The 107,999-nt window shown below is 31.9% G+C and overlaps 2 protein-coding genes across 5 annotated transcripts; one reads left to right on the forward strand and one right to left on the reverse strand.

Moving 5' to 3' along the window:
• The first annotated feature begins 450 nt into the window (after nt 1-450).
• Nucleotides 451-62,008, forward strand: LOC142329673 (uncharacterized). Of its 4 annotated transcripts, XM_075374355.1 has the most exons (11): nt 31,110-31,391; nt 33,658-34,126; nt 35,625-35,701; nt 37,518-37,635; nt 39,486-39,569; nt 39,786-39,877; nt 48,216-48,401; nt 49,041-49,234; nt 52,835-52,971; nt 56,065-56,189; nt 61,577-62,008. In XM_075374355.1, exons 3-11 carry the CDS (start codon nt 35,672-35,674, stop codon nt 61,751-61,753), a joined length of 1,143 nt encoding a protein of 380 aa, XP_075230470.1. In that variant the 5' UTR covers nt 31,110-31,391; nt 33,658-34,126; nt 35,625-35,671; the 3' UTR covers nt 61,754-62,008. The 4 variants fall into 4 exon arrangements, with proteins under 4 accessions (XP_075230471.1, XP_075230469.1, XP_075230468.1 ...); XM_075374356.1 differs by lacking the exons at nt 31,110-31,391; nt 33,658-34,126 and adding an exon at nt 451-667; XM_075374354.1 differs by lacking the exons at nt 31,110-31,391; nt 33,658-34,126 and adding an exon at nt 950-1,009.
• Nucleotides 62,009-66,966: 4,958 nt separating this feature from the next.
• On the reverse strand, nt 66,967-84,319 carry CREG (Cellular Repressor of E1A-stimulated Genes). Its single transcript, XM_075374338.1, has 6 exons — nt 84,163-84,319; nt 78,903-79,079; nt 76,473-76,627; nt 69,092-69,211; nt 68,878-68,959; nt 66,967-67,346 (listed from the first exon to the last, which is right to left on the reverse strand). The coding sequence occupies exons 2-6, from the start codon at nt 79,066-79,068 to the stop codon at nt 67,201-67,203; spliced, it is 669 nt and encodes a 222-aa protein (XP_075230453.1). The 5' UTR covers nt 79,069-79,079; nt 84,163-84,319; the 3' UTR covers nt 66,967-67,200.
• Between the last annotated feature and the right edge of the window lie 23,680 nt (nt 84,320-107,999).

Below are 107,999 nucleotides of genomic sequence, written 5' to 3' on the forward strand. Positions count from 1 at the left end.
GCTTAAATCAGTTTTAAAAAAATATAATTTATTAGTAACAAACCAACCAAATTCAAACTTAACGGGCGATTATCTTACTTCCGTAAAAATATCTTCAATTGCTATTGTGATATAGCCTCAATGATTCTAAATGAAGAAAGTTTTGGGTGGCGGTTTTTTCCCAAGAATACGAATTAATAGTTTGTGGCCAAAATTTGTTTGTATGAACTGTTAATTATTGATAAAATAAATCTTTAAAATAAAATAAAATGTATAATGATATATTCTTTAAACTTTGTAATGTGTTTTAAAATTAATAAATTTTCATTCTTTATACATTTATTATTATTTGTTAGAATTATTTTATTCAAATCGATTCTTGATGTTTATTTTCAAACCGCTAGATAGCATTCCGCTGTACTTGCTGCTAAATAGTATCCAGTAGCCGGCTTACAAAAATACGTGAGAGATTCGGGTTGATTGAACTCTGCTTGTGTAACAATAAAATTTGAAATCCTTATTGGTAACATAAATTAATTTTGTGTAGAGGTGTAATATATCATATCTTTAAACAATTAACGTTTTGTATACGAACAAGTATAGCCGAAAATTTGTTACGTAAATTATCGGCCATTAATAAAATTTGGAAGCCTTGAAAAAAAGCATCGACGCACCAGAACAGCTTTAGGTTGTTTATTTTTTAATAATTAATATTTGGCATGACATTTTATATTAAAACTATTCATTACTAACAAAATAGATTTGTCATCAGCTGTTTTCTTGTAAGGCTGCAGCAGTTTTAGACAATTGCGTTTTAAATCAGAGTATTGTAAAATTGATGGTCATTAAAACACTATTTTTCAATCAGTTCTTTCCTATTGTTGCTTTCTGCATCCCTCTTTCAATCTAGGTTCGTTAATATTAATAAAGTTGTTTATCACCAACAGTAAATTCCTAATTTTATTTATAACAGTTCAGTACGCATCGGAATCTGAAGTAAACTGTTGTTTCACAATGTCTGGAAAAACAGGTAGGCGGAAACTTAAATTTTTGGAAGGAATAAATATTTCAAAAAAAAAAAAATAATGCATCTTATCTTGATTTGGTAGTCTTTTAAGATTATAATACATTTTAAAGTTTATTTTCATTTTTTTCTCATGTTGTTAAAGCCTCATGAGATTAAACATTTTGTATGATTGATACAAACTATAGTTAATTATTTGCTTACTGAGTCGCATAAATGTGAGTTTCTCAGTCCAATAAATGTTGAAAGTTTAAAAAATTATCATTTGTAATAAAAAAAAGATTTAAACTTTTATCTGTTCTGAAAATCCCTATTCTCTATTGATTAGCCCAATAAAACCTAATTACATTAATTTAAACAATTTAAAATTACTTTCAAAGTGCATAGAATTGTACTTCCAGAAGATAAAGAAGCAAATTATGCAGTTTTTTACCATCTACAAGGTATAAACTGCACTTTGGGTAAAGGAACTGTATAATTATCTCTGAAAAAAACTGATTGCATAATTCCATGTAGTTTGAAAGCTAATCATCATTTTTTAATATTGAAGTTATTAAATATAACCCATAGGTGATAAACTGTATCATAAAAAAAGTTCTTTAGCTAGTGTTACCATATGTTATTTGAAAAGAGGAAAGTATGGAAACATTAGCGTAGTAGATAAATATATTCCTGATCATAGTTTTGGAAAATGTTATTTAATTAATTAAGTAGAATTTAAAATTAATTTCTCTCTTATGGGTATTATCTATTTAAAAAAAAAAAATATATATATATAATCATAAATATTATCAGTTAATGCTTTATAATTTTATTTTTAAGATTATACTGAAGTAATTTAAAAAAAAAAAGAAACTAGACCACTATAAAAAAGCTACACCACTTTAAACATTCGTAATGAAGACTGATAAATAATTACTTAATATAGAATTATTAAACTTTTAAAGCATTAGTTTTAAATTAATGAAACTTTTCTTCTAATGTCCTTTTAGAGCTAATATCAGTTCCTTCTTTATTGAAATATCTGATAGTACTGTTGTTATCTGTGCTTTTTCTATGTCAGAAATGGTGTCTTTAAATATTCCAAAAAAGTAAAATTGATCCTTGATCCGAGTGGGAGAAAGTAAGCAAAGCTGATGTCATATATACATTAAAAGGTTGATGTTTACCAAATCTAATATTCTTTACACTGAAGTTAGAGATAGATAAATATGTAGTATTAATTAAAGAAAGTCCCAAGTAAAATTGAACACAATTTGTAAAATGTGTAGTTAAACAAAATCACCTTTACATAAGATGCAGCACTCTGTGGGTTATTCCTTTTTGGTACCCAAGTCCTTCTTTGAAGGGCTGTGTCAGCAATCACCCTGGATTAAAATAGAAGTGGTTGAAGCCACTTCAAGTATAGTGTATTATTTCTAGTCTCCTTGCTAAAATATTCTCATAATATTTTAAAAAGGGATGTACACTATTCACTGAAAAAAATATGCAAAAAGTATTATACTGGTTACCTAGTATTTCACTACTACATAAAGCCAGTACATGACAGAGAGTGTTTATATTGGTCCTCGCAAGTTACACTCCGATTTACATGTCACTGCAAAATATGAATATTGAAAAAATAATCGGTTTCCTAGATCTCACTGGTCAAGATACAAACACTGAATGTATAAGAGAACCCACTTATCACAACCTACATTTTAATTATGTTACACACACACACACACACACACACACATCTTCCTTTTCTCAAAAAAGTTTAGGTTTCAGTCTTTGTAAGATTCAGTAATTTTCAGATGCTAAAAATTACTTTTTTTCTGTACATAAACTTCAGCTGAAATTTTTAATTATTTTTATATAATTTTCTGTTAACAAATTTGTAAATAATTATTAAAAGATGTAAGATTAAATTTTTTGTAAACTCAAACAGTTTAGTATAGAATTACTATGAAAAATACATTTGTCTGTCTGGTCTTATCAGTTATATATTAAAAATTACAATATACAATATATTTGTTCAATGATCAAATGAATTTACCCAAAATATACTTTTAAACATAAAAACAATACAAATGAGCAAAATATTTTTTCGTTGTAGATAATGGTAAACTTTTATATACATTGTAGCTAACATTTTAGTAATTTATTGGTAATGTAAGAATTAATAAAATCAAAATGTCTGACTATTCTTAAAAGGTATTTTTATAACTGAAAAAAGTGAACAAGAACATGAAAAACATTCAGATCTGAGTGACGGGTAAAACTCCTTGGTTTTGATCCTTGTTTTGATGACATAATAGATTGCATTGCTAACATCCAGATTGTTACACAATACCTTTAATGTATGATCAGTAGGAGCAGCACCATGGAAATTGAGGAGTAAGGATAAAATGCAAACAGTTGAAGTTATGTTTAACTAGTACCTTTGGGTTGGTCACCAAGGTTAAAGAATATTGAACACAGTTTTTATTTCATTCTCTGGGATTTAATAATGAATCAGAATATCACTTATGAATAAATGAATATTTTATTCTGATAAATATATAATAATACTTATATAGATCATTAATAGATAAATTATAAATATAAAAAAATTATATGATAAAAAATAGATCTGATTAAAATCCAGAATTATTTAAAATATAAACATATGAAATAATGTTAAGAATGAAATACAGTAAAAAAAAAAAATAAAAAAGTCTACAAAATAATCACAATTCAGAAGGCGTTATTGAAATTATTTTAAGCCATATACTTGTATACGTATACATAAGTTGAACAGGGTGGACAAAAATCAACATTTTCTAAAGATTTTTAAATGAGTATTATTTAAAACTACATAGGGTAATATTGTTTCTGAAAAAGAAAATTTTTTCATTGTATTTTAAATAAAGTGGATGGAAGATTTTTCAAATGGTTTGGTAATTTATTAAAAATTACATCAGAAGCAAAATTAGATGTTTTCTCATAAGCTGAAAACTGTGTTGAGTTATACAAAAACAGTTCTGTTGTCTGGTTTGTAGGGGTAGATATTGTTTTTTTAAGTGATTGTTTTTTTAGCAAAGATGTTTGTTTAACCAATATACAGGTGAAGTTTTAATAACAATGTAATTTGTTTTGCACTATATGAAATAATATACTGTTTTACCTGTTTTAATAACACTCTTACATATGATTAAATAATAGTATAAAAAGATGTTTTGAGAAATTATAATCAAAAACTGATTACCAATAAATAATTTTGTAAGAATAAACTCTGGTGTACAATATTATTTTAACTGATTATTATGTATTCAAAAATAGTGATAGTTTTTCTATGCATACTTTTCTTATAGTCAGTTATTTATTATGTCCAAATGAATATTCAGAATGAATCATTATTATTAACATGTTTATTCATCATGTAAGCATAGTGCAGCCTTACATTGATCTTCTGAATAAAAACTTTGGCAAATATGGTGTTTTTGTTCACCACTTTTCAATAGATGAACAGATGATACTGTACTTTGGCCGCCATTTTTGTAAACTGTTTATGAAAGCTGTGGTGTTTATTTTCTTCAAAAGGATATCTTTTCTCTTTATCAAGGAAAAGATGCAGAAGTAGATTGTAGCTTTGTATTAGGTACTTCAGTTGTTCAAAATTTATTGTGAATTGTAGAGACAATTCTGGAAAGCAGAGCATTTATTTTGATAGATTTTTTAGTTCATATAAATTGTTAAGTTTACTGAAGAAGGAAGTGTTTTTTGCAACAGTTAATGAAAATACAATTCAAAACTGCCCTTTGGAAGATTCTTGTTCTTTGTGTAAGGAACCTCATGGGATGTACAATTATCAATTTGATATCACCAATTTGATTTTTAGTACCAAGTGGAATGACAACTTTCCTGTTACTCTAATTACAGATTTATAGTCCATTGAATCTCTGAATAATGCCAAAAGGTATTCTAAGGGGAAAAAATGAAAATTTCAAGACAACAGCCAAATCTCATCAAGCGGTACAATCACTATATGGGTGGGATTGATTTACTGATCAATGTTGTCGGCAACTATCAAATAACAATGAAAGGAAAAAATGGTGGTGGCCTTTGTTTTCAAACTTAATTGATGTAGCTTTAGTGAATTCATGGAAGCCTTGTCAATATATCCACAAAGAACAAGTTGAGCAACTCAAATTTTGTAATTATTGCATTATTATCATCAAAAACAAATAACACGGAAGAAATGCTATTCCACAAATGTAGAGACTTGGATGACCAACAGTGTTTTCAACTGCAACAACTCAGCGACACTCAGTTGACAACCATATTCTTGAAAAAAATGTAAATGATAGATAAACCTGCTGCCGACAATATAAAAGTACAACTGTATTTTCATGTAATAACTGTAAAGTTGAACTTCACTCAAAATGTTTTATTGAATATCTTGAAAAAAATAAACTTGCCTCTCCATTGTACACTGAAATAAAATGTAAACATTTAATTTATATTGTGTCCTAATTTCTGTTCTGTTTAGTTTTAATTTAGATTTGTAAAAATATAAAACAGATTAAGCTAATCAGTTTGTGTTAATTTAGACACCTTTGAAGTTGCGTTTTCACAACATTTCATAAATCAATAAATAAACTTACCTGAGAGTCAGAAATCATATATATGATTCAGAAGCATTTATAAACCTAAGAAATCAATAAAAAAAAATAATTTTATGACCAGTGCATCAGAGTGCAGCAAAATATGGGTTAAACTTTAAATAAGAAATAAATTTATAAATTATAACAAGGAGATCAAGTTTTATACAAAGCCAGATCAGTAACGAAACAATACTTGCATTAAATAAAGTTAATTGATTAAATCTCTCTCTCTCTCTCTCTCTCTCTCTCTATATATATATATATATATATATAATATATACAGTTATATGTCCCAGTTTACAAATGCTATACATAAAGAACAGGTGTCTATTGCACTGCCCTTATACAAATTAAAATACATTAATTCATTCTAACAAACAATGTTATAGGTGAATTGAAAAATCAGGCTTATTGTAAAGAGTGCCCTCATTTTGCAATGTGTGTGGCAAATTGGAAAATTGTGTAGCAATTTTTAAAAAACATGATATTTTTCAGGTTTATATAATGAGCCCATATAACTTTTGTTTTAATTGTTTTCTCAAACAACCTGGTTTCATCCAGGCTTATTGCAATAAGCCCAAGGTAGTGAAGGCTTATTAATTAGAAAAAGTAAGCAGGTAAAAAACTATGCAAACTAACGCTTACTTAGTGAACTTTTGAATTAGATATCAATTTCCCAGGTAAGAAAGAGGTAATTAAAAAAAAAACGATGAAAAAATTTTTTTAAGGAATTTCATCATTATTATTAAACAAAAATTATGTAATAATTTTTATTGTTCTCATAAACAAGTTGTTAGATTTAATGGTAACCCAAATTAGACTTAAAAACTATGAAACCATTTTGTTTAAGGAATTATCATCAAATAGTAATCTTAATTGTCAACTCCAGCTTTATTTTCACAGTTGATTGGCCTTCTCACACATGCACTTTTTTGTTCGACACTGAACACTTGCAACTGCTATATACCTTGCCACCAAACTTTGATTCATTTGCTGCAGCTTCACAGATATATATTTTTCTGTGATGTATTCAAGTGTTTGTGCGCAGGAAATCTGGAAGTCACATATAGCAAACTGTGCTTTAATAGTGCTACTTTTTGTTCCAATCTGATAAATATTATTTTTCATCCTTAAGAATTTTTCTATTTAAATTTGGACTAAAGGACCACAATCTACTTTTGGAACATTTAACAAAATAAAGTCTCCAACTGCAATAGGTTTCAGTTTATTCCCAGTAGTTATATCATTCTTTTTGCTGCTCTCTTCTGGTCTTTGACACTCTTTATTATTTTTTCTTGTCTTTTGCAAATGTCACAGCATTGTTCTCCTCACAGGTTGAGGCAATGCTTTGACAACAAGTTCTGTGAATTTTCATAGAACCTGAAGAGCACACGATACAGATGATGTTTTATTCAAACTGCGTGAACAAAGAGAGCATATCTCTTTTTTCAAGTTAGCAACTTGATTTTCTTCTCCTTTCTATGCGATTTCTCTTTCAAAGAAAACACACCTCTTTTTTCAAGTTAGCAACTTTATTTTCTTCTCCTTTCTATGTGATTTCTCTTTTCTTCCTGGCCTCTAAATTGTTCCAAATCTTCTTCACTGTCAATATTTTCTAATATTGTTGGTTGGATATTCACTGAACCTAATTCTAACTTTGGTTCTGTTTCAAAAAGTGCTGTGTACTTCATCGGGCTTCATCCGATGACTTTATGCTTTGAGGAGGTTATTTGCCATTGAACAAAATGGTACCCTTTTATCTAGTCTAAACTTCCATTGTTGTCCATCTAAGCAAGAAACATATTTTCAACATCCTGGCTGCAACACTCTATGCTCCCTTGTGACTGTGGATGCCGTGGTCTTCCATAGACTATTTTAAAATTGGGTCACATAGCTGAAAGTTCTTTGATTACGTTGGCAGTAAGTAAGTTCACACCTTTTGCTGCTCTGCAAAATGTGAGGTGTACCAAAGTTTAGAAATACAACTTCAGCAGCACGCTTTGTCTTCAAAGGGCAAAGACAAAATTTTGTTACATAATTTTGGTAGTTCATTAACCATTTGTATTGTCCACAAGGAGTTGATTGAAAATCAGTGAAAACAACTTGACTTCAAAGATTAAAATCTTGTAGAGATTGATCGTATAACATTATAGTGTTGAGATTTTTTCATGTTACACATTCTACAAAGCGATACAAAAATTTCAACTGCTGGTCTGGGATACAAAGCTTATTTTTCAATGCAGACAGCATTGTATAAATCTCTTCTGCCATGTCCACTGGCATGATGTAATGATGAAACATGTCAAAATATTCTTTAAGAAGAATTATTACTACAAACCCTCATTATTTTTCCTATTTTAATTAAAACTCTTTTTTTACTCACTAACATTGTGTCGTATTTTCTAGTTAATGCATATTGCTTACTGGTCTTCTTTTTTACAGGATTGCTTGATTAAAAAATTTCACGGATGGCTTCTTCTACAGTTGCTTTAGTCCATGGGTTTTTAACTTTTTAACTTCATGTTATAAAGTTCGTCTTGGGGATCACTCCCACCATTGTTACTGTCCTTCGCGTTTTTAAATATTTTATTTTTATTTGTTCAGTCTTGATGACACACACCAAAATAAAATAAAAAACACAAAATATCACTAGGCAAACTGACAAAAACACACGATATCACTAAGTAGAACATTGTATAGAACGAAAACGGGAGCACGCTGAGACAATTCAACTACTATTGAGCATTGCTGAAAGAGGCTCCTCGCCGTCTGTCGCTATGCATGTTCGACAGGTCGTCGTCTACCGCTATGCATGTTTCGACAGGCTTTTCAGGACTGAGCAGTGCCGTTCTTTTCAATACGCCTGCATGGGTTTAGGCTTATTGCGATAAGCCTGGATGGAACCAGGCTGTTTGAGCAAACTGGACGTTTTCTACTTAGCCTAAAGCTGTATGGGCTCATTACAATAAGCTAAAAAATATCAGGCTGATAGAGAAATTGCTAGATAATTTTCCAACTTGCCAGGCGTATTGCAAAATGCTCTTACATAAGCCTGATTTTTCAATTCGCCTACGACATATATTTATATAATTAGTTTCAAAGAAAAGATATATAACAAGATGAACTGCTGTACTTCACTGTAATCACGTTCAATAGATAAAAGAAACAAATGCACTACTTTTGTTATAAATATAATTTTTGTTATATATATATATATATATATATATATATATATTTTTTTTTTTTTTTTAAATATATTTTTTTACAGATAAAAACTGCATTATGACTTAATTTGGTTTACGGGCCTTTTGGCTAGTGGAATAATATTATTTGGTAAAATGTTTATTCCACTAACTAGAACAAACGTATCTCTATTATTTTTTCATATCGAGATTAATTTATTGCTATACTAATGAGGTTAACTAAGTTCATTATTAAAATATTTCTACGAACTGTTTTGTTTCACGATATAAATTTTTATATGTTTCAAATATTTTTTCATAAATTGCTTTGTTTTTATTACATTGTTTTTTAAAATTAAAATAGAACTGTCTGATTCTGGTATATAATATAACTACTGCAAGATTTATTTGTTAATTACACAAATTTTGATTAGGCATTTTTACATGAAAATAATAATGCTGATAAAAGTGGTCATGTTTATTGTTTAAAATGATAAAAGATTTTTTTATGCAACTTTTTTTTGTCTAGTTATGTTATGCATTATTAGGTGTATATAACATATCAGCTGATTTGGAAGTCGAGAGTTACAGAGTTCAAGTCCTAGTAAAGCCAGATATTTTTACACGGATTTGAATACTAGATCGTGGATACCGGTGTTCTTTGGTGGTTGGGTTTCAATTAACCACACATGTCAGGAATGGTCGAACAGAGAATGTACAAGACTACACTCATACATAACATCCTCATTCATCCTCTGAAGAATTATCTTAAAGGTAGTTACCGGAGGCTAAACAGGAAAAAAAGGTGTCTATAACTTAACGTAAGTGGTGAACGTCCGGGTTCGAATCCCGGTCAGGCATGGCATTTTTCACACACGCTACAAATCATTCATCTCATCCTCTGTACAGTAATGCTTAACTGCGGCCCCGGAGGTTAAACAAAAAAAAAAAAAAAAAAAAAAATGGTGAACGTGTCGTCCCAAATCAGCTGATTTGCAAGTCGAGAGTTCTAGCGTTCAAGTCCTAGTAAAGTCAGTTTATTTTTTACACGGATTTGAATACTAGATTGTGGATACCGGTGTTGTTTGGTGGTTGGGTTTCAATTAACCACAGGAACGGTCGAACTGAGACTGTACAAGACTACACTTCATTTACATTCATACATATCATCCTCTGAAGTATTAACTGAAAGGTAATTACCGGAGGCTAAACAGGAAAAAGAAAAGAAAAAAGTTGTATATTAAACGGGCATACTGCCGGCTGGTGGGAAGGCCCGTTAGAGTCGAAGTACACTTCTCTGGGTTGAGTTATACCATATGTTTGACTGCAGGATCAATCCGGGGAGCTGAAAAAAAAATCCGTTTACTGAACTTCGTACGATACAAACTAACATAACGCTCGCTAGCCTAGTCTCGTCTAACATTAAGTATTTTTTTTTTAGCTTAAGTTTGTAAAAATCAAGATTTAAGTTTATAATGACCGTTTTTGACAAATAGTTGGAGTCGAGAAAACCGATAAAATAAATTAAGCGAAACGTTAATCATGTACTATCAATTTTATTTTGATTGTTAAGCAATCAGATATCTAGATGCAAAGGAAGTAATAAAATTATAAGTATCGCTCCAAGTAGAAAGTTAAATTGTGAAAAGCTAATTTTTACTTTTTCAAAGCAGAATTGTGTTGTCGTTTAGTCAACCGTTATTTTTATCTGTTTTTTAAGTAAACTAAATTTCTATTTAATAAATAAATATATAAAGTAAATACTCGAAAGAACTGTTTTTACGTTTCTTTTTAGCATTTCATTAGTTTTCCTTTGTATGTAATTTTTTATTGTTAATATTTCATTTATTTTACTTCTACTATTCCTGAATGGCTACTAATGATGAATGTTGAACAACTGAAATCTACTTTACGACTTTATAATTGGTAAACAATTTGTGATTTTATTAAAATAAAGAAATTATTAAATTTTAAAATTAATTTAATTAAATTTATTTGGTATCTTAGTTTTGGTTTATTTTTTCCCATGCACAATTTTGATATAGTTTCTCATTTCTTCCCTTTGTTTTTATTATGTTTGTACAATATATGTTATTGTAAATATATTTCCATTAAAACTATTTTTATTTTGTTAATATTATTTTTTTGTTTTTGAATCGTTAACGATAAGTATTTTTTACCCACTCACATTTAGTTGGCCAAAACTCCATTTTCTAGATAAAACAAGACCAATTTTTCTCTGGTCTTAATTTACTACTCTTTAATATTCTGGATAACCTGTTTTTAAGTCCATTTTCCCATCTTGCTGAATCATGCATTTTGATTGGATTTGCTCAAACCCATTAAGGTTGAGCTCATCATTCTGTTAACTCAGTAGATTTAAAGTGCAGTTATTAGATATTAAAATTATGACGTATATTTTTATTTTTGCATATTTTTAACCTTTTAATGCTATTACTTGTACTTATAAAAAAAAGGTTTCTTTTACTTTTTTAAATTTTTGTTGATCTATGTTTGTTTTTTTAAGACCCTTAATTCACGTGATGAAGTATGTCATACCGCTCGAATATTTTGAAATGGTGCTCCTCACGCATAAAGTGTTTCAACGTCCCCATCACCCAAATAACCTTCAGTGCTTGTTAGTGTAGTGTTGTCCTGCGGTTCGTTGTACCAGTCATCGTGTTGTACGCTTTTATATTCTAATGTTTGTCGGTTCTGTGTACCGCACCTCGTAGTAAGTGTACCTCTTTCGTACAGTCTATTTTTTAATTATTTGATTCTTTTTCCGTTACTTTTAAGTTATGAGTCGTTTCTTTTTGTTATATGTTGTTATATGTAGAGACTGGATTATATGCATTTGCATATTAAGCCCATTCTCACTGGTTATTGCATATTTTCCTTAAAATCTAGTGATGATGCATATTTTCGACACATTTACAATATTTTTCGGTAGGATACCTAGTTAATAAATGCAATCTTACGTTGTAGCCGGCCAAACTATTAGCCACACGGCTCTTAGAGCGCACTTAGCAGCTGCTCATCTATTGTTTTGGTAGGATAAGATTATTATGAGGCCAAGTAAAACACAGACTCACGCCAGACAAGGGCGGACGATAACGTTCTGCGTCACGCATGCTTACTGCAGCACTCCTCCCACTAGGCAATTAAATTACGCATTTTATTGTTGACGCGTTCATTGCATCAGTTTAGTTTTTTATTTGTTTGTGCAAAGTTTACTGTGTACCATACCTCCCGAAAAAAAAAGGTTTCTCTTCGCGAATAGCTGACTATCCTGGAACATTTACATACGACGGAAATGTTTTATATTGTCGTGTTTGCGAGAAAAATATTTCGTGCACAAAAAAATTTCAAATGCTTGTCAAGACAAGTGTTCATATCATAGGATTGCAAAAGAAAGGCCCACGACTACAACTTGTAACGGCGGCAAGTAGCAGTGATTTCATTTCTAAAGGTAACCAAAAAAACCACTTTAGCATGGATTTATGTGAAGCATTGCTTACAAGTAATATTCTTCTTCACAAACTTACAAATCCTACCTTCAAAGATTTTCTACGAAAATATTGCTTGGATCAAAATATACCAGATGAATCGACATTGCGTAAAGATTACATACCGACTGTTGGGTAAAGTTAAAAAATAAAAAAACACACAGCTAGTATTTGCCAAAAGAAATTGGACTTTAATTATGTAAAACAACTGAACTTATGTTAAAGCATAACCTTAAATTGAATGAAATTATGAACTAAACATAACTTAATTTCACATAAGAAATATCAACTGAAATCAGCATATCAGTAATAATATTATTAAAATGAGATTTACAATTATATACTTAGAAAAACAAAACATCAATAAACATAATATAACTGGAGAACTATTGCATTACTGACAAATGCTGTAATATTGAAAAATTAGCAATGAACAAATGTCATAACCTTAGAAAAATAAATTAAAGTAAATCTGGATTGGCATTGGCCTTTCCTGATTTATGAACCACAAACTTAACGTTAAATAATGTAAAAATGTAATTTTAGTTTGACGTAGAAAAATACACAATAATATTGCAGTACAAAAGAATTAATTACAATATAATCACACTGAACTTAATTGAGCACATGAAATGGGTTGCAGCTGAATTGACAGCCTTCTGTAAGTGACCTGTCGTGACTGTACTAAAGTGAAATTGAAACTTGAACGGCATAGGTAGGATGAACGGAATGTTCCACAAATTTGAATGATGACATAAAGGTTTAACGTAATGAGTAAAGAAAAACTGAACTTGCCTGTAGCAACCAAATATTTGCCAGAGATGACCTCGTAACAGCAAGTACGGAAGAATACCTATGTAGTCCTGGGCGTAGTCCGCACGGTGAATCAGGAATACAGCGGCGTGATGTGGTTTAGTGGTAGAATGCGGCGCGGAATCTCAAATGTGTTGTGATGAGTTTGAAATTCTGCTTGAGCGTGAATGTTAACACAGAGTTTTGCAGGAGAGTATTGCCATAGGCGACTGCACTGGTTAGATGTTGGAGGTACTCTGCCGAAAAGATGGCGAAAAAAGGCGGGGGTAACCAGAACCAGGTAGTGGACAGGATATTGTGTGTTTGTATTAGTAAGGGGACGAAAAGATAACGGGTGTTTGAAAAGGGTGGTCAGAAATAGCTCGATAGAATAAGGGGCGCGGTCGCTAAGGATGACGGGGGGAGGTTCGCACGAGAACAATAATAGAGACAGGTGGACTTTACCGACCCAGCAATACGAGACCAAGTGGAATTCAAACATTCCTTGTAACAAAACAACGGGACCTACCCTAGCTGGGAACTCGTAGAAATAACGGAAAAACTTTATGCCAGAATGGCGTAAACATACTGGGGGGCGAGCGAGCAGAATCATGAAGAGAAGACCAGAGGATGAATCTTGTTTACAGGACGAGTGATGAAACCGGAAGAGAGTTTGATACGGACGACACGGCAGATACCATCCTTACCAGGAAATGTTTCCGAGATGACACCAATGGGCCAACGCAGAGGAAGAGTATTGGAGGATTTCAACATGACGAGGTCACCAGCAGCAAGATTGGGTTGGGCTTTGTTCCATTTGGAACGAGAGGTGAGCTCATGAAGATACTCCTTGGACCATCGATTCCAGAAATTTTGAATTTTTTGTTGTAGAAGAGTCCATCGAACGCGAAGAGAGAGGTTCGAATCAATGGGTTTTTCGGGAAGTCCAAGGATAGGAGACCCGATAAGGAAGTGTCCAGGGGAAAGCGTGCAGGATTCTTCAGCAGGGTCCGACGAAAGAGAAGTTAGAGGTCGGCTATTCAAAATTGCCTCAATGCGGGCGAAAATTGTGCAAAATTCTTCAAAGGTGAAGGGGGTGTCACCGAAGGTTCGATGTAGTAACGTTTTGGCTGACTTGACAGCGGCTTCCCACAGACCACCGAAGTTGGGAGCATAAGGTGGATTAAAATGCCAAATGACGCCTTGGGACGACAGATTGGTTGAGATTTGATCTTGGGAATTGGCAAGGAGATTCGAAACTTCCCTTAAATGCCTCGAAGCGCCGACGAAATTTGTGCCATTGTCCGAGTACATTGTATGAGGTCGGCCTCGACGAGAGGTAAAGCGTTGGAAGGATGCGAGGAAGGCTTGAGTGGATAGATCAGAAACAAATTCCAAATGCACAGCTTTGGTGGACAAACAGATAAAGATACACAAATATCCCTTTTGGATCTTGCAGTTTCGTAAATTAGAAGATTTATAAAGGAAGGGTCCGGCAAAGTCAGTGCCTACAGCAGAGAAGGCCCGTTGAGGAATGACACGATCAGCAGGAAGATCAGCCATGATTGGTTGAGTTGAGAAGGGTCTGAAGCGTTGACAAGTCAAACAGTTTTTAATGGCTTGACGAATTACAGTGCGTGCAGATATGACCCAAAAACGTTGCGCGACGAGTGCTTGGGTGTGTCGAGGACCACAGTGCATGCCATCGAGATGATGTTTTCTGATGAGAAGTTTGGATAAATTGGAAGTTTTGGGCAGTAACAGCTGATGTTTTGAATCATAGGCCAGTGACGACTGTTGAAGACGTCCACCAACGCGAATTAAGTGGTTGTTGTCGAGGAAAGGTGAGAGAGTAGCAAGAGAGGAGGGCATATTTTTCTTGACAAGATCTTGAATTTGCGCAGAGAAATGCGCTTGCTGAACTACGTGTACGCAAAAAAGAAGAGCAAAATCAAGCGTTGTCGCAGAGGGGGATGCGTGGCATGGCTCCCGAAATGAGTTCAAAAGTTGAACAATGATAGAGTGGGAGAAGGTCCTTTTGTAAATTTTGGAAAGGAATTTGAAAATATTGGTGATGACATTCAATAGACGAGGTAAGGATGAAAATTTGTCCACGACAGGAACAAACATCGACTTCGATTCCGCAGGAGGGGAATTAGACAATAGGGAGATAGGAGAAGAGTGCTTCGTGTCACGAGGAGAGTTTTCCAGAGATGAAGATGTGGGGTTGAAAGAGCCGGCTTGAGAAATAGTTTTCTTGGGCTTAGAGAGAGGTAAGCGAAGGATAGGGACGTGGAAGGCTGGCGGACCGTTCCACCAGGAATCGCAAGAAGGAAGCTGTGAGGCAGATGTTCCTCGAGAAGCGATGTCAGCAGCGTTATTTGAAGATTTTACATGATACCAGGACTGGGGTGAAGTGGTTTCCAGAATTTGGCCGACACGGTTAGCTTCGTAGGTCTGTAACTTGTACGTGGGAGTGGAAATCCATGATAACACGATCTCAGAATCGGAGAACAAGTAATAGTTGGAGACATGATTTAGATTGAACGAAGGAAGAAAATGTTTTAATAACGCAGAGAGAAGAACAGCAGAATTAAGCTCAAGACGGGGAATAGTGATTTTTTTGAGAGGTGCAACACGTGATTTTGCGGCAACAAGCTGAAGGGAAACAAACTTTTCTGGGGTGGACGTGTGGAGATACAAGGCGGCGGCGTATCCCTTTGAAGACGCGTCACAAAACCCGAGTAATGCTTGTTTAAAGTTGCCTTGAGGAAAGGCACGAGGTATGTTGACCTGATTTAAATCAGAAATGTCGCAGGTGATTTGCGACCATTGTAGCGAGAGTTCTTCAGAAAGGGAGTCGTCCCAGTCGAGGTTCGCAAGCCAAAGCTGTTGCATGAATAGTTTGAGAGAAAACGTCACCGGAGTGAGCCATCCTAGAGGATCGAATATTCTTGCTATGTAAGATAAAAGAGAACGTTTCGTGATTTTGTCTTGGAACGGGGTGATACGGAATTGAAATTGATCATCGCAGGCGTGGAATTGTACACCCAAAACGTTGAAATTATTTTCGGAAGCTAGAAGGACGGAGTCGTTTCCAAGAAAATCGGAAGGAAAATTTTCTAAAAGCGATGGCTGATTGGAATTCCATTTCCTCAATTCAAAGCCACCAAGGGATAACAATTTTATTAGCTCGTCTATGAGTTGGTTGGCAGTGTTAAGGTCGTCGGAGCCAGTGACTAAGTCATCAACATAGGTGTGATTCGACAGGGCATGAGCAGCAAGAGGAAATTTGGATCCCTCATCAGTTACGAGTTGTTGAAGTACGCGTTGAGCAAGATACGCTGAGGGTTTTAAACCGTAGGTTACGGTGTTTAATTCGAATTCCTTTACAGGAGCGGTATGGTTAGGGCGCCAAAAAATGTGTTGGAGCTTTCTGTCCTGAGCTCGGACGAGGATTTGCCGGTACATTTGGCGGCAGTCAGCCGTGATGACAACTTTGTGGAAACGGAACGAAGTGATAACCAAGGCAATGTCCTTTTGTAATTTCGGGCCAGAGAGGAACCGATCATTTAACGTTAATCCAGTTGAATCCGGAGCACTGGCGTTAAAGACAACACGAATTTTACCGTTAGGATCAGTTTTTTTGAAAACGCAGTGATGCGGAATAACGTACTCCGAACTACTTTTTGCGGGAGACATGTGGGAGGATGTGAGGTAATCCTGCATGAACTCGAGATATTTTTCCGACATTGCTGGACTTTTGGAAACTCTATGTTCCAAGGCTAGGTAAGATCTGTATGATCTGTTACGGTTGCTGGTTACAGCGGTAGCATTTGAAACAAGTGGTAAAGCGACAACGTATCGTCCTTCAGGGGTTCGACTGGTTGTACACCTAAAGAAATCCTCACAACGTTGGTCATCCGGATTGGGAGGCTGGGTATACGCGACTTCCTCGGTCTCCCAAAATTTACGAAGAGTATTGTCAACAAGGTCCTCTTGAGAAAATAGGGTGTTGAAAAAGGAAGTTGATTCTTCAGACGGCGAAGCGAGAAATTCGGAGGTGTTGCCGATGATTATCCATCCAAAGACAGTGTAGAGCGCGGAAGGAAATCCGGATTCTTGAATATTGCCGGAAGGCGCCAAAACATGGCAGAACAGGTCACTGCCAATGAGAAGATCAATAGGCGAGGAAGAGCAAAACGTCGGGTCAGCGAGATGGAGATGTTGAAATTTGTGGGCGACTGAAGGGGACAAAGAATGCGAAGGAAGGTTACCAGAAATATTAGGAAGAACAAGTGCCTTAGATTGAAAGGTCTTTTTGAATTGAGGTAAGGAGTGAATTTTGATGTTAGCGGTACCAAGAACAGAAGCATGGGTAGAGGAAATACCGGAAAGGCGTATTTGAGAATTTTCCAAAGGAAGGGCAAGACGGGAAAGACAATTTTTGGTAATTAAAGTGCGTTGCGAGCCGGAGTCCAAAACAGCACGGACCGTATGCAGTTTACCGAACGAGTCTTCTAAAGAGACGATGGCAGTGCCAAGCAGCACAGTCGAAGACTGTTCACAAGAAGAATGACAGGAAAAACAAGTTGCGTTGGGGTCAGACTGCGGTGAAATTGGAGTAGAACTGATACGAGCGGAATGAGTGACGGGTGAATTATTGGAGAGAAAATTAGGGGCTAGAGCCACGGAAGGTGTCGTGGGAGCAGGTGTGGTTACAGAGGGTGAGGGGCAAGCGTTATGAGCAGAATGACAACCAGATAGAGTGGGGGTATGTGGGCGTAGAGACGAGTGATGGGACGATTGAAAATTACTGGAAGACTGAGATGGACAATTCTGTATAATATTTTGCCGGGAAAAATTAGGGGACGGAGGAGTGGTACAACGACCTGAAGATAAAAGGGGTTTCAAAGTGCTGTCGTTTGAACTTCCGAATAGAGCGATGTTACTCTTTTGACACAGTAAAGTATGGTGCGAGGAGTTATTGCAGTTTCTGCAGTTGAATTTTGACATACAAGTTTTCGGCGAATGAGAGCCCAAACAGCGGAAACAACGATCATTTTTTCGTAACCAGGCGATTTTTTGTTCATGCGACAAAGTTTGAAATTGTTTACAGCCATAAATACGATGAGCGTCCGCACATACCGGACAGCGGCCGGACGGAGTGTGATTTTGAAGAAAGAGGGATTTTATTGGCTTGGAGAATTTTGATGTTTGAGGACTAGGGTTATTAAAGTACGTAGGAGATTTTTCAGAAAAGGTGACATCGGCGTCAAGGCTTTCGGAAATTTTTTCCTCAACCGTGAGGAATTCAATCAGCTCTTCGTATGCGGGTACGCTTGACGAGGCGATACGATTTTCGAAACGCGTTCGAACATTGGGGGTGAGTTTTTCTAAACCAAGCTGCAGAAGAAGAAAATTTTCTAAATTTATGTTTAGACTTTTCAACGCATTAATGGAGGAAATGTACGTGGCCTTAAAATTAGAGAGGTAATTTTTACGATCATCGGACTGAAAACATTTAATACGGCTGTAAAAGCTATTTAGAAGAGAACGTTTGTTGTCATATCTGGAAATCAAAATGTCATAAGCGACTTGATAATTTTCCGCAGAAATTGGCAGAGATTCAATTAATAGGAGCGCATTACCAGATAAATGTGTTCTTAGAATTTGCAGTTTTTGTTCAGAAGATAACTGTGAATTTTCATGGACGGAACCTTTGAACAGATTGTGAAAATTTATCCAGTCGTGGAAATTTCCAGAAAAAATGGGAATTTTGAATTTCGGAGTCTCTAATAAGGAATGAAAAACTGGTTTGATATTCTGTTTTAAATCGGGAGTTTCTGATTCTACAAGTTTAATGGGACAAAACAATGAATCCCATTCGGTGCTGATTAAATTTATATCACAAATTTCGGATTGGTTTTTTATTTCTGAGTTATTAATAAGAATTTCATCGATGATGCCATAAAACTGTTGATCGAGGGCTTTGATATCATCAAGTTGTTTACTAGATACAGAAATTCCGTGAGAGTTGACAATTCTACTGAGTTTGTTAACACGAAGCTGCGCTTTGGCTAACAGCGCAGCGTTAGCTGAAATGATGGTGGCCTGAGCACGAGTCATGTTGTGCATTAAGTTTACAATAAATATTTAAATAGTAAGATTAGATACAATATGAAATACCACTCTTAAAAATAGCAACTTAATTATACAACAATAATATAAAATCAGAAAGAATTTTTTATCAGAGAATTAATAGATACGATAATCGTTATATTAAATTATCACAAGCAATAATTAATTATATAATTACTGTAATTAGTAATTGTCGTTTACAACTTTCATGAAATCATTACTTTCAGTAACATGCTTAAAAACAATACAATATAAGATATTCTAAATTTGAAAGAACAATTTAAAGTATTTATAATAGAAAGAATTTAGATCAAAAATGTTTGAAAGAGATTTTATAACAAAAATTTACTTTAAGAAATGTAGTATGAACTGTAAATCCGGAATGATATCCGGCAGCCGGAGGACCAAAAACAACTAGCTATGTTGGGTAAAGTTAAAAAATAAAAAAACACACAGCTAGTATTTGCCAAAAGAAATTGGACTTTAATTATGTAAAACAACTGAACTTATGTTAAAGCATAACCTTAAATTGAATGAAATTATGAACTAAACATAACTTAATTTCACATAAGAAATATCAACTGAAATCAGCATATCAGTAATAATATTATTAAAATGAGATTTACAATTATATACTTAGAAAAACAAAACATCAATAAACATAATATAACTGGAGAACTATTGCATTACTGACAAATGCTGTAATATTGAAAAATTAGCAATGAACAAATGTCATAACCTTAGAAAAATAAATTAAAGTAAATCTGGATTGGCATTGGCCTTTCCTGATTTATGAACCACAAACTTAACGTTAAATAATGTAAAAATGTAATTTTAGTTTGACGTAGAAAAATACACAATAATATTGCAGTACAAAAGAATTAATTACAATATAATCACACTGAACTTAATTGAGCACATGAAATGGGTTGCAGCTGAATTGACAGCCTTCTGTAAGTGACCTGTCGTGACTGTACTAAAGTGAAATTGAAACTTGAACGGCATAGGTAGGATGAACGGAATGTTCCACAAATTTGAATGATGACATAAAGGTTTAACGTAATGAGTAAAGAAAAACTGAACTTGCCTGTAGCAACCAAATATTTGCCAGAGATGACCTCGTAACAGCAAGTACGGAAGAATACCTATGTAGTCCTGGGCGTAGTCCGCACGGTGAATCAGGAATACAGCGGCGTGATGTGGTTTAGTGGTAGAATGCGGCGCGGAATCTCAAATGTGTTGTGATGAGTTTGAAATTCTGCTTGAGCGTGAATGTTAACACAGAGTTTTGCAGGAGAGTATTGCCATAGGCGACTGCACTGGTTAGATGTTGGAGGTACTCTGCCGAAAAGATGGCGAAAAAAGGCGGGGGTAACCAGAACCAGGTAGTGGACAGGATATTGTGTGTTTGTATTAGTAAGGGGACGAAAAGATAACGGGTGTTTGAAAAGGGTGGTCAGAAATAGCTCGATAGAATAAGGGGCGCGGTCGCTAAGGATGACGGGGGGAGGTTCGCACGAGAACAATAATAGAGACAGGTGGACTTTACCGACCCAGCAATACGAGACCAAGTGGAATTCAAACATTCCTTGTAACAAAACAACGGGACCTACCCTAGCTGGGAACTCGTAGAAATAACGGAAAAACTTTATGCCAGAATGGCGTAAACACCGACAATTTACCTACATGTTCTGGAAGAAATACGCAATCGACTCGAGGATAGCATAGTTTGGATTTCAGCTGACGAAACTACCGATTGTGGTGGCGTTACAGTGCGAATTTAATTGTCGGTGCATTAAAACTAGAACCTTCTTCCTATCTAGTGGCCTACAAAGACCTTGAAAAGACAAATCGTTCTACGATCCCCAGATTTGTGAATGAAGTATTAAACAAATATTTCCTTAATCTTCTACAGATGAAAGAGTTTATATTTCTCTCAGATGCTGCTCCCTATATGATCAAGGCAGCCAAAGCCCTCCAAGTATTTTATCCAATTTGATAGTGTGACGTGCTTTGCTCACGGAGTACATCGACTCGCTGAAGAAGTACGATCCACGTTTGTAAATGTAAACTGATTCCATCAACAAAGAAAGTGTTTCTTAAGGCACTTGATCGCAATAAAGCCTATAAAGAAAAACAGATTTGTGAATGAAGTATTAAACAAATATTTCCTTAGTCTTCTACAGATGAAAGATTTTATATTTCTCTCAGATGCTGCTCCCTATATGATCAAGGCAGCCAAAGCCCTCCAAGTATTTTATCCAATTTGATAGTGTGACGTGCTTTGCTCACGGAGTACATCGACTCGCTGAAGAAGTACGATCCACGTTTGTAAATGTAAACTGATTCCATCAACAAAGAAAGTGTTTCTTAAGGCACTTGATCGCAATAAAGCCTATAAAGAAAAACTGCCAAATGTGCCTTTACCTCCCAAACCAGTGGTAACTCGATGGGGAACGTGGATTGAAGCTGTGCTGTTTTACAATGAACATTCGAGGCCATCAAAGGTGCACTAAATGATTTCGATAGAGGTTATTGCAGTTTGTCAGTCCAAGGAAGCATTTAACGATTCTAGAATAAAAAAAAGAACGTAGCTGCTATTAGCACTCATTTTCCACACATCTGTGAGTATTAAAAAGCTTGAAACTCAAGTTTTGGCGTTGACTGAATCTATTCATTTAATGAATAAAATCCGCCAAATGAACTCCGCATTGCCAAAGGTATTCCCGTGTAATCTTAAAGATAAATTTGAAAACATTTTGAATAATACCCAAGCTTTGAACCTTTGTGTCAAATCGATAGTTTTATTAATGGAACGGGTGAACTTTTGCCAGAAAAAATAAGTGCTAACATAGCACCCAAATTCAAATACTGCCCAGTTACCTCAGTGGATGTGGAGCGATTCTTTTCCACTTATATGTTGAGTTATCGAAGACACAATCTTACTACCGAACATTTGGAACAGTACCTGATTATTTACGTTTATAAAAGTGTTAAACTGTTAAATTTGTTAATTATTGAATTTATCAATTTTTTATTCAACTACTTAAATTGTATGCTGATTTTGAAATAAAAAAAAACTAAAAATTACTATTTTTTTATTATTATTTAAAGTTGCATATTTTGACACTTTTCATGCATATTTCAAGCATTTTATTTTACATATAATCCGGTCTTTAGTTATATGTTTTCATAGTTGTAAAAAACTTTATTATTTCGTAAAAAACAAAAAAAGGTTTGTGTATTTTGGAACTATTTTAATTGTATACGATGAATAGCGATCTTGGTGTTAGGAATGCTTCAACTGTTGATGTTGAAGTCATAAATAGTTTGACTAACTATTTGTTTTATAAAGACCTTGGTGATGTGGATGATCCGGACATTGATAAAGACTGTTATTGAAAGTGACCACAACACTTCATAAAGTGAAGATGGTGAAGTAAGATGGTTCGGATGGTGAAGTAACTTCTGATCTCCGGGACAATACCGGTCGTTTTTATTATGCCAAAAATGGGGTTAAATGTTCAGCTGAACCTTACCAAACGAGAACTCAACGGCTCAATATCATAGTCCAGCTCTTCCAGAACTAAAACAACGTGCGTGTGCCTTAGGTTCGAAACCAGAAGCAGTTGAAATTTGGGGTCTAATTATTGACAATGATTTATACGCAGAATCATACACTTTACTAATGTAAAACCTCAAATAGTTCAAAATTTGTAAAAAAATCCAAACGCTACAAATATGCCCGATACAGACCTTATTGAAATGAAGGCCTTTGTTATTTTGCTTTTTTACTGGGAAATTTTAAAATCTAATCATGAAGACACACGAGCATTGTGGACTACTGATGCAATAGGACGCAATGTTTTTCGTTGCGTTATGAGTAGAAACAGTTTTGAAAATTTATTATCGCCGCTTTGAATATGAAATAAAAATTCAAGCTCTAGTTGATTCCCAGACCTATTATTTTAGCAACGGTTACATCTGTGTCGGTAAAGACAGCGACGGCGATACACTTGAAGTTGACAGACAGTATTCCAAACCGACCCAGTCGAGCAAAGAATCCGTCTAGCTAAGAATATAACATACAGCAACAGGAACTTCACGACTGATAATTTGTATTCATCATTAGAAACCGCTAATGTACGGTATGATAGGGGACTAATATTTGTCGGGACAATGCTTCAAAACAAGTAGGAAATTACACCCGAGTTCAAACCTCAAAGACGTCGTCCTGTAGGAAGTTCAATATATGGATTCACAGCTAAAAAAAAAAATGTATCTTACGTTCCAAAAAAAAAGGAAAAGTGTAATTTTTCTTTCTAGAAAGCACAATACATCACAGAGCTGCAAAATACAGGAAACCCTTAAGTAAGTACTTTCTATAATCGTACTAAAGGTGGTGTAGCCAGTTTAGACGAGAAATGTGCCATTTATTGTTCTGAAGAATTTGTAGATGGTTAATTGCTATTTTCTTCAGAATTTTAGACAGTTCAAACCACCGGTAATAACTAAAAATGATGAAGGTGATAAGACTCGAAAAAAGAAGACATGTCGCATATTTGACCTGAAGAAGAAAAGAAAATCATTTTATGTATGTTATGAGTGTTGGAAGCCCGTTATGTCTGGAGTGTTCAAAAAAGGTATGCAATAAATGTATTCAAGAGAAAAATGACTAATATTACAATAGGCCTAACTTAGTATTTTTTTTAGTTTTTGATTAAAGAATAATTTTTATATTGTTGTGTTTTTCGATAGTGTGTAAAGACAATTTCATTTAAGAATATAATCTTGTGAAACCACTAACATTTTCAAACATTAAGTTTTTAAATTTTGCTATTGTCACAACGAACTTTTATCTTTGAAAATTGTTTTTTTTCCTAATAATAAGTAATATTAATAATAATTCAGATTGTAAGCTAACAATATTTATTTAAAAAAAAATACTGTTAATAAAAGATTTTATAATGTAATTATGATTATGTTAACCTGTAATTTTTAAAAAAAGTTTCCAATCTTAATTTTTAGTTAGGTCCTTTGGAAAAAGGCGATAAAATATAAATACAGTGTTTTCTTAAGACAATGAAGTACTAATAAATCAAAATATAAACGTAACTATATGTATATATATATATATATATATATATATATATTGTTCTAAAAAGAAGGGGTTTGAAAATTGTGGTGTGACATACTGGATCTTGTAAACAATCGTAAAACATTTAACCTAGTTGGTCGAGGGTTAACACTAATGCAATAATAGGTGTTCATTTATGCACTAAAAGAGGAAAAAAATTATTTTAGAAGTTTCAAATAATAATAACTGATTTAAAATTATTTTATTGTATAATTTATATATTTTTAATAATTTCGTTTGCACTACAGCAATCAAACTTATACCTATTATTTATTATGAATAAGTTTGAGGTCATTAAATGAAATTATAATTTCACAAACTGTGACCATATCCTAGCCGAATATGCAGATGTAAAACAAAATTATTTAGAAAAGTATATTTACTAAGTTTAGTCTTTGATTTAATTTATTTTTTGTGAAAAAAATTGTAACTAATACACACTGTTTAATATTATTTTCATAGTTTTTTCTTTTTTTGTTGACTATTTCCTTCTACTGCCTGATGACAATTATGTTATGAAATTTCCTTTCTCCTTTCCTCATTCATCTCTCACTTCCTTTCTCTTTGTTTTGCTTGTGTTAGTTTATTTTACATTATAAAGTTGTGCAAGTTGTGAAAAAACTAACTATACAAATACACTTCATGGTATGATAAAACCTCATAAATTTCTTAGAATCATTGGTATTAAAATTTTATTACTATATTTATAATTTACTACCTAATACGTAATCCTTGAAAGTTTGCTGCTTCTATGTGCACATAAACCTCATGCACACACACTTAACACTTTGTTGTGTGTATATATATCCTTGCTTTCACTTTCATCAGTATATATTCTTATTTTCTTTATTATATTAATAGTTCATTTTGTCTACTTTTATTTTTTGTATTTTGATCATGATTGGTAAGATATTTTGTTGTAATTATTTTATTTAAATGTTAATTAATATGACAGTTTTTATTATTTCATTTCTGTTTGGGTATAAATTTAGCACCTTATCTATTGCATATTTTAATTGTTTAATGAGATAGCAGTGTTTCTGTTTGGGTATAAATTTAGCACCCTATCTATTGTATATTTTGTTTAATGAGATAGCAGTGTTTTATCTAAATAATAATTACACATTTTCTGTTTTTATCTTTGTATTATTACACTATATTCTGGGTTGCGTATCCCGTGTATTGCTATTAAGTATTATCGATTACATAAATAATTACCATTAAACCTTTTTTTAATTTTATTACATCATTATGACATTAAGTGATTTGTCATTACGTAGTTATTTATTATTATGAAATGTAATTACGTTAATATATTTTTTAATGAAATATTTTGTTGCTCATCAGTTACAAAAATAATGTTATCCTCTGAAAATATTTACATTGATTAATAACTAGAATTCTGTATGGTAATGATCTATTTGTTACTTTTGTATAATCTGAAATACTATTGTGATATTTATTTTATTGAGAATATTACTGAAATACTCAAATGATTAATAATTCTAAATTCTTAAATGTTTTGTTACATTTAAAAAAATCCTTTTTTCAGTTTATTTAAGTGTAATTCCTTTTATTCCCATATAATAGTTGATAAACTTGGGTGATGATAACTTTCAGGGTTGCTTGCCCAGGTTGACAATAAACAAATTACAAAGTTGTAATTATTTATTAATATATTCACAATAGCTGCTACAAGCTGATACTCAAATATATTTATTTTCTAGTCTTGCCTTGTTTATTATTTTTCTTTTTTATGATAGACTGAATCTTGAAAAACATTAAATCCCAGTGAAATTCCAATCCACAATATTCTGGATAAAAGATGAACATACTATCACACACCACTGTGGAGATTAGTGAAAGGGAAATATAATTATTATATTAAATATAGTGAGTGAGTGATGTTTGGCCTGACTATTGATATAATGGTATACCCATTACTTAAACTGTTTTATTTGTATTTCTGATTCATATATATATATATATTCATTTTTTCCTAACAGTTTTAAGTAGTTTATACCTATTACAAAGTATAGCAGTCTGTATAATACATTATTTCTGAACTGAAAGGGATAATTATTTTCACTGCTTTAAACTATCTGTTACAATTGTCTTTCTTTTGGCTGTAAAGCTTGTATAGGAAATTTGGATAAAAGCAGCATTAATCAAGAGTTGTTTTCTCTAACAGTAATGATATAAATTACACTACTATTCACTGCGGTAAACAGAATGAAGGTATAACTTATAGAGTGGATATCTCTTGTATTTTGATGGACTTAGCATGCTGATATATATTATATTTGGTTCAGTAGAGGAGGCAACATGAAACCGATCAACTCTTCACTTTTCCAGTTAAGCTTACCTTAGGATGGACCAAGAATGCCAACCCCATTTTTAGGAGTGCTCAATTTCTTATATCAGGCTTTTAAAAAAAAATCTCTTGTGTTAAGGTTTAAAATATTACATTTATGGAATCAGACAAAATGAAAAAAAAGTTATGATTTTAAAGTAAAATTTAATCAGCTGCCTTTGTATCAGAATTTCTGAAAGAAGGTTATAAAAATTGGCAGTATTTTTGGCTACTTGGCCTCCTCAATAATTTGATTCTTAAAATTTTGATCCACTCGGAATAAAGATTTCAATAAAGATGATGCGCTATATAAAAAAAATTATGCAGATAATTGTAAAGAAAGGTAAAGAATTGTGAAGATTGGTTTATCTTAGGTTAATTAAGTATGAACTAATCATATGTAAATGGAGTCCTGATCAAGGTAGTGAACAGCATCCCCTTATAATCTTATAGGTCAACAGCAACTTTCAAGTCAGAAAGGTATATTTCCAAAAACAAAAATTGGAAAGCATAAAATAAGTGTCAATGTCTTGTTTGATTAACTTGTTCCTCTAAATTACAGACATTGAAAATTGGGTTTTCTTCTTTTTAGATGGATTACTATATCGTGTTGAAAGGTTTTCTTTTCAGTATAATGCGATGTATAAAATGAAATAAGAATCTACTGAATAAAGTTACACCCAAACAAACCTGTGGCCCATAATATAGTAATCAGCTGTTATAACATCCGATGTATCAAGGTGAATTTTTATTTTCCTGGAGAATATAGCTAGAATAGTTTTATTAAAGAGGAAATTGATCATGTTAAAAGTGGAATATTGAGTTTTTTGAAAGTCTTTATGTGTTAGGGTACAAATAATTCATGTAGACAAAAAACATATCTATATATGCACATATTTATGTCTCTCAGTTTTTACTTGACTACCGAAGTGCTACTAGTGTAGCAGCTCAATGGCTGAACCAATTTAGATGTGTGACCCCGCATTGGATTCCTTATGTTACTAGGAGTGTCTTTCCCTCTAATCCCTTCAGTTTAAATATTTTTCAAAAATCTTTGGAAAGTTTATACTTCATAAATATAGCTATCAGGTGATGTAAACAATTTAAAAAATCTGATGTGGATACCACATGACTTCCTTATATCCCTATTAAATTACATATACACATTTTTTGCTGCACTTCATTTAATTTTATTTCATTTAAGTGAGATACGATCCTCCAGTTCTTTAAGGAAGTGAACAGTTAACAATTGCTAAAATATTAGTTTTTATTAACATCAAATATTTATACACTTATTAATTCAATAATCTTACCTGTAATATTAGGATAGAATAAATTATTTCTAATTCTGAAAGAAAATAATATAGTGATCTTTGTTTATAAAAAGTTAAATCAGTATAAGGCACCTAAGATCCATATTACTGTAGCAGGCATATTATGATCTAATACTAGATCATATTACTGTAGCAGAAGGGGAAGGCAAAGGCTTCAAGGCACCGATTTGAACCATATTGTGTGTGTGAATAGTACACTGTTTACGTGTTTTCATCACAAAATACTATCACGCAATATTCAATTATACTTGAGAAAAATGGCCCCAAAAATTTCCTTAGCATTTTATATTTGTTTTATATTAATTTTGTTTCACATTGCTCAGGTAGATATGTGGTGTAAGTGAGAATTTGTTGGATGCACATCCATGCACATATCGGTTCGAATTGACTCCATATACATATATTTTTTTAATTTAAATATATTGATTTATTAATTATTTTATTACCCTCTGATTGTAAAAATTTTTAAATTAAAACAAAAAGTAAATCAAATTTTATTTCATTAATAACTTCTGATTTAAAAAAAAAATTTTTTAGTATTGTTATTATTGAATTATTATTTATTGTTAAAAGTTTTTTATATCAGTGGTTAATAATTATTAATAAATCAATATATTTAAATTAAGAAAAAAAAGTTAAAAAAAATATATGTATATGAAGTTGGATTTGAACCAATGTGCCTTCCCCTTGTAAGATCCAAATATTTCATTAATTAAAATATTATTTGGGTAACTCTGGAATGAATGAAAATAAGTACCACGTATGATATATCCTTGAAAAGCTCTCAACGAGGGCTTATTTCTGCAGTTAAGAAAAAAATCCAAAATCCAAATGTTTTAAAATTGAAACCCCTATTTTATTTAGAAGTCTGACTGTATACACATTTTTGGCTCAGTCGATTGCAATCAAAAGGGGAGGTGCACAACTTAATGTTACAACAATCCTAAATACAAAACTTCAACATTCTACGGCTAATAGTTTTTGAGTTATTAAAGATACTAGTCAAACGCCAAAAGTTAACCCACTGGGTTGGTCTAGTGGTGAACGCGTCTTCCCAAATCAGCTGATTTGGAAGTCGAGAGTTCCAGCGTTCAAGTCCTAGTAAAGTCAGTTATTTTAACAAGGATTTGAATACTAGATCATGGATACCGGTTTCAATTAACCACACATCTCAGGAACGATCGAACTGAGACTGTACAATACTACACTCATACATATCATCCTCATTCATCCTCTGAAGTATTATCTGAAAGGTAGTTACCAGAGGCTAAACAGGAAAAAGAAAGAAACACCAAAAGTTGCCAAAATGGATTCAGGAATGGTCAAAATGTCAAAATAGATATTTCTGTTGAAATCGGAAAAAATGAAATTTATCGCGAATATAGTACTTTATTTACTTCGTACAAGGAAGTACAAATTATTAAAAATGCAGAATTTTTTGAAAATTTTATTTTTTCTTTGCTTATTTTAGCCTTCATTGAAGGGGGTATTAAATTTAGAGAAAACATTAGTTAAAGCCATTTTTAAAATTTAATCTTTATATGCATATTTTTAGAAAAATCTTTCTTAAAATTTATTCTCTACCTCTAAAAAATACATATTCTGTTTTTTTTTTTGCGTGACTCTTTTTAATTTTTATTATTAATAGCTGAAAAAGTCATAAAATACTTTGCCATTTTTTTTTATTATATGCTTGGATTCATTTGTGCACAGAATGTGAATTTATTGTACTATATGATAGATTATAGAACTAATAAAGTACTAAATGTAATGTTATATGATTTAAATAACATGACAATTTGTATATCAATGTCATGTAACATAGGATATTTTTAAAAATCAGTAAGATGAGAAAGTTATATTTAATTATTAGTTTTCAAAGTTAATTAAGATATTATAATTTAAAAATATTTACTAGAAGTACCTATTTTAAATATTTATATGTGATCAACTGTATTCTGGCATAGCATTTTTCAGTTAATTAAATGCAAGTTGAAAGTTATTGTTTAATGATACCATATGTTCCAGTTTTCATAATATATTTTGATTTTTAGCTTTTTCTTAAAATTGTTCCAGTGTTCTAAAAAATTACTTTGGAATATTAATAATTCTCTAGTTATTAAATATTTGAAATTAGTTCTCAATGTTTTCTTATGTGTTATCATGCACTTCCTAATTAATTACCTGTTGACAAATCTGTGAAAAAATTATTTTTCTCTGGACTCATTTTCATAATTTATTGATTTATTTTTTTGTTGTTCACATATAACATCAAATATTTGAATTCAAAATTGTAATAAATGCTTTAATAATAAATCTTGTAATTAAACTAAAAATATATAATTTTGTCGGTAATAAAAAAAATTATGATTGAATAGAACATAATGCCTTAAAAAATTAATAAATCCAACTTATAAAATAGTTACTATAAACTGATAAGAAATTATAAATAATGTAACAAAAATTGTATGAGTTAATGTCTGTAAAATAATCACACTCTTATGATACTTTATACTCTGTTTTTATATTTAACCCTGTTTATCAGGATTTTGGTGTAAATATGCCTTGAATTAATTGTGTTGTAGAGTTAAGGACTTCTATATTTATTTTAATGATATAAATTACATTGAAAAAATTTATTTTATCAATTTATTTAAATTTTTTTTATTACATATATTGATTAAGTTAGTTTGTGAAAGCCACTCTATATAAACAACAAATACAATAAAAGAATAAAAATGTTGGGTTTGTTACTAATTTATATTACTTTGACTAAATGATAAAATCATGGAAAATTAAATAAAGATTACATATTACAAAATTATATAAAGTTTTATTTAAATATTTTAATTAGATAATTTTCAATCTCACACTTTTTTGCGTAATACTAATTATGATTGTTTTTTGTTTTTTTATAAACTGATAGTAAAATTCTGATATAACAGTAAACCAGAATATTTATCTTTAACTTTTCATATACAACTATTTTATCACATGACAATTTCATCACACTGCAGTAATAGATTTTAAATGGTTCATGATTTAAATGGATCACTAATTTTTTTATCTGCTTAGAGGAGTTTATCTACTGTTTCAGTTCCTCTAATCATTTATTCACATTTGTACATGTCTAGTGTGTGTTAACTTGTATAAGCCATTACTTATTCGTAACTATTATATTCTTAAATATACTGTTCACTAAAGTTTTATTTTTAAAAAGTGTAGTTCATTGTTCAAATTATTTAAGAAAACAAAAAAAAAACAAAAGCATCATGGGTTTACTAATGATTTCAAGAAATACACAAACTGATTGTAAGTATGTTTTCTTTTATAATTCGAATATCTGTTAAAATTCATAAGGAAATTCTTTTTACTACATTTTGAAAAATCAGAAATGAGGTTGATGTATACTTTTTTTAATAATTAATTCTCTACATATACTCTTAGCTTGGGAATGGAAATTGAAGGATATGAAAAACGCCAAGCTTTAATAAAATCTGAATCTGGGACTTTTGGAATGAAAGGTGAAATCATAACAATTCTGCTATGGAGGTGTTCTTGATTGCTTCCCTCTCTCTCTCAGAGTCTGAGAGAGAGAGATAGTGAGAGAGATAGGGGGGAGAGGGAGAGAGAGAGGAGAGTGTGTGTGTGTGTGTGTGTGTATGCGCATGCACACATGTGCATGTGTATAATAATTTTTTCTGTAAACAGGTTAGCTGAAACGCAAATCATTTGTTTAAAGTCTAGGATATTATTCACTAGGTCTGCATTGTGACATCAGAAGTCAGCATTTTTTTTTTTTTTTTATGAAAGAATTGTCAAATTACAGATTTTTTAAATAACCTATATCAAAACATTTTTTTTATCATTCTTGTGATCAACCATCCTCAATGTGTAAATTCACAAACATTTAGAAAATTGTTAAAAAGTGTGTTGGGCTTGAATTTTGTATGTTAATTTTGCATTTTATTAATACATATTTTTGTATTTCATAATATTATATATGATCTACAAATTACTTAACAATACTCATGAAGATAGCCTGAAGATCATATGGAAGATCTCAACATTACAAATACCTAGTATATACAAATTAAAAGAACATCTTGCTCATTAACACATTCCTACAAAAAGTAAACAGAATAAAAAATACAACTCTTTGAGACATATAAGCTTTCAGTTAAACTAGTTTGCAAATTTAAGTCTAGATGAAATATGGCCTTCACAACTGCTAACAAAACAGAACAAATAATTATATAAAAAACAGTCATCTAACACAGTGAACCTCTCTTTTTCTGTTTAGCCTCCGGAACCACCATACGATATTACTTCAGAGGATGAATGAGGATAAGATGTATGAATGAAGTGTAATCTTTGTACAGTCTCATATCAACTATTCCTGAGATTTGTGGTTAATTGAAACCCAACCACCAAAGAACACCGGTATCCATGATCTAGTATTCAAATCTATATAAAAATAACCTTTACTAGGACATAGTGAACAGTGAATCTGAATTAAATAAGCTTAACTGCTCCAGGTGCATGATGCTCTATATCGATCAAACGGGACACTATTTCAAAGACATAATTTACACTTTAAAGCATTCATAGCAATATGGTCAAATTTGTCAGCATTATAGACACACATCAACCAACATTGAAAAAAATCTTAATTTTTTACACAAACACAGAAAAGGATCACATTTTACCACACTCAATATCTCATTATGAAATATTTAATTCCTTAACAAAAATACACTAAGTAAACGTATATAACAATCCAGTAAAATTTTTAAGTACGTTGTATAGTGTTAAGCAGACATATCTACCTAACTCAGAAAACCATCAGCTGATGCTACAGTGATAACAGTAGCATGCTTTACTGAAAATGGTTCCATGTGTGCCTAAAAATTTCTTGAAGGTACTTATTAAAAATTAGTGTTGATGAAATTTAGTTCAATCATTTCAAAGGATTTTAAAATTATTTTCATTATAAACTGTATTGGACAAAAATATAGTAGAATATAAATAGATTAATACATCAAACAAAAGTAAGAACAATAGCAGAGGACAATCTTTATTTATTAAAATCAAATAACTTCCATGTAGAATATATTGGGCATGACTTTCTGGCTGCATTAAAATTGCATTTATTGGTGAATGTTTAGTACCAAAGTGGAGCCACAGGTTCAGGAGATACTGTAACGAATGAGTAGTATTTTATATTTACATTTATAATTTTGTGGTAAAACCTCATTTAATCATGTAAGGAAGGAATGTAAAAAAAAAAAATTCACTGTATATTTTTTCTGAGTATCCACTATTAATAATAAGTATGCCAGATTTTAGAATTAAACCGACTCAAAAAGTTAGAAAAATAGAGATTTTATTTTGAAGGGTTAAAAACTCTTTATTTCTTTTCGTTCAAAATAAAAAATGAACCAGATAAATTACAAAATAATTATTTATTGTGGTTATGTGTTACTGGTTAATTAGGAAGTGGAATTATTATTTTCAGTCGTAGTTTTTCAAGATAAATTTTCTTTGAGAGTGCCAAAATTTTGTATTTGTTTTATAGGAAGAATTAGGAGCCTAGCTGTATTTGATAGACACCTATGATCACTGTGCATAAATCCAGACAGGGAACAATTTCCGGGTTGGCCAAAGACAGCCCCCTTCTCCCAATCACACAAAGATGCATTGACTACATAGTTCTTGGCATCCTCAAGATGTATTTACAAGAATCAAACAACCAACAGAACCCAAAATGGTGTGAATGGTAAGAAAGTATGATCTAGCAAAGGAGGAACTGCAGCTTGAGATAAGCAAACAAATCAAGCTTGACAACAGGAACTGCCCAGAATTCCTTAGAAATTCAGGGCATTTTTATCTAGGATGGAAGCAGTATGTTATTACAGGTCAATGTTTTTGTGCCAACAAAAAGATAATATCCAGAGGAAAACTACTTTTCTTAAGAAATTAAATAAGAATGGACATAATTTTCCTAAAGTAACAACCTTTGTTCATCTGTGGAATTTTGTGACTATGTAAGTTATACCTAGGAGCTAAGTTTTACTCCTTGCAAAATTTTAATTTACTAGGATGACATTTGCAGAATGTAATGTGATGAATGGCTGGCATTTTTGATTTTATGTATTGGAACTTAGTTAATAAAAAAGATCTACATTAATTTGAAGTTTTCCATTCAGGGTCTACCTGACTGGTATGTTGATAGAATAAGGAGGTTGGGTGGTGTTAGTCAGTTTATGCTTGGTAACCTTGGAATTCCCTGAATTTTTTTCATTTGTTCCTTATTTATGAATTCTGTATTAATGAAAAATTCCTGTTACTTTACTCATATTTTCATTTATTTTAAATTTTTTCCAAAACTGGAAGAACACTTTAGACAATGTTTGAAATATAATTTATTGGTGAAAGGATTTCTCCATGGCATATTTGTGTATTGAATACTGTTGTAACTTGCTGCAATACCAAGTATGATGATGTTTTCTTACATTATATTTGATGTAGGAAAATTTGATGTATTCTTTTTAACAGTACAGTATAAACTTAGTTTTAATTTTTTATTGAACTATTGTTTGAACTAACTTTAATTTTTTTTTATTTTTTATTTTGGTAATGTTTTATAATTATCATCTCTTTACCCAAAGAACTACATGCATTGTACAAAATGAAAAGTTTAGTTAAAAAGTTGGTAGTCGCTATTGCATAGGAGAAAGTATTAAAATATAAATTAAGATAGTATGAAATTTTTTAAAGTATATTTGCTGCTTACTTGAAAAATGAGAATAAAATTTTGGACAATCTAGTGATGATAGTTTTAGTGAAATTAATTAAATTAAAACACTTTATTTTAATTTACTTAACACTAATGTAGAATCTAAATTTCATACATAAATTTAATTGCACTAAATTATTTATTTTCAAATAAGATTTTGAAGTCAGCAGTTACTAACTTCAATATATCAAAGTAATAAATATTTTGAAATTTTTGTTAGTTTCTTCTTGAATAAATTAATGAAATTCTACTTTTAGTTCTGTGTGTACAATGCTCAAAGAATGCTTATAATAATACCTTAATTTCAGTTTGTTGTTTTATAATTACTGGAATTTTGAATGTACCTAATTCAGTTTAGTTTTCTTTTAATATTTATTTTGTTTAAATATATATATTATGTGATTTTCAGATTCTTGAGTTTTAAATAATTTTACAATTTTATGATTTCATGATTATAAATTTCCCACTGACTTGGTTTTTGTAATTGTAGTTGTTACTTGATTAACAATTTATTATGATACATAACTCATAACTATTATCAGTTTCATTTTAACATCACTATTTTTCATTTCTTATTTTAATAAAAATTCTGTATTTTATTTATATATGTATGTGTGTAAATTAAATAATTTAAATTTAAATTTTCCAAAGTTTTTAAGTAATTTTATGTTTGATTATTTAATACTATGTAATATTTAAATTTAATTATTGATGAATGAATAATTAAAAAAAAGTTTATTTTTCAGCATCATATTCAACAACGTATAGTAGAGATCAAGTTAAAAATTTTAGTATGTACAACAGCCAGAATGAAGTGGCTAGTGTAAGTATATATGTATATATATTACAAAAAATAATCAATAAATTAATATCTGTAATGGAAATTTATGCGTATATGTAATTTTTTTTTCTAATCAATTTTGTAATAAGTTCATTTTTAAATTAATATTTTATCAATTTAATTTTTTTTATTAATATAATTTGTATTTTATTTATACAGTTTTTTAAGTATTGCACTGGTCTTAATAAGATAAATAAAAAAACTGTTTTAATGAGTTGATTTTTTTAACAGACATAATTATGATTTAATTATTTTACTGTATGTGACTTGTAAATTGTGCTATTTAGTAAAATAATATAATTTTTTCTCATATTTGAATCATTCACTGAAAGACAGTAGGTTAACCATTTTTAAAAATGATATTTTACTTCAATAATTTTAACTATAACATGTAAAGCATGTAAACATTTTAACTATAACTAATAATGGTAATAAATGGTAAATGGTAAAAATTACCTGTAACTGGTAAACTTGTCACCATTTTTTAAAATTATGGCTCTCAACTGTCTTGTACAATCAATATATTATCTTAAAAGTTTTAGGATAAAATTATGTATTGCAAAATTTTGTTGAAATCCATTTAACTACTTGAAAATTAAGTTTAAGAAATACATGTAAGGTTAAAATATATCTAATACTGTGGAATCTAATATAAGTAATGTGTAATACTAGTTATATAACACTGTATTTTGTAAACATTTTTGTTCAAAATATATACTTATAATACCTACTCTATGGTTTTAGCAGACAGACAGACTGAATTCGACCAATGTGTATTACTTTAAGTAAAAAAATCTAATTTTTTGAAAAACTGAAAACAAAAAACCTGTTTGAAAAACATGAATTAAAAATATGAGTGGATCCAAGCAAAATAAAAGGCTGTATATCAAGATTATAAAAAAAATTCTATATTATTTATTAAAGAAATACTTTTATCATGAAAAAAAATCATTTTTTACTCATGATCACAGAATATTCGGTTTCATAGAAGGAAATGTGGCTAATTATACAAAAAATTCAGTTTCAGCTTATTTAAAATTACAACAGGAGGTTGATTATTAATTTTTTCATAACCCTGAATGTAAGGGATACAGAAGGTATATGATTTTTTTTTAAAAATATGATGTTTCATAATTTTATTTGAACATTTAAAAAGATATAAATTTATTAGAAGAAGGAAACACTTTTTTTCTCTCCAATGAATTGGCCTGATACCTTTCAAGATGACACATGCATTTAAAAAAAGTGGTTCCCATTTTTTTTCACCAAAAAGTATGGTAAAGTGCACCATAAAATTCTTCATTTATTGATTTTGAGATCATGAAAAGTGAATTTTCTTAATATAAAATTATTAAGAAAATAAATGAAGAAAATAAAGATTAATAAAGAAAATAAAGCATTAAGAAGAAAATAAATGTTAAATACAGTAGACACATTTTTTTATATATAAATTTAAACAAGGAGATTGAATAATCAAGTACTGTTGCATTATAATTTTTTTTAAAGTTGAAATAACTAATCTTTGGTAAGTTTTCCTACCCTGTAGTGGTTAGGAAGACATTTTTCCTAACCTGAGTTCTTTCTGTAAATTACTGGTAGATACATAGAAGTTACATTTGAACCAGTGTTTCCTGAATTTGAAGTTAATCATTAACATTGTCAATCTGTGTCTTTGTGTATATAGAAATATTGTACCTATTACAAAAATATTCGAGAAGAGTCATTTTAGTTGAATATAAGAATTTAACTTAGTTTTTTAACAGATTATTGTTATTTTTTTGCTTCCTTCAATTTGTAGGTACATCCAGTTGATCTTAGAAGTGATACTGTTACAAAACCTTGTCGTAAAATGCGCAAAGCAATTGCCGAAGCAGAAGTAGGAGATGATGTAATGCAAGAGGACCCAACTGTAAATGGTAGCACTGATAAACATAATTTTTGTTTCCTAACATGTGATACATAATTTTAATCTGTTTTTTGATACTGAAAATGAATATGAACTCAGAATCTTTCCATCACTCGCCATTCTAAAAAAAAATTTAAATTTTAATTAAAGATTTTTTCATTTTTCAACCTATAATTAGAATTTTAAGCTTTTATATTGTATTTTGTTAGCTCATTTTTTATTGTATAACTTTGTTAACACAATTTGTAAGTTAGAAATCCACAAAGTTAATTGATTTAATTCTTTGTGTTACTACACAAAGAATTAAATCATATCATAGTCACATATTATGACATCATGTCTAATACTGAAGTGTGAGTCTTCATGGACAAGATTAATCATGTCTGTGCAGGTCAAAACATGCAGCTGAAAACACAGCTGTGTTGTTTGTATTAAGCACTAGATTTAGGAATGAATTAATTTTGTTCAGTCTTATTGCTGTCTTAAGTTTTTTAACAGTGCAGTGTCATCATGCCTCAAAATTGTGTAAATGATATGGATGTCTTTTGTTATGTATGTGGTGAGTTTACCGTAAAATCAAATAGGAAAAACATTATACCTTTAATTAAAAAAAAAAGCATATCATTTGTACTTTCAGTGTAAAATTGGTGATTAGTATAAGACGTGGGGTCCTCATACAGTATGCACTAATTGTTCTGTATATTTAAGAGGGTGGCAGAAAGGTACATAGAAGGCTTTGCCATTTGTTGTAACTATGGTTTAGGGTGAACCAAAGAATCATGTAACCAATTGTTACTTTTGTTTAACAAGTGTGTCCAGAATTTCTAAAAAAATCTGTAAAATATCCTACTGTATTATATCATACTGTAAAATATCCTTAATTGCAATCAGACCTGTACCTCACAGTGAAATTATTCCAGTTCCTGAGCCACCTGTGAATGTATGTTTCGAAAGTAGTGATGAAGAATCAGGCAGTAGAGAAGAAGACAACAATGATTTTGATTTTGAATTATCTTCCAATAAGCCACATCTTATGTCACAATGTTAGGGATTTAAATTTATAAAATAATCAAGCTGAACTGTTAGGATCAAGACTACAAGGTTAGAATTTACTTTAAAGAAATACAAAAATTTCGGGCTTTCAAAGCCGACAAAAAGAAGTTTCTCAGTACTTTATTGATGAAAATAATTTGGTTTATTGCACAAATATTGATGAGCTTATGTTGCACTTAGAACAAGTTCATCAACCTGAGGACTGGTGCTTCTTCATAGTTCGTCCAAGTATAGTTTAAAAGTGGTTCTACTACACAAACAAATATCCTGTGATACCAATTGCTTTTGGTATTAATTTGAAAGAGACATACGATGTGATAAAAGGCGTTCTTGAAAAAATAAATTATAAAAAAACATAGCTGGAACATATGTGGTGATTTGAAAGTTATAGCCATTTTGTTAGGTATGCAGTAAGGCTATACTAAGTACGCGTGTTTTCTTTGCGAATGAGACATCCGAGCTAGGGATAAACATTATGTTACATAGAGTACATAGAGTACATAGAGTACATAGAGTACATAGAGTACATAGAGTTACATAGAGTGGAAGAAACGAGACAACTTAACTCCAAATAGAAAAAATATTTTTCATGAGCCCTTAGTTCACATTCAACTAAAAATACTGTTTTACTATTTGTAATCGACTAGCAAGGACAGTGTCACTATAAATAAATAAACAATTTGCATGTTATGAAAGTACAATTCCTGTAGTATGTTTAATTGTCAAATATAAAAAAAACCTAGTCTCGTTAGTCCGAGTTTAGTTTCTAATATTAATTATATAATTCTTCTGTTTTTTCTTTTATAGAATTAGAAAGAACTGCAGCGAAGATGCTCGGCAAAGAAGAAGCATTGTACGTTTCTAGTGGTACAATGGGAAATCTCGTCTCAAGTAAGTATATGCATGATTTAAATCATCTAATACATTTAAATCTATTGTTTTATTTTGCTTTTAATAATTATTATTTAAACAAAAATAATTTTTAAAAGAACTGTTTTATAGAAGAAAATAACCTGAATTAAAATAAAGTTCAAAATATCTATTTTAAAAATTTATATTTTTTTTCTTCAGCTAAAATATTTATTGTATTTATTAATTTATTTACAGTTATGGCGCACACAGACCATATGAGAGCAACTGATATTATAGTTGGTGACAAAAGCCATATATTTTGTTATGAACAAGGTGGTGCTGCACAGGTGTGTGTTATTTTTTCAAAACAGTTTTGATTTATATTTATACATTAATTTATTCCCTTCATTAAACTAGTTGATTAAACTACAATTTAAAGAAATACTTCTTGCTAAAAGGCATATCCGAGATTATATTGATTATAATTCAAATTAAATTTTTAATTAAAACTTGTTAGAGATATAAATTCTGGTATTACATATGATTTTCAGTTCTGTTATACATAGTTTACCTGTTAATAATGACACTGAATATGTCATATGGCGTATGTTTGGAAAAATTAATTTTAATTGTATAAAAAGTTTGGTTGAAATTAAAGTTGTCTTTTGTAAAGGTTTACCACAACCTGAAAAATATATTGAGTGATGACTGTCTTGAATTGGTTCAGAGTCTTCCTTGTTTGCTGATACTTAAAATTATGTGGAATAACTGAAGGTTTGAGTATTTATTTTAAGTTTGTTCTGAAGATATCACATTGAACAGTCTCTGTAAATGGTAACATATTGAAAGTTCTGAAATTACAAGAGGTTATAACGTTGTGCTTGATCATTGCACATATGAAACAATTTCTGACTATTTAATCTAACGACATATCTGGAATTACTCTTTTAGTTGGATTTTTCAAGATAGAATTTATTCTGTTTCTAAAGATCAAACTGTCTTATAGAGATATCTTTCAACAACTGACTATTGAAAACAAAATGACTAAGTAAGTGAAGGTGCAATATATATTATATTAATGAATATATTCAAGAGGATTACACACAATAGAAGAATTCACTTAAAAAAAAAAAAAAACACTGGTTTTCAACTCTAATTAATTTTGGAAGGCAGGCATTTGTAGTTCTTGTAAAGGCATTCATCAATGCCTTTACAATGCCTAAAAGTTAATTAGAAGAACTTCTGACAAGCATGGGCGTATCCAAAGGAGGTCAAGGGGGAGAGAAAGATGAAAAAAATAAAAATAAAACAAAAATATATATAAATAACAAATTTTTGGAAAATCTAAAATCATACATTTTAAAAGAAACCAATTACATAGTAGAGACACTCACAACATCAGTGAGAATATTTAAGAACCACTGTTACGTGTTGGCGCCATTTTACTTGTGGCAACACGAGTTTTCTATAGCAGTCTCATCACTTTCGTCTCATTTCACAATACAACAGGAATATTCTAGAAGCTATTAACCATATATATAAGAGAGCATGCATTTTTGGTTAGAGTCAGTGCAGTTGTTACTTTCACATAAGTGTGTATTCAATTTTTTACAACTGTAATGTTTGTTTTTTCATGCCAGCCACCATCCACTTTATTATAATGAATGGATATTAGAACATTTTTTGGTAAGTAGCCTACTGTGACATATATTACATGGTTTTATTTAATTTGCAATGTATCTACCATAAATTTACATAATCGCGGTTCTTACTTTAAAAGCATTTACCTTAAAACTTTGTTATCTTTCATTTTTGGTTATCTTTCTATGCTTGCAAGTGTTATGCCACTAGGTTTTCTTTTGGATCATTCAACATAAAATAGAATTTGGTATTTAATTTAATAATTTTCGTTAAGTTCGTCTAAATAATCAATACTTTTGATCAACGATTAAAAATAATTTAAAATGTGGCCTGATTATCAATATTGCTTTTGGGAATTGCTTAATTTTTATATCAGTAAAATTGGCTCGTTTTTTAGTTTATCTTGAATTTGTCCGTAAAAAAGGAAAAAAATTTACTACTGTGTGACAAATTTATGATTATGATACGGAAATATTTGTTTTGGGATCTTGAGTCCAAAACAGTAGTTTTTAAAAAATGTCTGTATGTCTAATAAACTTTCTGTTGATGATTCTTTCATAAATTTTTATTGTTATAATGATAAGAGGGGTATTTTTTAATTAAGCTCAACTAATATAGTCATGTATCGTATATCTGTATTATCCAATTTTGGCAAAAATATCAGTTAGAACCTTCCTTATTAAACCAATATTGCGAGATGTCACATCTGCGACCACATCAACGTTTGGTCAAATAACATTTATTTTTTTGCAGGAAATTAATTTAAAATGAAAAAAAATACCAGTAGCAGTAATGAAGATGTCCAGAAAGCACAACCATCTGCTTCAAACACTGTGACTGCAAGGCCTTCTTCTACATTCAAACCAATGTACAACACAGTGAAAGTAAAATTGGAAATTAAAGACAACAATTGAATGATGATATTGGAAAATTTTTCGGCCTGGTGGACATTGTGCTGGTTGACAAGAAAAAAAGTCTCTAGGAAAATGACTGGTTACCTTCGAAGAACTACAATTTTATAGCAGATGCCAACCATCTCAAGAGGAAATTCACCAATGGCTGGACGCATATTCACCATGGCTAACTTACTCAAGGCGATTCAAAGGTGCTTTCTGTAAATATTGTGTGTTGTTTTCGCCATCAGCCAGAACGATGAGAGATGGTTGGGGTTCTTTTTCCATCAGACTTTCACTAAATACAGAAATGTACACGATTATTGCAAAGTCCAGGGACATTAGACTGCAATGGAATATGCAAAATCATTCTTGGAGAGCGTTCCAGTGGACATGTCCAACTTCACCAGTTTTCACGAAAACTAATAGAAAAAAACAAAAAAGTACTGTCTTCAATTTTTTTCTGCGTTAATTTTCCCGACACACTTGATTTACCTCTCAGAGGAAAATCTAGATGAAGGCGTACTTATCGACTTTTCAAAAGTCGATGGTCAAAAAACCGTTTTGAGCACAGACCAAAAAATGCGTCGTACCGATAACCTATCATCGAAAATGAAATTATTAATCTACGTGGCGCTACAATCGGGAGTCACAAGAATTAAAAAAAGCTTGCGTTTACGGCATGTTGGTTGATGAAACCGCGGATATTTATGGCAAAGAACAGCTGTCTATTGGATTACGTTTCTTTGATAAAAGGCCAACGAAATTGAAGAAGAATTTTCAGGCTTTGTAAAGCTTGAAGGACTTAATGCCGCGAGTATTGCCAAAGCCATTGAAGATTTTGAACAAACTTAAACCTAGACCCTGATAAGTGTGCGAGATTAGGCTTCGACAGATGTTCCACCATGTCTGGGAAAGAAGGTATGCAAGCGATCTTGAGACAAAAGTACAAAAAAGCCTTCTATTCCCATTGCTCTTCTCACAAGCATAACCTTGTGTACGACTTAAACGTTGTCTCAGAAATTGGAAACTGTGTTGGAACTTCCAAGAAGATAATCACGTTTTTTCATTTTACGACCGAAAATTGTTGCTAGCAATACTAAATTGTTTGAGACTAGATGGTCAGAGAAATACAAGAACATAGGTGTTTTTAAGGATTACTTCGTCGGTATTATTAATCCAGTAGAGATCTTAGCTGAAGAGGGAAATGCAGCAACAAGAAAAAATGCTTATCAAAGCAGCGATTTGCAAATCTTCATTATTGTGTCAGCAGCATTAATTGCTAAGTATTCCGTTATACTGGAAATGCGTAGCAAATGCACATCTATTGAAGATACTTAACATGTTCAAAGCCAACCAGCACAGTCAAACTATTTTTTACAAGCTACGAGTTCATCGGAAAGATGCAGAGAATGTGACATTCTCACATTAAAACGGCAGTCGTCACGACTGCCGTTTTAAAAAAAATAGGTTACATTCCATTGCATTTGAATGTTGATATAATCGGATATAACAGGCTTTTTCCAGGAAAAATCCTTCTGAATTTTGGGGAAAGTCTAATTTCTTATTTGGATTCCACCATATCATCTTTAGCAATTAAAACATTGCTAAGATGCACTATTGGTGAAAACAGGTTAAATAGGTTAGTTATGTTAAGCATTTCCCACAATGGGTTTTTGATAACAAGGAGCAATTAGTTGAAGCAGTAGTTAGACAATTGCGTCTAATCCTCACAAACTATTGTTACAAAATTAGTTTTTTCTTTTGAAATAAGTATTTTATTCTTCCCTTTGTTAGTATGTATTATCGCATAGCCGATATTATTGCATGCTACTCATGAACAACACTTCCCCAAGGAAAGAAGTTAAATTCAGAAAGCTACCTTCTGTTTTCAGCTGTATATGCCCCTGCTGATAAGGATTTATTTATTAATAGAAGAGATATCTATTTTAAAAATAAATTGTAGTAAAAACAAAATGTTAGACTGGAAAATTACAAAGCAAAAGACAAACAATTTTTTTATTTATACTTTAATATTTTAAAGAATAGATGATGCGAGGAAGAGAATATAAATAAATTAGCATAAGAAGGAAAAACCTAGTTTTTTTGCAGAAAATAAATTTAATATCACAGGTATAGATTTAGGAATTATTAAGAAGTTTTTAAAATATTTATTGGAACTTGGTGCGCAATGACAATAAAACATAGTATTTCAGAAAAATATTGAAAATTAATTGGGTTAATAAAGTTAAAAAAGAACAATTTTTAAAATTAATCAGAGGTAGATAAGCCTGCAGAAAAATCTTAGTAGAAGAATAGATAGGTAGAATAGACAGGTAGGTAGATAGGTTTGGCTGACCTGTGAAGGTGGTGTGACAGTAACCCACCGGGTTGGTCTAGTGGTGAACGCGTCTTCCTAAATCAGCTGATTTGGAAGTCGAGAGTTCCAGCGTTCAAGTCCTAGTAAAGCCAGCTATTTTTACACGGACTTGAATACTAGATCGTGGATACCGGTGATCTTTGGTGGTTGGGTTTCAATTAACCACACATCTCAGGTATGGTCGAACTGAGAATGTACAAGACTACACTTCAATTCACACTCATACATATCATCCTCATTCATCCTCTGAAGTATTATCTAAACGGTAGTTACCGGAGGCTAAACAGGAAAAGAAAGGTGGTGTGACAGTATTTCCTTTTTGCCCAAAATATTGTCAATTTGAGTCCACATCACAAAAAAAGTAACTGTAAAAGGACCATAAGCTTGCTGTTATTGTGATTAAATAAAGTAAATATTAATGCATTAGAGTTTAGTTAATTTAATTTAGTAAGTGAAGTAATATAAAAGATAAAAACTACAGAGGAGAAAAAGGGGAAAGTGCATAAAACAAATAATTACAATATATTGAGATTGAAAGGGATGGATACTTACAGTCAGACAAGGGACTAATTACAGTAAAAAAAAAAAAAACTGGCCAAATATTTCATGACTCTTCTGGCTATTAATAATAAGAATTTAAAGAATTATAACCAAAAAAGAAAAAATATATAGAGTATATTTATTAGAGGTGGAGAATAAATTTTAAGAAAAATGTACACACATACATATGTTTTGGTCTAGATGAATTAGTTGGACCCTAAAACAAAGATATGAAAAAAAGCACGGTACCCCATTTTTGTCATGATCACCATACTTTCCCCTTTAATAGCTGTTCTAGCTATTAGACCGATCGAAATAACTCATTTAGAGGGAGAAAAAATTATTACCTGGACTTTTATAAGTTGAAATGATAAACGGGCTTATAATAAACGTAAAAAAATAAATGCCCGAGCGGGGGTAGTGGAGGAGTAAAAAATGGTAATATTGCGATTTTCGGCGAAAGTTGACGTGAAAAAAAATCTGTGGTTATTTAAGACACAGAAAGGTATGCTTTCACCAAATTTCTTCAAAATTAAATTATTTTTGCGGAAATGAAAAACAAAAAACGAAAAAAAAATTTGCGCATTTTTCTCGGAAATTTTGAAGTTATGTTAAAAATGACCTCTACAAAACTTGTAAAATTTTGTATGATCTACAACTTTTGTATTGGAAAATTTTTTTTTCAACCTCCTAAATCACCTCTCCATTCACGCATTTATTTTTTTACGTTTATTATAAGTCCCCTTTACCAATTCTACTTATAAATGCCGAGGTAACAATTTTTTTTCACTAAGTGTAATTTGTTTGGACTATATATTCAAGAGGAACGTAAATGAAGTTATTTTATTAATTTTAGCATAAATAGGAGGGTAAGTCAATTATTACCCGCCATGTATTTAAAGATTTTATTGTAATACAAATAGGGAACTTACATGTACATCATTTTTCAACATAGTCCCGTTGCATTTCAACGCACTTGGTCCATTGTTGCACAAGCTTCCTGATGCCCTCATAAAAGGTTTTCGGTTGAGCTGCGAGCCCGGAATGCACCGCTACTTTCACTGTTTCGTTCGAGGTAAATCGATGGCCCCTTAATGCCTCTTTGAGTGGACCAAACAAGTGGTAGTCAGAAGAGGCAAGATCAGGACTATAGGAGGTTGAGCCAGTACTTCAAAGTTGAGTTTCTGGAGCGTTTCATCAGTGTGGGCAGCAGTATGTGGACAGGCATTGCCGTGTAACAACACAACACCTTTCGACAGCAGTCCTCGGCGTTTGCTTCGAATTGCAGGCTTCAGCTTGGCATTAAGCATCTCACTGTAACGCGCACTGTTTATTGTCGTGCCCCTTTCCTCATAACGTTCCAGTACTGAGCCTTGTGAGTCCCAAAAACCGTAAGCATCAGTTTCCTGCGGAAGGTTAGATCTTGAACTTTTTTTTTGCAGGGCGATTTTGGACGTTTCCATTCCATACTCTGCCGTTTACTATCCGGCTCATAATGATGGATCCATGTATCGTCACCGGTGATTATTCTGTCTAAGAAGTCCCGTTCGTTACCATAGCGATCCAAATGTTTTTGGCAGATGTCCAAGCGCGTTTTTTATGCAACCATGTGAGTTGTTTTGGGACCCATCTTGCACAGACTTTATGAAACCCAAGTCTGTTGTGGATGATTTCGTAGGCAGAACCGTGACTAATTTGCAGTCGATGTGCCAGTTCATCAATAGTTATTCGTCTGCCTAAGAAACCCATGTTACATGCACGCTCAATGTTTTCCTCATTTGTGGCGGTAAACGGTGGTCCGGCTCGTTCGTCGTACTTGTGCGACCATTTTTGAATTTTTCAATCCGTTCGTAGACACTCCGTTGCGGCAACACACTGTTCCTGTACTGTACCGAAAGTCTTCGATGAATTTCGGTCCCTGGTACACCTTCCGACCACAAAAAACGGATCACTGAATGTTGCTCTTCTTTGGTGCAAACAGAAAGCGGAGCTGCAATAATGGAACTAACCTAGCAGCATCAAACCTTTACAGACATAACAACAATTAAACCACGCATGCGTCATCTACGCAACACGACAGTACTACCAACACAAACAAAAATATAACTAAATTGCGGATAATAATTGACTTACCCTCGTATAAAATTCTTCCTTAGGAAATGGCTTCATTATTTAATGTCCTTACTCCTTTGGTTTTTATCAAACAAATGCAGTGATCAGATTTCCTTATTAAGGAATAGTGGAATTTCTGCTTCCTTTTTGTCTTTTAATATACTTTTATTTCAGCTCAGAATTAGCTGTATTTTATCTAGTGATACCATTAAGCAAATGAAACAGACAGATGCAATGAGGTGTGCAGTATTGGTTGGTATGTACAATGAACCAAGCTAGACAATAGAGAACATACCACCTCAATTTATAATTATTAGATCCGTATAATCTAAAAAAAAACAACAATAAAACTATCTAAGATTTTACAGCTCAACAATTTGGGCTATGTTAGAAAAGACCTAAGTGATTACATTAAAATCTTTAATTATCTAACAACTTAATAAGCTAGTTCTTATTAAGTTGGTTCTTTTTACTTGATTCATTATCATATCTCAAATGTGGTGAGACACACATTTCAGAATATATTTAATTTGAGAGAATATAGAATGAAAATTTTATAGCATATACAAAATTCAGAGACAATTTAGATGATTGCAGAGATGGTACCACTATGCTACAGACAGAGTAATTTGTCGGCAGAATAGTATTTCAAATTAAAAAATTTCTTACCATAAAAGAAAATTTTACTTAAGTGGTGAATTTTGAATAAATACTAAATAGATCTAAATGTTTTCTACATTAGTTTAATTAGAATGTACCAAAATCAGAATATTTCATTCATTATACTTGAATATGTTATTATTCAATGGATTTCATTTATTTCAGTATCTTTTATAGTTATTACTAGTATTTCATATAATTACCATTTTAATATGTATTAATATGAATTGTAACTACTTCTCTATTTTAACTTATTAAATTTGTATTTGTTAATTTTTTTGTTACACATTGATCAAGGTGATGGTAGAGTAGTTCTGTTTGTTATTTTTATAGAAGCTAACAATTCTGTTAAATGTATACTACAGCCTGTTTAATGTATATTTATTAACTGATATGAGGAATCTTACTTAAATTTTAAGTGATTGTGAGTTCTATACTTTTATTGTTTATTCTTTTCAGGTTGCTGGTGTAATGTTTAACACAGTTAAAAATAAACCTGATGGAACATTTGATTTGGATGAAGTTGAAGAAAGAATTCATTTAGATTCTCATGATGTGCACTATCCTACAACCGCATTAATATGTGTTGAAAATACACATAATAAATGTGGTGGACGTGTTTTACCATATGAATGGCTTCAAAAGGTATTCATTTTGATAACAGTAGCTTTTATTCTGTTTTTATTTTCTTTCTTTTATTTAATGCAGTTTAGATGAAGTGGCAATATTACAAGATGAAGATGATATTACTAGACAAAATCCTTAATATGATTTAAAACTGAAGACTTTATGAGATTCTACCCTGTAATCTCAAGTTTGTGATTACATTAAATTAATTACCTAATTAAGTCCATTTGCAGTTCTTTGATTTTGTTTGAGATAACTTCCAAAAAAGAAATTTAATATATTATTATTCTTGAAGATTAATTTTATTTTTTGAATCAAATAGCTTCTGACTAACAAAATGTAATTCAGTACTAATCATTTTATGCCTAATATCCACATTGTATTTTGACAGCTTCCAATGTTGTTTTATTCATTTCTGATGTGACTGAATTGGTAATTTGGCAGAGTTATCTATTTACTTATGTTTTTAATCATTAAAATTTTGAATATAAGTGAATTTAAAATTACATTACTTATTTACAGAAAAATTTTTTTAAAAATTGTTAGAATTTGGATAAAATCAATTGACTTTTTAAAATAAAATGAATAATAGATTATTCAATTATAAACAAAATTAAGAATTAGTGAACTAGTATTTTGAAAATCCTATTTTTCTAGGTTGTAGAATACGCTAAAGAGCGGAAAATACCACTTCATATGGATGGTGCCAGATTATTCAATGCAGTTATACAAAGCGGTGTATCAGCTGCTGAAATAACAAAAGGATTCGATTCTGTCAGTATTTGTCTCAGCAAAGGACTCGGTGCACCTGTTGGTTCAATATTGGTTGGATCAAAGACATTCATTAAAAAGTATGATATTCTAAGTTTTCTTATTTTTTTGTATTTTTCATAAAAATGACTCGTCTATATATAAAATGCTTTTTATTTGTTTTCAGCTGTTTTTCATAGTATAAATTGAAATCCAACTGTCTTCAGCATTTTTTTGTTTGTTCTAAACAGACATGCGGGAAATCTCTATATAATCCTAAGTTAAATGCTAGACCATATCTTATCTTAAAATATTCTCTAATACTTCCATCCCTCATTAAACAAAAAATGGTTTTTCATCCAAAATGCAGTTACGATAAGAACTCTTAAAATTAACAGTCAGTAAACAATTTTTGGAAATTATAAACAGGATCGCCATCTCAATGTTGGTGGAAAATTTTTTCAAAGCAGGTTTAACAAGGACTGTATCAAGGTGATAAAAATGATTAAATCTTCCAGCAGATGAACATCTCCACACCTACGATAAGCTTCTTAGGGGTTAGATGTTTTGCAGAGATAATAAAAATTTACATAAGCATACTTAAGCACGTAATTTTAGGAAAATTTTAATTTGATGTGTTGGCTGAACTATTTTTTATTGAACAAAGTTGAAACTACGAAAATTCACTATTACAGTACAAATGAAATCTGAAGAAAAAATTTTTGATGTTTGAAAACAACTAATTTGTTAGTAATTACTTTGTTTTCTTTAAATGTTCCAATTGAAAAAAGTTTATAAATTAAGATACATATAGGTTTCATGCTGTTTACATTAGTAGCAAAAGAGAAGCAACAAAGTTAAAAAAAAGGAAAACTGATGTAATTGAGTACATGTGAAAAAAACTTTTTGGCGCATTATTATAAGAATTTGTTTATTTTTTAGCAGATTTAGAATGACTATAAGCAAGACGAATATCAAAGACCTAGATTGAATGAAACAGTTATAGAAGAAGCAGTCAACTGGTTATAATGAAGAAAAACTCATTGGATCAACTCATAAAAGAATTCAGCATGGGAAAATGTAATTTGATAAATACTGTTAAAAAACTTTAAAATACTAAAGGAAATGGATGTTATTTATATTTCAGTTATCACACTAAAGTTAACTGGTGTTTTACAGTGAAGAAATCCAGGTTGTAGAACACAAAAAAAATTATTAATTTCATAATGGAATGATTGTGGTAAATGTTTCGAACTTTGTGTTCAAGTTTCTAAACAAAACCATCAGAATTTAATGACAAAATGAAAAGGAACAGTTGCACTGTTTTAAAGAAAATAATTAACTTAGTCTAAGAAAATTAATGCCAACATGTGTAATTAGAATGCTGTCTTTCACCAAAAGAGGTTTTGAAACCTACTTTTTGGTGTTTATCACAATGAAAGTTTTCACTAGTATTAATTTTCAATCTTAATGAAACTGATTGTTCTACTATACATAAAATTCCCCTCAATGGCAGAAAATTATGAGACAGGAAAACCTATTCTTCTAGCTTTCACAAAAAAATATGCTTTCTCTAAAAGCACAATAAGGTGAAAGTTTCTAAAACACAAGTTCAAAGAATTTAACTAATAATTTTTCATAGGTTGTAGTTTCTCTACAACTACTGCTAAAAACTTCTAATATGTTTAACATTAGACTACCATACCGTTTTACTGTGATAATATGAACTAATTCTTTTAACAAAGTCTTTTATTGATTATGATACAGTTTATATTTAAATGAATTTTTAAGACATTTATAAAAGTAGTGCTCTCATAATAAGAAACACCATAATATTTTGTTTTTAATTCTAGTAGCTTTTGTCTTTAGTTGATTAACTGATTTTGCTGCAATTCTTTATTTCTTAATATTCTATGCCGATTAACCTCAACATACCTTTTTTATACCATACACTCTCATTTATGATTCATATATTCAAAAACCAAATTCAACTCTGCCTTAATATGTACCTACCAACCTTGGCCTTCTTGTTATGTCAAAATATTCTTTCTTATGACAAAATTGCAGAGGGAATTAAAAATCTCATTTCATATCCATATTAACACACCTAATATTAAAAATAACATTTCATCTCAAAAGCCTGTTTTTTCTGGCTTTCCTTTTGACTATGTTTTATTGCTATATAAATAAATTACTGCACTATACACAAGTGTTTTAAAAGAATTTGCAATCTCTTAATCTTCATTTAACACAAGCAGATTTTTTTCTATATAAAAGCTTTCCTGCTGTGTGTTAATCTGCTTTTGACTGTTATTTACTTCACCAAGCTTTGTAATTTTGTGATTAAAGTAACAAAACTCTGGTGAGTTTTTCCTCCTCATTATTATCTTCTTTTTTTTTGTTTTATTTAGAAAATAAAACAACTTCTTTTTTTATTGAACATAAAAAAGTTATTTAATATTTATGTTAGATTTTTATATATCTCAAAACGGTTTTTTCATGATATATTTACTACATATACGAGAAGGAACAAGTGATTTTCCTAACTGTAATCTTTGACATACTTTTCAACAGTTTGCGTAGCATTGAAGCAGATATAAAAGAATAAAATGCGTAATGTTAATTGAAAGTGTGCTTTAGTTTTCATTATCTGTAATTGAAATTTCTCACTGATAATAATGAATTGACTGACAAAATGCATCTAACTAAATTATTGATGAAAACAGCTTTGACAGTCTTATTAAATTAGTTTTTATTTGAATTTGTTAGCTTTATGTATTTCTATGTTTGATTATCTTAAATTATAATTTAATAAAATGTATTTGGTATTAAATGTGAATTTAAAAAAAAATTATGGTATATTCTTATTTTACTTTAATAAATCAATCTTTTTTACAAAAGAAAGTAGTAGTCATTTAGTCAAACAGCAGCAGCAGCTGTGGTTTCTCTCTAATGCTTCATAAACATAAGGACATATAACCCAACTTCATAAATATAACCACGGGCTTTGTGTATTGCTCAACATTACAAAAGCTGTTGCACCTCTAATATGTGAAGCACTATATACAATATACAGCAATGGTTCATCAGCTTCATTTTTGCCAGTTTTCTTTCACTTCTCCTGAGATCAATTATGGATATCATTTTAATGTTTGTTTGATTTTCATGACCATTGACAGTGTTGTTTGCTATATATTCTCTTCCCTTTCATGACAGTAATTATTTTGTAACATTTAATATATGTTGTTATTTGTCAGATTGTTCAGCTGAGTTAACGCTTATATTACCAATTTAAAATGTGTTTTTTTTTGTTATAGTATTATACTGTAGAAAAATTGAAGCTTCAGAAAACAATTAAAAAAAGAAATTATTAAAGTAATTTAAACTTATCCATATTGCAATGTTTTCCTTGAATTTTGAAAAAAAATTTCAGAATATTTTTTCATAATTGTTATAACACTCACTAATTCAAGGGCTATTATAATAGTGAATTAACTCTTGAAGAAAAAAGATGATTTTACTGTAATTACAAATATGGCCAACTTAATCTGAACAACCAAGCTAGCAATCAGCAAGTTTTGGTCCCAATTACTGGGAGGAAATTTACTGTATTTTTAAATTTGGATCATTTTTATGTTATAAAACTATCTTGTTAATTACTAGCTATAATTATTGTTAATATATTGTTTATTATTTAACAGTGCAAGAAGGTACAGAAAAGTTCTTGGCGGAGGTATGAGACAAGCTGGCATAATAGCTGCAGCTGGTTTGTATGCCTTGAAGTACAATATATCACGATTAGCCGAGGATCACAGTAGAACTTATGAAATAGCTAAAAGTATGTAATATATGTAATTATAATGCTACGGATTTTTTTTTTTTGTAAAGAAAAATGAGTTAAACGAAGTTATGTGGAATTGATTTGAATAATTTTTGTATTTATAGAAATATAAACAGTACATCAACCAAAAATGCTATAGTTTAGCTTTTTGAAAACTATGTTTTTTGGAGTTATATTTTTTGTATGAGAGGTGGCCTCCCCAGATCAATACTAAAACTATTATTATGTGTTTATGGTATGCCCCATTAAAAATATTATTATAGAAAAGGAAAGGAAATGGTTTTTAATTTCAAACGGTTAAGTATACATTTACTTTTTTTAACTATTCTTATTTTTATTTATTCATATAAGGAACCACTTAAAAAATATTCTACCAATAAAAAATATACTTTTCAAAATTCATCCTGAAGTTTTAATTTAAAAAATTGCAGAGCACAAATATGTTTGATTTTTTATTGTGAAAAACTATTTAATACTACACCATTATTTTGATTATAATCTATTATTTGTGTACATAATTTCTATTTGTTTTCATTTTCAATTTATAGAAATAAAATAATGACAGGCTTGTTTTTAAATTTTATATTGTGTGTCCTCTTAATATTGATATAAATGTTGAAGATAACATAAACTGGATGATTAATTAAACAAGTTTTAAACCTGTTAAAAATTAAAAAAACAACTGCCAAAAAAAAACTAAAAAAAAAATAGGATGTCTGATCAGTGCAGAGCAGATGAGTGTAATGAAGAAGTGCAGAGCCCCTAAATTTCAGACCATTGTTGTTAGATCCGCAAAGGCTTTATGCCAATATGACTTTGTTAAATGCCCATGTACTATAAACTTCCTATTGCCTATATCTTTGAAATGACACAGTTCATTTCGTTCGTTCAACGTATTGATTTTACTGCATTATTTTTATATAGTAAAGTTTTTTTCAAATTTTTAAAATTTACTAAGATATAGCCTTATATATTATATATAGCCTTATATATATATTTATATAGCCTATGACACTCACAATAATGTAAGGATTCCAATACTAGGTCATACATCTAAATCGGTTCAGCTGTTGAGCTGCTACAGTGGAACAAACACACATACGCACCCTAAATACATTACACTCGTATTGATTTTGCTGCATTATAATACAGTACAATTTTTTTCAAATTTAAACATATATGTACATACATACAGTGGAACAAACATACATATATAAACCCTAATACATTATACTCCTTTTTGGGCAAATGTGTAAAGAATATTAAATGTGCCCGCAACTAATTCATGCAGTGTAGTGTTATATCACTTATTTCAATATCAGTTGATGGATTGAGATCTCTTTTTAAAAATGCAAAATTATAAGTACTTTTAAGAAATTTTTGATTAATACTTTTACAAAATACAGTTACCCAAAGTCATGATATAAATTACTTTGCTGCTCAGTTTGTACTAATGTTGACAAATAATTATTAGGTACTAGGGTTTGTTTTAATTTTAAACTACATTGATTGCTATGGTCATTAAATCCTTAAATGCTTGCTAATAAGCATTCCTATTAAATGTGATATCTGTTGGACTCCTTCAAAAAATCAAAGTACGTTTTAGAATACAAAAAATCCCTTTCGGCATGCCAGAAGGCGGACGTAGATTTCATCTGTGCTAAGTAGGGAATAAAAAAGATTTCCACCTTAATGTTAAGAAAAACTTCAAATTTACAAAATATGACAATGGTTGCATGTGAAAAAGATTTCACATGTTTAGCATACGACAAGCCCCATCTTACAATTCAAGCAACATTATTTTGGTCATCCCTTGCTGTAAGAGTTGGTCATATCAAAAATTGTTACAGACAAAAGTTTTAGATAATGTTTAGAGGACTAACGACCACTTTAAACCGATTCAATAATGTGCCTATTAAGGGAGGTATGATTTTTTTGTTTTCAAAACCCCATTTTTTCAACCCCCTGCCAATGGTTGGTGATAACAATAAATTTTAGGCTCTTATCCAAAGAATAGTAGAAACTTTAAATTAATTTGATATTTTACTTAATAAGAAAGTTATAACAATATTTTACTTAATAATAAAAATTAGCGATATTTTGTTTTTCATAAAAGTATGGTATGATTTTGGCCGTTAACGAACTTGACCAAGATTTTGGAATGAGTTATTTTTAAGGAACAATTTGAAAGTGACTGGCGCAAAATTATGGCAGTTATCATATCCACAAGAAAGTGAAATATGTATATATATATATATATATATATATATATATATATATATATATATATACAGAAAATAATAAATAAATAAAAATATATATATATGGGTATATAATATATATATATATATATATATATATATATATATAAACATTTGACCTGACGGTGGTTTTGGGGTCTGAGGGTTGTGAAACGTAAAGATATGTCAAAATTTTCCAGAAGTTGAATCATGGTACCCATTACAATAAGTTGCTTTCTTATAAATCTTCCTAAAATGGGCTCTTAATAATTGGTGCTCATGAATCATATTGATGTTATTTAATAAATTAAAAATACTTTCCGTGTATTAAAAATTTTAATAAATCATAATTTATTCCAAAAAAATCTCTTTTGGATCAAACAACAGAACCATTTTTGCATAACAGAACAAAAATACTTTCAGCTATGATAATGGGGTAGTTTCTTTTACATAACTAAAATTATATTCTCTTGATGAATGTTTAAATAATACTACTCAAAAAACAAACTCAAATTTTTTGTATATTTATTTGATATGTACAAATAATTTTCTTTAATATCTTCCAAATTACTACTTTTTTCTGTAATGATTCATGCAATATAAGAAGATAGTCCCATTCTGTGGAGTGTCATACCTCCCTGTTTCTAATTTGCACCCAATAATATCTGATTATATACTGAATAAATTATTTATTTTTCTGGCAACAGTCATATAAATGTCAACATGCTGATTGAAAAATATAATTAATCATTTATTTATTTTGACAGCTTTGTTATACCTTAATTTAATTAAACATTTTTTTTGTTTGCTCTGTTCAGTATAACAAAAAAGTGATTTTATTTTTTTACAGCTATAGCAGATTCAAAAAGTGATATTATTAAAGTTAATCTAGCTGATGTTCAAACAAATATACTCTTCATGTACTTCACTTCAGGAAAAGTGACTCCTGATGATTTTGGTCTACGTATGGTCACAGTAAGTATTAGAAATATTTCATATTGAGAATTTTTTATAATGAATTATTTTGCATGCTTTTACTTTGTTAAATAATTGTGGTACTTGCATTTCATAAAATGGAAGAGAAGAGTTTTGTATACTGTGCTGGTACAGAGTTTTAATCATTGATATGCTGGTATGAAGCTGTTAAGTAATGTTGAAGACCCATGCTTATAATAAATTTAATCAAATGTAAATGTCCATGTTACTAGTGAAATTTGAATACATTTAAATTAATAGCATTTTCTATGGAATTATAGACCTATAAATGGGGTAACAAGACCAACACTACTCAACTACATGAAAGAAGTACTTAACTGACAAAAAAATAATGGGAGTGTGAGGGGGAGGACATAAAACACAAAATACCATTTAGAGTACTATTAAGTGCATGCAATCCACTATAAATCTTTTTACCAATAATATTTTTTTTTTTGTGGAGGGAGGTGGAAATGCATCTATGCATGGAGTGTTGGACTCCCGCTGATGGTATTAGCCAGTAACTATCAGCAGACTACCAACTAAAACCACCCCTTCCTGCAGGACTCGACCCGGAACCATTTAACACATTACTTCCGGTCGAGTCCTTCTATACTTGCCTGATTAGGTGCTACCCAATTTTCAGGACTATCCAGGTCAATCTTTTTGGTCCTGAGAATGTTGCCGACGAATCGGGCTGCACTTTTCCAGCTGCTCAGATTATTGAGCATCATCGCAACCACATTGTGGGAGCTCAGTGCTCCAAGATCCGCCTCTAGCATCCCTTGATCTGCCGCCCACCAAGCACATTTGAAAAAGGTGTGCTCAGCATTGTTCTGTACACCAGGGCAATAGGGGGACGGCACTTTCCATATGACACGGAGGTAAGCGCGGAAGTTCCCGTGACCCGTTAAAAATTGGGTCATCTAGTACTCCACCTCTCCATGCCGCCGCTCCGTCAACGGTCTGACCAGAGGGATAAGCTTTGCGGTCCATCGTATTCTGGTCTCGTGGTCCCAGGTCTCTTGCCATGCGAGAAACTTGTAAGTACGTTCCTGTTGGCAATGGTCTCCCGGTCTTCACCTGCCCATCGCCTCCTGTAGATCACCTGGTGCACCCTTGCCAAAATAGCAATGGGTATGACGCCGGCGAACACAAGTACTGCAGGCTCGGAGACCGTCCGATACGCGAAAGTGACTCGCAAGGCTGCGGTGCTTGCACCTGCACGAGCCGCTTCCGGTTTCTTGCAGTTCTTAATGCCTGAGCTCATACTTCTGACCGGTATATCAGGATGGAATTCACTGTGGACATCAGCAATCACCGTCTGCTGGCCTTCGGTTGGCCGACATTCGCCATGAGCCGGCTGAGAGCAGTTACGGCTCTCGCAGCTTTGTTGGCGGCTCTCCGAAGCTGCTCAGCAAAGCTGAGTTTCCGGTCAATCATCATACTGAGGTACTTTGAGGCCGGATTGGTCTCGACGACCTCTACCCCGACCCGCAGGGAGAGAAGGATGTCGATACACTTCTTCGTTAGAACCACGATCTCCGTTTTGTTGAGGGGTAGAGACAATCCATGGTCATCCAGCCAGGCACCGATTCTGTGCATGGCTCGGCTGCTCGGCTGAGCCTCAGTTGGACGCATTCCACGTCGCGGTCTGCGACAGGTAGTGCAACGTCGTCAGCGTACCCAACCAAGACAGATTCTTCAGGCATCTCCAGCCTCAGCAAGCCATCGTAGACGGCGTTCCAAAGGTCGGGGCCGAGAATCAATCCCGTCGCCGCCCCTGACGTGATCGCAGTCCTACGCCAGCCTGCCACGGTCTCGTAAATGAGACCCCGGTTCCTCAGGTATGCATCCACCATTCTGAGGAGGTATTGAGACACATGGAATGAATGTTCCAAGGCCCGAATTATATCGCTCCACCGTGCGGAGTTGAAAGGGTTTTTAACGTCCAACGTAACGAGAAGGACCACAAGTCGCGAAAACTGATCGTGATCCTCTGCTCGCCGCACTGCCTCAACAACTTCTTGAATTGCGTCTAGGGTCGACCGACCCTGCCGGAAACCGTACTGGTTGGGTGACAGGCCACCTGCCTGATTCATCGCCGCAACCAGTCTTTTCTTTAACAGCTTCTCCAGTACCTTCCAGCTGTGTCGAGCATGCATACAGGGCGGTAGGAGGACGGCGAGTCCTTTGCCCTTGGGAATTAGCGCAAGGCGCGCGGTCGTCCTGGCGCTAAATTACCCAGCCTTCAGACATGCGTTATACATGTCTAGAAGAAGACGGGGCCTGCAACGCCCCACAAGTTTGAGCACCTCAGCCGGTATACCGTCGGGACCAGGGGCTTTTTTGCCTTTCAGCGACCGTAGGACTCCCTTCAGCTCCTCCATCGAGAAGAGCGGGAAGTCGCCCACGTCGCCGAAGTCCCGCTCGGTACGGACCAAGCGGGCCGGGAACAATATCTTAACGACGTGCTCCGCTTTAGCCTCGTCTAGTGGAGCTGGTGATCGCGAGACCCCTAATAGCCGAGTCACTATCTTGTAACCCAGCCCCCAAGGGTCTGCATCCACGGTCTCCATCAGTTGTCTCCAGCAGTGTACCTTGCTCACCGAAGCCGCTTCATGGCTCGTCGGAGCCGCTTCTTTGCCGTCTTATACTCGGCTGACCTGGCGTTTGCGTCTCTGCGATTCCTTGCACGTTGCGCCACTCGTCTTAGTTGAAGACACTCTCGGTGCAACCTCTCAATCTCCAGTGTCCACCAGTACACGGGTCGCTTCCGGTGGCTCGGCCCCCCGTGGGGTATGTAAGCGTCGCATGCAGAAGGATCAGCCGCATGGTCAAAGCAACTACGGCTTCAGCGCCAGCGTCCCCCCCCCCCCCCCGTTGGTGATGTTTTCAGAGGCTATCACCCCTGAGGAGATCTTTCTTTTGAATTTCTTCTCGTCGATTTTATTGATGTATCTTTTCACCAGCCGTTGGCGCCCCGGGCGCTTTCTTGCACCATCTAGGACTCTAAAGATAAGATATATTGGTGGTCGCTACCGGTATAATCCTCGAGAACTCTCCAGTCCTGGACGAGCGTGACCAGCTCTTCGGAGGCGAGGGAAATGTCGGGAATGGTTTCCAAATATCCTGGGCGGCGGAACGTCGTCTTGTTTCCTGTATTGAGGATCACGAGTCCAGTACGTCCCGCCATGTCCAGAATGCATTTCCCTCTGGAGTTGGTATGCGCCATACCCCACTCTACCGTCCTGGAGTTGAAGTCCCCAGTTACCACCTACCTACCAGCGGCAGCAAGGATAACATCCTCCAGCGCGTCAACTTTCCGGCGAACGTCCGCTATCGAGTCATTTGTGGTGAGGTAACAGCTAAAAATCGTCACTTCACCGCAGCAGATCCAAACGAACCCCTCGCCTGCGAACTTGGGTTCTGTTGCGATACGGAATCCATATCGCAGCAGTCCCGAGCGAGTCTCAGAACCATTGGGAGTCGTCACGGTCCCGGTACTGCTCGCTGATCAGCACCAAGTCGGCCTTCCTGTCTCTGGCTAGCTGCAGCAGCAAGTCATCAGCTAGCCGACTCCTGTTATGGTTGGCCTGTAGTATGTTCAACATTTTAACGAAGCCTTCTCTTCGCCTGCTCCAGGGCTGCCCGGAAGACCTGACACTCCCTTGTAACAGGTGCGTGAGCCAGCTGTGAAGCGTTCACACCTTTTCCTTGGCAGAGCATGCACCGAGGGGGGGCGGAACACTCCTTAGCCTTGTACTCCCCTAACCCGTACTTATGGCAGAGCCGGCTTCTGTCAGGCCCCTTACATCCACAAGCCAGATGCCCATACCCATGGCACCTGAAACAAATAATAATAATATGAAAATAAATTATTAATGTAATATAATTATCATTTAGAAACAAAATTAATCAAACATTAAAAATTTATAAATATTTATGGTAATTAAATATTAATTAATTTAGAAATTATATATAATAACTTGAAATATAAAGAATGGGTAGTTAGTACAAGTAATATCTATAACACTTGCATGTGATAACAAAACTATACAACATAAAAATGAATTACAAGTAAATGGTTGTATAAATCTAACAAATTTTAGTGATGTTGGCAAACAGTTCATTTGAAATTCAGATAACTGGACTTTAACAAACCCAGCAAGTTGAAGAAAAATATTTTTTTAAAAATAATTAATTTAAAAAATAAATTAATGAAAAACCAATATGGATGCAATGTCTGGGTATGCATTTATCCATGAAGTTAAATAGTGGTTGGAAGTTAAATAGTTAAGTTAATAGTGGTTGATACCTGACCTCTGTGGCGGAGTGGTAGCATCTTGCCTTTCATCTGGAGGTCCTGGGTTTGAATCCTGGATCAGGCATGGCAATTTTCATATGCTACAAAGTTACATCCTCATAGGGTAAAATGAACAAAGCAGTCTATGTCCGTCATCTCAAAGAAAAAAAAATTAAAAAGTAGTGGTTGAACGCAAACAGAGAATGCTGTGCTAGGATTTAACGGTTACTTAATTTTATGTAAAAAGTGAATCAGGAAAACTTTAAAAGAATAATAATATAAAATTTCATAAGCAACAATATGCAATATTAAAAAAGAAACAATGTGAGGAGATTATGTAGGGACGCCATAAAATCAACAAAAACAAGTGATGTGTATAAAATCTAAACATGTAAAAAAAATTTAAAACAAAAAAATATTACTAAGATGAGCTTTAACTAAAAATTAAAATTTATTGAAGGTTTGTTTATCTGCTTATAAAACTAGTTTTTACACATATTTCACTAGAAAAAAATTATTAAATTTTATCATGAATAAATGTGTGGTTGGAATTTTTACAATAAAAAAATATTTTGCACTCAAATTTATGTAAATTATGTATTTATTTATTTATTAAAATAACTATAAAACAAAAATTTATTTATCTGAGAGAATTAACTTTTTTTAATGAGAAATTTGAGTTACTAAAAAAATTAAGTATTATCTAAATATACTGAGTTATAAGTATGAGTGGGACACACAACAATCATTAACTAATAATGAAAAATTGATAGAACTTTTGCTAATGTATTAAGTAACAGTTGGGAATGTAGGGGTGGTATGATTGAGAGGAGGAAAAACGATAGAAGGGAAGAAAAAAGATGAATTACATGTTGTATCAGTAATGTGATGAATTGCACTATGAGAATTGAAACAGCAGCATTCTTTTTGTAGGTACTATGCTAATTTGAGAGAGTTATTTTCTCAATGTAAGGTTTAAAATGTATTTGGAATAATTATCCAGTCATTAGAATATATTGTTTATTTTATCTAAATAGCAGTAACAGATTTATAATAAAAATTTGTGTCTCTTCAAATACAGGTTACAGAAAAAGAAAGACAAGATCTTAATGGCAGAGTATGTGCCGTTCAGATGTTTTCAATGGATCGTCATTCAGCACGTATTGTATTACATAACTGCATTACTGCTGAAGATGTAGAATTAGCAATTGAAAAACTTAAGTATGTTATTAAAGAATTTGAAGATAAATTTGCATGATTGATCAATAAATATATGTATATATTATGAAAAACAAAAAGACAACTGTACACTTTTATTAAATCTGTAATTATTTAAATAGGGTTTTGCAATAACTGTGTAAGGTTTTCAGAAACAGTGTTATATAAGTATGTGGAATATCTGCACCCAGAAGTTGAGTTTTAGTATGTTATGTATGTAATTCTTTGACTTTTAATGAAAATGTACTGATTAAATTATTAAAAGAATAAAGATGTTCTATATAAAATATAAAAATGCATAAACATGTCTTATTTCATCATACTCATTGTTATGCTTTAACTTCCATTTTTACAACAATTTCTTGTGTTTTTTGGTAATTCATTATCTTTGTTGTTTCAAGCATGGTAGATTGCTAATCTAGAACAAGTTTTCTGAATGCAGTTCCAACTCTTATCGAAAGATTTCAGACAACAGGCTTTGGTGATGAAGTGGAAGACCATTTAAATGAACAGAAGCCGCTTGATATTTTGGATGCTATGGTCAAAAATCCATCAAAGTCAATGTATCAGCATAGCAACAAGATATCGGACTTAATAACGCAAATAAAACTGTAAGAAAAGAACTGAAACTTTTCCCCTACAAAGTAAATGCATGTTGAAGAACTGAAACATACAGATCATGCCAAAAGACTAAATTATGTCAAAAGTTTAAATGTTTTATTGACCAAATTTCCATAAGTATCCTTGACATTACACGAACAATCTTTTCAAAAAGCGAAAATTGGCGTCTGGGTCGATTTGTGTAGAATGCCATAGAACATTGTGGGTCTAGTCTTTTTTTTAAATACAATTAATACTGCTTGTTATTGTGCTGTTTCAACAAACTTCATAAATCAGTTAATGGAAGTGGAAATCAATCACGGTTGGTCCCAACAAGATGGTGCCACAGCTGATGATCCATCTATCCTGAATGAAACATCCTGAAAACATGTATCCTGAAAATACATGTATCCAAAAATCCATGTATTTTCAGTTTACTAATCACAGGTTCTCAATAAGCCTATCAGACAAAATTTGGTATTTCCAATCATTTCATGAAGATTACATGAATGTAGAATATTAACGTCAGTATCTCTCATATTCATAACTCGTACACAGTACTTCCATTTAAATAATTCTAGGTACAAGAAGCAAATGTAATTAATTATCATGAACCACTAGTGGGATGATGCAATATTGATAAAATATTATCTAAGTAAATGTTACATTGTACATTAATGTAATTATTTTATAATTACTTTTAAATAACAAGAATTGACAACTGTTGTAACCATGCAAATAATGTAACCATATAAATAAAAAAGGAGTATACAGAATTGAAAAAAATTACTCTAGATATACTATATACTAATTTTGGCTAATTTTCCAAAGGTTGTATGTAGGTTGTTATATTCCCCAAAGGTTCTCCAAATCTGTTGTATGTTCAATCAACTGCTAAGACCATTAACTATGTTGCAGTCAATTTTATATAAATTTTTCAAACTCTACATGGGTAGTGAACCTGGGATCTTGAATATGACACGCAACAAAAAGGCTACGGTCTGAGCAACAGAGGCAATCCCAGAGGTTTTTTATTGGTCCAAAAAAAATAACTATATTTAGTAATAACCCACTAACAAATTATAATAATTTTTTTATTAACTTCAAATAAAGAAACTTCTCAATTTAATCTTTATACAATATTTGTAATGTTCAAGTTTTACTATTTATCAAATGGTTTTACTATTTATCACCTTTGATAATGTCTTTTTTTATTATATATTGTAATTTTAACATTAAATTTTTGTTTAATATAAACTGCTTTTTTATGTAATCAATGCTTTTTAATGGCTTATCTAACTTAAACAAAAGTAAACTTTCTTTCTTTTTCCTGTTTAGCCTCCGGTAACTACCGTTTAGATAATTTCTCAGAGGATGATATGTATGAGTGTAAATGAAGTGTAGTCTTGTACATTCTCAGTTCGACCATTCCTGAGATGTGTGGTTAATTGAAACCCAACCACCAAAGAACACCGGTATCCACGATCTAGTATTCAAATCCGTGTAAAAAACAAAACTAAACTAAAAAAAAGCCAATCTAAAAAAAAAAAATAAACTAAAAAAAAAAAAATTTATAATTCTAACTTTTTGAAATCAGCACCAAATTAAGGATTACTAAGTTGTAGGTAAGTAGGTAGGTAGGGGTTGTTAATATTAAGTTGTGGATTATTTTTAATTTATCATGAATTTCTTATAGTCAAAATTATACATTTTAGTAAAGTTTTTTGTTTGCTTTAAAGTTAATCTTAAATTTTTCCCCGCTTACTCCCCTAGGCTGGACATACAATCAAGTAAAGCTCAGCTCAGGAGAGTGTCCTTCAACTCTAAGGGGGCCTCTCCACCTACTGGCTGTACATCCGGCATGGCAGTTCAGCCCCCCTGGTGGGTCTTTTTTATTCACCTGCCTCTTATCTCCGAGAAGGGGAGAACTGAGCCCAACTACATCGTTTCTGGACCCCTCCCCAGGAACTGGCTCTTGGTTTATATACTTTGGAGCCTGGTACCTCATGCTTCTAACCACTGGGCAGAGAGAACCAAGCTTGACTAAGTAACCCCCGACCCCCAACCTAGCAGCCAGGTCTGGGTCTTTTATTTAACCTTTCCCCAATCTGTGGACCCCCTGAGTCCCCAGCTGATCATCAGAAACTGGCACACCTCAGCATGCCAGCCGTCATGACTGAGACTATCCGCCCTTCCCAATCGCTAAAACCCACATCCCTCACACAGAGGCTAAAACCCTCTGTGTAATGGCATGCATACATTACATTCATAATTTATAAAAAAAAGAGGTAATACCATATTTCACAATTCAATTTTTTCCACAGGATATGAAAATTTTCTGTTTATATAATTGTGTTTCATTTATATAATTATGTTTATATAATTTTTGTTTTTAACTAGCCTCATTACAGATTTTTTAGACAGATAATATCAAATCTGCAGGGTAATTGAAAGAATTGCATTTTCCAGTAATTTGGGGAAATGATTAGGTTTATTACTTATCCTATTTTGTACCTGATAATAAGACTTGGAAAAATTAAACTCTGAAAATAATTTTTGTAGAAAATTCTTGTAAAACTGAGTTTTGTCAAAGATCACGCAGCGGAAATAGAATAACAGGGTGTAAAAAAGGATATCAGGGTTTTAAAGCTATTTAATATCTCATAACATGGATCTAAAGCATGAATTAAAAATAAAATTAAAGAGTAAATCTTACAGTTTTCTTCCTACAACTGTTCAGTCGAGCACCTTTTGTCATGCGGCACACATTCTACTGATAGGAGAGAGGGTCCCATACTTTAATTAGCACGTCTGAGTAATGGAAGAGACAGCTGCTTCAATCCTCTACCTCAAATTGGGTAGAGGTAACCTTAGCTTTGGGTACCTCAAATAGGTTGAGAAGACAGATAGAAGAGTTTCTTTATAAAATCTTAAATGAAAAAATCACAAGTGGTCAGGACATGTGACCTTGTATACCACTGCAAACAAGCTCTGTCATACATTGACCGATCTAGAAGTTTGGGAAAACATCATTCAACCAATCCTATACAGAGTTATGCCAGTGAGGAAGTGCACCATATCATTATGAAACAAAATTCTCTGACCTATCTTGCAGTTGGAAAAGAACTATGTTTGCAGCATACCAAAATAAGCAACTCCTATTACACTTGTTTCAGTGAAAAGGAATAGCCTGCAAACTTGTCCTCAGGATATACCATAGCAAACATTAATTTTGGGGAGCCCCTTTCACATTGTAAGAGTTCATAGGGATTTTCTGACTCCCAGATACAGACATTATGTATATTAACTTTTCAATTAAGATAAAATGTTGACTAAATACAAGAAAAGTCGTTTGTTATCTCATGATGAAACATTTAAAAAAATAAATCAACTAAAATAAATTCTTGATTAAATAATTTACCAGATATATAAAACGCTAATAGTTGTAAACCGTATGGATACAATATAAATGTTCCCTTAAAACATTGTTTTAAGGCTGGCCTTCCTAACAGAATTTTTAGGACTATGCAGGAAAGGCTTCCCAACATGTTCAAAATTTTTTCAGACACCATCGATCGTCCCATACTTTTCCCAAAACTAAGACATATGGTCTTTTCAAACCAATTATGTCATTGATGAATATTAATGTCAATTGGAGAATCACAATTAAATTTCCTACGGAACACATGTAACTACAGTTACATCTAACAAACTGCAAAACACAGAAGGCTTTCTATTCCAAAGTGGCTATCTTTGCTGGTGGTGCTGCAAGCCGAAAAATAGTAAATCAACCTTTGGCCATGTATGCAACTAGAACTGAATGTTTTGCTTGTAAGAAAAGAGAAAAATGTTCAGTTTAGAAGTCACGATGACTTCACAGATAGTAGAAAAAAATATCAAAAAACTATGTTTACTACTTTAAAAAAAAAGTCTGATGCATGGTTGGAATTGGATATCTGTTTTAAAAATAAAAAAAAATTAATGTTGTGTTAAAAATCAATCTAATTCCTAAAGCTGACTTAAAACTACTTTTCTGAATCTTGGTTTTCAAACTTCATTTCTTTAAAAATACTATTCTCCATAGTTTACACATCAGTGGCCATACAGACATAGGAATAAAACAATAGTATAAATTTGTTCATAAAATATAAAAAAATTAATGCCAATCAATATTATACATGTAACATAATAATAACTGATGATATAGTAAAAAAAGTAATCTGATAATGAATAAAAGCTTTAAGACATAATAAAAATAGCCAGACTTTGACTCTACATATTACTCTTACTTAAATAAAACATTTGGAACCTTCTTTGTTTCTTAGCAACAGATTTTGTAATAATAATTCATTGTTGAGGTTGAAGGCCCCTAAGAACATGTCAAGTTGAGTCGAATCGAGCCAAACAGCTTTACTTTGGCTGGACAGACATACTTCCATTGAAGAGCATTATTAGAGAGAATAATAATAGAATAAAAAACAATTTAAATAGGATTTATGAAAAAAAAAATAGAATTAAATATTGTTGACCAAGGCTATAACTCTGCTAGTTCTTATTTAATAAAAAGAGCTCTGTACAGCTGTCCTTTGAGAGTAATAATCGACAGAAAGGGTTGCACAATAATACAAGCAAATAAAGAGAAATAAATTTCAATTATTACTCTTACTTTTGAAAATAAATCCTATATATTTTTTTTTAAATACACCTCATACAAAAATAATGTATACATAAAATAAAATCTTTAATAACAACATTCACTTATTTACTGGAATACATAACACAATATTTACAAATTATTTATTATATAATATAGATAATTACTATGCCATACTACTACAGTCTTAAAGGTAAATTATTTTACCAATTAAAAAAAAATAAAATAAAATTTTAGCTAATTACAAATGGTGTATTAACTTCTTTAACAACTGGATTAGATTTAAAATAATCTTCTACACTCGGATATTTATTTCCACCTACATTATTTACCAATAATATATTTTCAATTTTTAATTTTGCCACGAACCAATGATGACCTGCAACATAAATTGAAAACATGTACATACATAAAAAACCACAAACACGTGCACACACACACACACAAATGTCACATAGAAATAAATACATGCATAAACATAATAAAAATTCTATTTTCAAACAAAAAGTTTACATTTTATAGGCATAAATGTTAAGGACCATAACCGTGGTGGTTGTAGGCAACCTGAAGCGAATTGCAGGTCAATTATTGTAACTTTCTAGTATTGTAAAATTTTACCTTTTTTGTGTGTCGTAGTGATGAAGGAAACTAGGAGGGTTAGAGTAAAGCATCAACTATAAGTAAAAATGTTCATGTTAAAATTAAATTAGCAATGTAATTGTGTGATTTATTTGCTCTTTTTAACCATAAATTTCGAAAGACTTCGCCAACTGCTTCCAATAAAGGCTGTATACTCAACCCTTCTATTCTAACCCCTCCTATCCACATTTAGTAATTCACACTGGTAATTTTCCAACTGATTGAACATACTAATGGTGATAAATATCTGAAATATGAATAGCATTAAAGTGGTATGTCAAACCTCAGCCATCTATAGAACTTGATAGCTTATTCTGTAAATATAAACCTCGGTACTTTTTTTTTTACTAATATATTATTTACACCATTTTTTAAAAAAAAATTCCATAGTGAAGGAGCAGAGATCTCTGTAGAAACCAATTTAACGGAGAGCTAATGAAAAAAAACAATAAGTGAAAAATACATATTTAAAAAAAAAAATTTTACCAAAACATATATTCTATTCAGATTGCAAAATGAATTAGGATAATCCTACTGCTTCAAAATAGTCACAGAAATGTTTCCTCAATATTCAACTTCCATTCCATGCATAAAGAATGTCTACAAACCTTACACACTATTTAGTATTATTACTTTATGATAATGAACACAAGTAGTGAGTGATAAGTTACTTAGAGAAACTGATTAAATTAGGCTTGGCACTTCTGTAATACAGAAATCATCAGCTAAATAGTCTATAAAATTTCACTAAAAAACGATAAAAGAATTTGCTGATACTTTAGTATGCAGTCTTCCTTTTCCTGTGTAGCCTCCAAAACCACTGTAAGGTATTACTTCAGAGGATGATATGTGTGTATGTAAATGAACTGTAGTCTTGTATCTCAACTAACCTTAGAACTCTCGACTTTGAAATCAGCTGATATGCAATGACGAGTTCATCACTAGACCAACTCGGTGTTCAAATCCTAGTAAAGGCAGTTACTTTTATACAGATTTGAATACTAGATCGAGGATACCGGTGTTCTTTGGTGGTTGGGTTTCAATTAACCACACATCTCAGGAACGGTCGAACTGAGACTACACTTCATTTGCACTCGTACATATCATCCTCATTCATCCTCTGATGTAATACCTGAGGGCTAAACAGAAAAAAAGGATAGGTTGACGGTAAACTGCAAATTAAATTAGCATTAAGAATTATAAAGATAACATAAACAATGATATAAAAATAATGACAATAATGACTTAATAATAAATACATTTTAACTTACTTATTGGCCAATTTTTCATCTGTGGATGTCTGAAGTATAATGCTTTTTTCGCCCATTTGTACTCTTCAGTATCATTTCTAACCTTAACAAAATAAACAGATCATTAATTCAATATTAAAAATAAATCACATAGGCTCAGATAAAGGCATAAGTATTACAATTACTTTCTCTTCATAAATAAATATTAACTTATTTAATGTAAAATAACACTTACTATTTCAAAATTTCCAGTAAGAACAACTTGTGGACAACGAGGATCTTCTGGATCAAGTTGTTTTAAATGACAAAAGTTACCTTCTGCTAATGATATTGTTACAGAACAACGATTATCTTTCTGAAACAAAAACTTAATTTTGTAATACGAAAAAAGAAAGCACTACGAAAATAAATGCATTTCAACATTTTCTCTATAATTTAATTTATGATTTGTAAGTACTAAGTACTATATTACAAAATGGATCAATAACTCTGTGATTACTAAAAAAATATCTCTACCTGTTGATAAAAAAATTAATGATAATGATGAAAACCCCTCTCATTTCCTTAGACACTTTATTCAAATACATATAATTTAACCTCAGCCATATGTTTTAACAAGAAAAATGACATATCTGCCGAAAATAATACTAACTCCTTGCCTTCTTAAAAAGTTTTTCAAAATAAATAGGAAACTACTTATTTTCTGCTTCAAACATTTTTTAAGATGTGTCCCATCTGTAAACTGGGGTGTTAAGAGATGATTGTATTCTTTACTAGATCAATAATAATGATCCGCATCTCAGTCTTGACTTTGGATCTTTGTGATTTATAGGACCTGTGAATCTTCTTCTTTTTTTTTTAAATAAAAACGTTTTAAGTTTTTAAATAAAAACTCTTTTTTTAAGTTATCATACTATCAGAATGGAGGTTGCCATTTAGGGATCAAATCAATCTTGAGAGGATTGATGTAATTGGCATATAGCTTCAATCATTCAAGAAGAAATTCATTTTTGAGAAGTCAAAAGTTTTGTGATCTGCTTCAGGAATCACCAATATTATGCTGTAAAAAAAACTAAATTCACCTCATAATGTAATAGTATATCTCAACTAACATAGTAGTAACTGATGAAAATATTATATACATAGGAGAAGAAACATTACTATCTAAAAGTAAAATGCCATAGATTGTGATGCGATCACATCTTCTATTTATTTCAGATACTGTTAATATTCAATATTTTTGAGTATTTAGTCAAATATATAATTCAAAAGTATTTACATTAGTGAGTATACAGTATACTTACTTATTGGTATTTATTATCTATTAATAATAAATAATTTATAGCCAATTATTAATACCATTTACATTTATTAATATCTGCAGCTATCACAATCAATAAATCACCAACCTACATAACATATTAACTTGTTTAAACATTAATAAATAAATAATATTATACTAAAATGAATATTTTTAAATAGATGTTTAATGATAATAGTAATTTATATAAATAACTTAGATTGAAAATTTAAATATTTCCAAACTTTAAATATTCTAACAGAAGCAATGCCTGATTATGCGGAACATGAAATGAACTGTATCTGTTTATAATAAGCGTAATTCATTTGTTTACAAGCATTATAAAATAATAAGATCTACTATAAAAGAATTTTTTTTTATAACATGTCAATGAATAGATAATGAAATTTGGACCAATACCTAAAGTCCAATGCCAAGTGTAGACTATGAGCAGCCTTTCTGTTTCATATGTAAAACCTAAATGAGGAAGAATCTATAGTATAGAATAAAAGAAGTATATAGTATAGACTAAAAGAATTAATTATACTTGGAAAAACTGTTTGCATAGATTGAACAAATTATTTTTTCCTTGTAGATGCAAAAATTATAAATTATCATCAGTGAAAACATCTAAAGTCTACGAGAACTCTGTTAAAATCGAAAAAATAAGTAAAATTAATGGACTGATCGGTAACATAATATTTAGTTCAACTATTAAAATAAGTTTCTGTAAGATAAAACAATTAAGTAATCAAAATATTAAATCTTATCATTAACTTATCGAGTTTTAATTAATCATATTCAAAAGTTTTATTTGTTATTATTTTGCAGATTAATGTATAACATTAACTGATACAAAATTCTAAAAAAATAATCAACACCAATTTGGATGTAATATTTAATTTTGATCTTTTAGCAAGATTAAAGTTAGGAAAAAAATTTTGAGAAATAAACAGCCTTCCGAATTATTCCTTTCGTTACCAATATTATATATTAAACTCATGACTATCCGGCCTAATAGGGCAGCCGGCTGGGCTGGATAGCAAGAAAGCTGGATATAGCAAAGTTCAAAGTTTAATCATTTACTATGAGATTAACGACCTTTATACGAGGATAAGTCAATTATTATCCGCAATCTACTTATATTTTTGTTTATGTTGGTAGTACTGTCGTATTGTGTAGATGACGCATGTGTGATTTAATTTTTGTTATGTCTGTGCAGGTTTGATGCTGCTAGGTTAGTTCCATTATCGCTGCCCTGCCATTAACCATGGCTGCTTCGCTTTCTGTTTGCACCAAAGAAGAGCGATGTTCAGTGATCTGTTTTTTGTGGTTGGAAAGTGTATCAAGGGCCAAAATTCATCGAAGACTTTTGGTACAGTACAGGAACAGTGTGTTGCCGCAATGGAGTGTCTACGAATGGATTGAAAAATTGTTGCACAAATGTTACACATGACGAAGGAGCCGGACGACCGTTTACCGCCACAAACGAGGAAAACATTGAGCGTGCACGTGACATGATTTTCTTAGACAGACAAGTAACTATTGATAAAGTGGCACATCGTCTGCAAATTAGTTACGGTTCTGCCTACGAAATCATCCACAACAGACTTGGGTTTCATAAAGTCTATGCAAGATGGATCCCAAAACAACTCATACAGTTGCATAAACAAACGCGCTTGGACATCTGCCAAAAACAATTGGATCACTATGGTAACGAACAGGACATCTTCTTAGACAGAATCATCACTGGAGACGAAATACGAATCCATCATTACAAGCCGGATAGTAAACAGCAGAGTATGGAATGGAAACATCCAAATTCACCCTGCAAAAAAAGTTCAAGACCCAACCGTCCGCAGGAAAACTGATGCTTACAGTTTTTGGGTCTCACAAGATCCCAGTACTGGAACATTATCAGGAAAGGGGCACGACAATAAACAGTGTGCGTTACAGTGAGATGCTTACTGCCAAGCTGAAGCCTGCAATTCGAAGCAAACACTGAGGACTGCTGTTGTTACATGACAATGACTGTCCACATACTGCTGCCCACACTGCTGAAACCTCAACTTTGAAGTACTGGCTCATCCTCCGTATAGTCCTGATCTTGTTCCTTCTGACTACAACTTGTTCTTGTCCACCCAAAGAGACATTAAGGGGCCGTCAATTTACCTCGGACGAAACAGTGAAAGAAGCGGTCCATTCTGGGCTCGCAGCTCAACGGAAAACCTTCTTTTATGAGAGCATCAGGAAGCTTGTGCAACGATGGACCAAGTGCGTTAAAATGCAAGGGGACTATGTTGAAAAATGATGTACATGTAAGTTTGCTATTTGTATTGCAATAAAATTTATAACTACATTGTGGATAATAACTGACTTACCCTCATACATACTGTACTGCAAAATATAGCCTTGTTTCACACACAGTATTTCTTAAAAAACTAATTACTGTGGTACAGTGCATTTTTAAAATTCTTAGTGTTGTGAAGAAAAAACAAAATTAAAAAAAAAAAGGTAAGATAAGCAAGCAAACAAGCATGCATGTATTGAGCTTAATCTAAGGTGGGATTACGTTTTCAAATTTATGAGAAAAATGATCCCCAAAACCTCTCCAACCCTGGAGTTATTAATTCCAAAATTTTACGAAGAAATTACTCAAGTACTTTGTACATGAGTCTGTACAAAATTTCATCAAGATTGGTTAATCCAGTAAAAAATTATTGATCCTCAAACATGCCATCACATGTACATACGAACATTACCCCACTTTTTTTAGATTTCTTGTGGGGGGGGGAGGGGTTCCAGGTCTTGAAACATTGATAAATACAAAAAAACTAATACTGCATTTCTGGTGATTACCATACTTTCCTAGTTGCAGCATAGCTCTAGAGCTATAATACCAGGAAATTATAAAAATTAAGAGGCTAGTATAATGTTATTTAATTTAAGATAAAAACACAATTTTACTTTTTTCAGTAATATTAGTTTAAAAAATAATAATTATTTAATTTCAACTTTTTTTTTTGGTAGAGATTATGTGGTAGTTGTATCAAATATTATTTCATGAAAATAGGAAATAAGTTTAAGGGTCACTCCATGTCAAGAGAACCAGGGGTCCCCAGTTGAGATTTCAAATTATCTTTGAAAAGCTTTCTTAACTACTATAATATATAATATACAGGTATATTATACTACTATAATATACCTGAAATATAAGCCTTCAAAGATAGGCTGAAAATCATGATAAAAACCTTTTTACCAAATTTGGTGATGGGTTTCTCTTGACATAAGATTGCAATTGCTTTGAAACTTCAGTATCCTACACATAATTATTCCCTTTTACAAATTACAAAATCTTATTCCAATTAAAGAATTAGATAAGGAAATATATAAGCTCACACTTTGACTTCGAAAATGTCATGACAAATTTTTGGTTGAATTTTAGTTGCTACATCCAAAAACCAGATTCTAAAAGAAACTTGTGACTAACATATTCGAATACAGGATAAATTCGAATTTGTATCTTTATTACTGTCATCAAAATTGTTAGTCAAAGATGGCAATTTTTACGTATGTCCACAAACTGTAAGTTCCCCTTTTTCAAGAGCCCACAATAAATCAGCCATTGCAGATAAAGAGCTGCAATTTGATTAAATGGCATTTCAGACCGTGAGGAATCTCCATCAAAAATTTGATGATATTTGGAGATAGTCATCTGGGAACAATTTTCAAAACTGGACCACTTAACATGGAATGGAATCTTAATGAAAAGCCAATATTTTCAAAATTTTATTTTGTACCTTGAAAAATCGATATGAGAAACATAATAATTTCTATATGATGCATAATTTTATTTTATCGTATTAAATAATATTCCCTCTGAAAATCATGAGACCTTGCCAATGGTGAGGGGGCTGAGTGCCCAGTGATACAGAGTAGCTGGACCAAAGGTGTAACCATATCAGAGAGGTATCTGTTGAAAGGCAGACTAAGGAGAATGTTAAAAATCAGATGGGTGGATAAGGTGACATATAAAAAGGTGTTGCGGCAAATTGATGAAGAGATAAGCATTTAAAATTATGGATAAAGGAAGAGACAGACTTTTAGGCCACATATTAAGGCATCTTGGAATAGTCGCTTTAACATTAGAGGGACAGGTAGAAGGAAAAAATTGTGCAGGCAGGTTTGGAATATGTAAAACAAATTGTTAGGGATGTAGGATGTAGGGGATATACCGAAATGAAATGACTAGTACTAGATAGGGAATCTTGGTGAGCTGCATAAAAACAGTCAAATGACTAAAGACAAAAAAAAAATTAAATAATAATTTTTAAATTAAAACATTTATAAATATCGTATTTTAAGTAATTACTTTTTTAGCTAAAATGTAAATAATTTTAATTAATATAAATAATTAATTGATCTGGTTATTTTTAAAAATACTTATCAGTACAATATACATAAGTACTTATAAAAGAAAGTAAATATAAATTATTGTAATACATTAACAATATATTATTATTATTATTATAAATTAATTTTTATTCTTAATTATATAATTTATTTATTAAAATCTTGACTAGCATATTTTGAATATAAATGTCAATAATGTCGATGAAAAATTGGGCCAAACACACAAAAGTAGTGTTTAGCGCAATTCTTTACTCACCTATACTCATATTTCAGTAATAAACACTATTTTAATTTCTTTTGGTTATTCAAATGTACATTTAATGGCAGTAATGCTTTATTAAACTAGCTTTTATTATTTATCGTTAACAATTCACGAATAACAATGATTTTTTTGTAAATTTTTTGTGTAAATTTACAATAAAATTACTGAACAAACTTAAAATAAACTTTTAAAGAATAGTATTATCATTCAGGTAGTACAAAAGGTCACTAATAATATAAATCAACTTTAGCTAGTCAACCTTTACAAAAGAGAAAAAACAACTAACTTAAAAAATGTCATTTTACCACTATTACACGGTAATTTTTTAACCTCTTCAATTTAAAATGTCAACAGATTTTGATCCAGCCATACCAATTAAAGTTTATATAGCTACTATTTCCTCGCTTTTATTTCATGGCTAACATTCTTCATTGTTTCCTACATAATTGCCATCTTAGTCTCATAAATTTCTGTACCACAACTGCTGTACACACTGCTATCTCAGTAAGACTTTTTTAAGTCTTAAAAAGAAAAGAGAAGAAATCTCAGTCAAAATTCTTAACACTGTTCATGCATTACAAACTTTCAAAAATATCCATCATGATGAAACTTGAGAAGTGAAGTATTGTTAAAAAAACAAAAATAAGAAATTTAATTATTAATTACGTAGATACATCAGAAATGGGTAGGGACTTGCTATTCTGTGAATAAAAAAAGAAACGCCTCAGCATTTAACTGGAAGGATGAATGAAAATCATAGGAAATTCTTCATCAGATTAGCATCAAAAAATACAAAATAATTATGAAAGAATATTGATTAATAGATAAAAATTATAAATGCATGAAATAGTAGTAAGGCATTAAGTTAAAATGCTAAATAAATAAAATTAGTACATAAAAAGAAATACAAATGTGTTAATGAAAATTATTTGAGCATATACGTATTAAAAAAGTTTTTTAAAATCACTGTCACAAATTATTCTGCTTGTATCAATAGAATAACATTGATTCCATAAGAGAAAACTATTTTAAACTACATTTTAAATAAACTGTTAGAAAGATCATGCATGGTGTTGGATTGGTAATTCATTTAAACATGATAATAGAGGTATAATAAGGTCCTTTCTTACAGGACAAAGTACCACATCATGCTACATAGAAATAGTTTTACTGTCTAATTTGATAAAGTAAGAGTATTATTTTTTAAGAATAAATGACTATTTTTTTTTCAAAGGTAGCATATTTAATTTACATTTCATACCATAACTTTTTGTACACTAAGTATTAGTGTACGCTATTCATAATTACAGGTATAAAAATATAGGTCTGGAAGCTCACTTCTGTTATCCTGAAAATTTATTCTGACAAAATGTACTTTGAAGGAGCCCTGACTTATAATATTACATTTCATATCTGCATATAGGAATGACTAAGAAATTTTTAATGATGATGACAAGCTTAATATTTTTTTAATGTTTTATGAAGATGCTAGAAAGAAAAACAGTGCGATTCGATTCTATTGCAACTAAAATCAACTTGAAGATAAAAATAATAAATATTGGTTTACGTTGTTTAAGGATTAAAATGTAAATATCAAATGAAATACTGCATATTGTTTAATTAATAATAGTAATAATATACCAATAAATCACGAGTCCCTTCATCCATTGGTGTTGTATAAATATATGGTATACCAGAACTATTTGACAGAGTTCCATCGCTCATCGAGAAAATTCTAGCCATTGGAAATCCTTTAGTATTTGGTTGGTATGATATATGTGATACTGCACACCAATCTACAACAAAAAAATATACATATAATAATGTCTTTAGTTTCATAAAAAGTAAAATAGAAATCTTATATTATTTTAAAGCACACATCTTACAGCATGAAATAATTCATCAAGAGGCAATGTAATATTTTAAAATTTAACAATAATCAAGAGAAAAAGAAAGAAAAACTCTTACTAAACATATTAGAAAAAAATAATAATCATAAAAAATTAAAAGAAAAACATAGAAAGTGGATATTTTTTCTAAAAAAAATTAATATATAAATATTATTTTAATATTATATTTGTAATATGTTACTATAATAATGTATTATATAAATACATATATAACATACATACAGGTTTTTAACTTAAGAGGCCCCATTAATCAGTAGTTTATACTAAATGCATATTTTTATTAAAAACCACATATTGGGTGAGATTTGTAAAATAATGTGAAAGATGTAGGTATGATTAGCAATTGGATGACAGGAGCAGAGCTAATCATGGCCCCAGACAAGACTGAGGTCATTGTTATAACAACTACCAAGAGAAGACCAACTTTGAAAATGGTCCCCGAGGGTCAGATGGTGGTTTTGAAGGCTGCCATAAAGTATCTCAGTGTATGGGTGGTTGCAAGGTTACGCTTTGGCACTCATGTTATGAGTGCCAAAAGGCAGAAAAGGTGAAGCAGTCAATAGCTTGTTTCCTACTGAATAACAGGGAACCCAGCCAGCAGAGGAGGAGGCTGCTGTCTGGCATTGTGTCCTCTGTGCTACTATATGGTGCCGAAGTCTGGGGAGGAGTCACCGAATGTAGTAAATACAGGATGCTCTCGAAGTGATACAAAGGAGCCGTCTCTGAATCACAGCAGCATACCATATAGTTTCCCACAAGGTTAAGGACGTCTTAGTGGGAATATTACCAGTAGACCTTGAGATTTTTTGTAGGAAGAAGATGAAAGAACAAGCTGAAAAAAGAAGATTGGCCAGTTCCATCATGGAAGATTTGAGAAGCAAATGACAGAGACGGTGGGATGAGAGTGAGAGGGGTCAATAGATTTATTGCATGATCAGGGACCTGGAGGGTTGGTGCGGGCATACCCATGGCTCGCTGGATTACTGTCTTATACAATTTCTGGCAGGCCATGAGGGGTTTAGAGGGTACCTTTACAGGTTTGGATTTGACTACTCCCCATGTTATCCAGTTTGTGAGAGTGGCCAGAAATATGCCCGACCCAAGTCAATTTTAATGATGGAGGTCATACACGACATTAAAGCAGCAGTTGAAAGGTCTCCTCATATATCTTTACAGAGACTAATCTCATAAATAAATTATGTATTGTAGAATATGCATTGCATTAAATACGTAATGATTATGCTAAAAGGGTTTCCTAATGTCAGTGGTTCTTGATCTAACCAATTAAGATTTCTTTCTGTGGGGTTACTTAAAAGAAAACTGTTTATAGGAGCAAAACACACCCACTAACAACTGAAGACAAACATTACCAATGCCATCCAGGAAACAGCAGGAACAAAAGTAGCCAGAAACTTGATCAAATGTGTTGACAATGTCCATTTATGCATATAGAAGTGGATGGACATCATTTTCAACACCTTCTGTAAATTACTATGTAAATGTTTACCAATAAACTATTATTTATAGTCTAAACTAAGTGATGGGGCCTCTTTTAAGCTGAACACTCTGTATTTTATTATATATAATAAAATACAATAATAATAAAATAATCATTATATAATATAATAAAATATTCTATACTCTGCATAATTATTCTATAACAGTCTGTATTTTATTATTATATATAATTTAAAACAATAATAAAATAATCATTATATAATATAATAAAGTAACCATCATGGACAAAAACGTTGGAATAAACATAAGAAACAGACTGCAGAGAATTATATAAAGGTGCTGCTATTGACTGTGAGATAGGGGACTGTTTGGAATGTAAACATGTATTGTGGTATGCATTGCATTAAACGCACATGTTATTTTTTACCCATGTTTTCTACTTAGTTTTCTTGAATTTTCATGAAAAAATACTTTAAATTAAATATCATTCATTTCTCCTGCAGCAATAAATACTAAGCAACAACAAAACATGTATAAAAACAATAATTTTTAATTTAAAAAAATGTTCCATTTAAGTAGTGTCGAGAAAACTTTAACAGCATAAGTACTTCTACAAAATAATAAAAGAATTATCAAATCAGTTATTTGGTGAAGAATCTTGTGATTATTTTAAAAATAATAATAATAATAATAAATGACATACCTGAATAATGTACAATATATCTTGCATATCTAGCAGCATCTGAAACTGGTGGAGGTTCTGGTCTTGCTAACGTTGAAGTTCCAGATATGTCCATTTGAACTATCTGATATCCATAACTTAACGTACCAGCAATTAAAAGGTTGAAAATATGATGAAATGATAACATTATTATTAATTCTAAAAACAGTAAGAAAAGCAAAATAACAGATATAAAAATTAAATATAACTAATTTTATAATTCATAGTTTAAAAAATATTTTCATTGACTAGCATGATGAAATATTAATCTTTTTTAAAACAGATTTACTTTCTAAGTACACAGGACTACTCACCCAAAATAATCTTTTTAGAACTATTGAGTACTTTGTCTCTTATGAGTGCTGTTGGAACTGGAATATTTATTAATGGTGTCTGTCTTGATGTGGTTAAGAAACTTAAAATGAGATCGAGTAATATATTTCATTTATGCTGGTATTTAATACCTTTGTGAAATTTCTTCCTCCAGCACAATGAAAATATGATTTTTATGTAGCATATGTAAAACATTTATGTTATATTTGCACAAGAGTTCTGGTTTAAGGAGGGAATAATTCTCTTTTTGTATGTAATATCTGTAATTAATTAGAAGAAAAAATATATTTCAGTGAAGAATTCAGCAGAATGGAAAAAATGTATTATCTTCAAAATGATGAGACAAATGCGGGATTTAAATAACAAATATATAATACACAACTGCAGTATTCTAGTAACTGAAAGTAAATGAAGATATTTCATTTTTTAAAGGTTGCCAGTACACGTGAATGAAGTTGTTGGAGTGTAGAGAGACTGCACGATGTGAGGAGATGCACTGGCTTCCAATTGACAACCACTTCATCATTGATGTGCAACTACAGTAAACCAATCAGCAGCTTCACATACAGCACAATTAACATATTGATTGTTGCAATTTGCACAACTGTCTAGTAATTTTTATCTTGGACAAGATTGAAACACATGATCTCAGAAAAGACACCACATTTTAGGAATCAATAAATTTCAAAAACCGTAATATATAAGAATATATATAAGAATTTTACTAGGTGTTTACATAATTGCAGCAGCTATTTTGAACTTTTTTTTATATATATTTGTTTCATAAATAGATTTTTTTTTTTATTTACCACAAACCATTTCTAAATACAATAATATAAAACATGTACAATAATATAAAAAAAAACATGTAATGAAATTTTTTGAGAAATTCAGGTTAAGTTGTCAATTCTAAGAAATAATTATAAAATAGGTTCCTGGGTAAGGCAGTAAACTTAACCCTTACAATCTGAAGGTTACATACTACATGTAACCTCTCAATGAATATTATCCTGGAAAGTGAATTTTATAGGGAGTGAAGCAAATATAAAATGCTAATGGCTAAAGCCAATATCCTTTATATCAGTGAAATAAAATAAGGCTGTTTGTTAATTGGGCATTTCTCTGTATGCAACTGGCATACAGAGAAATGCCAGAGAAAATCTGGGGATTTTAAAGAAAAATGTTGTTTTAGGCATGGGTATGGATTTTTAAGAACAAAAGACATGGATATCACTACAAGAAAATGCCAGCCAATAAAATGAAAAACTATATATAAAAATATTAGACTATAAGGTTGGTTGCTCACTTATGAAACCAGATTTTTTAAATAAAACCATACTTTGTCATTCTGATCAACGAATCCATCAAAATAAATGAATAATTTTTCAATAATGATTGTAAGACACAAGAATGAGAAATTAATTAGCAAATAATAACCAAAAAATAATTAAATTTCTACCTTTTTACACTGTGATTAAACATGATTTTTTTGATATTGTAATCAAATTCAATTTATATATTTCCACAATTACCACAATATAAATTCTGATATACACATATGGACAACTAATAAAAAATAAAATAAAAGGTATATAATAAATTCATTTTAACCTAAAAATACTACATAATAATATTATAAAAATAAAACATGACAAAAATAAAGAAATTAAAAATTGTGGGTGGATACCACATTAAAATACTGTATTGAGGCATCATCAATAAGAGAAAACCAAAATTCATATAATATGAAAAGCCATAGTATACAAAAATTAATTCATAAAAAAGTATGCTAGAAGTGCCAAAACAGAATAATATAAGTTACAGTTTATACCAAATTAGTTTTATTAGTTACAATTTTAAGAATTTAGGTAACAAAATAACAATGCAACCTTAAAATACTTTATAAATCACATCTTAGCAGTAAACCATGCAAAAGTGCAAGACCAAAGGAAACAAAACACATATATCACTACAAGCTTGAAAAAAATATTTTAACAATATCTAATAAAAACAACCAGTTCTTAGTTTAGAAATTTTTAGACAACTGAAAAAAGGCATAAATATCATTTTTATCTATATTCCTAAACCTTTATTATATCATTATTTCTAACAAAAAAAAAAATCTGATATGGACAACACATGACTTACTTGTATGTCTATTAAATTAAATTTACATACTTTTTTTTTAAAATTAACAGTACATAGAATTTTATTTCATTAATAACTTCTGATATTTTTATATACTTTTTTTTTATTGTTATTACTGAATTATTATTTACTGTAAAAATGTTTTTACAATCAGATGTTAATAATTATTAATAAATCAATAAATTTAAATTAAAAAAAAAAAGTTAAAATAAAGAAAAGGAGATAGGAGATAAAGTCTGGTATTAACCAATGTGCCTTCCCTTGTAAGATCCAAATATTTCATTAATTACAATTTTATTTGGTTATAACTCTGGAACCAATGAAAATAAGTTCCACTTATGACATTTTGTTGAAAAGCTCTCAATGAGTGCTTATTACTGCGTTAAGAAAAAGTTCAAAATCCAAATGTTTTTGGATTTTGGGCTTTTTTGGACACTTTTGGTTCAGTCAATTGCATTCAAAAGGGGAAGTACATAACTAGATGTTATAACAGTACTAAATCCAAAATTTCAACATCCTATGGCTAATCGTTTTTGTGTTATGCGAGATAAATATGTACATACATACATACAGGCATCATGCCGAAACTACTCAAAATGGATTCAGGGATGGTCTAGATGGATATTTCCGTGAAATCTGGAAACCTAAATTTTTTGCGATCACAATACTTCCTTTACTTAATACAAGAAAGGAAAAAGATCCTCAGGACTCTATGGATAAAAAAATATTGAGAAGGCAGAATTACATTTCCTTAAAACATAGGAAAGAGTTGTTCAGACCCTCTAATTTGCACAATTAATCTAACAATTTTCTTTTGAAAATTAATAATGGTTTTAATAATTAAAAAGGCATTAAATCTGGCAGGAAATTACATATCAGAGTTTAGAATGAACAACTACAAAATGAACCACACTTAAAATATTGATATTCCTTAAAAAATAAAAATGCTTCAATGCTAACATATTTACACTTTTAGGAGTGTCTCTTTTCTCTTTTCCACAATACTTCTTTTTTTTCAGATTAATCTGAAAATCCCAGGAACAACAAGAATCTCTTAAACTAAACTAATATTTTGGCAACCTGTTAAAAGCAAACCACATTAAACAAAAATTCAAGATTGCAATGCATAACATTTTTCAGGGCTAGCAACTATTCGAGTTGCAGCATTACGCAGGATCATTTCCGAAGCTCATTAATGAACCCTTAAATAATCCAGAACACAGAATATTTACATAAACCAAAAATAAAATAGATACAAGTAGAGAGGCCTTGAGTTACACCAGAGGTGATCGGTTTAAATAAATTAACTCAGTTTTGATTTCTAACAGATTGCATTCTATTGCTTTAATAACTCCTAAATCATTCCCTAAACAAGCCAGCTTTCAACAAATAAGATGACTTGGCTATATTCAAAAAATAACTCCTATCTCACATTTCTTATTAAAACTTTGAAATATACTAGAGCAAAAATTAAGCAAAACATCCTAATAGATTTTCCTTCCTTAGACCTTAACTGATTTTGACATATTTCAATAAATTCAAATACCATTTTTTCAAATCTTTACAGCATGAGCAATGAGATTGGTATAAAATTATTTATCCATAGTATTGCCCTTTTTAAACAGAGAAATAAAAGTTATCTTTAAACGGTTAGAAAGGTCTACCAAATGCAAAACTGCAATTAATTAAAAAGCAAAGACTGGTGAAATTATTCTCAGCTGCTTAACAGTGAATGATACAGTATACTGACATACCATAAATAAATGGAGATTTGGTGTAATAAGTTGATTAATTACATCTAATCAACAATACAAATGAGGTAGAAATACATGTCATTGATAGAAACTGAATACACGTAGTTTTATCTAGTACATAAAATGATCAAGATTACATTTAAATTTACCTGGAACAGTACTAAAGAAACTATTAAACTCTTAGTCAATTTTTTTAGGCTCACTCAAAACCTCCTCGGCAATGTCATGCAAAAACCTGTCGTTACCAGTTATTGATCCCAGTTTTATACTTTATGAGGACATTAATTGTCTGCTATTGCTTTTGTTCCAAATAAACAAATTAAAATGCATTTTTCCTTTTGAATTTGCAAGTCTAATTTTAGATGATTACTATAAGATCAAAATAGCATTGTATTTTCATCCCCATTCTTCTTTTCTTGTACCTTTTAATTAACTTATTTTTAAATTGTTGTCTTTTACTTAAACTAAGTCAACCAAGTCTTAGTAATTTATATTTGAATTAAGTATCCTAACTTAGATAACAATTTACATCAACTTAATCATATATACATAATCTTTAACATTTTGTTTTATTTTGTTCGCTTGTAATAAAAAAAAAAAAAAAAACAGCCAGAAGACACCCAAGAATAAGGTCATATTATTGATTTTACAAAGGCTAGAAATATCTTTGTCAATTCTTTAACAATAACAGTTCAGTCAAAACAAGGTTTAAATAATTTCTAATTAACAACATGGATTATTAAAGTATGGCAAATATAAAATGAAAAAAATTAGTATGGATAATTGAGAAAGGACATAAATGAATTTAGTTTATAGAATATCTGTAATGTTACTTTTCTCAGTTTAATGTAAAATTTGTACAAATTAAAACATAAAAATTAGAAAATTTAAATCAGTACTTAATTCACAAAGTTTCAGATATCCTCATTTCAGATAAAATAAACATTGTAATTAAAAATGTAAATTTGGCTTATACCAATATTAAATAAAATAAAATAATTCTTTACCAAAATAAATGTAATACCAAAGCAGCAAATAATTTCCAAAATAATAAAAATACAAACTGCAACACGAGTTCCTGGATTGTGTATAATCAATTACAATTAACAAGGAAAGGCCTGAACTATAAGTACAATAAGCAGTAATAAAAAAAACCTTAATCACAATCTAACAATATAGTTTATAATTTAAAAACTTAATGATACATTTAGTTGTTTGTTTTTCCTTGTATTTCCATATCAAGACCAACGAAGGTTACAAAAAATTAGCACACAATAAAAATTTCAATAAATTTTGTCATCATTATAAATAAATATTAAGTTCTGTAAACCCCATATCCTTACTATCTTTTTACATTAATTCCCTTATAAATATCATGTGCACACACACACACACACACACACACACACACACACACACACACACACGCACGCACAAACAAAATCAAATAAGTAATCTAAACACCACAAACTTATTTTATCTAATCTTCTACATTCTCTAGTAGAAATAAAATTTGCTTTATCTAAATAAAATGCAATAACAACATTCAAACAAAACACATAAATCAACAACAGCTTTTTGCCAATCTAGAGCGATAACCTTGCATGCATGACATCCTAATTTCAGCTCGTTAATACTGAAAGCTATCTTCGAAGTAAAAATATATAGTTCGAAAACATTTGATTACCAATAATATGATTTACATAAATTCACAAACCTTTTATATAAATATATATTTAAACAAATCTAATACACTCTTTGATCGTTGTATGATGCACAGCATAAATAGTTGCAAAGTCAGGAAAACCGTCTTTAGTAAACCTTTGTTTACAAAAACTGCTTTTGAATAACAAGTGACGTATTTTCATAACCTCAAAATCACATGCAATTGGTTGAAAATGCATATCTCTCAAAGGTCAAGGCGGTGTTTACAAACACATTAAACATTCTTTTTTTAAATAAGAATTTAATAAAAAAAAGTCATTAAATAACTTGCTTGAACATCTTGCTGTAATTATTATTCTTTCCTCTGATTCAACTGTTAGGCAAATCATGACAGATTAAAAAGACTTTTACTATCAGATACTCCTGATTAATGCCTATAAAAATACAAATTTGACGATGTTAAAAAGTGTTAAAAAATTACCTTCAGAAAAAAAAAACACCAAATAGGTGATGGAGAGGTTTAGGGTACTTGCATAAAATTAATAGAGACAAGTCTTTAGCCTCCTACAATAATAAAAATTAAAATTCTGACAATCTGTTTATTTTTAAACTATTTCTTTTTCAAAATATATTCTACTTTCAAAAAAAAATAAAAATCGTATAGGAAAAGTGTTTAATATGTTCTTACATGTCAAAAGGTTCATGACCACTAGCCTCCACAGTTAACAAAATTTGAAACATAAATTTTAAAAACTTTTTTTATTACCTTTTACCATTACAAAAAAAATACATAATGATATTCAGGAGGTTTTGGCTCTCTTGCCCTTTTTAGACGTCTACCTCCGCCCCTTAAATTAACAAAAAGTAAAGTACAGTGGTACTCAAATCAATTTTTTCAATAAAAAATCCGAAGGTTCCAGGTTCGAATCCCGGTCAGGCATGGCATTTTCACACACACTACAAATCATTCATCTCATCCTCTGAAGCAATACTTAATGGTGGTCCCGGAGGTTAAACAAACCAAAACAAAAAATGTTTTAATTAAAAAAATTATATTTTAAAAAACCATATAAAACAAGAAGAAGAGGTTAAGGTCTTTTTTAGGCCAAAGGTCTCATGCTCCTCAAGAAATTCTAGCCCTTAGCCCTAACTTAACAAAAATTGATACTAGTGGTATTAATATTGTTTTTTTTTTAAATCTAGTATACCTTCAGAAAAAAATTATAAAACAGATGATTTATAAATGTAGAGGTTCAAGTCTTATTCACTGCTAAAAGAGATTGAGGTAAGGGATATGAGCCCCTTACCTTTGTAAGCTTTGATATTCAAACTTATTTTTAAAAATGTGTTCTACCTTAAAGAAAAAAGTTGAATCATTTGTCCTTACAATTAGTATAAAAATAACATTTGAAAACTAATAATTGCTGAAATCTACATACAGAGTGAGTCTGTATGTAACCCCTCAATGGAAACCCCTCAATAACTTTGAAACTGTTCCAGATAGAATACTATAAATTTCATGATAAGGTATTGGTCAGCTACTTTATCTTTTGGTGAGAACTAGAATTTCAAACCCCTTCTTGGGGGACGATCCAGGGATTGTAACTAAAATATTTTAAATGGAAACAGCCTTTGTGTGATAAAAGATCTCTTTAAAACAAGAAAAATGGTATAAATAAAAAGCTTTATTTTAAAGGCCTCTTTAAGACAAGAGAAATGGTATAAATGGTACGATGTCTGTATCAAAAATGACTGGAGATAAAATATGAATTTTGAAAATTACTAAATTTATTAAGTTCAATTCTCTTTTCAACTCTTATTCAACTACTTAAGTAAACATCTGATTTTTTTCGATTCAATATGATGTTTAGTAAACTTAATAGCCTATCACTTCTAATGTGCATGCTCTCTTTTCTTCACCCATGTTTAGCGGTTCATCTCTCTTCATACTCCTGTTCAACTCAACTGATGCATACCTACTAAATGTTTTCGATTCTTCTCTTTTCAACTTTTATTTGACTCCTTAAGAAAACATCCAATGATTTTTTTATTTGGGCCTACACAATTTCATAAAATTTTTTTTTACTTCACATAATCAGAAGCTGATTTTTTTCTAAGTGATTTATTGGTATTCTATGTTTTAAATCATTAGTTTTTACATAAGTAGATATTTTATAAGCATTTTTATAAAAGAATATTTTGTTTTTAAAATTATAAACATGAGCTGCAGAAAAAGAGGTTACATCTGGACTAGCTTTACTGAAGCAAGCCCTGGGTAAACCTTGTGTCATAGTCATAGTTTAATATCCTATGCTGGTAGGGCCACTAGTAATCTATCTTGTCATATTAAAGTTAAACACCCAGGAGTTGATATTTCAAGACCGATTGAGTTCAAATGGATAACTGTATGTGTGTGTTCCCAAGTCGGCAAACCAGATAGCCTTTATATCTACGCAGACAGTGGAAAAACAAAAAATATTGTATATCCACAAGTATTGCAAAATTAAACTTCTATGAAACATATGCTTTGTTTTGTTTCTCATTTCTCATCCATGCAACCACAATGTGCCACAGCCAAGCGTGGCGGGTACAGCTAGTTTTAAATAAAACATTAAATAAAAACATCATATCATAAAACATTAAAATTTAAATATGAAATGGAACATAATAGAAAAATAAATTATTTAGACATAAATATTAAAATAAATAAAAGCAGTCAAATAATAACTGGAGTATATAAAAAAACCTATCTCAAATGAAACCATTATAAACAAGAATTCTAATCATCCTTGATCCCAAAGCATTAAACAGGAATTGTATAATGAAATAAATAATATAATTATAAAAAATGGATATCATATGTCGTTGATTAATTATATATATAAAAAATATAATGCAGAATTTTTCAATAACATAAACATTACTACATTAATACCTATAAATAAAAATAAACGTAGTGAAAATATTTATATTAATTACTCTTATACAAATAAAATTATAGAATACTCAATTGACGCATTTAATGATAAAAAATATAAACCTGCCTATAATCATATAATAAAACATTTAAAATATTATATTAATAAAAAATAAATTTATAAAATAAAACGCAACAATTGCGAAAAGATATGTACTGGTAAAATGAATAGGTCCTTCAAAGATAGATTTAATGAACATTTTAGATCACTTAAAAATAAAAAAATAGGTTTTTCAGCCGACCATCTAATAAACAATAATCATAATATAACTGATTTAGAAATAATTGAAAAAGTAAATATTGAAGATGGTAATAAAAAATTAGAAATTGTAGGAAAATTGTATTTATATATATAAACGTAAATTCAGCCTTATAAATCTGCAAACAGAAATTGATAGGTACATTCTTATTAAAATTGTTTAAGTTGGCATACAAAGATAAGATATTGATAAATTAATAGTTACTTCAATACTTCTTCAATCTCTTGACTGAACAAATATTTGTTCTGAATTTTTTAAATGTTTTTAAATTTTGTTAATGACAATTTCTATAAAATAAAAGTAAAAAGATAAAATTTAATGTGTAAATGTAAATAGATGAAGAATTATTAAAAGCTATAACTGAAGCTATTATGAAAAGCTGTATTTTGTGGAGGCTGCAAAAATATTATATTATATATAGTTATTTGACGTGCAGAGGAGAAAGAAAAAAAAGGACTATAAAAAATTTGATCTAAAGAAATTAATATAATTTTAACCCACTTTTTTTATTTTATTGTTTATTTTTCACATCATTCAAAAGATATTCACACTTAATTTCAATAACATCAAAGTGTTAACATTGTACATAATTTTTGATAGCTCTTTTTTAGGATGCATTTTAAAAATTATTAAAATTATTTTTTATTGCTTTTTAAGGTAAAAGTATGGTTCCAGAATTGAAGAATGAAAATGAAACGAGCTCAATTGCAAGTACCAGAGAAAATATAATGCTGGAGTATTTGTTCATTTTATTTGGAGTATTTGCTCATTAACACACACTCTGTATATATATATTTATTTATTTATAATATATATATACATGTACTCTTATAGCTTGAGTAAATGTTAACAGATTTTAATGAAATTTTTGTACATAAAAAAAATGAGAATTACTTGTGGATTGGCACTTACTCTCACAAATAAAATATAATTTATCTTGCATTGATTGAACTTGAAAAGACAGTATTATAGAAAAAAACTTTTGGAAAGTGGTAATTATCCAAAATGTCACTCTGGAATCTATAAAATTATTTTATTTTTTTGTAATAGAAAAAACAATATTTTGTGATATAACTTGGAAAAAATTCAGTAGCTCTATAAAAGGTATAAAAACAGAAGTAAAAAATTGCATTATTGAATCCAGTTGTAGTCTAAGATAGCAGGACTTAGAATCATCAAAATTAACATTGGTGAGGTACTTTGGTGAGATCAAGTACCTCACCAATGTTAAGGATATCCTACGATTTCCTTAATGGATATATTCAATTATTTAACCAATAGACATTATTAATTGTTGAATAGACAAAAAAATAAAAGTAATTGTTGAATAGACAAAAAATGAAAGTTTATGTACTTTGATGACATCATGTTATCTAAGCTTAATTATGAAATTATGATTTTAGGTTGACTTGTAATATTTAGAATAATTTTTGATTTTCTGATGAATGTAAAAAAAAAAAAATAAATAAATACACTAGTGTCTTTCAGATTATTAAATTAGAATTGTAATTATTCATTCATTCATAGTTCTTTACTTAAAGCCCCATTCATAAAATTAAATATTTTTAACGAAGTTAGTAGTGAAAATCAATTGTGTCCATTGTAGGCTACATTTTTGTGTAAATAGGAACCCAGCTCTATTGCTCTTCAGTAAGTAACTTAACTCTTTGTACAATCTCCAATCATGAAACAAAATCAATTCAAGTTCCATAATCAGAATTGCTAACTGACTTGATTTCTAATAAAGTGACTACTTTATTATTTTACTTTATTTAGAGTGGGCGACTGTCCATCCAACAGAAATATCATTAAGGTCAGAAATGTGGCTTTGATGATTAGTATTATGTTTTATATACACATTTTTTTTAGTATATTATAATTTCACTATACATTAATGTAAATTTTTTTTTTTATACAGTTCAGGTGACAAAACATATGGCCGCTTATTATTACTGCATTAAAAAACATTCTCTGGTACTAAGAAAAATAAAAATAGAAGAAATATGAAAAAAAAAATATTAAGAATATATATCTTTTTGATACATATAAAAATAAAACAAACTTGCCTTCTGTTTGTTTCTTGCCATGATTTACTAATATTATTATTATTTAAACATGTTTTCTTTTAATTTTATGTATAACATTCTGGGTTTCAGCCACATTTTCTTACACAATACAAAATTAATATTTTTTCAAAAGAGAGGAAGAGCTGTAATTGAGTTGACAAATGTTCTGTAGTAAATAAATGTATATTTTCTTCAACACACCATCATTTGTTTTTAAGTAAATGACATTATTTATTTTATTTTAATCATATAGCAATCTCCAGATGATTACAGATACAAAATATGGACTTTTTTTTAACCTCCGGGACTACTGTTTGGTATTGCTTCAGAAGATGAAATGAATAAAATTTCTGTAGCATGTGAAAATGCCATGCCTGACCAGGATTTGAACCTGGGAGCTCTGGATGAAAGGCTGAGACACTACCACTCACACCACGGAGGCCAGCAAAGAGAAAATATGGCCTATGTATCAATAAGTAAACTCCGTTTTGTTTTGCTACAGCACCATCCCATAATGAATACAGCGAAACAATAAATGAGTGCAATGATCTACACAAGCTATTTATCCTCATAGTTACATTATTTAGGTATTAAATTTAATTATTTTGTTAAAATTAATTGTTTAGAATGAATTTAGAAAAAAATGTATTTAAAAATAATACATAATACAAATAATACATTTTTCTACGCGATCTCTATTCAGAGTTACTATTTGTTATTGAAATAAAATGACTACACTGCTAATACTGCAATGTGTTGGTAGATAATGACAGTATTCATTTGATATCTCATTAAAATTAAATTATTTTCTTACAAATTTTGTTAAATTCATTTAATGTTTTAAATCAATCTCATTTGATATTTTTATGCAAGATTTTTCAACTAATGAGTACATTTTTTAAAAATCCTTTTTAAAGAATCTGAAATCTATCTAAACATATTTACTGGAGATAAACAAAAATGCAATACAGTACCCCCCCCCCCCCCACCCATATTTGATCTTTGTATAACAGACTCCTCGGTATATCTGACCGACAAAGTACAGTACTGTAGGTCAATATGTATGTGCATGCTTAAACTTGTCTACGTGTTGAATTACCATAATTGATTGTCATCTTATTGCATCGTATCAGGAGAAGTACATATCACACAATCAGGGAAAGTACATACTGTACATTTGTGTATATGTACATGAAATAGAAAATTGTTTTCATTTAATCAGTAGTGCATATTTGTCTGTTACCACCTAACCATGTTGATAGTGTTACTGTTACCGTGAATTTTGTGAGCAGGCTATTGAATCTTTGTTAGGTTTTATTGTGCGTGTTGACTAATGACTAATCAAATACAAAAACGGCATAGTATGTCCATTGCAACAGAAGCTTCAAGTGCATGAATCTGTGCAAAAATTTTACTGTAATAAAAGATTGGAGGAAAAACAAAAAGGCCCTTGAAGCATATACACTGACCGTTGAAGGAGAAGACGCATTAAAAACCATAAAATGCTGAGAAAGCCTAAATCGGAACTCTTTGAGAGTGCATTATAACTATGGTTCTACCAAGATTGCCAGAAAGGAACTCCTTTATCTATTAAAGAAAAAGTAATGGTTCAGTAAAAAAAAAAAAAAAAAAACTGCAGGAAAAGATGAAAAATTCACAGTAAGAGAGAGATGGCTTCACAGGTGGAAGAGTGCCATAGAATTCAACAAGTTGCCATTGTTGGGGAAAACTTGTAAGCCAATGAATCATTGTCAGCAAACAAATTGATTTGTTTTATTAAACTAGATTGAATGGTGACAATTTTTAAATCTTTTCACAATTTGTAGTAAAATTACCAAGTTTAGAGAGGATAGAATTACAAGTACTTTATGCAGCAATGCCAGTGGAAGTAATAAACTGCCATTGTTTGTTATTGGGAAGTCTAAAAGGCTTATAACATTTAAGAATCTAAACTTATCTTCACAGCATGTTTATTATTTTTTTGGATTCTTTTTAAGAACTAGTTTACGATGAATTTTTATGCTAGTAGAAAAGAATTTAAAATCAAAATTACTTCCATTAAAAGCTTTTCTTCTTTTGGATAATACAGTCAGTCACCTGAATTACAAAAATGAGAACATAAAGCAATATTTCTACCAGCTCATGTCATACCTCTCGTTCAACCTATGGATCAGGGCGTGATCGTACGGTTGAAAAAAGGTAGTTGAAAATATATTAGATCAATTCTTGAAAAAACAGAGAAGGGCTATGACCTTTTTCAAAGCAATTAAAAGACTAAACATTACAGATGCAGTTTACATGATTACAAAAGCCTGGAAGAACATGACTAAAACATTAACAAAAATCATGGAGGAAACTTTAGCAAAGATTCATTTTTTTTCACTGTAGAAAAAATTTCCACAAGAAATGAAGCCAGAGATGATGCCATGAAGACAATGCTCCAAGGACCACGTAGGTGTATAGTTACATGCTATACAGCCTGATATTGAACAGTGCAACGTAATAAGAACCAGCTAGCTAAACACCATGTTGATAAGGCTAACACTAATGAAGAATCGAACAATCAGATAATTGCTACACTTGTGCAACAGGATCTGAGAGGATGACAGTGACAATGCCTTATTACCAAGGTTTTTCATTCCCCACTAAGCATACGTTCAATATTGCTCTATGGTATTTTTCCAAATACAGTAATTCTGATGTTCTCATCAGAATTCAACACCTATGGATGTTTTATGGGCAAAGAAGTGGACACACATAGCAGCTAAGTCCAGAATGTTGGCTTAAAAACAAAAGATTTTTTCCATTGACAATAAATCTGTTATGATGTATAGTTATGTTTTTATTATGCTAATTGGTCATAACTGAGATAGAGTTTAATATGTATAGTTTTTTTAAAACCATTGTACAGTATATGTACTGTATTTTGCTTTAAGAACTTTTTATTTAAAAAAAACTACAATGTTTTATTCTGTTGTATCAGTGTGGTATTGAGTTTATGTAAACTTTTCAATAATAATCAAATATTTCGTTCAGTAATCACGTAAATAAAATTAAATATTTCTTCCTCTATTTACAGTTCTTTAGAATGCCATAATATATCATGTTTTTAATTTTCTTTGCGTTTTAATATTGATGTTTACTCCTTGCAACATCCAACCTTTTTTTCATTCCAACCATCGCTTAGTCCTGAGGGTAATGGAGAAACGGGGTTCTACTATAACTAAAAACAATGAGTTGTTGACAAAATAGTTTTGAATTACAAAACTTCAATTTCTTGGTAAATTATTAAAATCAAAATAATGTTTTCTTTGTTAAATGCTGGACCCTTCCATATCATTTATAAACATCACTTTGTATAAAAATATCTGCATTAGTAACTTGTGTTTAGTTAGATTTTAAATATAAGTATGTTACTTAATATAGTTGTCAATGTATTAAAATAATATTTTTTGGGTAATAAATATGGTTAAATGTTGATTATTCATTATTTTGAATTTCCACAATTCTGCTGATTGTTACTAAATAACTATTTTGTGATCCTTCAAATCTAGTAACGGGAACAAATGTTTCTGCAGTCTTCGTAGTTCTCACAAGTGTTTGAAAGATTTAAGTACATGTTAATTACACTTAACCTTGTAGCATGTAACATGTAGTAAAATTTTCAGGCAAAAAGGTATAACTGGGTGCTAATTTGAGAGAATATATTAAATAACACCATAATCTGATATCCAATTTGTGATTTCATTTAGAATTCACAACTGGGAAAGCCAGTCTACAGCTGTAGACCACGCTTTTGAAGCCAGTACACACAAATAACATTTTTTGTTTTCCACAACCCAATCTACTGAAGCCCAAAACTACTCAATCCAAAAACCACAGTCAAAAAAGTTTGAAATTCAATGTCATAACTACGTAATAATGATTGTGTGAATGGGTGGATTAAATGATTTCATTGCATTATTTTTACAAAGTTTTTCTGTGTTTATCCTGAACAAATACCTCTTACATTATTACTTAATAAAATACAAAAATAAAAGAGAAGCTGGAAAAAGTTTAAATTACAAATGTTAAAAGAAATGGGAACTATCCGGATGTAACAAATTAAGCTGAGTGTAGGAGGAGAATGGAGAGATTTAGTAAAAATGTCTAAGGGCCAATAATCACATGATGATGGCTATGGAATACATAATTGCCTTGAAAACAATTATTAAACACATGATCATTATGCTTTAAGTAATTTTTCTAATAAACCATTAAAAGCATTATACAAATTAAATAAAAATTTTAGGCTGGAAACAGCACAGAGTTTATTATGAGTAAATAAATTTAAAAAAAATATTTTTTCTTGAATATAATATATACATACATAAAATTATAAAATTTTTCCGCTTTTTTTTTTTTTAGTTCGATGTGAATACGTAATTGAAATTATAACCACATAGCAATACAGGAAATATAGTATAAAACAGCAATGAAATTTCATGTTTATTTTTTATTAATATAAACAAAAATACTCAATAAAATATTTAATTTAAATAAATCAATAATCAAAACTGTTCTAAATTTCTTTAGATACAAATGTCTCCAGTTAAAAAATACTGCTCAGATGATAATACAAGTAACATTTAAATTATTAAAATTTATCAACTGGACTGAAATAATTTTTATTTTTTAAATAAATATGTGTAAACAAAATAATTCAGGAAGTCTGCAAAGGAGATGTCGAGCTAACTGTTCATGTAATGTATCTTGTGCAGGCTTACAATAACTTTTAAAACTTAAACGTAATAAACACAGTATTAGTACTGAACAAGATATAAATTAACATTATGTAAAGTTGTTTTTTTTTTCAAATAACTGTATAAACATTAATTAACTGTTTCAATCTTTACTCTTACGTACTCTTTTAAAAATATATAATTTTTATATTAAAAAAAATATATTGCAACAAAACTCCCTGATAAAACTTTATATAATAAAGATTTTATGTTCCACTTAGTATTCTAAATATGATGTATACAAAATGTATAAGAATTTTTATCCTGAAGTGACTGAAAAAATATTTTAAAGGTAACAAAGTTAGAACAGTAACTACAATGCAGTCAGCAAATGCATTGTGCTATTCATTACTAGTTTTGTTTTTTTTTGTAATATTGTTATTTACAATACATTCTATTCATTTAAAGGAGTTAAAAATAAAACATTTTTGTTTAAGGCATTTTTCAACATCATGAAAGGAATAAAATTTGATGGGATATGCCTATTTTTTTAGAACCCATTGGAAGGCTGAATGTGTACCTTTCCAAGTTGTTACAGATAATAAAAAAGTTAAATCTTTTTATAAGTTAAAAAACATTATATTCAGTAAAGCTTTTGAACTAAAATAAAAAAAAAAAAATTAGTCTATTTTGATCTCTAAATAATTAATTATTTAACTTCTGACTGATCATAACACATGATTTATCAACCTAAATAAATTTCTGATATGCAAGATCAATAATCAGGCTTCTATACAGTAACTAATGGCATAATGTAACCACCAAAAAGAATTCATTACATTACTTGAAACTAACTATTTTTTTAAAGATTTTCATATGGTATTGAAAGAATATGACCTTAATTATCAGCTCTCTTAGTAGTCTAGTAGTAGACTTCTGAAACTGGTGAAGCAATCTATATACAATATGTGGTCAACACAGCAATATATTGCTGTTGGAATGGACAAGTAGCTACACAAGGAAGTGCGACAACCATACGAGTTACATCAAAAGAAATTGTTAAATATTTGAATTTAAACTGGACAAGTAGTAAGTATAGCTAGGAATTGTCTTTCAGCTTAAAGAATTGCTTCAAACTAAGTAATTGCATACATTTTGTTAATATAATAAATAATTGTTAACTAAAAGTGTCTTCAAAATACACTATTATGTCAAAACTGGGTGAACAATGAATCCTTTTTATTTGTGTTTTTTTTTTTTGAAGTCATCATGCTTTTATATTTTTATTTTTATATTTAAATATATTTATATTTTTAATATATATTTTAATGAGTATAAAATGATAGATGAAGAACTGTTGAACCTTTGTAGCAAATCAAATCTGAGTTCAGTTACATCTAGAAGCACTTTAATTACTATTATACTAAATGGCCAACTATTTGGTTCTGTTTAATTATGCAACAGTAATTAAGTTTAACATCACACAGAGATAAAATAATTACTTTTATTTAGATCAGAATGATTTCTTCTTGATATGAACTCAATATTCTCCTATGCCTGACATTCTTCACTTTTTTATACCAACAATTTTTTTTAAATTTAAGTTTATATAATGACTTATATAATTTATATAAATAACTTACTTAAATAAAACTTCTTAAACATTGGCTTTGACCTCTGTCAAATTGTTTTATTTATAAGATACTTCTAGCAGGATGTTCCAAATACAAAGAAACAATCATGTTATAATGGGATGCAGTACACACTTTTTTTTTTTCATGAGATGTTGGGGATTGACTACTGCTTTGATCATTTAGCCAATGGAATTTTGTTGCAAATGAAAATGGCATGCCTGAGTTGGACCTCCAGATGGAAGGCTGAAACACTACCATTCCGCCACAGAGATAAACAACTCACAATCTTATCAAAGGTGTATGTTGGAACTTACTAGTCACTGGATCCTGGGAAAAACAGTAACTATCTGAAATATACCACACTCCAAGGCAGTCCCTTAGCAGACTGACTGTACCCTTCCCTTAAACGACTGCCTCTCCATATCCTTCATTACACACTTACTTGTTATTCTACATATGAATTGTGTCAATCAACACCCTACCTACTTCAATTATGCCATCAGTAGCTGAGAAATTAAGCCAAATTAGAGGCTGAGATGTCTGGTCTCCTACTAAAAAAATATTTATGCATGTACAGACACATGTTCACATAAATTTTACGTATGATTTAATGTTAAAAATCCAGCATGTGTCATGTTAAACGTGTGCTTTCAATTCACCCAGTCCACTGAAAGTACGAGAAGAGTACACACTTAAAGGCACTTTACAATCACAATCTAAAAACTATTAAAATGAAATCATTGATAAAAAAAATTAACTGTAATAAAAACTTAAAGAAAGTGTGTGCCTTCTTCAGACTACAAAAAAATGGGTTTAATTCAACATTATGTTTGAAGACAATGAAAGAAGCAGGTAACTCAACTAATAAACTATAGATAAATCTAAATACAATATATGAAAAGGCACATACAACTGCAACCAATAAAATTATAAAGGTAATCATTTTTATTCCATAAATAATTTTTCACAAACAAGAAGCAACAACATTTCTCTTTGTTAGTATATAACAATAAGTTACACAGCCCAATTTTAAAACTTAGGAATCAAGAAATTTCATGCTGCATGTGAATATTTACACTACGTATTATTATTAACTTTATTGTCATCATGAATGCATGAATTTTCACTACACTGTCATTTAAAACTCTGCAATATATATCACAAAAGCTACATAAATTTCACGTCAGATTATTCACAATAAAACAGGAGTTTTCTTACGTTTTATCGCTTCTAGGCCTCGGGCACCGTACTGTATAGTTACTTTGCAATACCGATACGAATTTCTGAACAGTGTTCTACGTACACGTCATCGAGGCTGTACAACGATCGGTGGTAGTTAGTCAACTTGCGTTGCTGCGAATTGTTATATGGAACAGCGGCGTAGTGTGTTAGAGGACAGCCACCGTCGGCTAAATAAGGTCGTTTTCTTTGTATATCGGTGTAGTTAAATCCCATCTTCGTAGTTCGTGAGGCCAAGGAAAGTTTCAGATCCTCTGGCAGGTTCGGAAAGCGATTTCACAACGACCTCGCCGGTGGTATATAGTAGGAGCTTTTAAGCTTTGACTGTTTCGAGCGGGGTTGCGTAAGGTCAGGTGGTCTTGCTCGGAATAACTAAGCCGTACGCTCACTTGTTTTGTGATAGGCGATAGGATTCTTTCAAACTGCAGCTGTAGTGCCTGGCAGTGCAGTTGATATATTTTCTTGATGGTAAGCTGCTATGGAGCAATCGTTGGGAGATTGCCTCAAGGACTTGGTTACCAGTATCCTTTCCTGCCGAGAAGGTCTCCGCCGAGGCCTCTCTCGTGCACTGGCGGATTGCACGAAAAATCCTGCTAGTACCTCGGCGTCGAACTGTGCGGGGAAGACTTCGGTCGGAACCGTGTAGGGAGAGCAAGACAGTGAAGGCCAAGCCAGTGACAGGCAGCTCCCTGGGAAGTCGAGGGTGGCGATTCGCAGCGGTGAGGTTGTCGGCTCTGTCCCGGAGGATTCCAGGGCGAAGTCTCCTTTGCAGAGGTCTAGCTCGAGATCTGAAGGGATCGAAGGTATGCGGTCCGCTTGCGGCAAAATAATCTCCAAGAAGGAATCTCGCATTTTGGTCACGTTTCGACAGTTAGTCGACTCGTACTTTTCCGAGTGTACCTTGATGGTTTCTGCGCTGACATTGAAATGCAAGAGCCCCTAGGGCGCTAACCATGCCCTAGATTCGATCTTTGATCGACTATCGGGAAAGGTGGACCAGGTGGTGGAAGGAGTCAGGGACTTCAAACCGGTAACGGGGAGGGCCCTTGGCGAGATCCACACCTCTTTAGAACGGGTGGAGGAGGAGGTGAAAAAGCCTGTCTCCTTCGCTGCAATAACAGCCGCACCTGAGCCTAAGCGAGTTAGTCCCCCGCTGTCAGTTCAGGCGTCGGCTAACAAAATTAAGCGGGCCACCGTTAAGGTTGTCCCAGTAACGCCTGGTCCGGGGACTTCGTCTGTGATGACGGAGCTGACTCTGAAGAAGGTCCTGGAACCGCGGAGAGAAAAGTTCCAGATCTCCCGGGTCATGAAAACAAGCGACCATGGAGTGGTCTTGGAGGTCGTGAGTGAGCAACAGGCGAAGCGGCCAACGTTCTGAAGAAGAACGGCCTGAAGGCTCAGTTGCGGCCAAGCGGAGACCTCAAATATTGGTGTATGATTTAACGAGGACAGAGGAGCCCGAAATCCTCAAGGCGATACGCAGCTAAAATCCAGCTTTGGATATGGCTGTCGAGGACGCTCGATGTTGTACTGGTGTCGGGATACTTCCGGCTTGGATGGAGTATCGATGACTTGTTGGCGAAGTTGGGGGCGGATTCTGAACGGTTTCCCGGACATCAGAGTGCTGGTTGCTCTGAACGCTAACGCCAAGTCTTCCGTCTGGGGTTCACCACTCACTGACCCCAGAGGCACTGGTCTTGCACAGCTCGTTAAAGCCAGGAACCTCTACTTGGTTAACGCGGCAGAACAACGCGAACTTTCTCTGGAAAGTCTGGATGGTGCATGGAGCAGAGGGAGACGGTGAAATTGATAGCTGAACAATTTGACCAGGCCATCAAGACTGACTGCGATAGGGTCCTACGGCGGCCTCGGCCAATGGACGGACCCTTAGGTAGTGGCCAGTCCGCTGATCAGAGAGTACCTGTAGCCGTCATGACCACTGCTTCCGGGGAGCCGTCTGTTAAACGCAGGCGGAAACCTGGGAAAAGTGGTGGTTTTCTGACCTTAACGTGATGCGCGCAAGAGTTAGGTCCGCTAGGAGATACCAGCGTCGCCTCCTAACGGGTATTGTCGTTGAAGACGTGCGTGCTGAGGGTCTGCGGATCTACCGGCGCGCCCGTAATGAGTACGTTCATGCCATCAAGAAGACAAACTCAAGTTTTGGCAAAACTCCATGCGCGAGTTGCAGCGCAATCCCTGGCAGCTCGCGAAGTCATGTTACCGGCCAAAGCCATTGGCCATGCTGCCCAATGTTCGATGCGGGTTTGGTAGTCGTGACCACACTTTAACGTCTGTGGCGGCTTACTAGGGGTTCCTCGATACTCTGTTTCCAGATGCGAGGGTGAAGCAGAAGTCGGCTTTAGGGCGGGTGAGACACCATTCCCTGAGGTACGGGCTGTGGATCCCGTAGATATAGACCGAGTGATTTCTCGAATGGGACTGAGAAAGCCACTGGGGATTGACCAACTTGACTCGGATATTTTCTATCATCTACTGCCTGTCATAAGAGAGCCGCTTGGCAGGCTGTTCTCGGAGTGTTCTAAGCTGGGGTTTCTTTCCGACTTGTTGGAAGGTGACTTTGGTGAGGGTGCTCTTAAACAGGAAAGGATCCGAGTGAGGTCAGCAGTTATCGACCCATCAGTCTCTTGCCGGTAATTGGCAAGATGTTTGAAGGTTGGTTGTGGAACGGCACTGGGAAGACATTGATATGAACTCACTTCTAAATTGAGGCCAGTATGGCTTCATGAAAGGGGTTGGCTCCGAGGATTGCATCTTAAATTCTATTGCCGAGGTGGAAAGCGCCGACTGTAAATATGTTTTGGCAATTTTTATTGACATAGATGCAGCATTTCCTTCCTTGTGTTGAAGTTCTGTCCTCTATGAGTTGGAACGCCGCAATGTTCCCGTAGCCCTACAGGCCGTAGTACGTGACTACTTGTCTAATCGCACGGCCCTGTTTAAGGATGCCCACCTAGTTGCGGAAAAGGTCGTCATCAGGGGAAGCCCGCAGGGCTCCGTTTCTCGGTCCCTTGCTGTGGAACCTGGTATTCGACGGATTTTTGGAACTGACATTCCCGGAAGGGGTCACGGCCCAGCCTTTCGCCGATGACTGTCTCCTGTTAGTTCGTGGTAGCTGGAAGACCAAGCGCAGGTGGCTTTGCCAACTGCAGAGGGCTGGATGGACACTCAAAATTTAAACATTTCTGTGCCCAAGACGAAGTTTATGCTTCTCAAGGGTGCAGACAAGTTATCATACAGTCGTAACCCCCCTATTAAGTATAAAGGCTGTGTAATCAGCTGAGTTTGAGTTCATAAGTATCTAGGTGTTTTGTTTGATGAAAAGTTGCTATTTAGCAACCATATTAGACAAATAGCGGAGGACGCCGTCTCTGTGATGTACAAGTTTAGGAGGATTGGTCGAGAGGATTATGGGCTGTCGAGCCGTCATTTGTACATGGTGTACCGAGATGTCTTCAAAAGTATGACCTTTACGTGTTTGGGCGCAAGGTTAGAAAGAAATTGAGCACTTATTCAAAATTAAAGGAGTGCCCAGCGCAGAGCCTTAATTGTGTGCGCTGTTGTTTTTAAAACAACCTCGTACGAGGCTACCACTGTATTGGAAAAGGCTCTCCCAATTGATTTAGTGGTGAAAGTTCGGGCGGCCATGTGAAAATTGCAAAGAGGCAGGGAGGCCGAGATATTTGGGATGCGGTTTCGAGCCGGGCCTTGACCGGAGCGAAACAGTGATTTCAATGCACTGGTTTGAAATTTCGAACAGTTGCCCATCTCCCGCCTGCTGAGGAGGCTTTACAGCCTCGCGATGGAAGCATGGCAGCAAGAATGACACACCACGACTAAGGGAAAGTCCTTGCATAGATTTATACAGGATCTGGGAGGATGGTATGCTTCTGCATCATTTTCAAGGGCAACAGGAGCCTGAGTGCTCTCCAACCATGTAAATTTAAACCAACATTTGTTTTGGTTCTGCCTGGCAGCTAATGAGCTCTGCATCTGCAGGGAGGTCCAGTCAAACAAACACATGATGTTCGACTGCCCAGCTCTTGGGGGGACAGAACTCAGGCCACCCTGGAACTTAGAGGTCAAGGGGAAAATTGGCCACTTGGCCACATTAACAGTAAGTTAATGTGGCGAGAGCCTCATTGCTAAGTCATGTGGGTGTTCCTTGATGCTGTTGCTTTGTTTAACTGACATCAGTAGTTTGCCTAAGGGAAAACACTCCTACTGAGCAGCTGTAGGAAGCTAACTGAGAGATATGGCTGGCTACCAGCCAGATTAAGACTCCAAGCGCTTTAATTGTGGACAGATATGTGCTGGCATTTTGCGGCCTAGGCGTGGCAGCGAATTGCTGTCTTTGACAAGATAAATTTAATTATTGATAGTCATACATGTTTTAGCAGTTGACAGGGTGTGCCTACCCATTTTAGTGATATACAACAAGTGGGGAGTGGGACATGCAAGCGAGTGGTGTATCGTACCATGCTTATTCTGCTCATGGTTTTAGATTAGCTCTAGGAGCTAGTTAGGACACTGGTCTCTAAACTGTTTCATGGCTCAGTAGCCGTTAGTGGCACAGTCATTCGGTCTTATGCTTTAGGGCAACCAAATGGGGTGGTGGCGGGAGAAATGCCAAGCAAACCAATCTTCTTATCACGCATCATAAACTGTAGTCCTATTAGATCCTAAACACAATACACAAGGTAGCCATCTAAATTTAATATATGACTTTACTTTATCAGATGCTGTAAATTCATTTTTCATCTTAAAAAATCTAATTGTATTTCAGTCTGTGATTACTAAGATAATAAATAAATAAGTGCACTATCCTGCAAGTTAAGTAATTCTTTTCTCACACATATTGTAAAAATTATGAAGAATTTAAAATTAAATGAATTTGAACATAAAAAAATTATAGTATTAACTCTAAAATGTTTATATAACCAATCAAAATTAAATAACAGAACCTGTTATAAATTTTACAGTACATACTAAACTTACAGATATCTTTTTGATAAAATATATGCTTCGATAAATAGTCCTCTGGTGTGGATTTTTGTTGGTAGTAAACAGGTTGATCAAATGTATTAAAAAAGTAGCCACCTAAACCTGTTTTAATAATTTGACATTGTAAAAAGGAGTAAATGATAAGATCTAAATAAATATGTTTTTTATTTGTAATTCATGAACAATTTATTTTAAAATCAATTAAAACAGTCAACTTAAATAACAAAATAGCTTGTTATCTTTTAAAATATTTTGTAATTCAACAATGTGTTCTGAAATTAAACAAAAATAAAAAACTTCAGTGCAAAACAAATTCATTTCACATGCTAAAAATATATTGTTTTAAATTCATATGCTAATTTTAATTACTTAAATTAGTAAGAAAAGCTTATTAACTATAATGTAACTCCTTAAATCATATAAACATAATCTTTATACTACCATTTAATAAAGTACAAATATAATGCTACAATAAACCCATAATATTCAATATTTATTTTTACTTTTTTTTTTTTTTCATAACATTTTTTGTAAATGTTATTTTTGTTTACTGTTATTTGTATTACTATTATTTCTAACAGCTTGTTTTGCTTTATTTTTCACTTTTGAGACTTTAATTTTTAATTGTTTAATCTTTTTACTCATCTGTGCTTCTATTTTTAATTTATCTTTATCGACATTTGTTTTACTTTCTAACAGTTTTCAGATTAGATTTATTTGATTTTATAAATTTCATTATATAACATTTGGTGGTGGTTTATATATTATTTCATGATCACTCTCATCAATTTCTAAAACAGGTAATTTTTGTACATTTTTAGAAATGGTCGAACTAACATTACTGTTGCGCTTTGATGATGGCAATGTTGATTTTACACTCACCAACTTTACTTTCTCATTATCTTCATCATTGATCTAAAAAGAAAAAATTATAGAGATATATTATATAACACATTATTTGTTTTCTACTTAATAATCAAATGATTTATTTGGCCAAATTACATAACTTTTTATAATAAATTGTTGTATATCTAGTCAATAAAAAATATCCAAATTATTTCAGTTATAACAAATATTTATAATGTTGTAATATTGAGCGACCCTAAAGCCAAATGACAAGGGTTAAGTTCATATAAAATATTCATTATTACGCACTAATAATATTCATAACTATTAATGCAAGAAATATTTTCAGAATTAGTTTTTCATTTTTTTATTTTGTAGTAGTAGCTTTTGCTATTATTATTAATAAGATTACTGTCCCACTTTCACTGAAATCTAAAACATAACATTTAACATACCTGCCCAATTGAGATGCAGTGCTATACATCTCAGATTATCTTTTTAAACCTTCTTGGCACAACACTCTACTAGATGGAACATAAAGCAGCTATTTATACTGCTTCACTAGATTCTACTTATACATCATTTTTTATATGAATAAGAAGTAAATAAGAAGGAACTTTTTAAATACAAAAAAGATGAAGTTGAAAATTGAACTCTGTGAATATTTTTACAAAAGATTTTCACCTATTTCTTGTTTTTTGTCATGCAGACTTTAATGAACAGCACATGGCTGTGGTGTTTTTCTTCCTGCTTGGGAAAATTCTACAGAAACTATTATGATCATGAAAACAACTTGCAAGGATTCAGCTATGGAAAAGATTCAAGTTCATGAGTGGTTTTCACATTTCAAAAAAGGTGAAATGATGACTAACCTTATTCTGGACATACTTCCGCTTCTCGAATGAATGAAAATGTCAAAAAAATTCATGTAAGAGCTTGAAGACTGACAATGTACCATAGAAAAAATTGAAGAGTTGTTGGAGTAACTTGGAACTTGGTTCAGGAAATTTTATTTTAAGATTTGGAGGTAATGAGGATGGATACTGCAAACTTTATGCCTCGACTGCTGACTGTTCAACAAAAAGAGGGTCGCTTGGAAGCATGTTTGGTTTGAAAGAACAGTCCCAAAACGACCCAGATTTCTTTTCCAAGATTATTACTGATGACAAATCATCATGCTATGGTTACAACCGTAAACCAAACAACAGCCAAGCCATTGGAAGACTGCATCACCTTGCCAAAAAGAAGCTCACCAAGTTAAGTCAAACATCAAAACAATGCTCATTTGTTTTTATGATGTGAAAGAGGTGATGCATTTGGAATTCATTCCACCAGATCAGATTGTTTACCAGCGTTTCTAGTTGGGAGGTTCTGAAAAATTGGACAACAGTTTGCGGCAAAAAAACCTGATTTGTGGCAGACAGGTCACTAGTTTTTCTACCATGATAATGTAGCTGCTCACACAGCTCTTTTAGTGTGCTAATTTTTAACAAAAAAAAAACCAGCATGACTCCCTGGACCTTTTCTGTTAAATGAAACCATTTACATTTTTGTTGAAAACAATTTAAACATGCCTTGGTATAGACAGGAAAGACATCATTGATGCATATTGCCAGCATTGCAGTGACTGGCCCACTAGCTGCGACTTGATGGTGGCAAATTATTGTCAGAGCAATAATGATTCAGTATTCAATTGACTACAATGTTATTGCTTATTATTTATTTACATTAAATTACTTTTTTCTACAAATGAATATTTTTATTTAATACTAAACATATGCTCCATCTATGAATCATGAGATCTGGCCGATGTTGAGGGGGCTTGAGTGCTCAGTAATACAGAGTAGATGGATTGAAGGTGCAACCATATCAGAAAGGTATCTGTTGAAAGCCAGACTAAGGAACAATTCCTGAAAGAGGGCAGCAGCTCTTTCACAAGTTGTTAAGCGCATAGGTCAGGAGGACTTAATTGGCCATATCAACATCACTTAATCTTCCAAGTACTGTGTAGCTGAAAGTAATGGAAAACTACAGCTGTTTTTTTCCAAGAAAATGTAGCTGTCTGTATTTTCTTGTAACAAAGGTGGAGGAGTCTTCCTTGGTAAAATATTCAGGAGGTAATCTAGTCCCCCATTCAGTTCTCCGAGTTAAGACTACTAAGGAAAGGGTCACCAGAAAATTAAAAAATAACATTTTACGAGTCGGAGGGTGGAATAGAAGTCTAAAAAAGGTTGGTGGTTTAGAGAACTTAAAGAAGGAAATGGATAGGTTAAATGTAGATGTAGTAGGAATTAGCAAGGTTTGGTGGGAAGAAGAAAATGACTTTTGGTAATCAGGTGATTTTAGAATAATTAACTCAGCTTCAAATAAAGGGCAGGCAGGAGTAGGTTTCGTAATGAACAAGAAGATAGGAAAGAGAGTAGAATATTTCAAAATGTATAGTGATAGAATCATTGTACCAACCCGATGGTTTCGTCACAGCCCAGCACAATATTAGTGGCAGTATACGCCGTTCTCCGTTGTCTTCCTCTCCTAAAGCATCAAATTCGACAATAGTAAGCTTGATCCTCAATCCGTCAGCGTTACTTCTAATCGTACCATCATCAAAGTCTACAAAGATCGTTTGTGGAGCTCACCGGGCTCAATTTGGTTTCGGTGTAGCAGAGGCCTCTCGATATTCCTGAGTATATCAGATAATTTTTGTTCTGGTTTTGGTCCATCATTATCTTGTATTATATTAGCATATACTCCGTTAGAATATTGAAAATCGGAAGATTGGTTGCGAAGATATAACAAAATTTCCGAATAAATATACCCCTCTAACAAATATACCATTTGAATTTTTAAAATTGGACGATTGTTTGCAGAGATAATATAAGAGCACCCCATTGCACTTCCCAAAACAGTGCCCCTTAGGCACCCTGCTTGTTATTAGTTGATGGTGATTGGTCTAGCCTAGCAAAACGTGCTCGCATCACCTCACCACTCTATCCTCATACGCAGTCCCCACGGGAAGCCCATTATTATTAAACAATTTTTTTTTTTTTTTAATTTATTGAGTATTATTTTATTTTATTTTTACGTAAATTTAATTCTATTATTTTTATAATTTTATTCATTCGATTGATTTGAATCATTCACTTCAAACCCAGCTAACACAGTGACAGAAGCTCACAGTTCACCGGTAGTTGGGTCCCCACTACAGCGTGGCCCCCAGAGACTCGCAATGTCAGGTCGGCGTCGGTCGTCCTTCGCCGTCGCGGACGAGGCGGTTCTCCCCGAGCGATCTTACACTGGGCGATTGAAGCCCGGCGAGCTGGAGCGGGAAGGTAGCGTCCGCGTCAGCTGCTCCGGCGGTGATGTTGGCAGCCGCCGGGAGCTTCCTCGTTGAGGCGGCCAGGGAACTTCTTCTGTCTTCTTCTTCTGTTTCTCCTTCTTCTTCATGATCTTCTCCAGGTGGTGGTCGACGATGGATTGAAAATTCACTGTCGTGCACGTTCTTTATTGGAATCTGAGAGTGGTGGGGCAGCGGCGCCACTATGGTGGGAGAACTGCGCGGCGGGAGTGATGCTTATATCAGCGCGTATGTATACTGTGGGACAGATCACATCTGAGTTGCTACCGTGTTCGTCAGCCAATATTAGATTAGTCATATATTTATTTTTTTTTTTGTCTTCAGTCATTTGACTGGTTTGATGCAGCTCTCCAAGATTCCCTATCTAGTGCTAGTCGTTTCATTTCAGTATACCCTCTACATCCTACATCCCTAACAATTTGTTTTACATATTCCAAACGTGGTCTGCCTACACAATTTTTCCCTTCTACCTGTCCTTCCAATATTAAAGCGACTATTCCAGGATGCCTTAGTATGTGGCCTATAACTCTGTCTCTTCTTTTAACTATATTTTTCCAAATGCTTCTTTCTTCATCTATTTGCCGCAATACCTCTTCATTTGTCACTTTATCCACCCATCTGATTTTTAACATTCTCCTATAGCACCACATTTCAAAAGCTTCTAATCTTTTCTTCTCAGATACTCCGATTGTCCAAGTTTCACTTCCATATAAAGCGACACTCCAAACATACACTTTAAAAAATCTTTTCCTGACATTTAAATTAATTTTTGATGTAAACAAATTATATTTTTAACATCATGTGGTCTAACATCATCTAAGTCATATATGTGGTAACAATATTTATATAGCCTATGACACTCCCAGCAACGTAAGGATTCCAGCGCGGGATCATACATCTAAATCGGTTCGGCCGTTGAGGTGTTCCGGTGGAATATATACATATACTCCTTTTTGGGCAGTCGTGTAAATAGCGGTTACATTGCGGCAACTATATAAGAGCGGATTGTTTTCCATGCATCATTTCCGTGTTTCTCATTCACTGAGGTTTAAATAAATA

This window comes from Lycorma delicatula, chromosome 9, assembly GCF_047948215.1.
Source record: "Lycorma delicatula isolate Av1 chromosome 9, ASM4794821v1, whole genome shotgun sequence".
Lineage (NCBI taxonomy): Eukaryota > Metazoa > Arthropoda > Insecta > Hemiptera > Fulgoridae > Lycorma > Lycorma delicatula.

Excerpts from the sequence above, each read along its gene's own strand:
- LOC142329673 (XM_075374353.1), top strand. The coding sequence starts at position 31,352 with ATGGGTTTACTAATGATTTCAAGAAATACACAAACTGATT. Across the intron at positions 39,570-39,785 it reads AATGGGAAATCTCGTCTCAA|TTATGGCGCACACAGACCAT; the intron begins GTAAGTATATGC and ends ATTTATTTACAG. Across the intron at positions 48,402-49,040 it reads CATATGAATGGCTTCAAAAG|GTTGTAGAATACGCTAAAGA; the intron begins GTATTCATTTTG and ends CTATTTTTCTAG.
- CREG (XM_075374338.1), bottom strand. The coding sequence starts at position 79,068 with ATGTTATCATTTCATCATATTTTCAACCTTTTAATTGCTGGTACGTTA. Across the intron at positions 69,212-76,472 it reads AAGGGACTCGTGATTTATTG|AAAGATAATCGTTGTTCTGT; the intron begins GTATATTATTAC and ends TTTTTGTTTCAG. Across the intron at positions 68,960-69,091 it reads TTACTGGAAATTTTGAAATA|GTTAGAAATGATACTGAAGA; the intron begins GTAAGTGTTATT and ends TATTTTGTTAAG.